Raw genomic sequence first — 144,179 nt, 5'->3', positions numbered from 1 at the left:
AAGTCCCATCAGTGAGCTCCTCCGGCAGGCAAGGCTGCGTTGGCTGGGTCATGTAGCCCGCATGCCCAGCCACCGCATGCCTAAACAGCTTTTGTTCGGCCGGATCGAGGGGGCTAGACGGGCGCGGCACGGGCTGGAGAAGAGATGGAGTGATGTGGTACAGGAGGACGTGGAGCTGAGTGGACTTGCCGATGACTGGTACCAGCGGTGTCAAGATCGGCCTCAGTGGAGGAGGCTCGTGAAGGACGCTACTGGGCAGTTGGAGGCAGTCGCCCTCCAACAACAACGGAGGGCGGAGGAGCGACGCTCACAACAACGAGCGGAGCGCCGGGTGGCTAAAGCACAGCAAGTTGGCACAGTAGGGGGCACAGGTGGTGCATCAGCCAGTCATCTCGGTCATCTCGGTCAGTCGACCAGTGGCACCTGGGTCTGCCCCGTGACCTCCTGCCAGCGGGCTTTCGACACTTCAAGTGGCCTCAAGGTGCACTTGGCCTGGCACAAGCATCGTGGTGACGTCACCGCCACCTAGTGGCGAATGGCGGTTGTTGTTGTTGTTGTGTGTACGTAGTGTGTGTTTCCGTATGTACGTGTGTGTGTACGTGTGTTTTGCGTACGTGTGTGTGTACGTGTGTGTGCACGTGTGTGTGTGTGCGTACGTGTGTGTGTCTGTGCGTACGTGTGCGTGTGTGTGTACGTGTGTGTGTGTGCACGTGTGTGTGTACGTGTGTGTGTGTACGTGTGTATGTGTGTACGTGTGTGTGTACGTGTGTGTGTGTACGTGTGTGTGTACGTGTGTGTGTGTACGTGTGTATGTGTGTACGTGTGTGTGTACGTGTGTGTATGTGTACGTGTGTGTGCGTGTGTGTGTGTGCTCGTCAGGCTCGGAGCGGGCGCGTGCAGTGTGCGTGGTGGTGATTCACGTCGCAGCTTGTGGCAGCTTCTGTGAGCCCGCAGCTCTCTGTGCGTGTGGTGTCTCTGTGTGTGCGTTGTCTCTGTGTGTGTCTCTGTGTGTGTCTCTGTGTATGCGGTGTCTCTCTCTGTGTGTGTCTCTGTGTGTGCGGTGTCTCTCTCTGTGCATGTCTCTGTGTGTGTCTCTGTGTGTGCGGTGTCTCTCTGTGTGTGTGTCTCTGTGTGCGCGGTGTCTCTCTCTGTGCGTGTCTCTGTGTGTGTCTCTGTGTGTGTCTCTGTGTGTGTGTCTCTGTGTGTGTGCGGTGTCTGTGTGCGTGTCTCTGTGTGTCTCTCTGTGTGTGCCTCTCTGTGTGTGGTGTCTCTGTGTGTGGTGTCTCTCTGTGTGCGTCTCTCTCTGTGTGTCTCTCTCTGTGCGTGTCTCTGTGTGTGCGGTCTCTGGACTGCACCTCCCTCTCGCCCCGTCTCTCCGCCCACAGCAATGAAGGCGACGTAGCGTGGATAGGCCACGGGAACCAGGGGGCCTCTGTGCTCGCAACGCAGCAGCAGCAGCAGATTCGTCAAATAATCATCATCATCGTAGCGGAGATGATGATTAGAGTCCATGATGTACGCGGGTTTTAGATGAGATGGTGTAAGATGAGTTGTGGATGATGGTGGTGATGGTGATAATGTAAGATAAGTTGTGGATGATGGTGGTGATGATGGTGATGTACGATGAGTTGTGGATGATGGTGGTGATGGTGGTGATGTAAGATGAGTTGTGGATGATGGTGGTGATGGTGGTGATGTAAGATGAGTTGTGGATGATGGTGGTGATGGTGGTGATGTAAGATTAGTTGTGGATGATGGTGGTGGTGGTGGTGATGTAAGATGAGTTGTGGATGATGGTGGTGATGGTGGTGATGTAAGATGAGTTGTGGATGATGGTGGTGATGATGTAAGATGAGTTGTGGATGATGGTGGTGATGATGTAAGATGAGTTGTGGATGATGGTGGTGATGGCGGTGATGTAAGATGAGTTGTGGATGATGGTGGTGATGGTGATGATGTAAGATGAGTTGTGGATGATGGTGGTGATGATGTAAGATGAGTTGTGGATGATGGTGGTGATGGTGATGATGTAAGATGAGTTGTGGATGATGGTGGTGATGGTGATGATGTAAGATGAGTTGTGGATGATGGTGGTGATGATGTAAGATGCGTTGTGGATGATGGTGGTGATGGTGGTGATGTAAGATGAGTTGTGGATGGTGGTGGTGATGATGTAAGATGCGTTGTGGATGATGGTGGTGATGTAAGATGAGTTGTGGATGATGGTGGTGATGGTGATGATGTAAGATGAGTTGTGGATGGTGGTGGTGATGGTGGTGATGTAAGATGAGTTGTGGATGATGGTGGTGATGGTGGTGATGTAAGATGAGTTGTGGATGATGGTGGTGATGGTGGTGATGTAAGATGAGTTGTGGATGATGGTGGTGATGATGTAAGATGAGTTGTGGATGATAGTGGTGATGGTGGTGATGTAAGATGAGTTGTGGATGATGGTGGTGATGATGTAAGATGAGTTGTGGATGATGGTGGTGATGGTGGTGATGTAAGATGAGTTGTGGATGATGGTGGTGGTGATGTAAGATGCGTTGTGGATGATGGTGGTGATGGTGATGTAAGATGAGTTGTGGATGATGGTGGTGATGATGATGTAAGATGAGTTGTGGATGATGGTGGTGATGATGATGATGTAAGATGCGTTGTGGATGATGGTGGGGATGGTGATGATGTAAGATGAGTTGTGGATGGTGGTGGTGATGGTGGTGATGTAAGATGAGTTGTGGATGATGGTGGTGATGATGTAAGATGAGTTGTGGATTATGGTGGTGATGGTGGTGATGGTGGTGATGGTGATGATGTAAGATGCGTTGTGGATGATGGTGGTGATGATGTAAGATGCGTTGTGGATGATGGTGGTGATGGTGGTGATGGTGGTGATGATGGTGATGATGTAAGATGAGTTGTGGATGATGGTGGTGATGATGTAAGATGAGTTGTGGATGATGGTGGTGATGGTGATGTAAGATGAGTTGTGGATGATGGTGGTGATGATGTAAGATGAGTTGTGGATGATGGTGGTGGTGATGTAAGATGAGTTGTGGATGATGGTGGTGATGGTGATAATGTAAGATAAGTTGTGGATGATGGTGGTGATGATGGTGATGTACGATGAGTTGTGGATGATGGTGGTGATGGTGGTGATGTAAGATGAGTTGTGGATGATGGTGGTGATGGTGGTGATGTAAGATGAGTTGTGGATGATGGTGGTGATGGTGGTGATGTAAGATTAGTTGTGGATGATGGTGGTGGTGGTGGTGATGTAAGATGAGTTGTGGATGATGGTGGTGATGGTGGTGATGTAAGATGAGTTGTGGATGATGGTGGTGATGATGTAAGATGAGTTGTGGATGATGGTGGTGATGATGTAAGATGAGTTGTGGATGATGGTGGTGATGGCGGTGATGTAAGATGAGTTGTGGATGATGGTGGTGATGGTGATGATGTAAGATGAGTTGTGGATGATGTGGTGATGATGTAAGATGAGTTGTGGATGATGGTGGTGATGGTGATGATGTAGATGAGTTGTGGATGATGGTGGTGATGGTGATGATGTAAGATGAGTTGTGGATGATGGTGTGGTGATGATGTAAGATGCGTTGTGGATGATGGTGGTGATGGTGGTGATGTAAGATGAGTTGTGGATGGTGGTGGTGATGATGTAAGATGCGTTGTGGATGATGGTGGTGATGTAAGATGAGTTGTGGATGATGGTGGTGATGGTGATGATGTAAGATGAGTTGTGGATGGTGGTGGTGATGGTGGTGATGTAAGATGAGTTGTGGATGATGGTGGTGATGGTGGTGATGTAAGATGAGTTGTGGATGATGGTGGTGATGGTGGTGATGTAAGATGAGTTGTGGATGATGGTGGTGATGATGTAAGATGAGTTGTGGATGATAGTGGTGATGGTGGTGATGTAAGATGAGTTGTGGATGATGGTGGTGATGATGTAAGATGAGTTGTGGATGATGGTGGTGATGGTGGTGATGTAAGATGAGTTGTGGATGATGGTGGTGGTGATGTAAGATGCGTTGTGGATGATGGTGGTGATGGTGATGTAAGATGAGTTGTGGATGATGGTGGTGATGATGATGTAAGATGAGTTGTGGATGATGGTGGTGATGATGATGATGTAAGATGCGTTGTGGATGATGGTGGGGATGGTGATGATGTAAGATGAGTTGTGGATGGTGGTGGTGATGGTGGTGATGTAAGATGAGTTGTGGATGATGGTGGTGATGATGTAAGATGAGTTGTGGATTATGGTGGTGATGGTGGTGATGGTGGTGATGGTGATGATGTAAGATGCGTTGTGGATGATGGTGGTGATGATGTAAGATGCGTTGTGGATGATGGTGGTGATGGTGGTGATGGTGGTGATGATGGTGATGATGTAAGATGAGTTGTGGATGATGGTGGTGATGATGTAAGATGAGTTGTGGATGATGGTGGTGATGGTGATGTAAGATGAGTTGTGGATGATGGTGGTGATGATGTAAGATGAGTTGTGGATGATGGTGGTGGTGATGTAAGATGAGTTGTGGATGATGGTGGTGATGGTGGTGATGTAAGAATAGTTGTGGATGATGGTGGTGGTGATGTAAGATGAGTTGTGGATGATGGTGGTGATGGTGGTGATGTAAGATGAGTTGTGGATGGTGGTTGTGATGGTGATGATGTAAGATGCGTTGTGGATGATGGTGGTGGTGATGATGTAAGATGAGTTGTGGATGATGGTGGTGATGATGTAAGATGAGTTGTGGATGATGGTGGTGATGGTGGTGATGGTGGTGATGGTGGTGATGGTGATAATGTAAGATACGTTGTGGATGATGGTGGTGATGGTGGTGATGGTGGTGATGGTGATGATGTAAGATGAGTTGTGGATGGTGGTGGTGATGGTCATGATGTAAGATGCGTTGTGGATGATGGTGGCTATGCACGTGATCTGTAACCCTCCAGCACTGTGGAGGCAGTGAGGGTTGGTGGGTCACCTCACACCGATGTGAGGAAGCTCCCTTCCCGTAAGCCTCGGAGGAGGTGCCGCACCCTGGCTCTCCAGAAGGAGGCAGTCGAGCAAGTGGACACACCGACACTCTTTCCATCTGCACGGGGAGGAGGGGGGATTGAGCGTTGCGCCCTCGCGCGCCGGTTTCATCACTCGTCACAGGCCAGTTGCGGTGTGGCGAGCGTGGGGGGGTGGGGGCCTTGCCCCGACCCCCCACCCTTGGTGGCCAAAGCTACAAGTTGGGGACCCCCTTGGCAACCACCATGAGATTTGTTTTCAACAATAACAGTGTCAACAACAACAACAGCAGCACTGATTGTGTGAAGACAGAGCTCCCTCCACAGCGGTTTGGGCAAGAGGAGCCGCTTGCGATGTAGAATAGCCTCGTCACGACGCCACTGCTAATGTAGTGACTCACCCACTGCCACTGACTCCCGTCCACCAGGCGAGGTCGTCAACATCTCCTCGCCACCATCTCCCCCGCTCAGCGTCTCTGGAAGCCACTGTCGAGGCGACTGCCAAACCAGACGTGCCCTTGGGAAGCTTCTCCCGTCGTCGGAGGGCAGCAGACAAGTCCCCAGGGCGTGGATTGAACCCCTGTGAGATACTTTCGACTTACCAATCACGAGCGCCGTCTAACGGTCGAGGTGATTGTGTTTTAATGCAGCACGATCTCGCAGTCGGGGATTTTTTTGTATTTGCCATCCGGAACGAGAACAAGTTGTCTTGATGCGCCAAAACGTCCGATTAGCGCAACCGGCGGGCTACGTACGGTGCGAATGAAGCTCCAGCACACACATCCTGAGAGCCACGGCGAATATCTTGCGACCCACGCTGAGGCCACGGCGAGTGTCCAGGGACGAGCGAACCTCCAACTCCTCCACTTGCTGAGCCTGATACGTCAGCATACACGGGCTGATGAAAGCACGCAGCTCACGTGTCACAGGTTAACAGCTTAACGCGTGTTAACAGGCTAATCATTTGCAAGGGAACGCCTCTTGTATTGCTTCTCTGAAGTTGATGTAATTATCGCCGTCTGGGTCACTTTGCTCCGAGTGAACTCTCTCTCTCTCTCTGCTTTCCACAACCAGTGACGGACTGGAACAAAAACGTCGGCGCAGGTAAATTCGGGCTCTGGGAAAGCGTGGTCCTTCACCGGGGTTGTTTTGCGGTGACAAGCTGTGTAGGAGCAGTCGCTAGATGTTGAGACGTGGCGATGTCATTGGGACCCTGTGGGCTGGGTACACCAACACAGATGGGTGGGCCGGTCACGAAGGATCATTAGGGCTGCCGAGTATACGGACGGGGCTAAGTGCCAACTGGGAACGCGAATCAGTAACGAAGCGTTACACATTAGAGGAAAATTCGTTATTTTAATAATTTTATTTCACTCTGATCACATTTTCAATTACCCCGCGCGGTCCGGCCCCACCAGCCCTCGGAATGGACCGGCCTCACCGGGGCATTTGCCCTCCGGACCGCTGCCCCTGTGGCCAGTCCGGGGGGAGGACAGGCTTGGAGGGGTGGCACCAGAGCGATTGAGTGAGTGAGCTCGCTCACTGGCTCGCTCGCTCGCTCTCCAACGCCCTTCAAATGAAAATGTTGCAGCCGGGATGACTCTGAGCCAAGCATCGCCCACCCAGCCTCTCTCCCCGCCTTCCCGTGCGGGGTTTGGACAATGCTCGTGCCCGCACCGCCTGGTTGGCTTAGATTTCCTCCCGGGCTAATTGGCCGCTGCTATACATGTCCACGTGATGATGATGATGATGGTGATAAGCCGCTTCGTTGAGCTATCAGTTGTGGCCCAGGTCACTTCTCATAAAGAACTCAATTATATAGATCAGCGGGCCTTACCTGGACACATTTAAAAACGTTTCATTTTAGGTTATTTATTTTTCCTGATTTACTTACCTCGCCTACACGTTGCACTCCTGTCCATGTTTGTAATCTTCGTTGTTGTACATTTCTTCACCCGCCGCTACTAGACATATGTGAAAAAGAGCTTTATAGCTCATCGGATTTCTCCAGGATAAATACAGATTCTGATTCTGGCTCGTACTCGTTACCTCCTCCCAAAGCTAAACAGAACCACGTACAATGCAAGCCGGTATTGGCCCAAACACATCCCGATGTTGAAAAATGAAATGGCAAATGACTCACGTGAGAATCAAAATCTTAAATTTATCCTGGAGAAATCCGATGGGCTATGAAGCTCGTTTTCACAGATGTCCATTCGGGATTACACACAGCAGCTACATCACCCCCCCCCCCCCCACTTGGCAGGACCCTCCTGAAAAAGAGTCTTGAGACTCGATGAGGCTTTCTGGGTAAACGAGCGGAATGAATCAAATGATAGCTAAAGAACCAGAAGTGCCTTCAATTTACAACATTTGCTGCGAGTTAAGAATGTGTGTGCAACACGCCAAACCACAATGTGTTGTCCATTGTACCCTGGCTTCCTAGGCACTATCCTGCAGGGCATCTGGTAACCATAAGCGCCAATCACACAGGCTATTTGTACACCACCGAAAAGATAAAGACACTCCGTGTAGCCTTCACAGACTGTTGGGGCAAGTGTTGTTTAACGAGTAGCACCTATGAAGGCCGGCACGGCACGTGAGAGTGGGTGGCCAGCACCATGCCCGGCCGCCTTTGTCTCCCCATCGGTGAAGTTTACACACCGCACCAGGTGCTCATTTGAGTCATAGTCCACGAAGGGGAGGCCCATGACCGGTTCAGATAATCGTCACCGATGTTGGTCATGAGCGGGTTCATCTCGCAGCGTGCTAACCGCTACACTACCACTCCCCACCTACCACCTCACACACACCACCACACACTACACACACACTACACACACCACACACCACCACACACACACCGCCACACACACACACCACCACACACACAACACAAATACACCACCACACACACCACTACACACACCATACACACACACCACCACACACACACACCACACACACACACCACCACACACACCACACACACACACACACCACCACACACACACCACCACACACACTACCACACACACACACCACCACACACACCACACACACACACCACCACACACACACCACCACAGACGACTAACCACAGCCATTGTGAGAGGTGTTGACTGGACGCCGTCTACGAGGTGGGCGGGGATTTCTTTCCCCGGGTCGCCGGTAGTCGACTTGGAGTGAGCGGCACGCGATTTGGCCTCTTTGCTTGCGCGTGTGAGTTTGCGTCCCAGACAGGGACATTGGAGTAATGACCCCAGAACAACAACAACAAACAACAACAAACAGCAGCAATGTCTCCCTGCCGGAGCGCGTGGGGATGCCCGGTGTTGAATCCCATCTGGGTCCGATGACGCAAGATGGGGCATGAGATGCTCGTCGTATGCCAAGACCACGGGACATTTCGCGTTTTGGGACGAGCTCTGGATGCCCCGAGACTTGCCCCGTCGTTGTCCAGCTCGCCGTTTGGCGTCGTTCTCTCACGCCTGTAGTGATGCTGCTGCTGCTGCCGCTTGTGTGGGCCAATCAGTTTTATAGACAATGCATCAAATATGATCAGAGCCACGTGCTTGTTTGTACGTTCACCACAAGTACGGGTGGTAAATGCAGAAATGACTCCTCGCAAAATGTTTCTATTTGGTGTTTGAACATCTTAACACCTCCTGTTTTATTGTCTGAAAGGTTAAAACTTATTCTTACTTTTTAATATTCTACGTTTTTTTTTTAATGCTTGACGACCCTTCGTGGCGGCCACGAGTCGTGGAGAGGCCCTCATCCAGCAGTGGATTGACCAACCAGGCTGTACACGCACATCCATAGCTGCATCAGCTCAAGCCTCCCGTACAGAGCGTGACTTGCGTGTAGGAGTGGACCCCCCCCCCCCACTCTGGAACCCCCCCCCCCCCTGTGGAGATGTGTGCACCCAGCACACCACGTGACGTGCAGCACGCGCCAACACACTCCGCCCCATCAGGAACTCGCCTGAGAAGTGATGGCCACACGAATCGCAGCATCTACCGCAGCTCGCGAGCCTCTGCCGACTGCTCCCAGGAGCTCTGGAGTCGCGGGCTCAATGACTCCGCGCTCAACTTTACACGCGGCCACCTCGCCGCTATGGCAGGACCGTGATGGTTTTGTAACACAAGGCACACATCTGCCCCTCGACGTAAACAACTTCGTATTTACACTTCACGTGAGCAACACGCGGCCTTCTGGGAGCGCGCACTTTCAGCAGCATTGCTTCAGCTCAAGCAAAGCTCTGGACCGGTTTCCACGTTCAGTGTCATCATCATCAGCAGCAGCAGTAGCAGCAGCAGAGCCCACCGGCTTCGCTTGAGCCGATGCTGGTGAACTGCCAGATGTTTGTTTATAGGCAAGGCCCCTCTCTATGATGTATGGGTCCTAGTCCTGCACAATACACAGCCCACAAGGGGACGTGTTGTCCGCTTGTTGACGCCGTTGCTGCATTCTCCACAACCAAGCGAAATGCGTGGCTCCGAAGTGGCTGATCGACTGCCGGCGTTCCATTGAAAGCGCCGTGCATTGTGTCTGGCTGCCCTTGGGATGTGAGTGCGGGTCTCACTTTGGTGGCGTTGCGTGCACTATTGTCTCACGTCCAAATGTTGTTTCAAACATTGTTGGCCACTGCACGCGCGTTTCCTTTGCTGTGGCAGTTTGCTTTCATAATGCATTTGCATCATTCCCACTACTCAATAGAAGCAATCAAACGAATACTAAAATTCTATTTGTTTTTTTCGGTAAAGTCACGTAGGTAAAACAATAAATAAAATAAAATGAATGAAAACAACTCAATTAAATCACGACGTTTCGGAGGCAACACAAGCTTCCTTCATCAGGTGAAAAAAGGCACAGCAACTTAATTTAGTTGTTTTCATTTATTTTATTTTATTTATTTTTTACCTACGTGACTTTACCGAAAAAACCAAAGAGTATGAATCCTTGCAGTCACGAAAGCTTAAAATCTAGAATGAATACTAAACTAGTTTTAAGTTAGCAGGTAAGGTCCACTGAGCTATGTAGCTTTCTTTAAGATGCGACTTGGCAAACACAGATGATAGCAAAACGAAGTGGCTTATCATGTGCAAATGTAAAGCAGAAGCCAACTAATCTTAAACGCATGATTCTAAATGTGGAGGTAAAAACCGGAGGACCCGGAGAAAAATCCACGCGACCACGGGGAGAGAGAGAGACACCATAAACTCCAAATATATAAGCGTCGTCAGGGTCGGGGATCGAACCCACGCCCTCCTGCACAGCAGGCGAGGTGGCGAACATCTCCGAGCCACCAAACCTCGGGACACAAACCACGACCGCGCTCGTGCAGAGGCGAGGCGCGCGCAGTGGATGGCCGCGTGCAGTAATCCGCTGAGATCTTTGAACAAACTGCGCGCCCCACACCACAAACGACTGCGCCACGCGTGGGGTCAGAGGGCGTCACCCGACGGCGAGACGTCAACGAGACGCCCGGGAATTCACCGTCTGATGCGGCAGCCCACATGCAGCGGCTGATGGTCTAGTTTCTAATCAGCGCTCGTCGTTATGATGATGATGATTATTTTATCATGATTATTATTCGTTGAGCGACTGCCGCGTGCCGATGAGCCTCTGTGAAGACAGCAGCACGGGTCTTCGCTCGAGGCCAACTCCGTGCAAGTGAAGAGGAGACTTGAGATGGTTCAGCAGGATCTTTATTTCCAAGGCAACTCAACTTCCACTCGTCATCGAAAACCAACCGCGAACCCTCAAAATCCTCTCCCTTACATAGCCCCCCCCCCCCCCCCCCCTTGTTTAACTGTTTAACACTCATTCCCTTCTGGGGCTCGCCGCCCTTGTGAACCCCCCCCCCCCCCCCCGGGCTTCTCTCGCCTTGCCAATCCTTCTGGGGGTTTCCCCACCGCTAATCCTCCTGGGGACACTCCGAGCAAAGTGCCCCCCACTCAACAATCGGATTGCGTGTCGCACGCGGCAGAGCTCTGGTGACCTTTGACCCGTGGCTGCGTGGTGTGTGTGTGTGCCCCGAACATCCTCTACACAGGCAATGCGCCGTCGTTCTCAGCTGCGTGAGACTAAGAGTCTCTGTGCGAGTCTACGGGTCTCTGTGTGAGTCTATGGGTCTCAGCGCGAGTCTATGGGTCTCTGTGCGAGTCTACGGGTCTCTGTGCGATTATACGGGTCTGCGAATCTATGGGTCTCTGTGCGAGTTTATCGGTCTCTGTGCGAGTCTATGGGTCTCTGTGCGAGTTCATTGGTGTCTGTTCGAGTCTATGGCTGTCTATGCGAGTGTATGGGTCTCTGTGTGGGTATGTGGGTCTCTATATTAGTCTGTGTATATCTCTGTAAGCCCATGGGTCTCTACGTAAGTCTGTTGTTGTTGTTGATAGCAGCCCTGCAGGGAAGGGTCGTGTAGCGTCTAGCGCGTTGCGCTACGAACCTGGGGACCCGAGTTTGATTCCCGCTCACGGCCAACACCAGTGACGATTATCTGAACCGGTCCTGGGCCTCTCCTAGGTCGACTCAGCCTCAACTGAGCAGCCTGAGGACGAGTAACTTGGGGGACGCGGGAAGACGCAGCGTGCTGGTGGTGGTGGTGGCGGTGGTGGTGGCTTGGGAACGCTGGACTCGAGGCAGCTCTACCCCTGGCCCAAAGCTCGCACATCAACGCCCCTCCCACACTGTCCCTTCACTGGACGGCGTGGGGAAGTATGGACAGACAGTGGTGTGTTGGTCTCTGTGTCATTATGACTCTTAAATGAGTATTTAGCAAATAAGGCAATGTGCGCGATCCTTCTACAAAGTGTGTTTTTCTCGTGGCCAAGGTGGCAATCGACGCGGCCTTGAGAGTGTATCGATAACGCGCGGTCTTACGACGCAGTAATGCGTTTAAGTGGCCATCAGTGTGAGAAGCCTTCAATTTGGCTGTGCCCTGGCGGACGAGTTCGCTGTTACTGCGGGTATCCAGGCGTTGTAATTTAGCCTGAACCGTATCACTCAGTCCGATCTTCTCCGCTCTTCATCTCTTGAGCGATGGATATCATTTTACGGGCCTGTAATTATCGCCGTGTGCGTGTGGGGGTGCGGTGACGCCTATGCCCTCTGAACCCAGAAAACTTCACTTTGACTGCTGACCCACGGGGGTGGATACGTGCACTAAGACGGGCAGGAGAAGAAAGTGCATCGACGGGGATTCTTAAATCCATCTGTGTGAACATTTTTATATTCAACTATTTTTATTTGACCAGGTAAGGCCAACTGAGCTATGTGAAGCTATGATAACTCAACAAAGTGGCTCATCATCACGTGGACATTTATAGCAGCCAAATACTACAATCGCGTGGTGTTGATTCTAAATGTGGAGGGGAAACCGGAGGGAATACCGTACTGCCACGCAAACTCCAAATCTACAGCAGGCATCAGGGTCGGGATGGAAGCCACAACCTCCTGTATACCAGGCGAGGGAGTTCACATTTTCGCCACACTTCCTCTCCTCAGTTGTCTTCGTCACCATCGCCGCAGGCCGTGAATGAGGAAAGTTCAAGTTCGAGTTGACTGGTGTGCGGTGTGGGGTGGCCACCATTTCGCTGGGCTGCCCTGATCCAACAGTGAGGAATTCAATCGAGATTTGAAGTGTTCGTGACTGCAGGGATCCATACTCTTTGGTTCTTTCGGTAAAGTCACGTAGTAATAAAATAGAATAAATTAAATCACGACGTTTCGGACGCAACACACGTCGTGATCTAATTCATTTTATACCTACGTGACTTTACCGAAAGAACCAAAGAGTAGTGAGGAATTCCACGTTCCCAGGGCGAGGGTCAGTCTCTCCTGATCCAAGAGTAGGGAATTCCATGTTCTCAGGACGAGTGCCGGTCTCTCCATGGCAAGGCCACTCTTCACTTCCTACAAAGCTAAAAGAAAGACTAAAATGCAACCCCTGTGATTGCTTGCTCATGTCCGTGCTTTGCAGAAGCATATTTTGCCCTACTCGTGCACGCTGTCAGAATCTGTATTCATTCTGGAGAAATCCGATGAGCTCTGAACCTCTTTGTCACCGATGTCCACGCACGACCTGCAGATCAGCTGACCGCGGTGTGGACCGGCGGTTATCAACCAGGGCCACGTGGGCCACGTGGGCCGCTGCGGGCACCACGTGGCAATGTCCCAGGGGGTACGTGAGCTGATTTATAAACGTGCGTGAAATTTTATATATATAGTCATGTATGCATCTGCCAATAGAAAATAACTACGATGACATTTAAATGCACACGGTAACCTGGAACGATACCTTTCTAAACTCATTGATCATGAACAAAGTGGTTTCCAAGAGTAACGAGCGAACGCGAACACATGAGGTCACGCGTGGAGAGCTTCCGTTGAATTGTCTTCATTCGCTTGCAGTTCCTGGGCCAGTTAGGATATCTCACAACGTGGACAACTGGTTAAAATATCGATGTTCATTCTTCATACATTTATTTCTCAGAACCGCGTTGGGTCAGGCAAGGGAGTTAGTTACTACTCGGTTGAAACAAAATTCAACAAGGGGGGTAACAGCCGCCTAACAAGGTTGAGAATAGCCACTGCAGTGTAAACCATGTACACCCATTGCAGTCCCAACAGGGGGTGACCCATTGCACCGTTACCACCACCACCGTCACCTCCACAGCAGCACAGGAGCATGCCCAGGATGGCCGCGTTGCACAAGGTCTGCAACATGAAAGTGGACTTGTTCATATGCTTGGTTCTTTCGGTAAAGTCACGTAGATAGAAAACTAAAACTAAAATTAAAAGCAAAAAACCCACGACGTGTCGATCGCAACACAAGCGGCCTCCTGAAGGTGTCCCCAGGCCGCGGGACAGCTCACAGCTGAGGCTGGGCCCGGCTGCTGCCCAGCACGCCACGGGGATGAGGCGCGCGAGAATTCGGTTTTGATGCTGGCAGCCTCCGCTCTGAGCGGCCCACGATTTGGCATCTAATAGGCGCGCGTTAAATTTCGCGCGTCATTTGAGTTATTGCCGTGGGCGGCAGCTTGATGGAGCCTCTGTGAAGGCAGCATGGAGCTGTTAAATCAAAGGCTTTGTGAGGTCGTCTCGTTGCGTTAGAGGAAGTGGCGGGGTGGGGAGCCGTGCTGTCATTGTGATCTTGCCCTTTTATCGCCTTTCATCTTCACGGTTAACATCACGAACAGCGATTCAGTGGCGCGAACAGCAGCAGCAGCAGTAGCCAGTAAGTTCCAGATATCCACTCAGGACAACATTATTACTTAAGTCGACTAACATGGGACGACGATTTAATAACATCTGGAGAAGCAAGCAGATCAGCCACAAGACCAAACGGGACACCTTAAGGGCATGCGTGTTCAGTAACATCTGCGTATGCCTGGACGTTCACAAAGACTGACAGAGATAAGATATCGGCACTAGAAATGTATTGCTACAGAGTGGTTACTGCTGCTGCTCCCTTCTACGTGACTTTACCGAAAGAACCAAGAAGATGAATCTCTGCAGTCACGAAAGCTTTAAATCGAAATTTTGACTCAAAAAGTCACTGACGTAGAAGTCAGAAAAATGTTGCACGGATAAGAAGACGACAACCTGATGATGACGACGATGATGCAGGCAGTGGTGAGGAGAAACCTGCCACTGTTTGGACACACATGTAGTAGGATGGACAACAACAGGACATTTTAAAGCGTGTTGTTGTTGTTGTTGTTCGGAAAAATCGAAGGAACCGGAGAGGAAGATAATTGGTTCTTTACCCTTCTATCTGGCAACAAAACTGACACCTTTTTGCAAGGAGTCATGTTTGCATAGACCGCAATACCTGCAGTCATAATACAAACAAAAGAACATAACTCTGATAATGTGCACTGTCCTTGAAGTTGATTGGTCCACACACGAGACAGCTTTCCTTCGAGCCTAGTCTCATATGGGTTGGACCAGATGACGCCAAAAGGCGCACAACTCAAGGACAATGCACCATCAGAGTATGAGAGCTCGGGGCAAGCATCTACACTATGGGGACCTCATTTGCCAGTAAAAATATGATATGAGACTAGGCTCGAAGGAAAGCTGTCTCGGGTGTGGACCAATCAACTTCAAGGACAGTGCACATTATCAGAGTTATGTTCTTTTGTTTGTATTATGACTGCAGGTATTGCGGTCTATGCAAACATGACTCCTTGCAAAAAGGTGTCAGTTTTGTTGCCAGATAGAAGGGTAAAGAACCAATTATCATATTTTTACTGGCAAATGAGGTCCCCTTAGTGTAGATGCTTGCCCCGAGCTCTCATACTCTGATGGTGCATTGTCCTTGAGTTGTGCGCCTTTTGGCGTCATCTGGTCCAACCCATATGAGACTAGGCTCGAAGGAAAGCTGTCTCGGGTGTGGACCAATCAACTTAAAGGACAGTGCACATTATCAGAGTTATGTTCTTTTGTTTGTATTATGACTGCAGGTATTGCGGTCTATGCAAACATGACTCCTTGCAAAAAGGTGTCAGTTTTGTTGCCAGATAGAAGGGTAAAGAACCAATTATCATATTTTTACTGGCAAATGAGGTCCCCATAGTGTAGATGCTTGCCCCGAGCTCTCATACTCTGATGGTGCATTGTCCTTGAGTTGTGCGCCTTTTGGCGTCATCAGGTCCAACCCATATGAGACTAGGCTCGAAGGAAAGCTGTCTCGGGTGTGGACCAATCAACTTCAAGGACAGTGCACATTATCAGAGTTATGTTCTTTTGTTTGTATTATGACTGCAGGTATTGCGGTCTATGCAAACATGACTCCTTGCAAAAAGGTGTCAGTTTTGTTGCCAGATAGAAGGGTAAAGAACCAATTATCATATTTTTACTGGCAAATGAGGTCCCCTTAGTGTAGATGCTTGCCCCGAGCTCTCATACTCTGATGGTGCATTGTCCTTGAGTTGTGCGCCTTTTGGCGTCATCTGGTCCAACCCATATGAGACTAGGCTCGAAGGAAAGCTGTCTCGGGTGTGGACCAATCAACTTAAAGGACAGTGCACATTATCAGAGTTATGTTCTTTTGTTTGTATTATGACTGCAGGTATTGCGGTCTATGCAAACATGACTCCTTGCAAAAAGGTGTCAGTTTTGTTGCCAGATAGAAGGGTAAAGAACCAATTATCATATTTTTACTGGCAAATGAGGTCCCCATAGCGGAGAGGAAGACTCAAGCAGAGAATGTCGTTACAATGACGACATCGTAAGAGACTGTGTTGCCAGAGAGAAGTGGACACTTCTTGGGCATCTTGGCACCACAGGACAGAGAGGAGAGTGGAGACAAACGACGACAGTGGAGCGGGCACCGACTCCGGGCTATCTGCTGCCCCACGGATCGTGGTGATGATGATGATGGTTGTGAAGTTTCTCGTGACTATCAAGGGCGGCCTCCTGCAGTACCGCTGGCGGTCACCAGAGGGCATCTGTGCGCCAGCCGATGAACTCTCGCCCAGTCAAATAAAAAAAAATCATTTGTGAAAATACTCTTGTGAATTTGTGAATAATATAAATAACACAATGCGGTAAATAAGCAGTAAATACGGCTCCTTCACATAGCCGTGTTTCCACGTAATTTTTTTTTACAGCATTGCTAACACAACCCTTCAACTGGGAGTGCATCGTTTCAGCCGGATTTGGTTTAAGACAAGCAAAATCTGCACCGGTTTCGACATTGAGTGTCTCATCGGCAGAGTCAGGCTCGCTGGAATCAATGCAGGTGAACTGCCGATCTCACACGGAGTCGCAGTTCTACGCAAATTTCTAGAATGAGCAACTCAAAGTCATAATTCGCAGCGCCGTGGAGGATATAAATAACAGAATAAATAATGGCACGATCCATGTCCTCTTCACATAGCAGTCTTGTCGACGTGAAGATCACGCGCTCACACAAGGTCGTTTGGGCTTCGTGGCTTGTGTAAGAAATACTTTTAAATAAAAATATATATTTAGAAAGAGAGAGAGAGAGTGGCAGAAATATGAGGAGGACATTCTCTTCCAGTGGAGCTTCAGTGCGCTGCGCATTCCTCGCATCGCTGCGAGCGACATCAACAGACGCAGATCGCTGCCGCGGCACCAGGGACGCGTTGCTCCCACGCAGCAGCAGCAGCAGCAGCAGCAGCAGCAGCAGCAGCAGCAGCAGCAGCAGCAGCAGCAGCAGCAGCAGCAGCAGCAGCAGCAGCAGCAGCAGCAGCAGCAGCAGCAGCAGCAGCAGCAGCAGCAGCAGCAGCAGCAGCAGCAGCAGCTCGCGTGCTTGCGAGCCATTAGCCCCACCACCACCATCACCACCACCATCACCCACCATCACCCACCACCACCACCACCATCACCACCACCATCACCACCCACCACCACCACCACCATCACCCACCATCACCACCACCACCACCCACCACCACCACCCACCACCATCACCACCACCATCACCACCCACCATCACCATCACCACCACCACCCACTACCACCACCACCACCATCACCACCACCCACTACCATCACCACCATCACCACCACTCACCACCATCACCACCCACCACCATCACCACCACCACCCACCACCATCACCACCACCATCACCACCACCACCCACCATCACCACCACCATCACCACCACCATCACCACCACCACCACCACATGCGCACGCGGCACGGGGAAGTTTGCCAATTTGTTATCAGAATTGCCCCCCCCCCCCACTTCTCCAGTGTGCTACTATTACTATTTATATACGCGTGGCCAGGTGGCTCGGTGGCGGGTAGTGGGGGGTAGTGGGCGGGGGGGGGTAGTGGGGGGCACTGGGAGGGGGGGGGGGCTATACCAGCACATTGCTGAGACCCCCTGCCTGGGAATCGCCACTGCTGGTGGCAGCGCCCTCTGCTATTGGGAGCTCCAGAGAGCGATAGCACAACACTACACATGCCATCTATTACCAACAATTAAACATACATTTTAATATATTTTAAGTTGCGACGTACAAATATTTGTGTAAATTAAACATTAAGGGGCAAACATAGCAACACTTGTCATGCCACAGCTGGGCTCCCTCGTGTGTGCGTGTGAGTCGGGGCCTTTCACCGTGTTACGGGGTCCAGAGATGACGCGTCTCGAACCCGGCCACGACTCCCAACAAAGGAGACGGCGCCGGCGAAGCGGACGGGAGACGCGGCTCCAGCCCGCAGTGAAACACCGCGGGCTCCGGCGCGTGTGTGTCCAGACGTGAACACCTTTGATGTGTGTGTGTTGTGTGTGTGTGTGTGTGTGTTGTGTGTGTTGTGTGTGTGTGTGTTGTGTGTGTGTGTGTTGTGTGTGTGTTGTGTGTGTTGTGTGTGTGTTGTGTGTGTGTACGTGTATTGTGTGTGTGTGTTGTGTGTGTTGTGTGTGCTGTGTGTATGTGTGTGTGTTGTGTATGTGTTTGTATGTGTTGTGTATGTGTTGTTGTGCAGCCCCCCCCCCACACAGCCCCCCCCCCACAGCCCCCCCCCCCCACAGCCCCCCCCACAGCCCCCCCACAGCCCCCCCCCACAGCCCCCCCCCACAGCCCCCCCCCAATGCCCCCCCCACAGCTCCCCCCCACACAGCCCCCCCCACACAGCCCCCCCACAGCCCTCCCCCACAGCCCCCCCCACAGCCCCCCCCCCACAGCCCCCCCCCACAACCTCCCCCACAGCCCCCCCCACAGCCCCCCCCACAGCCCCCCCCCCCCACAGCCCCCCCCCCACAGCCCCCCCCCCACAGCCCCCGCTGAGCCCAACGAGTCCGGGCGGCTCCAGGCGCATTCCGGCCCATCGGGCTCATCGGCGACACGATCTGTGATCGACTGAAACTGTGAAGTCATTTAAATCGGCGAGGCATGCGTCAGATCCAATGCCCGCTTTTAATAAAGACCTGAATCACCGCGATCATTCTGTGGTAATTAATTCGTGTTTGTAACTCGATATATACCAACAAGGTATGCCGGCGGGTTCGTTTTCTCTCCCCTTAAATGGGCCGCTGTCTTTAATCGCGCGGGTCGAGGAGTGCCCGGGACTTGTTGGGCTTCCGAGCGCTCCCCGACGACCGCGGCGCTCACGGCAACGCGGTCGCGACAAACACTCGCCTCGGCACCCGGGTTCGGGCACAATTCCCGCTCTTGAGAATGCCAGTGGATTTGGTCTGACTGTCACGTGGCGCTCCACGTGAACACTTCCCAACGAGCCCTGCTCATTGCTGCCGGCTGCAAGTTGGCCGGTTCACCACCAGAAGAGATGAACCCCCTGAGACGCGTTCAGCAACATCGCCTGTTGAATGCGTCGAGTTTATTCTCAAAATTGTGCTGCAGTTTGCTGCAGTAAAGTTCAACACCCGAACACAGCGCCAATTTCCAGAGTGTACTGGTCAAATCTGGACAGGTGGTAACCCTAGTAGGTGGCGAGTGGGTGGGTGAGTGAGTGAATGGGTGAATGGGTGAGCGGATGAGTGAGTGGATAAGTGAGTGGGTGAGTGAGTGGGTGAGTGAGTGGGTGAGTGAGTGGATGAGTGAGTGAGTAAGTGAGTGAATGAGTGAGTGAGTGGGCGAGTGAGTGGGGGAGTGAGTGAGTGGGTGAATGGGTGAGTGGGTGAGTGGGTGAGTGAGCGAGTGTCTTGGCAAATGAGTGAGTCAGCCTCGGTCTATTATCAGAAGTGTACTGCGGTTTCCTGCAGTAAAGTTCAACACAGCAATGCCGGCACCAGTTCTCGGTACAAATAAATTCCTGTCACGCGATCACCGGTGCCAATTCCCCGAATGTCCGAGTCAAACCAGGACAGGTAGAACCTCATATTCTTGGGTCTTTCGGTAAATAAATTGATTAACCATAGTTATAGTTAATCAATTCATTTTAAGTACACAGTTTTATATATAAGTGAAAGGAACGAAGTTGGAGTAAATCTTACTCATAATAACTTCATAAAACCATTTGATTACGGCTCAGTAAGGGAGGTACTGTCTATTGCACCTTCAACTTAAAAAAACACCTCATGCCATTACTGGAAAGGAAGGTGGCTCGATTTCGGCCGATAGGAGGAAATGAAACAAGTTGGCACAAACACCGCAATGGTATGTAAACAAATTGGCTTCAGGGAAACCACATTGAACACAATCGCGCTCTGATTGAAAACATGTACGGGCGGAAAGTGACACAAAAAAACCGACTCCAAGCCGCCGTGCTCTGGTGCTGCACTTGCAGCGGGCAGGAAACACGCTGGCAGGGCGGCGTGTTTGCGGCCCAGTGTTCCCGCGTGAGATCGGCCGAGCCACGACAAGCTGAGCCATGCCGAGCCCGAGCCATGCCGAGCCTGCGGGCCTGGCATGGCTCCGAGCAGCGCCGCATTCCTCGCACGTTTTGTGTTCACCAGGGGACGTCGAGTCCAAGCGGAGTTTTAAAATAAGCATACTCGCTCGCTCCTCCGTCAAGATTGAAACGCCTGCTGTTGTTAATTTAAAAGTTCCAATGCTTATCACAACACTGTTCTCGTCACTTTCTCCGGCTGTATGCGGATCGTGATCGCCGGCGATCCTGAGACGAACAATCCATTGCTGGATCCCCCGCAGTTCAATGCGGCTCCAGTCTGAGAGAACGGCCCACGGAAGCGGACACCACTGAGCTGCCTCCGAGATTTCTGCACGTGACCTCTGGAGCCACTCTCCCGTCCACTCTGCGTACGAGAGCGATGCCCGTCGCGTGACGGTCAAACACGACGTTTAATTCCCACGAGTTGGAGAATTCGCCAAATGACACTTCAGAGAACTTCACGTGATCTTGTCTCTGTGTGTGTGTGAGAACCCGATGGTTTAATCGCGGGTGACTGAGGCCTGGATTCGAACTCAGGGCCTCTCAGAGGTCACAGCTGATGAGAGAGGAGACTTCAAATATACAGCAGCAGGCGTTAGTGTCGGGATCGAACCCACGACCTCTTGTATACCAGGCGAGATAGTTAACATCTCCTAGCCGCAGTGACACGGGACCATTATCCACGTCACAAATTAAATACAACTCTCAAAAAATGCCTCCAAACAATGAATTATGACCGGGTTAAATAAAGGACAATGAACCATGCATTCCACACAGGTTGCCGTTTGGCTGACATTTGCGTGTTGGAGCGCGCGTGTGCATTGCGTATTGTTCGCATGCACTGCGTCTGCATGACTCTGTAGGTAGAGCATGTGTTTGTGTATGTGTGAGTCATTGCACTGTGCGTATGTGTACGTATATGCGTGGGATTATACATATGGAGAGCGGTGGTGGAGCGGTTAGCGCGCTGCTCTAAGAACCCGACAGCCCGAGTTTAATTCCCGTTCATGGCCAACACCGGTGACGATTATCTAAACCGGTCCTCAGGCTGCCCTAGGTCGACTCAGCCTCAATTGAGTAAATGGTGCGGTGTGTAAACATCGCCACTGGGGAGACAAAGGCGGCCGGGCGTGGTGCTTGCCACCCACACCCTCGTGTGCCGTTACGGCCTTCATAGGTGCTGCTCGCTACCAGCACTTTCCCCAACACTCTGTTCAAGCTCTAGGGGGGGGGATCTTTGTCTTTGTGCCGTTGTGAGCTGCAGAGTATGTGATTGAACACGGTGCCAGGTCGACCCGAGTCATCAACATGGATGGAGACATGGATGTGTGAAGTTCAGTGCGCGTGTTCCTATACTCACGCGTCTTCATCGTGTGTCCCGTGCGCAGCATGACGCGTACACGTCGTGTCTGCGTAACGATCTCATTGTAGGCGCGTGTGCGAGCGAGCGAGTGTGAGAATGGAGCGCGACTCTGCGACTCTGCGCGTTATGCGACTGTGAGCAAAGCCGACACGAGGCGAGGCGCGCACACCACCACCACCACCACGCAGCGCGCATTCCTTACACAAGCTGAAGGCCCATCATTCCATTGCGCAATTGCGACCGCCGCTCGCTCTGCGGACGCGGACTGCGGTACGAGGAATGCTGCTGAAAGTGTTTTGACTCCATTGCTCCATCCGTGATTAGTATGACTTGCTGGCAACGACTGCATGGCCGCCTCTTGTTAGCGACCAGAGCTATTTGACTACTATTTGACTGCGATTTTACTACAATTTTACTGCGATTTGACTACGATCTGACTACTATTTTACTGCTATTTGACTGCTATTTAACTACTATTTTACTACTATGTTACTACTATTTTTTATTTTATCAGGTAAGGCCCACTGGGCTATGTAGCTATTTTTCAGAAGCGACCTGGCCACAAATGATAGCCCAACGAAGTGGCTTATCACGTGGACATTTAAAGCAGCAGACAAATACTCGAAACGCGTGATGTTGATTATAAATATGGAGAGAAAAACCGAACGACCCGGAGAAAAATCCACGCAGGCAAAGGGAAAAAATACATGCACAATTAAAATATACAGCAGGCGTCGTCAGGGTCGGGATCGAGCCCACGACTTCCTGTAGCACAGGCGAGGGGAGTCAACATCTCATAGCCACCGGGGCAGCCCTTCTCTGCACACGAGGCCGAGTGCTGAAGCCGGCACATCGTACGCGAGCCATCTTAATGGTCAATATTCATGAAGAGTCTTAATCTTAATGGTCGACGTTGCTGACGGGATTGATCGTCAGTTCGGTATTGTCAAGTCGGGCTACGCACAACTCCACGACCCGACACGGACAAACTCAACGAGAGTTGTCACGTGAGACACACGTGCCGACTTGAGTTTTGCTCGTTCGTTTCTCAATCCGCTTGGCCTGGCGAGGGTCGCGGCGTCAGCATATTGAGTCGGGCGCTCCAGACCTCCCCTTCCCTGTCGACGGACTCTCGCTTTTCAGCAGCCGTGATGGATCCGACCCCCCCCCCAGCTGTTTCCAAGGCTGCCTCCTGAAAGGAGGGCATGTCCCGCGGGTTGAGCTGCTGCTCAACGTGTTCCTTCCACCACTCAACTATCTCCTTAGTTGAGGTCAATGTTACACGGTCCGTACTGAGAACAGCCGGGGCCACGTCCGGTGGACCCCTTCTAAGGCGTCGGATGGTTTGCCAGAACATCTTTAAGGCTGCCCGGTAGTCCCTCTCCATGGCCTCTCCAAACCCCTCGCATGCCCCGGGGCAATCGCTTCTGCAACTGCTCTGCCGCTGCCCTCTTGGCAAGCCGGTACCTCTCAATTGAGTCGGGAGATCTTTTTCCGAGAATATCTCGGAAAGCCTCCTTCTCCAACTTGACAGCTTCCCTCACCACTAGTATCCACGAGCGGGTCCTAGCGCTGCTGCCGGGACAGGCACCAACTGCCTTCAGGCCACTCGGACTCAATGTCCACGACCTCCCCTGGAATGTAGGAGACGTTTTCCCGGAGGTGGAAGTTGCAATCTTTCTGCACTGGGTCTCTCACCAGACGTTCTCAGAAAACCCGCAGCATTTGTTTCAGCCTTCCACGTATATCTGGTCGGTGCCCCAAGCGTCCGATCCAACTTACCACCAGATGGTGATCAGCTGACAGCTCTGCCCCGCTCTTCACCCGAGTGTCCAGAACATATGGCCTTAGGTCCGATGATACAACTATTAGATCAATCATTGACCTTCGGCCCAAAGTGCTCTGGTACCAAGTACGCTTATGGGCATCATTGTGTTCGAACATGGTGTTTGTTATTGACATTCTGTGACGAGTGCAGAATTACAACACAATCTCACCATTCTGGTTCAGATCAGGGGGACCATTCCTCCCAATCACGCCTCTCCGGGCTTCTCCATCGTTTCCCACGTGAGTGTTGAAGTCGCCCAGTCAGACTGTGGAGTCGGTAGGCGGCACTCTGCAGAGAACTGCACCCACCGTCTTCAAGAAGGCCGAATACTCTGAACTGCTGTTTGGTGCATAGCCACAGACAACAGTCAGAGTTTTCTTTTCTGAGACCCGAAGTCTCATTGAGGCGACCCTCTCATCCACTGGGACAAACTCCAACTAAACAGCATCCAGCCGGGGGCTTGTGAGTATCCCCACACCCGCCCGGGGCCTCTCAAAAAGGGGTTACTCCGCAGTAGGAGAGAGACCACCCCCGATCGAGAAGCGTGGTTCCAGTGCCAACGCTGCGTGTGGAGGTGAGAGTGACGACGTCTCGACGGTACCTTCCAACTCCTCCACCAACTCCGACTCTTTCCCCCCCCAGTGACGTGGCATCCACATCCCACCAGCGAGTGTCCATCGCCAAGGTCCAGCCCGTCCGAGACCATCTCTCTCCCTGCCATATTGGCATCGCACCCACCCCGCGCCCTTTGACCTGCGGTAGGTGGGCCCAAAGGACGGCGCCACGTAGCCATTTCGGGTTGGGCCCGACCGGGTTATGTGGGGATCACCGGGGCCACCCGGTGCTTGCCGGCGACACACCACCCCAGGCCTGGTTCCAGGAGGGTGTCCCGGTATACCTTGTCCGGGCGAGCTTCTCTGATTTTACTATTTCTGAACCATTCAAAAGGGGCTTTTGTTGGGACTTATTTGTCTGGAACCTCCCCTCAAACCTGTTTGCCAAGGGAGACCCTGCCAGGAGTACAAGACTCTAGGTGACGTAGCTCTGATGGTCATTGGAACACACAAACCCCACCACCACGATAAGGTTATGATCCTTTGGTGGGGGTTTGAGGTTTTTGTTTCAGCAAATAGTCATCATCAGAGTTGCCTAATAATGAAGTCCGCTATACACACCGACGGATATGAACTACGTGTACAGGGAATGAACAAATAATAATGCATTCAAGGTTTAGCTTAGGATCTGTGGCATAGTGACTACATTATCAGTGGCTTCGTAACTACATTATCAGTGGCGTAGTAACTACATTATCAGTGGTGTAGCGACTACATTATCAGTGGTGTAGTGACTACATTATCAGTGGCGTAGTGACTACATTATCAGTGGTGTAGTGACTACATTATCAGTGGCGTAGTGACTACATTATCAGTGGTGTAGTAACTACATTATCAGTGGCGTAGTAACTACATTATCAGTGGTGTAGTGACTACATTATCAGTGGTGTAGTAACTACATTATCAGTGGCGTAGTGACTACATTATCAGTGGCGTAGTAACTACATTATCAGTGGCGTAGTGACTACATTATCAGTGGCGTAGTAACTACATTATCAGTGGCGTAGTGACTACATTATCAGTGGCGTAGTAACTACATTATCAGTGGCGTAGTGACTACATTATCAGTCGCGTAGTAACTACATTATCAGTGGCGTAGTAACTACATTATCAGTGGCGTAGTAACTACATTATCAGTGGTGTAGCAACTACATTATCAGTGGTGTAGTAACTACATTATCAGTGGTGTAGTGACTCCATTGTCAGTGGCGTAGTGACTACATTATCAGTGGCTTCGTAACTACATTATCAGTGGCGTAGTAACTACATTATCAGTGGTGTAGCGACTACATTATCAGTGGTGTAGTGACTACATTATCAGTGGCGTAGTGACTACATTATCAGTGGTGTAGTGACTACATTATCAGTGGCGTAGTGACTACATTATCAGTGGTGTAGTAACTACATTATCAGTGGCGTAGTAACTACATTATCAGTGGTGTAGTGACTACATTATCAGTGGTGTAGTAACTACATTATCAGTGGCGTAGTGACTACATTATCAGTGGCGTAGCAACTACATTATCAGTGGCGTAGTGACTACATTATCAGTGGCGTAGTAACTACATTATCAGTGGCGTAGTGACTACATTATCAGTGGCGTAGTAACTACATTATCAGTGGCGTAGTGACTACATTATCAGTCGCGTAGTAACTACATTATCAGTGGCGTAGTAACTACATTATCAGTGGCGTAGTAACTACATTATCAGTGGTGTAGCAACTACATTATCAGTGGTGTAGTAACTACATTATCAGTGGTGTAGTGACTCCATTGTCAGTAGCGTAGTGACTACATTATCAGTGGCGTAGTAACTACATTATCAGTGGTGTAGTGACTACATTATCAGTGGCGTAGTAATTACATTATCAGTGGTGTAGTGACTTCATTGTCAGTGGCGTAGTGACTACATTATCAGTGGCGTAGTAAATACATTATCAGTGGCGTAGTGACTACATTATCAGTGGCGTAGTAACTACATTATCAGTGGCGTAGTGACTACATTATCAGTGGCGTAGTGACTACATTATCAGTGGCGTAGTGACTACATTATCAGTGGCGTAGTAACTACATTATCAGTGGCATAGTGACTAAATTATCAGTGGCGTAGTAACTACATTATCAGTGGCGTAGTAACTCCATTAGCAGTGGCGTAGTGACTACATTATCAGTGGTGTAGTAACTACATTATCAGTGGCGTAGTGACTACATTATCAGTGGTGTAGTAACTACATTATCAGTGGCGTAGTAACTACATTATCAGTGGTGTAGTGACTACATTATCAGTGGTGTAGTAACTACATTATCAGTGGTGTAGTGACTACATTATCAGTGGCGTAGTAACTACATTATCAGTGGCGTAGTGACTACATTATCAGTGGCGTAGTAACTACATTATCAGTGGCGTAGTGACTACATTATCAGTGGCGTAGTAACTACATTATCAGTGGCGTAGTGACTACATTATCAGTCGCGTAGTAACTACATTATCAGTGGCGTAGTAACTACATTATCAGTGGCGTAGTAACTACATTATCAGTGGTGTAGCAACTACATTATCAGTGGTGTAGTAACTACATTATCAGTGGTGTAGTGACTCCATTGTCAGTGGCGTAGTGACTACATTATCAGTGGCGTAGTAACTACATTATCAGTGGTGTAGTGACTACATTATCAGTGGCGTAGTAATTACATTATCAGTGGTGTAGTGACTTCATTGTCAGTGGCGTAGTGACTACATTATCAGTGGCGTAGTAACTACATTATCAGTGGCGTAGTGACTACATTATCAGTGGCGTAGTAACTACATTATCAGTGGCGTAGTAACTACATTATCAGTGGCGTAGTGACTACATTATCAGTGGCGTAGTGACTACATTATCAGTGGCGTAGTGACTACATTATCAGTGGCGTAGTAACTACATTATCAGTGGCATAGTGACTAAATTATCAGTGGCGTAGTAACTACATTATCAGTGGCGTAGTAACTCCATTAGCAGTGGCGTAGTGACTACATTATCAGTGGTGTAGTAACTACATTATCAGTGGCGTAGTGACTACATTATCAGTGGCGTAGTGACTACATTATCAGTGGCGTAGTGACTACATTATCAGTGGCGTAGTGACTACATTATCAGTGGTGTAGTAACTACATTATCAGTGGTGTAGTAACTACATTAGCAGTGGTGTAGTAACTACATTAGCAGTGGTGTTGTAACGAGAGAGATCGATGACAATTCCGGCAGGAAACTGGAGCCACCGCAGAAAACCGACGTGTGCCAGGGGGAAACGCTCGATCCCACACAAACTGAATCGCCGGAGTCCTCATTCGCTGTGCCAAATTCTCCTGGCGAGGCCCCGGGATGGGAGTTTCACACCATCTGTGCGGTGATCCACCAATCCCCCCCCCCCCCCGCCTTTACGGGGCTGGATTACAGGCCACGCACATCGCTACCACCCACCCGGCTAAAATGAAGTCACGAGCCGTGTCCAGCCCACGGGCCCTGAGTTTCCTCTCCCCTGATCTTGATGAAGGCTCACTCCATGTGGCTTTGTATTCTGGAAAGAATGAATGAATGCATGCATGGGACATCCCTAGGAAATGGCTTTTTGAAAAACAATTCTTTATCGCGAGATCAAAGGGCACCGGCAAACGCACACACTCACACTCACTCTCTCCCCAGCGCTGATGCCTCTCTCACCACTGCCACGGCTACTCATTTAAGGGCAAGCCGTGGCCAGTGTTCGAAGTGGGTTTGAAGGCTGAGTCCACCTCGAGGAGAGCGAAGACGTTCAGATACCACTCTGCACGGTCGTTATCCTTCGTGCTGAGAAATGAACCCAGCTTCGTAGTCAAGTCGTCGCTGCGCCACCGCCCTCCCATAATTACTTATCACTTATGTAGAACTAAAACACAGTTTTTAGTTCACCAGCTGAGGCCCACTGAGCTACGTAGCTCTTTTCCAGAATCGACCTGGCCACAAATGATAGCTCAACGAAGTGGCTTATCATGTGGAGATTTATAGCAGCCAAATACTCTAAACGCGTGATGATGATTCCGGAGAAAAATGCACGCGATCAAGGGGAGAGAAACACGCAAACGCCAAATATACAGCAGCAGGCGTCAGGGTCGGAGTCGAACCCACGACCTCCTGTATATCGGGCGAGGTAGTTAACATCTCGCCACCGTGACGACGAGTCCTATCGCTACTTTGGGGTTTTGTGATGTTGATACGTTTTCAGCCAGGGGAGGCCCCGGGGGAAATCGGTTCGGATATTGGCGGCCGTGAGCGGGAATCGAAGTGGGGTCGTCGGGTTCGTGACGCAGTGTGCTAACCGCTGCGCCACCGCTCCCCAAGTACACACACACACTCACACACTCTCTCACACACACGGTGGTGTGTGTTGAGTAATTACCGCGAATTACTAATGACCTCATCCTGGGTGTGACGAGAAACAAGAGGCAGTGGCTGCTTAGGCATTCCGCACTGAATTACCACTCTTATCAACTTCCTGCGAAGCAGTCAATGCCCTCCTCTCAGTCCACTCACCATCAAAAGGGCACTTGGCGTGCCGCGGCTGCTGATTAGACGACCTCGCTCACAATGCGCGTCCTGGCCATTGTGAGCCTCGCACGTTCGTGTCATGTACGTGAGGGGCCACCCTTCGTCGTCTCCTCCTTCTTGTCGTATGGCTGCTGCTGCTGCTGCTGTGGAGGGCAGAGCAGCAGCTACAAGGTCACGTTCAGGCGGCCAGCCAGACAGCTGCGGGAGGCGCAAGCGGAGTCTTGTTTCCGTGATGTCTTCTTCGTATTCGTATTTGTGGAGGGGGGCATTGCACCGTGAAACGTTGCACGGTGTCTGTTCTGGATGACCACAGTCGCACACGACTACTGGAGAGTGTATTTAAACATTTCCATTGGTGCATCATCATCATCAGCTCTCCGCACCATCTACTGCACCATCTACGGGTTGTGCAGTGGATGCGGTTGAGGGTGGACCATGAGCCGCTTCGCGGGACATCAAACTCCGGGATCGTCCGCATTTGTCAATGCGCTGTTGCTTGGGTGAGGTGAGGCCTCACACGCCGTGAGCGTCGTGGGAGGGTAACGTTGACCATACTTCACCACTCTGGTCGGCACTGTGGTTTGCTTGCAGGCTGAATGGGCGCCACGGTGGCTATGAGATGTTAACTCCCTCGCCTGGTATACAGGAGGCCGTGGGTTCGATCCCGACCCTGACGCCTGCTGCTGTATAATTTGAGTTTGCGTGTCTCTCTCATCCCGTGGTCGCGTGGATTTTTCTCCGGGTGCTCCGAGTTTCCCCACCACATTAAGACTCAACATCGCCACGCGTTTAGAGTATCTGGCTGCTATACATTTCCACGTGATGATGAGCCGCTTCGCTGAGCTGTCATTTGTGGCCAGGTCGCTTCTGAAAAGAGCTACGTAGCTCAGTGGGCCTCACCTGGTAAGATAAACAACAAACAACATTTTGTCGTTGTTGTTGATTTATTTTTAGTTTTCTTCTCCATGGGGTGACATCTCTGCTTCTCGAGTGACATTCACAGGTGACTGGTTTTGTTTAATCAATTTCATATTTTAAACAATCAAGTAATCGACTGGTACATGCCGAGCAATGATACGCCAACACACTGCGAATACAGTTTTGATCCCGGATTACCGGTTCCTGCATTTAGTAATCCGATTCCATTCCCGCGTTACCTCCCCGCAACATATGGATTTGGATTAAAGCGAATTCATCACGACACGCGAAGCAATGGCAAAGACCCCCCGTATAGCCTGCACGGGCTGTTGGGGCAAGTGCCGTTAGCGAGTAACGCCTTTGGAGGCCAGGCATGGTGCAGCTATAGCGGGGTGGTGTGGCAAAGCACCACGCCCGGCCGCCTTTGTCTCCCCTAGTGAGTGATGACACGTCCACACCGCACCAGGTACGCATTTAAGACTGAGTCGACCGTCGCCACGAGGGGGTGGGTGGACCAATTCCCAAACAATCACAAAGACAAAGATCCTCCGTATAGCCTTAACAGACTGTTGGGGCAAGTGCTGTTAGCGAGCACCTTTCAGGGCCGGCACGGCACACGGGGGGTGGGTGGCCAGCACCACGCCCGATCGCCTTTGTCTCCCCAGTGGCGACGTTTACACACCGCACCAGGCTCTCATTTGAGGCTGAGTCGACCTAGGGGAGGCCCAGGACCGATTCAGACAATCCTCACTGGTGTTGGTCGTGAGAGGGATTGAACTCACTCACTACACATCACACACAAAGAGATGCATCTTCACGACACACTTCAAACAGAGCAATCATATTTGATTCCAAGTGATCTGACGTTGGTAATCTGATGACTCTCTGACACTGCCCCCGTAACCCAAACCTCAGCGGCCACAATTCCTCAATGACAATGAGGCCATCTGGCCAGCCCGCAGACTCCACCACATTCCAGTCCGCCTCGCCTCCTCGTGCCTTTTGGCTGCGTTCGGGAACGACAGCTTAGATAATGGCCCAGGCGCTAGGGGGTAGACATCTGGTGGTGTCTTACGGGTGACTGGGAAACGCCGTTAAATAAATAATGAGGGACAGTGGCGCAGCTGCCTTCCTCTCGAGAGCCCGGTAAGTTATTGTGATGATTCGTCTTTGTTGGAACACCTGTCCCATTCAGGGGGGGGGGGGGGGGGGGGGCTACCACAGCCAGGACTACAGCGCGCGCGCACAATGGCCTCGAGCTGCGGCGTCGCTCTCGAGGGAGGGTGCAGGCGGTGCAACTGCGCTGGGGACCCACGGGCCACAATGGGGGGGAGGGCGGCTTCTAATTCCCGTGACAGACCACGCGACCCAGATGGCTCGCGAAGAGGAACAGAGACGTCGCCTAGACACTCAGAGACCCAGCGAGAGAATGGACTTGCATCGCTCGGTACCCACGGTCTCACACAGAGACCTTCTCAAGAAGAAGGGCCATTGCCCGAATCGTTGATTATTATATTTATTTATTTTAAGGCAGTGTTATTGACAAATGTGTTGGATTTCTTTCGTAGCAGAGACTCATATCTTACATAAACACCCATAACAGAGACTTACACAGAGACCCATAGACACAGACTTATATAGAGACCCATAGACTTAGATGTAGACCCATAGACTAAAACTTACACAGAGACCCATAGACTTAGATGTAGACCCATAGACATAGACTTACATAGAGACCCATATACTTACATAGAGACCCATAGACAGAGACTTACACAGAGACCCATAGACTTACATAGAGACCCATAGACTGAGACTTACACAGAGACCCATAGACTTAGATGGAGACCCATAGACAGAGACTTACATAGAGACCCTAAGAAAAAAGAAGACAACTTGATGATGATGATGCAGGCAGTGGTGAGAAGGAACCTGTCACTGTTTGATCACGTGTAGAAGGATGGACAACAACAGGAACATTAAAGTGTGTTGTTGTTGTTTGTAAAAATGAAAGGAATCGGAAAGAGAGGCAGACTCAAACCGAGGATGGCTTGACAACGACGACATCGTCAGAGATTGGTGCCAGAGAGATGTGGCCACTTCTTGAGCATGTTGGCACGACAAGACAGAGGAGGGTGGAAACAAATGACGAATGTGCAGGAGGTGACCACGGGCTATCTTCCCATGGATCGTGATGATTACGACGATTGCTGTTCTGTATCCCCGTGTAGCAGCGCCCTCCTGCAGACTCGGTGAGCCTTTCCTGGATAGATGATTGACATTTTTATTTTGAATACAAATACAATTTCAGACGTTGTTTTTTATATTTAATATTTTCTAGCCGGGTAGTGGTGGCTATGCACGTGGCATATAATCCGGCACTGTGGAGGCAGCAACGAGGTTTGGTGGATCACACAGAGATGCCGTGAAACTGCCCTACTGGGGGGTCGAGGAGGTGCAGTATCCTGGCTCGCCAGCAAGTGTGGACCCCACCCGCTCCATCTGTGTGGGATAGAGCGTTCCCCCCTCGCACGCGTCAGGTTTGTTTTTGTCCGGGTGTTACCGGACTCAATGATTGGCCGAAAACATCTTAACCTATAGAGGAGTGCAGAGCTTGGGGGAGGGGGGGAATTGACGCAGACTCATGGCCGGGCTGCCGCTGCGTCCCCCCCCCTCGTGCCGGTGGCAACTCGCGACCCCTGCGAGCGAGCGAGCGAGCGAGCTCGGTGCGGCGCCAGCTGATGAACTATTTCACGTTCATCGATCATTTCGTGAAGTGACACCCCACTCTTTACCCGCACCATGAATCGACCGTCCGACCAGATGAATGTGTGTGCGTGTTTAGTTTGGTGTCCTTCCCCCGCACCTACGATTAGTACGGTTGGCTTCGTACGGTGCAAAAAATAAGTTCCGCTTACATACGCACATACAATAGCGGGGACACACGAACAAAATCAGAGTTTTCACAAACGCCTTCGGGACTCCCGCGGGACGCAGACTTTCTCAAATCACCGTCAGGAATGTTCCTTTCCAAACAGGGAAGAGGTTCGCAGCCGTCCGCACAACGAAAACAACATTTGGAATGACGACACGCGACTTATCCGCTGCGGTTCTCGTGATGAATGCTACGGAATGCGCCGGATGATTGATCGGAGTGCCGTGTATCATCGCTGTGCACTCACTCTCTCTGGCATTTGCTTTACCACATTTCTCTGCGCATGCATGGAGGATTGTCCTCTCTCTCGAAATTCTTTTTTTCAGCCACCACAGCAGTTGGTTCACGATGAACGCGCACGGGGAATCTTGCCGCCCCCCCCCCCAATCTGACGATTCGTTTCTCAGCAGCAGCACAGCTGACTGCTGCTGCTGCCGCTCGTGAAAGTGGCCTCCTGCTTCTTAGCGACCGCCACCAACGGTTGTCATGGACCCCGGCGCAAGGGGAGGGCGCAGTTCCATTTCTCCCCCATCCAGCCCGACACCCGCCCACCCATCCAAAGATCATCAGTATAGCCTTAACAAACTGTTGGGGCAAGTGCTGCTAGCGAGCACCTATGAAGGCCGGAAGGGTACACGAGGGGATAGGTGTCTTGGTACTCATTTGAGGCTGAGTCGATCTCGGAGAGGCCCAGGACCGGTTCAAATAATCGTCAGTGGTTTTTGCTGTGAGCAGGAATCGAACTCGGATCGCCGGGTTCATAGTGCAGCGCACTAACCACTACACTACCGCTCCCCACACCCCCCCACCCCCCGCCTCCCCCCGCCTCCCCCCACCTCTTCAAATCCCGGAGCCTGGGCCCCTTTGGCTCATGGATCTGGGTGCAACTGCACGTCCTGCACACTCGACAGCTCAGCCACTTGCCTACAGCGCAGCAGGGATGATGCCCGTGATGAGATGAGAGACGGGGCTGGGTGGATGATGAAGAAGAAGACGATGATGACACTAACGCTGTTTGGTGGTGGTGATGATGTTGATATCTTTATGATGATGATGTTGTTGTTGAGGATGATTGAGGACGGTGCCCTGAGTTGAACTCACGGACCAGGATATGGACTCCCACTCCTTGCTCACAACTGTGAGCCCACCACAGTGACCAGTGGCACTAATATGGGCTTCGCTACAATGTTTCCCTTCGTATCCTATTCGAGTGTTTTTGTTTAAACCACACCGATAATCCGGAGATTTAAATCGCCTAATTGAATCGGAATTTTGCTGTTTTCCTCGTAAAAATAAGTATTATTATAGACGGAAATATCCCCATCTCACCCTCCCCTCTACCCCGGGTAGGGCCCGAACAAATGATTAAAGTAACACACAAAAACACTGGAACGCATAGTTTGTTCTATTTTTGGTGATGTTCTATGAACGAGAAAAAAATGCGCTGTTTGGAATACCTTGCGGCTGCAAATGGGGGGAAAAGCGGCACACGGACACACGTGCTGAGCACAAAGCCAAAGATCCCCGTAGTGCCTGCACGGGCTCTTGGGGCAAGTGCTGTTAGCGCCTATGGAGCGGGGTGGTGTGGTCACACACCACGCCCGGCCACCTTTGTCTCCCCGAGTGAGTGATGATACGTACACACCGCACCGGGTACACATCCTAAGAGTGAGTCGACCGAGAAGGAATCCCGGGACCGGTTCAGGTGTTCACCACCGATGTTGGGCCCTGAGCGGGAGGCTCGTAGCGCAGTGCGCTAACCGCTGCACCACCCCTCCACCTGTACCTTACTGTGCACACGTCAAGGGCAACGTCGCAGTCCAGCAATTGCTTCCTCACGCAACTCACGGCAGATGCGCTCCAGCTAGAGGGCCCCGACACGAGGTCTCCAGGTTTACTCTCCGACAAACTCTTGTTTATTTGACAAGGTGAGGTCCACTGAGCTCTGTATCTCGCTTTCAGAAGCGACCTGGCCGACACAAATGACAGCTCAACCAAGTAGCGGCTTATCATCGCCACGTGGACAATTATAGCAGCATCCAAATACTCGAAACGCGTCGCGATGTTGACTCTAAATGTGGAGGGGAACCCCGAAGGACCCGGAGAGAAATTCACGCGACCACGTGGGGAGAAACACGCAGACTCCAAATACACAGCAGCAGGCGTTAGGGTTGGGATCGAACCCAGGGCCTTCTGTAAATCAGACGAGGTAGTTAACATCTCACCACCGCGGCGCCCATAATGGTCACACGACTCCATCGCACCCACACTTTACCCCACCACACAGAGGGGTGGACAGAGCGTGGATTAAAAAGAAACTTGCCCCATTAGATCAACTGGGGCGCCAGAAAATCGAACCGACGTCGAGACGATTGCGGAGTGCTCGCCACGAGCACCCCGTGCACTGTTGAGGCCATCGCGTAAAAGTGTCGAGGGCGCGCTGCTGGAGGCCACGGGACAGACCCACGTTTTATGGGTTCACCGAGTTTTATCTGCCCGGCGCTCCGCTCGTTGTTGTGAGCGTCGCTCCACTGTCCGTCGCTGTTGTTGTTGGAGGGCGACTGCCTCTCCAACTAACGATGACAAAGATCCCCCCTATAGACGTGACAGACCGTTGGGGCAAATGCTGTTAGCGAGCACCTATGAAGGCCAGCACGGCACACACGAGGGAATCGGTGGCCAGCACCACGCCCGGCCGCCTTTACATACCGCACCAGGTACTCATTTGAGGCTGAGTCGACTTAGGGGAGGCCCAGGATCGATTCAACTAATCGTCACTGGTGTTGGCCGTGATCGGAAATCGAACTCGTCGCACAGCGCGCTAACCGCTATACTAACCACTCCCAACAAAGAAGAAGAGACACGCACACACACGGAGACACACACAGACACGGAGACACACAGAGAGACACACGCAGACACGCACACACACGGAGACACACACACAGGCACACACACACAGACACACACACAGAGACACACACAGACAGTCGCACACACACGGAGACACACACACAGACACACACACGCCACGCGAGGTCACACGGGGAGGGACAGAGGGATGGAGAGAGAGAGAGACGTGGTGTTTTGAAGACGACTCGGTTGCCCGGGAGACTCTCTGAAAGCAAAGCAGCCGCGAGGAATGCGCAGTATGGACGTGGCCAGACAGGAGGTCAGCGAGCAACGCGCGGGGAATTGAGGCGGAGGGCATTAAGATGCGTGCCGCTGTCACGGGGCGGGGACGACGAATCACCACGACCCCGGCACGGTGGATATCCATGGCGCAGTCCGCGTTTTAACTCTTGACATTTTTTATGTTTTACTATTTTCCCCAAGATGTGAACCCGATTGCCCTGCGAGTCTCGTGGGCTGTCATCAGATGCGGGACCTCGAGCAGGGGCTCGGTGACCTGCGGCTTTCTCAAGGAGATGCTGCTTCGTGAGACGCGTTCTCTTTCATGGACCACCACTGCCTCGTATTCATGACATTGCCTTGAAATATTGAAGGGGTTTTAACAGAATTAGAAAAAATGTCTCTTCTTGTTATTTAGCTTGCCGAGCCCTGGACTAGACTCTTCCCATGTGGGGTAGTTAAACTAAACTATAAATTATTTTTTATTTCACCAATTAATGCCCACTGAGCTACAGAGCTATTCGTCAGAAGCGACGTGGCTATCACAAATGATAGCCCAACGAGGTGTCGTCTCATCATCACGGTGGGAATGTATAGCAGCCAAATACTCTAAACGCGTGGCGATGTTGATTCTTAATGTGGAGATAAATATCCACGCGACCACGGGGAGAGAGACACGCAAACTCCAAATACACAGCAGCAGGCGTCTGCAGGGTCGGGATCGAACCCACGACCTCCTGTATACCGGGCGAGGTAGTCAAATCTCCTAGCCACCGTGGCACCCCCAGAACAGAGTGGCCCAAACGTTATCCCTGTACGAGTTTATTTGTAAAACCTCGGCCCTCTCCTGCCGTGAAGGCTGCCATGGTGGGCCGAGGCACTGGTGCGGGGAATGGTGCCCCCCCCCCCGTGTAACCCAGCACCTGGGCCTTCTAGTGCGGGTTGCCACCTGTCCCGGTTTTCCCAGTAGCGTCCCCTGGTCGAGGCCGTGACCACCGCCATCCTGGGAATTTCTCAAGTTCCCTGGTTGCGTCAATGGACGACTGTAACAATGGTGCCCATCTCAAGACGTCCTCCTCCGCCTTCTTCTTGCCACGATATCTCGGAGCGGTGAAATGGCTCACTGGCAACGTGTTGGCTGCTTTTTGCAGAGGTTCGCGGTTCGAATCCGGTCGGCTGCCCTGGTTAATGTGTGTACTGTATGTACCGTATGCACGCGTGTGTGTATTGTATGTATCCATAATAGATATTCTTTGGGTTACATTGCGTAAATATACAAACGTGTCGTTATGTGTCTGCACGTACGTAGGTTGCACTTCTTTCGCACCGTACGTAGCCAACTGTGCTAATTGGAGGTGCGGATGTATGAATTCCGCGGGTGGATAACGAGTGGACGTTATCAATAACATCACTTTGAAGAAGAGTAGGCCATCGTGTGCCGGTGTCATGGATCAAATTTGCCAAGAATGTGAACAATTTCCCTGCAATCGACGTGACTTGGAAAGGCATCGAGGCTCGCCACCCACCCCCTTCTGCCAACACGTGGAGCTGGACCCTCCAGGAGGCGGGGAGCCTTGAGACTCGGCGAAGCTCTCAGTGACACCACACAAGTGTAACGAAACATCACGGTGCTTTACATCCTAGAGGAGTCCACGGGTAATTAACCCCCTAACCAGCAAAGCTGCACCGCCTGCACTCCCGACAGCGACTCGCTCCTCCACCCCGACGACTCCCCGTCCTCCCTGGCGGGACAGCAGCCGCTGGGGTGGCCTCGTGGAGACCATCGTCGTGATCATCATCGTCGTCAACGACGAGAACCATATCGTCATTGTCGTCGACGATGATATTGTCGTTGTCATCATCGTCGTCGTCATAATCGTCATCGTCGTCGCACACACACACACACGCGCTACAAGGGTGCACCAATCACACTTCATCTTTTTGTTTCTTCAATAATAAATAATTTATTGATAGCCGTAACGGACAAACGCACGGACGCCTCTCCCCCGTACAGCCGGGCCAGAGCGTGGCCACGCGGCTGGGGCCCGAGGCCACGAAGCAGGCGGACAGCGAATTAAATAATAATACTGCTGCTGCTGCTGCACTCGCAGAAGCCGGCGGCTTCGACGCCGCGGTTCACGACGCGACTTCCACGCACGAAGCCCTCGCACGCCGCTCGCGGGGCAAGCGAGCGCCACGGACAGGGAGCCGTCACTCTCGCGCTCGGCGGCGGCGATGGCTGCGACACTTGCGACGAATTGGCCCTGAGCGTTCGTTTCCCGCTGCTGCCACGGCGAACCCGGCCTGTCGCCGCAGCGGAGCGTGAGGACCGGCGCAGTGACCGGCGAAGTCCATCGACTCGGCCCTGGGACCCCCCCCGCACCTCCGAGTGGGCACAGGTGGCTCCGTGCGGCGGTGCGAACGAAGTTCAACGTCCGCACTGCGAGCGCAGAGGCGACGTCGCAAAGCAGAATACACGCGAGCATCGTCTAAGTTTGGTTTTAAATACGAAAGGTCAACTTGATGTGACTGCATGGCCAGCCTGAAAACAATAAAACACATTTAAATGCTTTTTGTTCTTTGACTAAAACTTAGGACTATAACATGGCGTTCAAATCATAACAAGGAGCAATGGATAAATAAGATAAACATGATTACACGGTAAGACCAACAAGCTCGCATGTACAACACGAACATCAAAGTTTACTGCGATGGGTGTCTTTGAAGTAAAACATTCTGAAGTGAAGTGCTGATGAAACACGACAATCGTTTGATCGTTTTCCTCTCTCGAGCTGAACTCGGAGTGGCAACAGACGCGCTCGTGGCTTCTGCACAGCGGAGATGTGACCGATGCTTTGGAACGTGGGCCATGGACTGTTTCAATCACCATCCCCCTCCCGATCACCACCACCACCACCCTTGCGTTATCATTGTTTAAAACACCGAGGAGGTACAAATAACGACAGTGCGCTCGTCACGACGTTTTAAAACATTTGGAACGTTTAAATGTACGATGATGACGACGTGAGCCTCGCCTTTCGTATTCCCGATTTCGTTGACCGAGAGGCAAAGAAGAGTAATTCGAAGTTGTTGGTTACTCCCACCTCATCTTCCAAGACGCGACCCGACCGGCGCGGAAGAGTAGGCCAAGGACAATACCCACGGGACGGAGCCCTTTCCAGAGGGCCGCCTTCTCTCACTGGAGCCCCACGTCTGCGAGCGACAAAACCGAAACTACTCAACTATTTTTATTTTACCAGCCAAGGTACACTGAGCTGTGTAGCTCTATAGCAGGAGCGACTTGACTACCACGAAGCGGCTTATCACTGTGTGGAAATTTATAGCAGCCAAATACTCTGAACGCGTGATGTTGATTCTAAATGTGAGGGAAAAACCGGAGTACCCGGAGGAAAATCCACGCGACCACGGGGAGAGAGAAACGCAAACTCCAAAAATACAGCAGCAGGCGTCAGGGTCGGGATCGAACCCGCCACCTCCTGCACACCAGGCGAGGTAGTTAACATCTCCTGGCCACCCTGTGGCGTGGACCGCGCGGGCCGCACTCGCGAGCCATTTGAACCGCGCGTCGCCCCCGGCCGTCACGTGCTGCGAGCCACGCGGCCGGCACACGACAACGGTGGTGGTAAAGACAACGCAGGGCCAACCCGGCCGTGCCTAGGCTCGCATGGGGAGGGGGGGGGGGAGAAATGTTCGCGTTGTCAAGCTCGGAACAAGCGAAAGCGGTCGTGATTATCGGGCCGGCGGTGGGTGGGTGGTGGTGGTGGGTCCTGGTGGTGATGGGTGGTGGGTGGCGGTGGTGGGTGGCGGTGGTGGAGAAATAATCACTTGGAATACAAATACGGCACGTGTACATAAATATGCAAGAAAAATTGAATACGAATACAAAATATATAGAGAGAATGCGACGCCGCTGTAAATATTGCCGACACGGCCGCCTTAGGCTGTACAAGCATTACGATAATCTATCGGCCACGCGATGGATTAGCCCCAACATCAATTACGAAATCACAAACACTTTTACATGTCACAAGTGAGCCAACAACAACAACAACAATAATTCCTAGTCTACTTAAAGCCTTCAAAACACAAGTTGGGATAGCGCCGCCCCAAACGCGCTGTCTCTTTGGTTCTCATAAATATGCCGCCGATTGGAAGCGTCGCCTCCAACACAACCCCATCGAAAGTGTCGTCGGCAAGGCACGCGGCCCCCGCGCGCAGCAGGCGTGACGCCTCGCAGGGCTCGCACCGGACACCGCACCCGCGGTCCCGTGCAACGAGCCGATGCGTTAAACCGACATTGATTAAGCGACACATGCGTACATTACAAAATATAAATAACTTTGCTGAAATTTTAATGTTTAGTTTTTTTCTTCTTGGCCGAAACAACAAAAAGGTGGCGCAAATCGTCCGGCCCACAATTCCCATTTTCGAGTTCCGGGCCGGACGCTGAGGCTGAGTAACTCATCCAACTACCATCATCAACCAACGGTACGTTACCCACTGCCGACGTCGCCATCAGCTCCCCGTCCAGCGGCACACAACTGGGGATGGAGGTCCGAGACTCGACCGCTCCCCTCTCACCATCTTCGTGTCAGTAAATCCGAGCGGATAATGGTGAAGCGTGATCGATTGCTGATATAAATCGGATATCGAGGCGTTCAACACCAAGCGGCAACGACGTCACCATGGCGCTTGGGCCAGGCCAGGTGTACATTGGGGCCACGTGAAGCGTCGAAGGCTCGCTGACAGGTCTCAGAACAGACCCAGGTGCCGTGAGTTGACCGACTGAGACGACTGGCAAATGCACACCAGCTGTACCCCGACTGTGCCTACTTGCTGTGTTTGAGCCACCCGGTGCTCCGCTCGTTGTTGCGAGCGGCGCTCCTCCGGCCTCCGTTGCTGCTGGAGGGCGACTGCCTCCAACCGCCCAGCGGCAGCAGCGTCCTTCAAGATCGGCCTCCTTCACAGCGGAGGGCGATCTTGACAGCGCATTCACATATCGACAAGTGCGCGAGGACGCTTTGATTTTTGATCGCGCGGTCCACGCGCCCACAAGCACACGGACAAATGCGATCCTTTTTTCATCAGGCCAGCTGAGGAATCAGGGTTGTTCGCAAATGTGAGCCACTAGCGAAGATATTTCTACAATGTTATGAATCTCTTTTAAACTCCCTTTGTGCGTGTTTTTTTGCGATGTAAATCAGGAACTCCAAATGAGTTCAGTCCATGGTGTCTCCCTGTTTACACGAGCGCAGGCAAGTGTCCTTCTCCATTGGTGCGAAATTCCACATTCCTATGGTGAGACCCAGTCGATCCTCTGAACAAATACTGTTGACAAAGCACAGCAGATGAAACTCATTGTGTGGCTACTGCTGCTGAAGATGATGATGTTAACAACCTAAGATAGGTTGCGAACCCATCACTGGAGCCCGAACTGGAGCTCGAATTGTGAATTGGGCCATAATCCTGACATAAAACACACCCTCACGCGAGGCTAAAAACATTACGAGAATTTAAATGCAGGCTAAAGTTCATATCGGCTGTGGCGTCAATATATAAACACAAACAGACCCAAATAATCTCCATAATCGTTCATCAGCCACCACCGCCTCTTCAGTCATTGTCTCGCAACATTTTCTTCCTCCCAAAATAATAATAATCATCATCATAATACATTCTGACCACGAGTCACCGGCGGACAGATTGAACATAAATAGTTAAATACGATGCAAAGAACTGCGGCATCGAGGACAACTGCAACACAGAAATTGCTGGAAGTATTCTTCTTGTTGTTGTTGTTATTGCCGACCGCGCGGTTTCATGACCCGGACTTTGTGGTCAGCGTGGAGTCCTCAGGCCTCTCTCCGTTCTGCAACCTCCCGACGCGCTTCACGGTTTTGGGGCTCTGCCGCGGCGTCCGACGTTTCGCTCCCAAGTGCTGGAAGCCTTCTTCAGGAAACCGAATTTCGGTTCGGTCTCCCAATTCAGGCACTGGCGATGCTTATCCCCACCCCCCCAAAGCACGTGGGGGGGAGGCGAAACGTCGGACGCCATTTCCATGTGGCACGGCCGGATGACACGCCGGAGAGGCAAACTCGTTCGGTGACCATTGCGTTGGCGCTGTTGGTTGGTGGTGGTGGTGGTGGTGAGCGGTGGCATGGCGGTGGTGGTGGTGAGCGGTGGTAAGAGGTGGCGTGGCGGTTAGCGCTACGCTGCGCTCCGAACCCGGCCGCCCGAATTCGACTCCCGCCCATGGCCACTGTCGCCCAGTGACGATTATCTGAACCGGTCCCACTCGGAGCGTGGAGCCGGTCACCCACCCCGTATGTGTGCTGTGCTGGCCCTTCCTAGCTGCTCGCCGACAGCAACAGTGGCACGGGTGATCTTTGTCCTCTTTTTTTTGATGAAACGGTGAGCGAAGTAACAAGCTGGAAAGCAGAACAGGAGTAAACTCTCCGCGGCGGGGGCCCCTTTTCCGCCAGCAGTGGCGTGGCTCAAGCGACTCTAGGGCTGCCCCTTTGCCTTCCACTGTTCACACTCAGGCGGGAGAGAAGCCCCGCTCACACCGCAGCCGTAGGTAGCAAAAATTAACAGTCGCTTCTTCGTTCGGGCTTTGACGAGTTCAAATCCCCGCCAGGAGGTCGACTCGGTCCATCATCTAAAATTAAGTACTGCTTAGAGTGAGCAGCCAGCAGCGGTCGTTCCTTTGGAAAAGCCCGGCGGGCCCCGCCCGCCCGCAGGAATGAGGAACTTCCGCTGCTGGCCGAGTGCTGTCGACGGCGATGCCCGCTGCCCTCCCCTCCGTGTTTATTTTGACCTTTGGCCTTCGCCTTTCCCAGGGCCCCCTAAGGTGGGGCGAAGCCGCCGGGTGCCTCAGATGAGGATTTCCACGGTGTCCGACGCACGAGCCTGAGGCCTGTCCTGCGCCGCCCCCTTGTCCGTTTGTGTGCCGGCGTTTGACCGGTAGCGGGACTGCAGCGACGACGACGAAGACGACGATGACGACGAGGACGATGACGTCATCGCAGCCGCCACACCTTGTGACCGCCCCTCGCTCTCGTCCACGTCGCCGTCGCCAATCAGAATTCCCGAGTCGCGCGACGGCTCTCGACCAATCAGCATCTTGGGGCAGAGGGACGACGACGACGATGGCGACGACGATGATGGCGACGATGATGGCGACGACGATGATGGCGGTGATGTGGATGGGGCCGAGGGCGCGAGTTCACTCCGCGTGCAGTGCTCCTGCCGTTCCCGGTTGAACTGCTCCATGGACAGATCCGCGAGGCAGTAGCCGGCCCATTCGGGCTCCTGGCCAATCAGGATTCCAGAATCTCGCGACGCTTCTCGGCCAATTGTGACTCCCGTCATTCCGCCGTCGCGACCGCTCGGAGCTCCGGATTCTTCGTGACCCCCTGAGACATGGAGAGTCCACGCACGCACGCACACAGTTATTAGAATTGATCGTCTCACGCGTCACGCCGCGTGGGCGTACGCGGTGCTTCTACGGCATGCCGATCGACACGGTGTTTGATGTTTCCTCAAGAACCCCCGTGGCACAGCACATGGAGCAAAACGTCGGACCTCGTGCCGAATCCGTATCGACAGAGGGCCGTCACGTTTCATCCTCGCAGCAGCAGCAGCAGCAGCGGCTTCTGGCGTACCACTTCTGTGGCCGTCTGGAATGCTCTTCCTTCCCATATTAGGAAGCCACTGGAGCTTTGCACTTTTATATTAGATTGAAAACTAATTTCTTATACACTGCTTTTTGTGTTTCATTTATAGTCCTTACCCCGCACCTTCGATTAGAACGGTTGGCTACGTACGGTGTGAAAGAACTTCAATCACTGCAGCTCTGTCGCAAACATGGCTCATGGACTTCCTGTCTGGTCATCACATTCTGACCGGCGACTTCCTGACTTGAAGCTTGCGTCACTGCAGGAATTCATATTCTTTGGGTTTTTCATCTCTCATATTAACACGCTATTCTATACACATTAACATGCTATTCTCTCACATTAACATGCTATTCTCTCACATTAACACGCTCATCTCTCACATTAACATGCTAATCTCTCACATTAACATCACTAGCCCCACCCACTTCATTTATGACCCTTGGGCTTTACCCATTTTAAACAGTCTGCCTCAGCAGCTTTCCCCCTCTTTTTTCTTCCTGATGACGAACGCTTGTGTTGCGATGGAAACGTCGTCGTTTTACAATCTTTATTATCATTTATTTTCTTTGAACCTATCTACGTGACTTTACCGAAAGACCCAAAGAGTACAGCAACTTCCTGTTATCCGCCGAAGGGTTACCTGTGCCATTGAGTTGAGCTTGGCTGTGAGCTGCTGCCGCTGCTGATGGTGACGATGGCGAGGATGCTGAGGAGGTGGGGCGAAGGTTCGAGTCCAGGTCTCTTGCCGTGCCTGGGCTCGTCAGCTCGGAGCAGACTCCGGCTCGCGAGTGCAGAACACGGATCACGGCATCACGCTCCAGCAGCTGGGAGTGAAGTCCTCGCAGCCTACGGTGCATCAACATCATCGTCATCAACATCATCATTAGTATCATCATGAACATCATCAGTATCAACATTATCAGTATCCTCATCAATATCATCACTATAATCACCACCAGCAGCAGGATCAACATATACATCATCGTTTTCATCATCAGCAGCAACAGCATTATCATAATCCTCAGCATCCTCATCATCGCCGAAAACATCACCACCACAACCATAATCACCATCGTCACAACCGCCATCAAACCCAGGAGGGATCACACCACACACACACCACACACACACCACACCACACACCCCACACACACACCACACACACACACCACACACACTACACACACACACCACACACACACCACACACACACCACACCACACATGAATGTATTTAGAACTTTTTCTGCACTGTACGTAGCCAACCGTGCTAATCGGTGGTACGAGAGGACAACGAAATAAGTACACAAAAAGTAGCGCTAAAGTCACGAGTTGTTCAATCTAGATGATGATTTGAAAGTGCGTAGCTCCAGTAGCTTCCTAATATTGGAAGGAAGAGCATTCTAGGCGGCAAAATGACATCCGAAAGCGCCACGCGATGCCGTGACCATCTTTGTTGGACCGCCAGCCAAAAGCCGCCGCCGCTGCTGCTCCTGCGAGAATGGTGACGGTTCACGCTGCTTGCTGACGAGATGGGCGAGGAGGCATCGCTGTTCATTTGTTTTGCAAGCGCTTGCCGAGCGTCGACCACCCAAAGTGATCGTTTCTCTTCACCTGTTCTCCATTTCGGCGCAGCGCCGCTGAGCCGCGTTGAAGTCGGCGCTGCTGTCGCTCGCCGGGCTGGCGCGATCCTCCCACAGGAGAGACGAAGTGTCCCTGCGCGTCGAAGACGCGTAAAGGGGCGGGGGGGGGGGGGCAGAAGCGCTCAGAGTCATGGGGGGGGTCACGGATCACGCGAGCGAGGAGTCGCCTCGCCCGCGCGCCGCGAACGGCTTTCTCTCTCTCAAGAGAGAGAGTCGCGCCGTCGTGTCAATTCGGCACGACGCCGTCCCGACGTTTCGCTCCCACGTGCCGGGTGGAAGGAACCGAACCGGATTTCACTTCCCGATGGTGCAGCATGCGCATCGATCGGCGCCGGTCGCTCACCGGCGGTCGGTCGCCTCCTCGTCTCTCTACGATGCTACTACCGCGGTCACCGTTTGCGCGAACGTCACCCGCTAATTCTGCCACCCCCTCGCGCCCCCTCGGCCCCCCGCCCCCTCACCCCCCCGTCCCGCCCGTGCGACGCCCTGGCCACCCCGAACCCTCCGTCCCGACCCCGCCGACGAAGTGGCCGGAGGAGGGAGTCGCCGGCGCTCTCACCGGTGAGCGGCAGCGGTGGCGGCGGCCTCAGTGGTGAATTGGCGCAGCGCCCGCTCCTCCAGGTAGCGCTGCTCCCAGCGCGTCGACTCCGCCTGCAGCCGCAGCAGGCGCGACTCCTGCTCCTCCGGCGCTCGCCGCAGCCGGGGGACGTCGTCCTCCGCAGGGCCCGGGGCGCCGGCTTCCTGCGCCGCCGAGGGCGACGACGGAGTCGCCGTGGGGTCCGCTCCGGGCGTCGGGCGCTGGGCGGCGGGGAGGGACGGTGCGAGGACGTGAGCGGCGGTGTCGGCGGTCGGTGGTCAGTCGGTCGGTCGCTCACTTGGTTAGTTGCTCGGTTGGCGAGTTAGTTGGTGAGCTAGTTGGTGAGTTAGTTGGTGAGTTAGTTGGTGAGTTAATTGGTGAGTTAGTTGGTTAGTTGGTTGGTGAGTTAGTTGGTGAGTTAATTGGTGAGTTAGTTGGTTAGTTGGTTGGTGAGTTAGTTGGTGAGTTAGTTGGTCGGTCGAGTGAACTCTGTGGTGAGGGACTGAGCTGAGGTGTTGTGTGCCGCGGGACGCGATGGGGGTTGTGTCTGGTCGTGATTGCAGGGACGCAACGCTCCTCGGAAGAACACCGGCGTGGTTTTAGTGGTAGCAGCGGCAGCGGCAGCAGCGGCAGGAGAAATGAATTGTTTAGGTAGTGAGTGAGTGAGTGGGGCAATTATTGAGCGAGTGAATAGGCCAGAGTGTTTGAGCAGTGTGGGGCGAGAGAGCGAATCGTCAAGCGAGCTCACGCCGTACCTGCTGCAACTTGAGACTCTTCACTTCCTTCTCCAGGTGGCTTCGGAGCCTCTGCTCCATGACGTCTCGCTTGCCTGCTGCTGCCTGCAGCTGGGCCAGGGCTGCCTGGAGAGTCTCCACCCTGTGCTCACAGGCAACCTTCCGCTGCAGCTGCAGGAGGGACGACACAGACGCAAACATGGCACCCATTTAGCGTTGAGGTCGGCACGGCATGCGAGCGAGTGAGGCGAGCGAGTGAGGAACGGGTGAGTGAGGAGTGAGTGAGGAGTGAGTGAGGAGTGAGTGAGGAGTGTGCGAGTGCCTTCGCCTTCCCGGCGCCGATGTTTTACGGAATGCGAAGGCCGAATTTTTACAAATACTGGAGAAATCCGATGAGCTATGAAGCTCGTTTTCTCTGATGTCCAGTTGACCTACGGCAGGAGTTCAGATTTGCCACCGATGTTAGGCACCCAAATGCATCGCATGATTGGCACGCGTCCGAAACGTCGTGCGTCTGACTTGAATGCGCGCGGCACGATAGACGACCACTGGCGGGTGTGAAAGTGGCTCCAGGTGCATCCGAGACGTGGTTTTGCTTTGGCTCCGATCTCTATTTTTGCTCCATTGCTGCGCTGCATTTGTTGTCGCCTTCGTCATGTCGGTGACCCAGCTGTTTCTTGCAACGAGTTATCACCCGGTTAAGCAACTTCAACTTTTTTACGGATAATTTTTCGCTCTGGTTTGATCGTCTGGGGGGCAAAACTCGGGGGTTCCTTCAAGTTGATTTTGTTGAACTAGGGTGAGAACCCAAGTGGTGAGGACAGAGTCTGAGTCGCAAGACTCACCCGGGTCACCAACATAACAAAAGCTGCAGCATATAAGCAGTGTTCTATTATGTTACTGTACATTGAACTTCTTTGGCACCGGACGTAGACAACCTTGCTAATCGGAGGTGCGGGAATGGACAACAAACTAAGCAAAACAACAAGCAGTTCTAAATAAATAAGTTTTAAATTTAGGACCACAATGAAGCAATTGGAAATCGAAGCAATAAAACCAATGGCGTTACATGAGAAGTCAAATACACCCCACAACCCAACATCAACATTTTATGGAATACATTTTATCGTGAAAAAGTTGGCTCAGACAATTTTTTTTGTTTAAACGTTAAGAGTAAAATTAAGTTACGCAAACATCGGCATGGATGGTGGTGGATGCAGGCGGGTGTAGACGGACGACGGTTTAGTGTCCAGCAATGCAGTCCACACGGGGGAGGCCTCACCTCTTCCTGCAGCCGACTGTTCTTCTCCCGGGCTACGCCAAGAGCCTCCTCCAGATCCCTCACGCGGCCTTCAAACTCCGCGGCGCATCTATCGCTCGTGAGCGCCTCCCCACCTTCACACACGTACAGAGCACACGCGACTAAAGGTTACCATATAGTTCTACGGATTATTGTCGGGGAAAGTGCTGTTAGCAAGCGTCTATTAAGGTCGGCACGGCTGCGAAGCACGGAAGAGCGTTCCAGACGGCCCCAGAAGCGCACCTCAAAGCGCAGCGCGATGCGGTGACCATCTTTGACCTTGGAGAGTCCCAGGAGCAGTTCTGAGATATCGCTTGCCGCTGACGTTAGCCTTGGCTGAGAATCAAACTCAGGTTCGCTGGGTTCGTGGCGTGGTACGATACCCGCTGAGCTACCGCACTCCACACGCATGTACACACAGACAGGAACAAAGACCCCCCGTATAGCTCTAACAGACTGTAGGGGCAAGTGCTGTTAGCGAGTGGCACCTACGAAGGCCGGAACGGTACGCACAGGGGGTGGGGTGGCTAGCACCAAGCCCGGCTGCCTTTGTCTTCCCAGTGGCGACGATGTTGAGTGAGCATTGTTCTATGAACCCGACGGACCGAGTTCGATTGCCGGTCACGGCTAAGCAACCTGCACCGCTGAAGAGCAACGGCTGACGGAGGCCGGCACTTTGTTCTCTACGGCAGGACTACACCGAGCGACTTGATGCAAACAAAACCTCCCTTCAGCTGTGGGTAAATCCAAACGCGGCCCACCCCATTTCTCCACCAGAGTCAGCTGCGAGAGTCCCTTCCCTGCAACATGGATGGCGAGTCGTCCCCGGACCGCTTTCGCGACGTAAACCGTTGTTCGTCCAGGCCGTGCCGGGCCGTGCCGGTCGTGCCGGGTTGGGAGGGTTTGCGAACGACAACAGGAACCCGGCCGGGCCATTGAACGACAACACGAACCTGGCCGGGCCACCGACGTCACGGCTTAACCACCCGACATTAAAAAATAAAACCCCACAAACACGGGTCGTGTTTTTCCCCCCGCGATAGCCGATAGCCGCGCGTGGCGTGAACACTCACCCATCAGTTGGCGGTTGAGCTCAGACAGCCGCTTCATCTCCGCTTCCATCTTCCTGCGCATCGACTTCTCGAGCGCCTCCCGCTTGTTGGAGGACTCCACCATGGTGTGGTAGGCGGACGACAGCCGGCAAATCTCGCTCTCCAACTGCAGAGCGAGGGTGGGGGTGGGTGGGTGGGGGGCAGAGAAGCAGTGAGGGGAGAGTGGCGATGAAGAGAGAGAGACATCGAGAGAGAGGGAGACGTGCAAAAGATCGCGGTGAAGCCCCCCGTCTCTGTGGTGCAGGACGCTTCTGTCTGCTCGAGGTGTCCGTGTGTCCAAGGAGCAGTCCGTTTACTAGCCAGGTGACAACTCAAAAGGTCAGGATGGGTCTCATTTGCATGAGAGACTCTGGGCATCAGGCTACTTCTGCCAGCAGGGGCTGACGATTGCTGCTGTGTCATCATCCCAAGTGAGTCATTTGCGATGTCATTTTCGAGATTGGAAATATTTGGACCCCCGATGCTCGTTTTGCCTTTAAAGCCGTGTCTCTACCAAGCCCGAAAGAGTCGCGGTTTGGAACTCTGAATGACCCTTCTGGATTTAACGTCAGACCACAGTCTCCCCAAGGTGGACGCTGGGAGTGAGGCGATTCGTGTTTAGCTTCGTATATTTTTGATCAAACTGCGCTATTGGGCGTCGCACGTCACCCCTTGTTAGAGAATGGTCTGCGGAAGAAGATATCACCCACAACTATAAAACGATAGCCCACTGAGCTCTATGGCCCTTTTTCATAAGCAACCTGGCCACAAATGAGAGCTCAACGAAGTGGCTTATCACGTGGAAATCTAAAGAAGCCAACCACTCTAGACGTGTGATGTTGATTCTACATGTGGAGGAAAAAACTGGAGAACCCGGCGGAAAAGCCACGCGACCACAGGGAGAACAGGGAGAACAGGGAGAACATACAAACTCAAAATATACAGTGGTCAGGGTTGGGATCGAACCCACAACCTCCTGCATACCAGGCGAGTTAGTTAACATCTTGACACCGTCGCACCCCAACTACTTCTGAGATCCTGTCAATTGGCCACCAATTGACCACTGATCTATGTTTGGGGCGTTGCAATTTCCCACGCTCCCTTTGCTGCAGAGGCGGTGATGTCCATCATGTGGATTTTTGTGTGTGTTAACTCCCAGAGCTGGAATTTTGCCAGATTACATCAGAAACCAAATGTATTTAACGCGACGGGGATTTTGGTGCGAGTCATCGGTTACCAGGCTGAGATCATCACCTCGCCTACACACTCGATCAGTTAGTCACGTGCGGCTGAAACTCAATTCTCGTGCGGCTGAAACTCAATTTTCGTGCGGCTGAGACTCGGGACTCGAACTTCGCCGCGTTGGCTCAGTGGCTCTGACCCCGGCGCTCCGTGAGCCGCCTGCGTGCGGACGCGTTTGTCCGTCAACTTTTGAGTTTGTATTAATGGGCGGCCGCTGTATGATGGAAGAGACGACGGTCTGTGAGGGGCTCCTGAGAATTCACTCTCAAAAACTACGTGGTCACATTCCACGCTCCAGCTACGCTGCACCCATCCCCATAACCACAGGAATGCCACATCGCAATAGAAGCCACGTCACCTCAGCCACGACCACGACGCTCCCTTTATTTAACCCTCTATTTAGCCGTGCGAACACCCATCCGTATCCACCGTCTCTCGCCGGACAAAGCCCCATGCGAGTCTTGAGCAGCACAACTCTAAATGTAACCACGAATGAGAGAGATTTTAATTAAATATAAAGTAACCAGTTCCTGATTCCTGTAATCAGTTTCCTCATTGGGAGGTTTAGAAGTAACGTAATCCTGTCGTGTTTTTCAAGTAACGCAATCTGATTTGATAACACTCATGAAATGGAACCGTCCACCCATCCCGATGCAGAATGATCGTGATGTTGAATGTTGAGACTTTGTGAAGAAGCCCTGTGGATAATTAAAGGGCAGGCAGTGTTTTGACTGCCGTAGTAAACTATTCCAGTTTGGCTGCTGCTCTCCTCACGTTTACCCAAGCTATTAACAATAATTTTCCTTTTAAAAAAATTTTCTTGAGTAATTTTCTAACTTTTGAAGAGTAAAATAAGCTCAAAAAGCAATAGATTTAATTATGGAAATCTTTTAATGCACCGCCTTCTGGTAATTGTAGCTGAAACTTCTAATGACAGCCGCTTATAACCGTTTACTCCCCAACTCTGCCAAAAGGGAACCTAATTAAAACAGAAACCTTTCAAAATGTTTAAAATGATTGTCTCCCTCTGTGCCACGTCCTTTGTCAAAGACTGTTGGCGAACACAGCCTTCCTCACACTCAGCTCTGTCCGTGATATTTGCATTGGAAACTTCCAGTTGTATCCAATTATTAGCATTGCTAACGTTGCAACTTGATCCCCCGTTGTCCCCGTATTTTTTTGTGGAACTTATATCATTTATCTTGTTTTCTTATTGTATGTCCGAGAAATAAAACTTTGCCATTCTCTAATGATATCTTCTCGCGTTCTTGTCGTGCACCCTGCTGCTTTCCGTCACACATTTGTAGTTCACCCATCTCGTGTCTCTCCATGCAACGTTTAACGTCCTTCTTAAAACTCACTTCTCTGTTGCTTCTAGTTTTCACTGTCGGGTTGTTGTAATTGTCCAGTTTTCACATCCATATAGGAGAACAGAACCGCACATTTAACATGACCGTATTTTAAAACTTGTTGTTATTATTAATGTTTTTTTATAGATCCCACTTTCTGAAATAATTCTTTGGGCAGTGCTATTCAGTGATGTTCACTTCATTGTAAGGCCACCTTTTTGTTTTCCATTGCGACGTACCTTTTCCAAGCGGCACATCTTATCTTTCTGCTCCTCCAACTGAGCTCGCAAAAGTCTGTTCTCCTGGGCCAAGGCTTCACCTAGCCGCTGGGCCCGAACCTCCGCTAGGCTGAGGCTTGGCTGCTGCTGCTGTGGTGGAATTTGGGCCGCAGGTGCCTGGAAATTCTGGTGCAAGGTTGGCATCGACGCAGGCGTGGGCAGAGGCCTGTGGCAGAGAAACAGAGGACAAACGTGAAAATACATCAAACATTGACGAGTTTAACAGCAATGCAAATAATTAAAAACAATAATGAATGCACGGTAGACATCATTATAATGCACCCCAGCACTTGAATGTGTGGAATGCTTCTGCGGTGTATCGGTTTCGCATACTTGACTTGTAATGGCAGAGGTCGACCCGTTCAATCTCCTGGCGTGGCAGCTAAATATAGATCTCACTCCTGTGGAGTCATTTAAACAGAGGCGTTTACTTTAGTTCTCTTGTTTACCCAGGAAAGCTTCACTGAGTCTCAAGACTCTAATTTCAGGAGGGTCCTGCCAAGTTTTTACAGTCGTGGACGATGCAGCTGCTGTGTAATCCCAATTGAGTAATTTCCAGGTAATGTTTCAGCATTGGGATATTTTGGTCAATGTTTTTTTTTACTATGGGAGGAAACCGGAGTACTCGGAGGCCCCATTTAGAACAGCGAGGAAACCGATGCAGAACAGGCAGGACGACATGCACAGAACATGCACATTCCATACAGGAAGGCGCCCAAGTCTGGAATCGAACCCAGGGCATTCTTGCTGTTATGCGCAAGTGCTACACACTGCACCACTCTACTGCCCAGTTGATGAGAACCAGAAGGTCAATGCCGATAGGGACGCTGCTCGTTTAAACAAACGCTGCTGGATAGCATTAGTCTGGATGGCCTCAGAGGCTGATGGCCAACAACGTACTGTACCTCTTATTGTGTTGCGCTGAGAGCTGCACGGACGGACCGAAGTCGGGTTTTTATTTATTTCTGGACACTGTACGCACAAAAATCTGAAAGTGGGTGCCAAGTGTCTCCACGCTCCCAACAAACATGGGGAGGCATTCATCTCCATTGGAGGCCCCAGAGTCGGCCGCGGCATATTTTTACATTCCTACGCCTGTGGTCAGTTCCTCCAGAGTACACACGGGGGGGGGGGGTGGTGGGGATGATGGTACTGAGGGGGTTAGCAACACTGAGTTCTATTCCCGCGAACGGCCGCCACCTCCAGTCACGATCATCTGAACCGGTCATGGGCCTCCTCCGCTAGGGCGACTCAGCTTCAAACGAGCGCCTCGTGTGGTGTGCAAACATTGCCACTGAGGAGACAAAGGCGGCCGGGCATGGTGCATAACTCCCAGTGGCTTCCTAATATCGGTAGGGAGAGCGTTCCAGACGGCCGCAGAAGCGCATATGAACGCGCGCGATGCGGTGACCGTCTTTGTTCGATGGCCAGCCAAAAGCCGTGAATGTGAAAGAAACGTTAAACGGACGCTGAACGATGCGATTTGCCTTCGTCTGTCGTGCATTCTGCTCTGGCTGTCGCCTCGTGCGTATTACCCCCGCATCGCCTGAACAGACTGGAGGGGCAAGTGCTGTGAGCGAGCACCTATGAAGGCCAGCACAGCACACAAGAGGGTCGGTGGCCAGCACCACACCCGGACGTCTTTGTCTCCCCAGTGGCGATGTTTACATACCGCACCAGGTACTCATTTGAGGCTGAGTCGACCTATGGGAGACACTGAACTGGTTCAAATAATCGTTATTGGTGTTGGCCATCAGCAGGAATCGAACTCGGGTCACCGGGTGAGGAGCACTGTGCGCTAACCGCTACACCACCACGACAGTGGCACACATCGTATGTTCGTTGGACTTCTTTCGCACCGTACGTAGCCATCCGTGATAATCGGAGGCGCGGACAATAGTAGCACATTCACGCACGTCCAGTACTCCAAACAGATTTGTAAAATTCGTGTGAATGCGAGTATCCACCTCGAGCATCTCTCTGATAGCATCTCCCCTACATCATCTCCCCTATAGCATCTCCCCTACAACATCTCCCCTACAGCATCTACCCTATAGCCCACCCGCCGTCCCGGCCCCCGGCAGCCCCATGACAACCCCTGTGGTGGACGGTAGTCGCCCATCCAAACACGGCGCGTGCTGCAGCAGCAGCAGGCCTCGCTTCCTTGAGACGCGACGAGATCGGCCGCATTCCGCGCGAGTTGGTCACAGGCGTAGAAGGCGCGGACCGCGCCGCGCGTGCCGGTGTCTTTGTCTGCGTGGGTGTCGAGTGGCAGAGACGTCGAGTGAACATTCGCGAATGTGGTCTCGACTGGGCCGTTCAAGAGGCTGACCACCTCGTGGTTGCCAGAGTTTCAGAGCTTCGAGGACTGGGTTTGTGCGGCGATCTGCGGCCACCACCTCATCTCCCTCGCCGGAGATCCGGACGCGTATCCGCTTCTCGGTGGGCAGCCACGGGTACGATGAAATCGGTTTGTTTGAAAACAAATTTCTTTAGAACGGCCTTTTGTTGGCGATGTACGGTGCGAAAGAAGTGCAACATACGGTACCCACGTGCAACACACAACGCCACTACCACGTCTCGATGCAAGGCAAATCTCGTCACCCGAATCCAAATTAAGCAGATTCTCAGATTGGCAAGGTCCAAGCGGGACGGGTGGAAACCCCCCGACTTTGTGTGGGTCTTTGTTGTCCTTCCCAAGACCTCGGTGGTGCCACGGTGGCGATGAGATGTTAACTACCTCGCCCGGTATACAGGAGGTCGTGTTTTCTATCCCGGCCCTAACGCCAGCTGTATATTTGGAGTTGGCGCGTCTCTCTCTCCGTGGTCGTGTGAATATTTCTTCCGGGTCCTCCGGGTTTCCCCTCCACGTGTAGAATCAACATCGCCACAAGTTTCGGGTCCTTGGCTGCTATCAATTTCGACACGCGAAACCCGACGGATCGCTTCTGAAAAGGAACTACACAGCTCAGTGAGCCTTACACTGGTAACATAAAATAGTTTTCATAGTTTAGTTTAGATTAGCATGGTTGGCTACGTACAGTGCGAAAGAAGTTCGACACACACGTACACAGGGGCCATGTGCCTGGAGTTAACCAACCTCAGGCACCACAAGAGAGAGCCTACTGTCCCCTCCTGGCGCCACGCGGGCTCAATCATCACACTTCTTGTTTCTGTTCAAATAAATTCCACTCCCCGGAGTTCATTCACCATCGACCCACCATTGATCCACTGCTGGATGCACGCGGCGGGGGCCTCGCCAGCAGCCGCGCGGTTTTCGTTGCGGCGAATTGACCATACTTCCCCACGTTGGTCGGCGTGGCTTTGGTGAAGGCGGTGCGTGTTGCGCGTATGACTGGGAGTTACGCGCAGAACGTAACCCCGCGAGGCCGCCGCCACCGATGACCCTGCCTGTCACGTGCCGGGATCAAGCGCACTACCTCTGGAGGTGTGGTCACGTATGTACGTATGTCACATATATTCAAATGCGTGTACGTTGAACTTCTTTTCGCACCGTACGTAGCCAACCGTGCTCATCGAAGGTTGCGGGAGGGAAGGACAACAAACGCAACACAACAACAAGCGGTTTTAAATAAATTAGTTTAAAATCTACCACAACCCCACTCCTAACATACCCACTTGACAAAAATCCCCCATATAGGGGCAAGTGCTGTTAGCGAGCACCTATGAAGGCCCGGAACAGGACACGACAGGGTGGGTTGCCAGCCCCACACCCGGCCACCTTTGTCTCCCCAGTAGAGATGCTTACATCGCCGCACCAGGTACTCATTTGAGGCTGAGTCAACCTAGGGGAGGCCCAGGACATGGCTCAGGTTATCGTCACTGGTGTTGGCTATGAGCGGAAATCGGGTTCCTAGTGCAGCGCGCTAACAATTACTCTACCGCTTCCCACACAATACAAACACCCACGCTCATATATACACACACGGCCGCTATTCACCACTTCATAGTCGTAGCGGTGGTGTAGCCACAGTGCAGGTGCCAAGCTAGGTGCTGCTTGAGGCCACATGAAGTGGCAAAATCTCGCCTCTACGCCATCACAGGTGAGAGCCAGACGTTATAGGTTCGCGCCACTCACACGGTCACACGATGGTGCTGACTGTGAGAACCTGCGCCAAGTGACTAACCTGGCTGAACCCCAGGACACTGGTGTAATGACTAATGAGAGATAATGATACAATGCGAATTGCCCCTTGCTCACACATTTTTTAGCTATAAACTCTGTTGCTTTACGACCTTACGTAACAACGGCACAGACCGCGTGGGCCAGACAAGACCCCACAACTTGACTTCCCAGTGTCCCCGCGGTCGCACCAGGGAGGGCCTGCCACTTAAAAACTGCCCATTTCGTCCATCAGACGGCCACCGCATCGCGAGCTCTCAGATTCGCTTCTGCGGCCGTCTGGAACGCTCTTCCACTCCGATATTCGGCAGTCACCGGAGCTATGCACTTTTCAGTCATCCAGATTGATAAAGTCATTTATTTTCAACTACTTTTTGTGTTTTAGTTTGTTGTACTTCGGCCGCACCTCGGATGAGCACGGTGTGGCTTTGTACTGTGCGAAATAAGTTCAACGTCTTCAACAGCGAGCGGTGACGTTCACGTGACTTGTTGTGCTGTGCGCGACGAAGTGGCTTATCATTCAAGTGAAAATTTACAGCAGCAGAATATTCTAAACGCATGATGTTGATTATAAATGTGGAGGGAAAAACCGGAGGACCCGGAGAAAAATCCAGGAAACCACGGGGAGAGAGGCACGCAAACTCCAAATATACAGCAGGAGGTGTAAGGATCGAAATCGAACCCACGACCTCCTGTGTACCAGGCGAGGTAGTTAGCATCTCGCCACCGCGGCGCCCCATGGGATGTGCCACGTGTTGTTTTTTGGCACAACGTCTGACGTTTCGCTCCACGCACCGGAGCGAGGAATTCTCTTTCTGTTGCTGAAGCTCTTCCCGCCGCATATGTACGTATGTCTCCCCAGTGGCGATGTTTGCACAACACACCAGGTACTCATTAGAGGCTGAGTCGACCTACTGGAGGCACTGGACGGTTCAAATAATCGTCACTGGTGTTGGTCATGAGTAGGAGTCGAACTCGGGTCACTGGGTTAGTAGCACGGTACGCTAACCGCGACACTGCCACTACAGTGGTACACGCAGTATGTGTGTACGTTGAACTTCTTTCGTACCGTACGTAGCCAACTTGCTAATTGGAGGTGCGGCGGAAGGACAACAAACTCAAGACAAAAAGCAGTTATAAAGAAATGAGTTTTAAATCGAGATAATGATTTAAAAGTGCATAGCTCCAGCGGCTTCCTAATATCGGAAGGAAGAGCGTTACCAGACGGCCACAGGAGCACATCTGAAAGCGCAGTGCGATGCGGTGACCGCCTTTGTGTGATGGCCCAGTCAAAAAGCCACCGCTGCGAGGATGAGCTGAGTTCACACGATGATGGCTCACGCTCCTTGACGAGCTCCTTCAGAAACAATGTCCATCGTACCAGCGAACCACGTGGCACATCCCATTGGAGTGCCATCAAACCAAAGTTGCAACCACGAGCTGAGTTTGCGTGAACCAGGTGAGAGAAGTCAAGAGGCCAGGATGTGAGTCTCATTCGCGAGAGAGTGACCCGGGTCACCGAAAGGGAATAACAACAACAGCCAAAATACAAGCAAAGCACGACCCTGAAGCGAATAGAAATCGGTACCAAAGCAAAACCGTGTCGACGCGTCTCGCTCGCGCTCTTTACCGGGCTTGCTGCGGCGTGAACTGCGAGGGGGGGGCCGCCCCCCGGAGCCAGGCGGTGTCGGCCGGCGCCCGCGGGGGGCCACGCGCCTCGCGCGGCGCTCCGTCTCCGCGGGCGACGTCCCCCTGCTCCTCCCAGCGCTCCCTGGAGCTGGGGTCGCTGTAGCAGGCCCTGTGCGTCATCCGGCTCCAGCCTACGGCCTGGCGGCCGCACAGCTGCGACGCGGCGCGACTCAAACCGCCCTGGCGGCCCTTGGCCACTGCCGTGCCCCTCTGCTGCTGCTGCAGACGCTGCTGCTGCTGAAAATGCTGCTGTTGAATATGCTGCTGCTGTTGCTGCTGCTGCAGATGCTGCTGCTGTTGTAGATGCTGTAGATGGTGCTGCTGCTGCTGTTGCTGTTGTTGTAGATGCTGTAGATGTTGCTGCTGCTGGTGGTGCTGTGCATACGCAACCTCCTGGGTGAAAGAGGCAACTTCGCCCAGCGATCGCACATTCACATTCGCCGCCGCCGCCGCCGCATCCTCGCACGGCGACGACGACGGAGCGCCGTTCGCCAGCCAGACGCGGGAGCTCGCGCAGAGCTCCGCTTCCGGCGGCGCGCGCTGGTAGTCCTCCACCAGCAAGCAGGCGCCGCCGCCGCCAGCAACGGCTGCCACGGCCGCGTTGGCCTGGCGGCTCATCGCGAGGGCCTTGGCCTCGGCATAGGAGGGAGGCAGCGGCTCCGTCTCGCCATCCTCCTCCTGCCCTTGGGGATCCTGGCGATCGGCGGGCGACGAAGCGGACGACGCAGGCGACGCGGCGGCCGCCTTGGCGGCCTGCTGCTGCAGGGCGAGGAGCAGGCGGGCCTCGTGGGGGTCCCCGTAGCGCAGCTGCTCCTGGATCAGGCGCTGGATGAAGGGGCTGCACGAGCCCGCGTCGCTCGCCTCCATGGGAGGGCAGGGCTTCATGCCGCGGGCGCGTCTCTCCCCGCGCGTCTCTCCACCGGGGGGAGGAGCGGCCTCCTTAGGTAGCCGTGGCTGTCCCGCTGGCCTCCTGTGGCATCGGTCCTTCGCCTGTCGGTCGACACAAAACAGAATCAGAATCTATATTCGTACTGGAGGAATGCGATGAACTATGAAGCTTTTTTTTATCACAGATGTCCAGTTGGGGCACGGGGTCAGAACGTTATAACAACAAACGGCACACAAACACGATCGGAGTGCAAAGTACAGGCAACGCGAAACAAATCACCCCAAAACATCCAAATACCATCCACATCCTAGCAGGCAAAGCCCACCGAGGTTTTCACTTTTTCAGAAAGCGACTTGGCCATCACAAACGATCGCTCGACAAAGCGGCTCATCGCACAGGAATTTATATTTGCTAAATTAATCAAAATAATCTCAACGCGCGTTTCTGTGGAGGTGCAGACAAGGGTGCGCGAGGTGAACATTAGGCAGCAGCGGCAGCAGTGGCGGCTGCTGGACATCTCGTGGAAGACGAGCGGCCTTGCCAGGCCAACGGGCCCGTCCAGAATAGACCCCGCGGCGTAATGCAATGGCGGTTGCCAATTCCAAACCACGGCACAGAGTCAACTTGCAGTGACCGCTTCCAACATTGTCCCTATGGGTCTGTGCGTGTGTTCCTATGGGTCTGTGAACGTCCTCCATGTAAGTCTGGGTCTCTGTTGTAACCTTTCACAGCTCCATCTCAAGCCACGGACCACATCATGAAACACGACATCGTCATCACCATCATCAATGTGCCATGCGTACGACCATCACACTAATGTGTATTTACAGCTCTTTGCCAATCCACGACTGGACAAAGGCTTCCCATGTTGTTCATGGGAGCTGGTTGCCCATACTTCACTACGCTGGTCAGTATGGGTTGGTGAAGGAGGGGGGTTAAGACCGGTTCATGTTAGCCTTGGCCCGGAATCGAGCTCAGCTTGCCAGGTTCATAGCACAGTGCGCTAACCACTGCGCCACCGCTCACCTCATCATCATCATCTATCATCATACAATAACTCCCCATAATGTTCATTATCTGTCACAAACATCGTCGCCTTCATCACATCATATGATACCAACATCTAAACTAAAACTCACCAATTGTTTTTTTATTTCACCAGGTAAGGCCCACTGAGCGATGTCGCTCTTTTTCAGAAGCGACCTGGCCACCACAAATGATAACTCAATGAAGTGGCTCATCATCATCATCGTCACCGTCACGTGGACATATATAGCAGCTACTTACTCTAAACGCACGATGTTCATTATAAATGGAGGGAAAAACCGGAGGACCCGGAGAAAAATCACTCGCGAGCCCGTGATCGGGGAATTTAACTGGAGTCACCGCGCTAACCACTGCGCCACCGCTCACCGAGTACACTTTATATTTGATTACACTTTATATTTGATTACACTTTATATTTGATTACACTTTATATTTGATTACACTTTATATTTGATTACACTTTATATTTGATTACACTTTATATTTGATTACACTTTATATTTGATTACACTTTATACTTGATTATATTTGAACCGCGTGCTTTGTCCGGTACACGAATTTCGAGTTGTCATAGAGAGACGGACGCGCCGACTTGGGAAGACTTTCATCGAGCAATGGATGTTCGTGACTCATGATACAAACACCACGTACAGTGAGTGGTTGTATTGTCGCGACCCAACCCGAGCGATGTCAGTAAACCCACTGTGGTGGTCTAAGCTTACTTCAGCAGCAGCAGCAGCAAAGCATCGACACGAGCATCTAGCGCCGGGACATACTGCCATAGAGAATCATAGAGACCCATAGAGACCCATAGGGAATCATAGAGACCCATAGGGAATCATAGAGAATCAGAGACCCATGCAGACCCCGAGAATCATAGAGACCCATCGAGAATCATCGAAACCTATAGGGAATCAGAGAACCATAGAGACTCAAGGAGGACCCGTAGAGAATCAGAGACTCATAGCGACTCATAGAACCCCATAGAGACTCATAGCGACCCATAGATAATTATATAGATCCGTTGAGACCCACAGGGAATCAGAGACCCGTATAAAATTACAGACACCCGTAGATAATCATAGACACCCAAAGGGAATCAAAGAGATCCATAGAGAATCAAGGAGACCCATAGAAAATCATAAAGACCCTAAAGAGACTCAGAGGCCCATAGAGACTCAGAGACCTATTGAGAAACAAGGAGACCCATAGATATATAATCAAGGAGACCCAGAGAATCGGAGATCCATAGAGACTCAGAGTGCCATAGAGAATCGTCGAGGCCCCTAGAGATACATGAAAGCCAAGCCATGTATAATCTTGGGATTGTGGCCATACACTCGAGCCTACACGCCACGGAGGGTGAGCCACTGCACAGGAGTCGTCTGTGCTCGTTCAATGGAGACGCAAACGAGCAAAACCTCGCGAACGAACTCTCCCGAAGAAGCCCTCTCGTCAGGGCCAGCAGAGTTCTACACTGACATGTCAGCTTCTGAACATACGTACTACATACGTGACGTACTGCTGATGGCACCACGCGCAAGGAGAGAATTGCGCCGTTCGGCACGTGTTGTACCTGAGTGGTGAAGGCGAGGCGTCGTCACGATGAAGCTTTATCTCACAGACACCAGTTGTATTTCAGACGAACTTGATTCTCTGTCGGTCGGTCTCTCCGCACGCGAAGCAAATCGCAAAGCCTAACAACTTTAACTTTCTGTTAATTAATCATTAAAGTACCGACGGCACCCAACAGCGCTAAATACAACACGATTAATAAATGTGGAGACTTTGACTCTGACGACGACGACACGAACAGACATCGACGTGTAAAGTTCGCGCGAGCGCTGAGGCCAAACCGCGCGAGCAGCGAACTCTGTCTAATGGTGAAGTATGTTGGCGAGGAATGTGCGTAAAGCGCACACGCGCACACACGCACGCACACGCGCGCACACACGCGCACACGCACACTCTCCCCTCCCCACCCTGCCTGCCTCGCTCGTTCTCTTCCCCCTCCGTCCCTGCCCCCCATCTCAGTTATTTTATTTTCATTGCAATCTCCGCCCCACACCAACCCCGAGCGGAACAGAATGCATGGAATGTCACTCTGCAGCCAAGATGTGAGCACGCCGCCTCCTGCTGCTGCTGCCGCCCTCAAACCCCCCACGTCTCTCCCCCACCCCCACTAACCCTCACCCCCCACACACATACAAAGACAAAGATCCCCGTGTAGCCTTCAACAGACTAACGGGGCAAGTGCCGTTAACGAAGCGCCTACGAAGTCGGCAAGGCACACGAGGGGGTGGGATGCGGCCAGCATCACACACAAGCAAAGACAAAGATTCCCCGTGTAGCCTTAACAGACTGTTGGGGCAAGTGCTGCCTCGCCATGGACCTATGAAGGTCGCCAAGGCACAAGAGGGGGTAGGTGGCCGCCTTTGTCTCCCTATAGTAGCGATGTTTAGACATCGCACTCGGCACTTATTTGAGGATTAATGGCCCGAGGGAAGGCTCATAACCGGTTCAGATAATCGCCGTTGTCCGTGATTGAGAATCGAACTTGGGTGTCCGGGTTCGTAGCGCAGTGCACTAAACTCTGTACCCCCCCCCCCCACACACAATCACAACGACAATCTCCGCCTCCTACACAGTCACACAACAAAGACAAAGGAACCCCACACCCAAAGTCACACACACAACTACAACAAAGATCCCCGTGTAGCGGCAACACACTGTTCTAGCAAGTGCTGTTAGCGAGCACCTATGAAGGCCGCCACAGCACATGAGGGGTGGGTGGCTAACACCACGCCCGGCCGCCTTTGTCTCCCCAGTGGCGACGTTTACACACCGCACCAGGTACTCATTTGAGGCTCGGTCGACCTAGGGGAGACCCAGGACCGGTTCAGATAATCGTCACTGGTGTTGGCCGTGAGCGGGAATCGAACTCGGGTCGCCGGGCCCGTAGCAAAGCGCGCTAACCGCTAACGCTGCCCTATGTGGGTGTACACACGTACATACACACATACATACACATATAATACATACACACATACATACATACACATATATGTACATACACACGTATATACATATACGTACACACAAATACATATATACACATATACATACACACATATATACACATGCACACATATATACATACACATATATACACATATACATACACACATATATACCGCTGATCCGGACTCAACCCCCGACCGGCTGCCGAGATCTGACGACGTCGGTGTTCACGGTGAAGGGCTGCGGCCGTGGGGAGCTCGTCTCTTGAACTTCTATCGCACCGTACGTAGCCAACCGTGCCGGAAGGACTGCGGTACTAAAACATTAAAATCAGCTGACAAGTTTACACGGCCGCTTTAAAACGCAGTCGCCTCTCCCCTGCATTTCAAATGGCAAAGCGTGAAATTATTTTTCAAGAAATTGCAGTGGCATCTGAAAGGTTACCAAGTACGCGATGTCGAGATTGCGACAGGGGGCAACACCTCGGCTCGGATCACGCGATCAAATGCAGCGTTAGGAAAGGAGATTTTTTTTATCATTTTGTTTTATAACTGAAACGTCGTCACGAGAGGGTGGCCGTGCCAGGCCCTCGTTACACAGAGACACACGGACAGACAGACACGCGGACAGTCGTAAAGACACAGAGACACACGGACAGTCGTAAAGACACAGAGACACACGGACAGACAGACACGCGGCAGAGGGTACGGAGAGACGGACGAGCACGCACTGTGGCGTCTACTGTTTGTATGTCTACATGGACATGGGTGTTCATCTCCTGTATGAACTCTCATTGATTAAGCCCGACAACCTGAGTTCGACTGTCGGCTCACATCAGTAAATATCCAAACCGGTCGGCCCCGGGACCACATTTCACCAATCCGCACTTGACCAGCGTGGTGAAGTATGGTTAAACGGCCATCACTCTCGGCACGGCACGAGGGAGACCATCCAGTAGTGGATTGACACAAAGAACTGTTAAATATGTCCCCATATGTCCTGGAGACGAATCAAGACGGGCACGACAAACAGGAATATGTCGCGTCGCCGTGGGAGGTGGCGACGGCTCGGAGAGGCCTTCATCCAGCAGAGGATCGATCAAGGCTGCCGATGATGGTCATATGGATTATGGATCACAGGCAGTGTCCATGACAACGCAGTTGTTTTTTGCTCCACGTGGAGAGCGGTGGGCCCAGTGGTTAGCGCACTGCGCGCCACGAACCCCGAGGAACCGGCTTTGATTCCCGCTCACGGCCAACGCCAGTGACGCAATATCTGAACCGTTCCTGGGCATCCTCTGTGTCTGTTCTACATCAGATTAAGTACCTGGCGCGGTGTATAAACATCAGCACTGGGGAGACAAAGGCGGCCGGGTGTGGTGTTGGCCACCCACTTCCTCGTGCGCCGTGCCGGCTGTAATGGGTGCAACATGTTGAAGGGCATCTTTATCTCTGTATTATATATCGCCATGTACATCTTAAACATAACATGAGGGCACCACGGTGGGGAGATGTTGACGACCTCGCCTGTTATACAGGAGGTCGTGGGTTCGATGCCGCTTGCCTTTCTCCCCGTGGTGGCGTGGATTTTTCTCCGGGTCCTCCGGTTTTTCCCTCCACATTTAGAATCAACATCACGCGTTTAGAGTATTTGGCTACTGCTATACATTTCCTCGTGATAAGCCCCCTTCGTTGCGCTATCATTTGTGATAGCCAGGTCGCTTCTGAAAAAGAACGATATAGCTCAGTGAGCCTGACCTGGTAAAATATAGAACTTAGTTTAGTTCATATGCAGCCCTTTTTAAAATAAATTCCACTGCTGGAGCCCCCCCCCCCTCCTCCCACACACTTGGACAGTGCGGGCTGTACATGCACTGAACACGCGTGTAGTACCCCAACGCACATGCGTATGCACATGTAGTTGTACGTGCATCCGTACGTGCGGCTGTGTGTGTGTATCTGCGCGTGTGAAAACCGGTCCTGGGCCTTCCCTAACTCGACCCGACCTCCAATGAGCATGCCTTGGGGCACGTGGAGACATCAACAGCGGGGAGACAAAGGCGGACGGGCGTGGGGTGCTTGCCACCCACCCCCTGTCGTTTTCCGTGGCGGCCTTCACATAGGTGCGACTCGCTAACAGCACTTGCCCATGCCGTCTTCTGAAGGCTATACGGGGGACCTTTGTCTGGCTGTGTGAACACACAATGATCGGAATGTGCGTGATTCCACTCCGGGCTCAGAGCGAAGTCCACGCCGGTTCTTCGAGGCAGCCGTTCGGAATGCGGGGGCTGGCCGTGTACACATGGCAGGAGGGGTCGGGGTGGTGATGGGGGTGGTGATGGCTTGGGCTGTCGGCCGAGGCACGCACTGGGCTGGGGGTAGAGGGTTGGGGTCGCTGTGTGCGGATCGTGTGCGCGGTAAATGAGTAACCAGGTGATTGGCCTGGCAGCCACGGAATGGGCACGTACGCCGGGGAGACGGAGCGATGGATGGAGTCGAACTCTTTATTGCGTTATGGCCCACGATGAATAAGCGGGTGGCCACGTCAAGCGAATGGAATTTCTTACAGAGGTCTCTCCGCTTTACACGGCGTGCGTGATTATTATTAATACTCTCCGCGACTGCTGCAGACCCGCTCAGGACGCTCAGAAATCGCGCGTCAAGTGATCCCCGGAGTGGCCGCACCACGCCCGAGCGCCTTTGTCTCCCCGGCGCTGATGTCCACACCCCGCACGGAAGGCACTCACCCCATTCATCGTTAAAACCGAGTCCACCTGGAAAGCCAAGATCGCCATTCAGAGGATCGCCACTGACGTTAGCCGTGAGCCAACAATCGGGTTCGATTCCTGGCACTCGATGCCTCTTATCAACACACTCGTCGTACACGGACACGCACATTGGCCGCATGGGAGAAATGCTGTTAGCGAGCACATGTTACGTCTGGCACGGTACACGAGATCACCAAAGGAAGAGTTTGATGCGGACGAGGCGATCGAAGGCGGCGATGCGCAGGGCGAGGGGGGCGAGGAAGCGATGTCGGGCCGTTGGTGGGCCGAGGGTCACAATGTATGAGGTAGAAAGAAGCCTTCACCGGTTAGAGATGGTCGTGGATACTGTTGTTTATTGTGACGGGTGGAAAGGACGCCAACACTTGAGTCTCAGAAAGTGTTGATGGCTGGCTACGTACGGTGCGAAAGAAGTTCAACATCACACACCGACGACAACATCGGCTCGCCTTCGTCTGGGTGGCCGCGTTGCAAGGATGGAGGCGGGGACCCGCCCCCCCACCACGCCGGGCCTCGCAGCCTCGATCTTCGCAGGCAGCAAAGAGTCGATCGAAAAACTCGTTTTGTTTTGGTTTAACACGCGGCAGGCGTTCGCGACCAATACCATCCATAATAGAGGTTGTTTTGGGTTAGATCGTGTAAATATATAAATGTGTCGTTAAACCCGCCACCACCCGACACAGCCAACTAGTAAGGGTTGTCACGTAAACAGAAAGTGGCCAATTCGTCACGAGTACAGCACACCGGTGTGTGTTGGAGAGCCAAGCCACAACATTTATATTCTGAGTACGACGTTTCGCCAGTAATTACAACTAGCTTCATCAGGCGACAGGAAGGGGGCTCCTGGGGGTACAGGAGGAGGCTCCTGGGGGTACAGGAGGGGGCTGTTGGGAGTACAGGAGGGGGCTGCTGGGGGTACAGGAGGGGGCTACTGGGGGTATAGGTGGGGGCTGCTGGGGGTACAGGAGGGGGCTGCTGGGGGTACAGGAGGGGGCTGCTGGGGGTACAGGAGGGGGCTGTTGGGGGTACAGGAGGGGGCTGTTGGGGGTACAGGAGGGGGCTGCTGGGGGTACAGGAGGGGGCTGCTGGGGGTACAGGAGGGGGCTGCTGGGGGTACAGGAGGGGGCTACTGGGGGTATAGGTGGGGGCTGCTGGGGGTACAGGAGGGGGCTGCTGGGGGTACAGGAGGGGGCTGTTGGGGGTACAGGAGGGGGCTGCTGGGGGTACAGGAGGGGGCTGCTGGGGGTACAGGAGGGGGTTGCTGGGGGTACAGGAGGGGGCTGCTGGGGGTACAGGAGGGGGGCTGCTGGGGGTACAGGAGGGGGCTGCTGGGGGTACAGGAGGGGGCTGTTGGGGGTACAGGAGGGGGCTGCTGGGGGTACAGGAGGGGGCTGCTGGGGGTACAGGAGGGGGCTGCTGGGGGTACAGGAGGGGGCTGCTGGGGGTACAGGAGGGGGCTGCTGGGGGTACAGGAGGGGGCTGCTGGGGGGTACAGGTGGGGGCTGCTGGGGGTACAGGAGGGGCTGCTGGGGGTACAGGAGGGGGCTGCTGGGGTACAGGAGGGGGCTGCTGGGGGTACAGGAGGGGGCTGCTGGGGGTACAGGAGGGGGCTGCTGGGGGTACAGGTGGGGGCTGCTGGGGGTACAGGAGGGGGCTGCTGGGGGTACAGGAGGGGGCTGCTAGGGGTACAGGAGGGAGCTGCTGGGGGTACAGAAGGGGGCTGCTGGGGGTACAGGAGGGGGCTGCTGGGGGTACAGGAGGGAGCTGCTGGGGGTACAGGAGGGGGCTGCTGGGGGTACAGGAGGGGGCTGCTGGGGGTACAGGAGGGGGCTGCTGGGGGTACAGGAGGGGGCTGCTGGGGGTACAGGAGGGGGCTGCTAGGGGTACAGGAGGGAGCTGCTGGGGGTACAGAAGGGGGCTGCTGGGGGTACAGGAGGGGGCTGCTGGGGGTACAGGAGGGAGCTGCTGGGGGTACAGAAGGGGGCTGCTGGGGGTACAGGAGGGGGCTGCTGGGGGTACAGGAGGGGGCTGCTGGGGGTACAGGAGGGGGCTGCTGGGGGTACAGGAGGGGGCTGCTGGGGGTACAGGACTTCACGCGCGAGGCTTCCGCGTGCCCGAGTGGCTTTCAATGCCGAACGTCTCCCACGGTCTCTCACAACAACAACAAACCAGGCGAGACGCTTCCTGCTCCCCATATCCGTCCGACCACTGATGTCGGTCGTGAGCGGGAATCGATTTCGGATCGCGGGGTCCGCAGGGCAGTGCGCTAACCGCTGCACCACCGCTCTTTAACGCACGAACGCACACACAAAGGCAAAGGTCCCGCGTGCAGCATGATGCGAGCTGTTGGGGCAAGTGGCGTGAACGAATACCTACGAAGAGCGGCACGGCGCACGATGTGACCAACACCACGTCCGGCCGCCTTTGTCTCCCCAGTGCTGATGGCTAACAGACCGCGCCAGGTACGCGCCCCAGTCTCACGCCCCAGTCTCACCCCCCAGTCTCATCCCCCAGTCTCACGCCCAGTCTCACGCCCCAGTCTCACCCCCCCAGTCTCACCCCCCAGTCTCACGCCCCAGTCTCACGTCTCACGCCTCAGTCTCACGCCCAGTCTCACCCCCCAGTCTCACCCCCCAGTCTCACGCCCCAGTCTCACGTCCAGTCTCACCCCCCAGTCTCACGCCCAGTCTCACCCCCCAGTCTCACGTCCAGTCTCACGTCTCACGCCCCAGTCTCACGCCCAGTCTCACGTCTCACGCCCAGTCTCACCCACCAGTCTCACGCCTCAGTCTCACGCCTCAGTCTCACCCCCCAGTCTCACCCCCCAGTCTCACCCCCCAGTCTCACCCCCCAGTCTCACCCCCCAGTCTCACCCCCCAGTCTCATCCCCCAGTCTCACGTCCAGTCTCACCCCCCAGTCTCACCCCCCAGTCTCACCCCCCAGTCTCACGCCCAGTCTCACGTCTCACGCCCCAGTCTCACGCCTCAGTCTCACCCACCAGTCTCACGCCCCAGTCTCACCCCCCAGTCTCACCCCCCAGTCTCACGCCCCAGTCTCACGTCCAGTCTCACCCCCCAGTCTCACGCCCAGTCTCACCCCCCAGTCTCACGTCCAGTCTCACGTCTCACGCCCCAGTCTCACGCCCAGTCTCACGTCTCACGCCCCAGTCTCACGCCCAGTCTCACGTCTCACGCCCCAGTCTCACGCCCAGTCTCACGTCTCACGCTCCAGTCTCACGCCCCAGTCTCACGTCTCACGCCCCAGTCTCACGCCCAGTCTCACATCTCACGCCCCAGTCTCACGCCCCAGTCTCACGCCCAGTCTCACGTCTCACGCCCCAGTCTCACGCCCAGTCTCACGTCTCACGCCCCAGTCTCACGCCCCAGTCTCACGCCCAGTCTCACGTCTCACGCCCCAGTCTCACGTCTCACGCCCCAGTCTCACGCCCCAGTCTCACGTCTCACGCCCCAGTCTCACGCCCAGTCTCACATCTCACGCCCCAGTCTCACGCCCCAGTCTCACGCCCAGTCTCACGTCTCACGCCCCAGTCTCACGCCCCAGTCTCACGCCCAGTCTCACGCCCCAGTCTCACGCCCCAGTCTCACGTCTCACGCCCAGTCTCACGTCTCACGCCCCAGTCTCACGCCCCAGTCTCACGTCTCACGCCCAGTCTCACTTCTCACGCCCCAGTCTCACGCCCAGTCTCACGCCCCAGTCTCACGCCCCAGTCTCACGTCTCACGCCCCAGTCTCACTTCTCACGCCCCAGTCTCACGCCCAGTCTCACGCCCCAGTCTCACGTCTCACGCCCAGTCTCACGTCTCACGCCCCAGTCTCACGCCCCAGTCTCACGCCCCAGTCTCACGCCCAGTCTCACGTCTCACGCCCCAGTCTCACGCCCCAGTCTCACGCCCAGTCTCACGTCTCACGCCCCAGTCTCACGCCCCAGTCTCACGCCCAGTCTCACTTCTCACGCCCCAGTCTCACGCCCAGTCTCACGCCCTAGTCTCACGTCTCACGCCCCAGTCTCACGTCTCACGCCCCAGTCTCACGTCTCACGCCCCAGTCTCACGCCCCAGTCTTACGCCCCAGTCTCACGCCCAGTCTCACGTCTCACGCCCCAGTCTCACGCCCAGTCTCACGTCTCACGCCCCAGTCTCACGCCCAGTCTCACGTCTCACGCCCCAGTCTCACGCCCAGTCTCACGTCTCACGCTCCAGTCTCACGCCCCAGTCTCACGTCTCACGCCCCAGTCTCACGCCCAGTCTCACATCTCACGCCCCAGTCTCACGCCCCAGTCTCACGCCCAGTCTCACGTCTCACGCCCCAGTCTCACGTCTCACGCCCCAGTCTCACGCCCCAGTCTCACGCTCAGTCTCACGCCCCAGTCTCACGCCCCAGTCTCACGCCCCAGTCTCACGTCTCACGCCCAGTCTCACGTCTCACGCCCCAGTCTCACGCCCCAGTCTCACGTCTCACGCCCAGTCTCACTTCTCACGCCCCAGTCTCACGCCCAGTCTCACGCCCCAGTCTCACGCCCCAGTCTCACGTCTCACGCCCCAGTCTCACTTCTCACGCCCCAGTCTCACGCCCAGTCTCACGCCCCAGTCTCACGTCTCACGCCCAGTCTCACGTCTCACGCCCCAGTCTCACGCCCCAGTCTCACGCCCCAGTCTCACGCCCCAGTCTCACGCCCAGTCTCACGTCTCACGCCCCAGTCTCAAGTCTCACGCCCCAGTCTCACGCCCCAGTCTCACGCCCAGTCTCACGTCTCACGCCCCAGTCTCACGCCCCAGTCTCACGCCCCAGTCTCACGTCTCACGCCCCAGTCTCACGTCTCACGCCCCAGTCTCACTTCTCACGCCCCAGTCTCACGCCCAGTCTCACGCCCCAGTCTCACGTCTCACGCCCAGTCTCACATCTCACGCCCCAGTCTCACGCCCAGTCTCACGCCCCAGTCTCACGTCTCACGCCCCAGTCTCACGTCTCACGCCCCAGTCTCACGTCTCACGCCCCAGTCTCACGCCCCAGTCTCACGCCCCAGTCTCACGCCCAGTCTCACGTCTCACGCCCCAGTCTCACGCTCGCCACGGCGTCGTCAGCGACCTGGCCCTCACGGCAATCGTCACGAGATGCCCACATCGCATGCGCACCGCAGACTTGGCGGTATAACACGTCGTCGGCTTTGGCGTCGGCTGTCGTGTGGAGGCGCTACGGGATTTGTTGCAACATTTGGAATTGCGGAGAGACGCGACAGAACCCTCGAATGTGACAGGAGCCAAGTGACTTCACTCGGATTACAAACTGCAGCGATCATTACCCCCCTCTCTACCGGCAGACTAATGCCCATGTGCAGGCCAGATGCTTGAGTCAACGTTGTGTCGCACGGGGGCAGCTGCCACTGGGGGTGCCCTTCGTGTTGTTGAGATGAGATGCCGATACAAGTGGCGTGTCGCGTGTAGAGCGCCCCGGGAGTGCAGAGTCGTGTCTGGGGGACGCTCGGACTCTGAGGAAGGAGGACGCCAGACGGCTGGGACATCTCGAGATGTGGGGGTTGTGGCGTCGAATGGAGAATGCCAGCTGCGTGGAGGTCGCATCGGAACGACCCAGACCAGGCAAGAGATGGTGCCTGGGAGACACTCGTAAAGGCTCACCTTTACTTGTTTGACCCGGCCAAGTCTCCGTTACGAGAGTGAGCTGGGGCATTGGGCTGCTGCCAGTAGCGGGGGCGATGATTACAATCGATTTATTTTCCCAATTCGCAAATTTTAGAATTTTGTCAAATGTGGACCTTGACGCCTCCTGTGAATGGCATCAGTATATCTCTTACTGGCCATTGAAAAACAGATGGCATGTATTATTATGTATTACAACTATTATGATTATTACACAACCGCAGCATTAACCAGGGCAGTCGTTTGAATCGAACCTTGAACCTCTGCAAGAAAGCGGCGAACGCGCGTCCGCTGGGCCTCGTCACTGCCCAACAGACGGACGCTTCGTCAACGAGGGTCGGGAAGCGAAGAAGGCGGGGAGAGGAGGGAGCTGCTGCTGCTGCTGCTGCTGCTTGAGCGAGGGCTTGGAGGAGGGGGCGAATTGGAGGAGATCGCTCAAGATCGGACAGGAAGGAAGGAGTTTGATCCAGACTCCTCCCGAATGGCAGAGGAGCGACACCAGAGACGTGATCAATGTAGGGCAGACAGAGTTGATCAGACACAAAACTGAGAGTGCTATCATCGTCGTCGTCGTCATCATCAGCCGTTATCGATCCGCTGCTGGAGGAATGCCTCTCAAAGTGTTTCCATCTCTGACAATCCAGCGAGGCAATAATCTACCAAGCGCTCTTTAGTGATCCTTGCTATATAATCACAGTGCCACTCTGGGGGAGCGACCTGTTATCTGCTCGTTTGCGATACTGGTCCCTGTAATAATGACGTGGAATTCCCACCATTTGCAAAAAGAAGCATTGTCCATGATTAGTTTGAACAGAAGTAAATGTTGACTCTGCGTAACTACACAGTGTTTGCCTATCACCCATTCACCTGCCTATTTTCATATCACCAATGCTCTTCTTGTCATGGTTTACATCAACTTAAATTATAAAACCTTTTTGACACATCAAGGAGAGTAGAGTCACGGGTGTAATGGGTAGAAAAATAGAGAGGAGCGGGAGAGGGAAGATATAAGAAGAGACAAAATGGGAAAAAACAGGGAAGTTATGAAAAAGGAACGGAGGAACGGGAGCAAAGGGTTGAGGAGAGACGAGGAACCAGAGGAAGAGCGCTGCACGACGGAGCGGAGTTTGTTTTCACATCTGGCGGGGCGAGGGGAGGATTCAAAGTGGGGTGTTCACACACAGAAGTCACGTGCTTGACGGGACGCGTGAGCTGATTATACTCGTGACATCAACTAAACGGTGTTTTATTTTACCAGGTAAGGCCCGCTGAGCTGGAAATATATTTTTCAGAAGCGACCTGGCCACATACGATAGCTCAACCAAGTGGCTTATCACGTGGACATTTATAGCAGTCAAATACTCCGAACAACATGCTGATACTAAATGTGGAGGGGGGAAAACGGAGGACCCCCATAGATGAGACGGGAGGGATTTAAAATGGGGGCGACCGCATGCAGAAGTCACGTGATGTGTGGGAGGCTCAAGCCGATTGAGAGAGAGAGAGGTGGAGGAGCAATGCTTTGAAGTCGATATCCTTGGCCGTGAGCGAGCTCTAATCTCGCTCATCAGAGACTCGACTCGCTCGCGCGTGTGTAGGGTGCAGCCAATGCGTGAATAAGAAATGTGTGATGGTTGTCTCTACACACACACGCACATTCACACAAACATACACACGCAGACATAGCTTCCCCGTATAACCTCACAGGCTGTTGGGTTGAGGGATAATCGTGAGCACATATGGAGGCCAACACGGCGTAAACGGGGGGTGGGTGGTCAGCACCACGCTCGGCCGCCTTTGTCTCTCCCCAGTGGTGATGCTTACACCATCGCACCAGGTACTCATTTGAGGCTGAGTCGACTTAGAAGAGACTCAGGACCGGTTCAGATCATCGTTACTGGTGTTGGCCTTGAGCGAGAATCGAACTCGGGTGGCCGGGTTCATAGCGCTGCGCGTTGACCACTGCACCCCGCCCCCCCCCCCCCACACAAAGATCCCCCGTGTAGCCTGTAACAGACTGTTGGGGCAAGTGCTGTTAACGAGCACCTATAGAGGCCGGTACGGCACGCGAGGGGATGGGTGGTCAGCACCACGCCCGGCCGCCTTTGTCTCCCCGGTGGCGATGTTTACACATCACACCAGGTAATCATTTGAGGCTGAATCGACCCAGGGGAGGAGACCCAGGACCGGTTCAAATAATCGTCACTGGTGTTGATCGTGAACGCTAACCGCTACACTACCCCCCCACACGGGACTGTGTTATCACAATCAACCATGATCAATCCACTACTGGATGAAGCCCCCCTTCCCCCTCCAAGCCGTCACCATCCCTGGCGATCCTGCGGTAATCCACCCAGCGCCTGCACGCGAGATGATTTCATTGCTCCATCTCCACGATGCGCGTCTCTCTCTCGTGGACGCGTTCCAGCCTGTGACTGTCACTCCCGCGTTAGTATCGACCCACCGTCCAAACCTCCCCATCGCACTCGTCAGAGACATTCATTTAGAACCCGTACGCTGAGCCAATTGAGAGAGGAAAAAGTCTCTTCCTCAAGGTCGAACTGACCTAAAGCGATAGTGGTGTAACATCCACATTCCTATGACGGGACCAGTCTGTACAAGAAACAGTTATTGATGGCATGCTCAGCTAAGCGCGCTGAATGAGTCACACGAACCAGTTTAACCGCATACGCAGCGACTGGCCTCCATTTCAGCTGCGTCCGTCTGGGTTGTTAACCCAGAAAATATTTACGCACCTGGCACACCGCGCATGGAGCGATGGGGGAGATGTCAACTACCTCGCCGGGTATACAGGTATTCGTGGGTTCGATCCCGACCCCGACGCCTGTTGTATATTTGGATGTTGCGTGTTCTCCCCGTGGTCGCGTGGATTTTTATCCGGGTCCACCGGGTTTTCCCTCCACATTTAGAATCAACATCACATGTTTAGAGTATTTGGCTGCTAAAAATTTACACGTGATCAGCCACTTCGTTGAGCTGTCAGTTGTGGCCAGGCCGCTTCTGAAAAACAGCTCCACAGCTCAGTGGCCCAGACGATGCTCAGTGATAAAATAATCCCCGAGCAGAGGCATCCTTCTACTGCAGCGCATAAGGTCCCTGAGCAGACGAGGGAAAGTCTTTAGAGACACAGAGAGAGACGTGGAGAGAGACACGTGGAGAGAGACACGTGGAGAGAAACACGTGGAGAGAGACGCGTGGAGAGAGACACGTGGAGAGAGACACGTGGAGAGAGACACGTGGAGAGAGACACGTGGAGAGAGACACGGATCTGGAAAGATGCGCAGAGATAAACAGACTTGGATAGTCGTAGGCGTTTACAGAGACTGATGCAAATGAAGAAATACGCAGAAAGTTTCATTTATTTCAGTTTCATTTATTAGGTATAACCCTGTGAGCCATGACTCGCGTTCAACCGCAACAAAACACAAACATGAACAAGAAACATCTTAAAGTGACTACACGCAACAGAAAAATTCTGGAATAAACAGCAAAGTCTTCCAGCAAGACATGGACTGATAAGACAGGTGGGGAGTGATAGGTACGAGACATTGTAGACACGGGGAGACAGAATCACAGAAAACTATGTAGAATGACAAAGACAAAGATCCCCCGTATAGCCTTAACAGACTGTTGAGGCAAGTGTTGTTAGCGAGTACCTATGAAGACCGGCACGGCACACGAGGGGGTGGGTGGCCAGCACCACCATAGACCGCCTTTGTCTCCCCAGTGGTGATGTTCACACACCGCACCAGGTACTCATTTGAGGCTGAGTCGACCTGGGGGAGGCCCAGGACCGGTTCACATAATCGTCACTGGTGTTGGGCGTGAGCGGGAATCTAACCCAGGTTGCTGGGTTCGTCGCGCAGCATCGCGCTAACTGCTGCACCACCGCTCCCTACTATAGAATGACGGGCACACTCACAGACACATGCAGAGAGACAGACCCAGACAGAATCACATGTAATTATTTAGAACACACACAGACAGAAGCACAGCCAATTACATAATGTAAAAGGGCAGACACAGACATACACAGATAGAGAACTGTGAAGAAGACACACAAACTAAAGTATTTATATTTGACCAGGTAAGGCGCACTGAGATATACAGCTCTTTTTCGGAAGTGATCTGGCCACGAATGATAGCTCGACGAAGAGGCTTATCACGTGGGAATGTCGAGCAGTAGTCAAATAGTCTCAACGCACGCGTGTAAATGTGAAGGGAAAACCCGGAGGACACACCGAGAGACACATGCAATGAAGAGACAAGCATCATGGGGGCCATGCCAGGGAGAGTACATCCGTGGCGAGCGACCAACATCAGCACATCTGAGCTATGCATCTGGTTCCATCAAGGGCACATCAATGCTGCACCTCTGCTGAGGAGCTGAAGTTACGGCTTCGTGGGAGTGCAGATCTATGAACCTAGCACCTAAATGACATTGCACTATGATATCTGCCATCAACACTGGCATGCGGAATGTGTGTGTTGTGTGTGCGGCGTGTGTGTGTGGTGTGGGATGTGGGCTGGGTGTAATGAGTGCCTGGTGCGCTGTGTGAACATCGCTACTGGGGAGACAAAAGCGGCCGGGCGTGGTGCTGGCCACCCACGCCCTCCTGTGCCGTGCCGGTCGCTGCCATCACTTGCCCCAACAGTCTGGTAAAGGCTATACGGGGGATCTTTGTCTTGTGTGTATGTGTTCGAATGTGTCCTTGTATTTGTCTATGTATTTTTTATACTATTATTTATGAATCTGTGTATTTGGCAGTGCATCCTGCACGTGGGCGTGGTGTGTGTGATTACTAAATAATAGGTGACGTTTCAGACAATGACCCTTTTTATAGCACATTAATGGTATTATGAAGAAGGGCCATAGCCCGAAACTTCGCTTATCATTGTACATGTATACATTTTATAGATTGCAAAAATTGATCACTTCTGCCACCTGCTGGTTGAAATTACGAACAGATAGCCTGGCAATTTTTTTTTCGATAACTCGACTTTAAACCCTAGTTGTAATACAGGGTCAGACAAACATGCTCACACTTATACACACACTAACACAAACACTAACACACACTCATATACTAACACACACTAACACACACACCAACACACACTCATATACTAACACACACAGAAACAACAACCGCCATTCGCCACTAAGTGGCGGTGACGTCACCACGACGCTTGTGCCAGGCCATGTGCATCTTGAGGCCACGTGAAGTGTCGAACGCCCGCTGGCAGGAGGTCACGGGGCAGACTCAGGTGCCACGGGTCGACTGACCGAGATGACCGAGATGACTGGTTGATGCACCAGCTGTGCCCCCTACTGTGCCAACTTGCTGTGCTTTAGCCACCCGGCGCTCCGCTCGTTGTTGTGAGCGTCGCTCCTCCGCACTCCGTTGTTGTTGGAGGGCGACTGCCTCCAACTGCCCAGTAGCGTCCTTCACGAGCCTCCTCCACAGAGGTCGATCTTGACACCGCTGGTACCAGTCATCGGCAAGTCCACTCAGCTCCACGTTCTCCTGTACCGCATCACTCCATCTCTTTTCCAGCCCATGTCGTGCAAGGTTTAGCCCAGTCTGGGCTGCCAAACAAAAGCTGTTTGGGCATGCGGTGGCTGGACATGCGGGTTACATGACCCAGCCAACACAGCCTTGCCTGCCGGAGGAGCTCACTAATGGGAATGTTTCGATTTAAAGCTTTCGTGACTGCAGGGATTCATCTTCTTGGTTCTTTCGGTAAAGTCACGTAGAAGGGAAGTAATAAAATAATAAAAATAAAACATAATAAAACAATTCTCACGACGTTTCGGCCACAACGCAAGCAGCCGGCTGCTTGCGTTTCACAAGAATAGATAAGGGAGGGCATGACTGTGGCTGAAAAGACCCGAAGCTTCGTGCAGAGCGACAGACCAGGTAGCTTCCACACATCATTGTGCAGCCGATGAAAAGATAATACCGCCTGACTGATTAGGAGTGAGACCTCTGCTGCCCAGGTATGGGAAACGCTCCCCTCTCTCCACAACTGCTCTATCACCAATGGGGAATTGAGGGGGTGCAGTGTTTGGTGGCACAAAATACCCAGGCAGTTGCTTAGTTTTGGTGGGGCTGATGGTAAGACCCCAACTCTTAGTGGCACACTCCAGGTTCAGTAGCAGCGCCTCCAACTCCTCCTCTGAGTGAGCAGCAATCACTAGATCATCAACATACTTAACATGGTTGTCCAATAGGGAGCTATCCCTCGACCGCAACCAGGCATCGATCAGCCTCCCGTTATATCTGTACCAGATGGAAATTCATCCGGTACAGCCATGGAAAGCTTCTCTAACTACGTCGTCAAAGATTATGTTAAATAATATGGGAGCCAGAGGACATTCCTGTCGCACCCCAAGGTGTACAGGGAAAGGCTCTGACTCCCGGCCACGTAGTTTCACCCGGGCCCGCTCACCATCATGAAGGTCCTTAATGATCGTGAGCAGAGGGTCAGGGACTCCGAAAGCGCGAAGAACTACCCAGAGCCCAGGCCTACTGATGGTATCATAGGCCTTGACCAGGTCAATAAAGCAGAGATGTAGGTCTTCACACACACTAACATACACACTAACACACACACTAATAAAGATAAAGATCCCCCGTATAGCCTTAACAGACTAGTGGCAAGTGCTGTTAGCGAGCATCTATAAAGGCCGGAACGGCACACGAGGGGTGGGTGGCCAGCACCACGCCCGACTGCCTTTGTCTCCCAGTGGCGATGTTTACACACCGCACCAGGTACTCATATCAGGCTGAGTCGACCTAGGGGAGGCCCGGGACCCGTTCAGATAATCGTGACTGGTGTTGGACGTGAGCGGGAATCGAACCCGGGTCGCCAGGTTCATAACGCAGCGTAGCGCTAACCACTGCACTACCGCTCCCCAAACACACAGACACACGCAGACACACACACACACACAGACACACACATACACACACACACGCAGACACACACACATACAGACACACGCAGACACACACACACAGACACACACACAGACACACACACAGACACACACACTACCGCTCCCCAAACACACAGACACACACACAGACACACACACACATACACAGAGACACACACACACATACACACACACACCACCGCTCCCCACACACACATACACAGATACACACAGACACACACACACAGACACACACACACAGACACACACACACAGACACACATACACACACACACCACCGCTCCCCACACCCACAGACACACACACACACAGATACACACAGACACACACACACAGAGACACACATACACACACACAGACACACACACACACACAGATACACACAGACACACAGAGACACACACACACAGACACACACACACCACCGCTCCCCACACACACAGACACACACACACAGATACACACAGACACACAGAGACACACCACACACAGACACACACACACCACCGCTCCCCACACACACAGACACACACACACAGACACACACACACAGACAGACACACACAGACGCACACACACAGACACACACACACAGACACACACACACAGACACACACACACAGACACACACACACACAGATACACACAGACACACACACACAGACACACACATACACACACACACCACCGCTCCCCACACACATACAGACACACAGAGACACACACACAGAGACACACACACAGACACACACACAGATACACACAGACACACACACACACAGACACACACATACACACACACAGACACACAGAAACACACACAAACCCCCGCTCCCTACACACACAGACACACACACACACAGACACACACACACAGACGCACACACACAGACACACACACACAGACACACACACACAGACACACAAAGACACACACACACAGACACACACACACCACCGCTCCCCACACACACAGACACACACACACAGACGCACACACACAGACACACACACACAGACACACACACACAGACACACACACACAGACACACAGAGACACACACACACAGACACACACACACAGACACACACACACCACCGCTCCCCACACACTAACACACACTCGCGCTGTTGCTCTCTGGCAGTCTCCCTGGCGGCTGTTGCCATGGCGCCCGCGTGTTGTGACGTGACCGCTTCCCACACCTCCCTCGGCTTCCCTCTTTCTCTCCTCATCATCATCACCGCCTCTCTCCTCGCCTCCCTCACCGCCTCTCATCCTCACCCCCCTCACCGCCTCTCTCCTCTCATCCTCTCCTCCCTCACCGCCTCTCATCCTCACCCCCCTCACCGTCTCTCTCCTCTCATCCCCGCCTCCCTCACCTCCCTCAGCGCCTCTCTCCCGCCCTCATGCCGACAGAGTGTTCAGACAACGCCAGCGTGAGCTCCGGTACTCACCACCTCACCACCTCACTCACTCACTCACCCACACCCCACTCACCCACTCACTCACCTCACTCACCCACACACCCACTCACCCACTCACTCACCTCACTCACCCACACACCCACTCACCCACTCACTCACCTCACTCACCCACACACCCACTCACCCACACATCCACACACCCACTCACTCTCCCACACACCCACTCACCCACTCACCCACACACCCACTCACCCAACACACCCACTCACCCACGCACCCACTCACCCAACACACCCACTCACGCACACACCCACTCACCCACACATCCACACACCCACTCACTCTCCCACACACCCACTCACCCACTCACCCACACACCCACTCACCCAACACACCCACTCACGCACACACCCACTCACGCACACCCCCACTCACCCACACACCCACTCACCCAACACCCCACTCACGCACACACCCACTCACCCACTCATCCACACACCCACTCACGCACACCCCCACTCACCCACTCATCCACACACCCACTCACGCACACCCCCACTCACCCACACACCCACTCACCCACACACCCACTCACTCGCACACCCACTCACCCACACACCCACTCACCCACACACCTGCTCACCCACACACCCACTCACTCGCACACCCACTCACCCACACACCCACACACCCACTCACCCACACACGCACACACCCACTCACCCACTCACGCACACACCCACTCACGCACACACCCACTCACCCACTCACGCACACACCCACTCACCCACACACCCACTCACGCACACACCCACTCACGCACACCCCCACCCACACACCCACTCGCCCACACACCCACCCACTCACACACCCCGCTCACCCACACACCCACTCACGCACACACCCACTCACCCACACACCTGCTCACCCACACACCCACTCACTCGCACACCCACTCACCCACACACCCACACACCCACTCACCCACACACGCACACACCCACTCACCCACTCACGCACACACCCACTCACGCACACACCCACTCACCCACTCACGCACACACCCACTCACCCACACACCCACACACCCACTCACGCACACACCCGCTCACCCACACACCCACACACCCACACACCCACTCACTCACACACCCGCTCACCCACACACCCACTCACGCACACACGCACTCACTCACACACCCGCTCACCCACACACCCACTCATCCAACACACCCACTCACGCACACACCCGCTCACCCACACACCCACACACCCACACACCCACTCACTCACACACCCGCTCACCCACACACCCACACACCCACTCACACACCCGCTCACCCACACACCCACTCATCCAACACACCCACTCACGCACACACCGTCCCTCCTGTGTGCACCTCAATCCACGCGTGCGCCGACACGGACTTCCGATGAGCACGGTTGCCTACGTACGGTGCGAAAGAAGTTCAACATACAAACAGCAGCTGTACGTACTCGTGCTCCCCCACCCTGCCCTCTTGCCTTGCTGCCCCCCCCTCTGCCCCCTCCCAGCCCCCGTGGAGCCCCGCTACGTGGAGCCCGGCCACGTGGAGCCCCGCTACGCGAGCGTGCAAGATGCGGTCCGTGCCGGGGACGCGCCCGCCCTGGAGCTGCTGCACCGGCGCGGAGCGAGCCTCTCCCAGGCGGACGCCCTGCACGGCATGAGCCCCCTGCACTGGGCTGCACATGCGGGGAGCCTGGAGGTGCGGGGCTCCCACATCGATGTCTGACCAACAAGCGGACACACACAGCGCCTGCGGCCACGGTTGTCCGTCTAGTCCGCTCAGGTTGCCCGGTGCTATGGCGAGCGGATCCCCATCGGAAGGAGGTCACACACGGGTTCCTAGTGGGCTCTGTCCAGTGTTCATTTTCAGAGTGGGGGGGGGAGGCCACTTTCCCCGATAAGACATCGTCAGCGTGAGGACCGTCACGCATTTTAAACCACTGTTGGGTTTGACAGCACGGCCACGACCACGATGGTGGGAGGGGGCTTTCACTTTTGTGTCTTGTCGGGAGCCGGACGTCAGGGGCCACAAGAAAGGCCACCAGCGCCTTGCAATGGAGAACACTGGCTTAGCCCATCATCCCTCCGGGGTCGATACAATAAAATACTGCTTAACATGGAAGTCAAAGGTGGTTGTCCTATGGATAGACTCGCCCTCGCCATAGGATCGTGGATTTCCCATGATGAGATCTACACGTCTGTAAGCAGATGAGCTCCAATGCCTAATTCCTCATTTGAGCAGCAAAGCACTTCGACTTTGTCTGGGAATCAGCGCGTCTGTTCGGGCGGCAGGAATTGGTTTGTACCGAGACGTGATAGCGGTATCGTGTCCATCTTTATTGCAGTAAACTGCACCGTGTTGATACACCTGGACTGACTGAGATATATGTTTCAGGGTTTTCCTATGAAACAAATGTGTCAATCCTATTAATACAACTGCAGTATTTACCAGGGCGACCTTGCAGCTTCGAACCGCGAACATGTGCGACAAGCGGCGAGCCGTGTTGGTGCGGTGCGAGCACTGGCTGTGTGTGTGTGTGGAGTGGTAGTGTGTGTGTGTGTGGGGAGCGGTAGTGTGTGTGTACTGGATGTGTGTGCACTGTGTGTGTATGTGCATTGGATGTCTGTGTGTGTGCACTAGCTGTGTGTGTGCACTGTGTGTGTGCACTGTGTGTGTGTGTGTGCACTAGCTGTGTGTGTGTGTACTGGATGTGTGTGTGCACTGTGTGTGTGTGCAATGTGTGTGTGTACTGTGTGTGTGTGTGCAATGTGTGTGTGTACTGTGTGTGTGTGTGTGCACTGTGTGTGTGTGGGGAGTGGTAGTGTGTGTGTGTGGGGAGCGGTAGTGTGTGTGTACTGGATGTGTGTGTGTGTGCACTGTGTGTGTGTGCAATGTGTGTGTGTACTGGATGTGTGTGTGCACTGTGTGTGTGTGGGGAGTGGTAGTGTGTGTGTGTGGGGAGCGGTAGTGTGTGTGTGCTGGATGTGTGTGTGCACTGTGTGTGTACTGTGTGTGTGTGTGTGCACTGTGTGTGTGTGCAATGTGTGTGTGTACTGTGTGTGTGTGTGCAATGTGTGTGTGTGTGTAGTGCATGCACTGGCTGCTGTGGCACGGAGCTGACCCAGAGGCGACCGCCGGCCGTGGCTGGACCGCGCTCCACGTGGCGGCTCTGCGTGGGCAGCACGCGTGCGCCCAGGTGAGATGGGGGGGGGGGGCACTGGGGTTAAACTAAAACTATTACACCTTTTATATTTTACCAGGCCAAGTACACTGAGCTGTGTAGCTCTTCTTCAGAGGCCACATGGCTATCACAACTGATAGCTCAACGAAGTGGCTTATCATGTGGAAATGTATAGAGCAGTAGCCAAATATTGTCAACGTGTGATGTTGATTATTACGTGGGGGGGGACCGGAGGACCCGGAGAAAAATCCACGCGACCACGGGGAGAGAGAGAGAGACACCCAAACTCTAAACATGCAGCAGCACTCGTCGGGGTCGGAATGTAGCCGACGAGAGAGTTCACGTCTCGCCACCGCCGCCTTGTCGCCCCGCAGGCGCTGCTGGCGAGCGGGGCCGACGTGTCCCGAGCGGACGCCCGCGGCTGCACGGCCGCCCACCTCTCGGCGGGGCACGGCCACTCCTTCACGCTGCTCACGCTCCTCCGCGCCGGCGCCGTGAGTCGTCCCGGGGCCACGACACCGCCCGTGGCCACTCACCGCGGATGCTTCGGTTCCAAGTTAGAATCAAAGCGATCGGCCACTTGTCCCAATGGCGGATCGAGTGAAACTTTCACGGGGATTGGGGTGGGGGGAGACGGTCCTGAAACGTGGTGGATCACCGCACACACAAACGTTGTTTGTGAAACTCACTTCCCGCGGGCATCGAGGAGCCGTCCCCTGGCTCGCCAGGAGAAGGCGTTGACTCCACCTCTCCCGTCTGTATGGGATATTTCCCCCTCGCACGCGTGGGGTTTCTCCGGGTGCTCCGGTTTCCCTCCCACATGTAAACACCTTCATATATAGAGGACCGCAGTGCTTGGGCAATTGTTGGTGCCTGCTCACCGTGTGCTTACTGCTGCTGCTGCTGCCTTCCCGCTCGGCTGTCCTTCCTCCCCCTGGCGCCTCTTGGAGTCATGCTAATGTCTATTGCATTTCGTGTATTTATCAGAATCAGAATATGTATTTATATTGGAGGTATCCGATGAGCTTTGAAGCTCTTTCTTCACAGATGGCCAATAGGGGCACGGGGTAAGAACGTTGCAACAACAAACGGCATGAAAACACGAAAGTCAAACAAATCACCGAAACACAAATAAAAGTCAACAATCCCCATCATAGCAGGCAAAGCCCACTGAGCTATTAACTTATTTTTCAGAAAGCGACTTGGCCATCACAAACCACAGCTCAACAAAGTGGCTCATGACGTGGAACTTTATAGCAGTAAACACAATCTAAATATTCAATATCCCAGGGCCTGGAGAGCAGCCTCTAAACCCCCCTGCACTGACCCGGCCCTCACCTGCCCATGACCCCCCCTCCTCACCCCCCCCCCCCACTCAACCGCCCCGCCCCCCCCGCCCCCCACTCAACCGCCCCCCCCCCCCCACTCAACCGCCCCCCACTCAACCGCCCCCCCCCACTCAGGACGCGAGCGCCCCGGATGCACGCGGCTGGGGCCCCGCTCACTGCGCCGCCTTCCACGGGCGACTCGGCTGCCTGCAGCTGCTGGTGCGATGGGGGGCGCGCCTCGACGACACTGACTCCGCTGGGAACACGGCCGGTACGGCGAGCGGGGGGGGGGGGGGACACGGGCGGGGGGGGGGGCACGGGGCACGGGCAAGACGCGACGAGACGGTGACGAGAGGGAGACGAGGGGAGAGAGGGATACAATACACGGGGAGACACGGGGAGACACGCGGAGAGGGTGGCTAAGCAGAGACAAGGGGAGACACGGGGAGACACGCGGAGAGGGTGGGTAGGGGGAGACACGCGGAGAGGGTGGCTTGGGGGAGACACGGGGGACACGGGGAGAGGGTGGCTAGGGGGAGACGCGGGGAGAGATCCACGACACACTGGAGGAGTGGTCGCCTGTCATTGCTCCACCAGCCATCAACCAGCACAGCATAATGACCTCTTGACCTCGACCATCTCTCAAGTTTGACCGGAGTTGACTCCCTCCCTCCCCCCGCCCCACCCCTCTCTCCTCTCCCTGCCACGCCCCTCCCCCCAGCTCACCTGGCCGCCGCCGAGGGCCACGTGCCGTGCCTGCGCTTCACGCTGAGCGCCGGCCCCGCGGGGGCCACGGCGGCGCTGGGCGCCCGCAACGACCACGGGGAGACCCCGGAGGACGCGGCGCGGAGGCACCGCCGCGCGGCCGCCGTGGAGGTGGCGCGGGCTGCCAGGACGCGGCCCCCCCCGGGGGGGCCCGATGAGGGTGCGTGTCCAGTTTGAGGGGCGGGGGAGGGGGGCCACGGGCGGTGGCGACCGGTGGGTATAATAAATCCATCTGTGTGGCACAAACGCCCCCGCGGGGGTGGAGGGATGCTGGGGGTTGCCACCTGCCCGGGTTTGACTCGGGCGCTCCTTTGGGAAGTTGGCATGTGTTTGTTTGGGGCGCCGCGGTGGCTAGGAGATGTTAACTACCTCGCCTGGTGTACAGGAGGTCGTGGGTTTGATCCCGACACTGATGCCTGCTGCTGTGTATTTGGGTTTGCGTGTCTTTCCCTGTGTTCGCGTGGATTTTTCTCCAGGCCCTCCACATTTAGAATCAACATCACGCGTTTAGAGTATTTGACTGCGATACATTTCCACGTCATGATAAGCCACTTCGTTGAGCTAACATTTGTAATAGCCAGGTCGCTTTTGGAAAAGAGCTACACAGCTCAGTGGACTTTACCTGGTAGAATACAAATTGTTCGAGTTTTAAATAGTTTAGTTTGGGTGACAGCAGCAATTGATTTGTATCGAGATTTGGTGACACATGTTGCTGTGTTTAAGTGTATTACAGGATACCGCAGCACAGATTTCAACGCACAATTCAGAAAGACTGCACTCAATATCTGTTCTGAAAATGAAGCCAGTAGGGTGACGAGTCAAACATGTCTGTGTTTAAACGCAGAGAAACAGAACGGAGTTGGACTTAATAACTGAATATGCGTTTACCCATAATGCTCCACAATAGCGTGTAATGAGTTTGCCAGATGGCTGAACGAGCGGCTCACGATCTAAAGGTCGCGAGTTCATCCCCTCGTCAGGGGGTTCACTCAGCCCATCATCTCTCTGGGGTCGATGAAAATTATTCACACATTGCGCGAAAGCTAAGAGCGGTTGCCCAATGGATAGATTCGCCCCCGGTCACAGGAATGTGGAATTTCCGCCACTGTCTCGGGGTTCTATAAACAGATGACCACCAATGGCTCAATGTATGTATGTTGAACTTCTATCGCACCGTCCGCTCATGTGATCAGGAAATCACTTTGGCGTTGATACCCGCATCTGTTCTATCGCTGTCTGGTCCATCGCACCCCCACCAGATCTGGCGTTCCCTGCGCACGTGGCGGCCTACGCGGGAGACCTGGAGTCGCTGCGTCGCCTCGTCGAGTCGGGGGTCATCACGGTCAATGAGCGCGACGGCGGAGGGGGCACCCCCCTCCACAAGGGTGAGGGGGGGAGGGAGACGAGGCCCAAAACGCCAAGCGACTAGCAACAAACAGCACCGTTGACGTCGTAACAGACAGACGTCCGTGGGAGGGCCCGTACGAAGGGAAACTCACTGCATCAGTGTATTAGTATCGGGTAGCCCAGTCTCACGTGGGTTGGCATCGTCTCACTTATGGTCGGCATGAACCCACTTGGTCTAGCAGTCTCCCCTGGTCTGGCATTGCCTCACTTGGGCTGCAATTCTCTCACCTTAGTTGGCAGTCTCATACTCACCCTGAGTGCCTGTGCTGTGTTCAGCTTCAGTTTGTGTGGTGAGTGGCGCTGGTCTAGCGGTGAGCTCGCTGTGCTACGACTCCGGCTACGACCCATGTTCGATTCCCGCTCACGGCCAACACCAGTGACAATTATTTGAACCGATCCTGGGCCTCCAGTAGGTCGACTCAGCCTCAAATGAGTACCTGGTGTGGTGTGTAAACATCGCCACTAGGGAGACAAAGGCGTTGGCCACCCACCCCCTCGTGTGCCGTGCCGGCCGTTAATAGGTGCTGCTCGCTAACAGCACTTTCCCCAACAGTCTGTTAAGACTATGCGGGGGATCTTTGTTTTTGCAGCTGCAGGACAGGGTCACCTCGACTGCCTCCAGTGGCTGCTGCAGGCCGGAGCGAACGCGCACGCACGCAACGACGCAGGCGAAACCCCCCGTGACACGGCCAAGAGGTGACACGGGGGGTTTGCTGTGGGTGGGGGTGCTGGGGGGGGGGGGTGCTGAGTTGGGGTGAAGGAGGAGGGGGCGACGGGGGCAGTGGCTGAGGAGCAGGGCAAGGATGGATGGGGGCAATAATCTGGGTCCACATTTGCGCGACCTTCGCGGGGGTGAGGCTTTGGCCTGACCTTTCATCTGTCGTGACCTCGGCCTCCCAAACCGCTCGGCTCTCCCAATTCGCGACCTCACTGCAAAGCTGTCAATCCAAGTGGTTTACCCCGTATTCTTGTACAGAGAAATTGAGTTTTCAGGTCCATACGGTGTACAGACGCTTCAATACGGGAAACATTTTTTCGTATATTTGTTTGTGTTTCTCCCTTGTGATGGGACTTTGTAGGATGAACGTTGATATTTATAAGGGCACGGGGTGACCAGTAACGTCGAAATTGGTCTGTCATAAGTAGGGCACTGATAAGGGGTTGACAGGTATGCGACCATAGCGTGCGTTTAGAGTGTTTGGATACTATACTATAAATGTCCACGTGATGATAAGCCACTGCGTTGAGCTATCATTTGTGGCCAGGTCACTTCTGCAAAAGAGCTATGAAGCTCAGTGGGCCTCACCTGGCAAAATAAAAATAGTTCATAGTTAGTTACCCTGCGGACTTTTCACTTCTTCCTTCACCGCTCAGCTCCACAGCCCGCCCCACCACCGGCCCCCCTGCCCCTCACCCCCTCCGTGGCGCACTCCTCGCAGGTTCGCTCAGCTCCACTGCTCGCCCCACCACCGGCCCCCCCTGCCCCTCACCCCCTCCGTGGCGCACTCCTCGCAGGTTCGCTCAGCTGGCGGCCGTGAGACTCCTGGCGGCCGGGCGGATCGACTCGGACTCGGACTCCTCGGAAGGAGAGGCAGCGCCGGCCGGCGCCATGGACCGCTCCGACGCTCCGACGCCCTCCGCCGAGCAGCGCAGAGCGGCACGAAGTGAGCACCGGGGAGCGCCCACTCCGCGGTGTTTATTAAACTATTAACACTATTGTTGTTTTTATCTCAGCAGGTAAGGCCCACTGAGAGCTGTATAGATATTTTTCAGAAGAGACCTGGCTATCACAAATTATAGGTCAACGAAGTGGATTATCACGTGGACATTTATAGCAGCCAAATACTCTGAACGCGTGATGTTGCTTCTAAATGTGGAGGGAAAAACCAGAGGACCCAGAGACAAATCCACGAGACCACGGGGAGAACATGCAAAATCCAAATATACAGGCGCCAGTGTCAGGGTCGGGATCGAACCCACGACCTCCTGTACACCAGGCAAGTGAGTTAACATCTTGCCAGGGCAGGGTTATTTACAGATCCTCTTTAACCCTTTTTTCCACACACGGCTGGTTTTCCACCGACTCTTTGCCATGCTAAGCTGGAACCGAACCCTGATGCGCTGGTGGTCTAGCAAGGAAGGTATCAGAATCTGGTTGGGGGCCGAGCAAGGCCAGGGATGATACCACTTCCCACTTCCCTCTTCACACACACACCCAGGTGTTTTGGCTTTATTGACTCGCTCAACAGACTATTGGGGCACCACGCCGAGCCGCCTGTGTCTCCCCAGTGGTAATGTTTACACACCGCACGAGGTACTCATTTGAGACCGAGTTGACCTAGGGGAGGCCCAGGCCCGGTTCAAATAGTCATCACTGGTGTTGGCCGTGAGCGGGAATCAAACTCGGGTTGCTCAGTTCGCAGCGCAGCGCGCTAACCGCTACACCCCCGCTCCCCACGATACACACCCCCACACACGTGCGTGCGTGTGTGTGCGTGCGTAGGACGCGCGCAGGCCCGGGTTGCGGAGCTGGAGCGGCTCCTGGGCATCGCGAGGAGCAACGCGAAGCAGCTGGGCGGCGTCGTGCAGGAGGACGAGCAGCGGCGCGGGGAGCAGCGCCGGCTCGAGCGGTGAGAGCGCCGGAAACCCCGGGGGGGGGGGGGGGCTCCCCCGCATGCCTCCACCCCTCCCCCCCACCGCAACCCTACAACACCAGGGCCCTCCACTGCACAACCGAGCTACAACTAAGCGAATTTTATTTTGCCAGGTAAGGCCCACTGAGCTGTATAGCTCCTTTTCAGAAGCGACCTGGCTGTCACAAATGACAGCTGAACGAAGTGGCTCGTCATCATGCAGAAAGTGTCTAGCAGCTAAATATTCTGAAAGCGTGCTGTTTATTCTAAATGTGGAGGGAAAAACTGGAGAACCTGGAGAGAAATCCACTCGACCACAGGGGGAGAGACACGCAAACTCTAAATATACAGCAGGCACCAGGGCCGGGATCAAACCCACGGCCTCCTGTATACCAGGCGAGGTAGTTAACATCTCACCACCAGCTGCGTCCTCGCGGTGTGCTGACTGACATTGCGCGCACGTAAACGCAACATTTGCCCTGCACTTTGCCCCATCTTGGCCAGGGGTTGTTTTTTTACGCTGCATAAGCCGTGCCACTTGATACGGGCCAAGGGGTGGGGTTACCTCAGTAGTGGGCGGGGCACTCGCTTTGTGAGCGGGGCTAGTGGTCGAGTGGGCAGGGCCACGTAGAAGTGGGCGGCGCCGATGGAGGAGAGCTGGTTCTCGGGGGCCTGCCAGCTCTGAGCGGGCTTAGCCTTGCGGTGTGACCGGGCGGACCGCAGGGAGGCGCAGGAGCTACGAGCACAACTGGAGTACGAGCGTCTGCGGCGCGAGGAGCTGGAGCGGCTCCTGGACGAGTCGCGTGGCCAGACTGAGCATCTCGGACGTCTGGTTGAGGAGCTGCAGGGACCCCCGCACGGCCCTCCTCCGGAGCCGGTGAGACTGGGTGGGGTGCCGCTGTACGGCGAGCGGCCGGTGCTTCTCTGGGACGGCGCTTTCCGCTGGTGGGCTTGTAAATTGACTTCATCCCTTTTTTGGCCCTTCGAGGGCACTGCCCCGCGAGATTGCGAATTCAATCTGGTGGCACCGTCCGTTGTTCGACGACGATGGGCGGGCGGCGGTCGACCGACGTGCTCCATCGTTCGGCTCTGGAGGCGCAGGCGGAACTGCCCTTTAGTCTCCGCTCGCGGGATCTACCGACACATAGCAGTGGTGCGACTCGCCACACTTGCGCTGCGGGTAGCGCAATCGCGGAGGGCAGGGCTCGACAGCCGGGGGAGGATTCACGAGTGAGGGTCTGCGAGAGGATATCGGCGACATGCGACGAGAACTCGGGCTCCGTTCGAGATCTCCCTTCGCGTGGTTGGATCAATAGGAATCGCGCCACAAGCGTGTGCTGGGACTTATTTTGACAGCTTCTGAGCCCCAATTGGTGTCGAAATGGCCGCGGTTAGCACGGGCCTCAGTCGCCCTCTCAGTCACCCTTCACGTCACCCTCCCTGTCACCCTCTCAGCCCGTGGGGCCCGATGCAGTTCCGCCTGCGTCTTTGACAGCCACTTCACCGGGCGTGCGATCTCGGCAGGCGTCGCGGGCCACTGCTGTGTGACCCACGTTCATCTCCCTTCCCTCGCCGTGTTGGCCTGCCCCCCTCCCCCCCACCTGAAGGTCATGGGAGAAGGGAGGGCCCGGAGTGCGAAGAACAAGAACTCAAAGAGAAGACAGGAGGTGGAAGGGAGGTTCGTCAGGCGGCTGCCCCAGTGAGGGGTGGGCACTGCACACCCGCTGCTGCAAACTCCTCTTCATCCCCACCCTTCACATGAGAGTATGTATGTTCAAATTCATTCGCACCGTACATAGCCAACCGTGCTAATCGGAGGTGCAGGGGAAGGACAACAAACTAAACACAAAAAGCAGTTTTAAAGAAATTAATTTTCAATCTAGATTTAAAAGTGCATAGCTCCAGTGGCTTCCTAATATCGGAAGAGCGTTCCAGACGGCCGCAGAAGTGCATCTGAAAGTACAATGCAGTGACCGTCTTTATTCGATATCCAGCAATAAGCCACTGCGAGGATGACTGGAGTTCGTGTGACGGTTCGTGTTCCTTGACGAGATCAACGAGGTATCGTGGTTCATTTGTGCCAAGCACTTTGTGTGTATTATTTGGTTCTTTCGGTAAAGCCACGTAGATAGGAAAATAATAAAATTATTACGACGTTTCGATTGCAACACAAGCAATCATCATCAAGTGAAAAAATATTTTCTCCTGCCTCGGCAGCTCTCTCGCTATATTTTTTTCACCTGATGACGATTGCTTGTGTTGCGATCGAAACGTCGTGATGATTTTATTATTTTTCCATCTACTCGGCTTTACCAAAAGACCCAAAGAATATTAATTCCTGCAGTCACGAAAGCTTTAAGTCAACTTTGTGTGTAATGAATGCGACTTCATAATGTACTCGTTCGGCAACCAGGAGTCGATACAGATCGGCGAGCACTGGACAGACACGGTCGGATCTTGCAGTGCCCGTCACAAGTGCCGGCAGCGCGGGTCGCGGTGTCGTCGGTGATTCCGAATATGGCGGTACATGTTTTACCACCTGCGGCCAGAAATTTAAACTACTCAACTAAAACTAAACTATTTTCTATTTTACCAGGTAAGGCCCACTGAGCTATATAGCTCTTTTTCAGAAGTGATCTGGCCACAAATGATAACTAAACGAAGTGGCTGATCATGTGGACATTTATAGCAGCCAAATTTATAGCATCCAAATGCCACAGGGAGAACACGCAAACTCCACATGGGCAGCAGGCATCAGGGTAGGGATCGAACCCACGACCTCCTACATACCAGGCGAGGGAGTTGACATCTTGTCACCGTGGCGCACCCCCGTGGCAGTCGCCAACTTTTCATTGTCCCCCGACGTTGTTCAGCCAGAAACATCCACGCGGTGAAGAGGGTTCCCACACGAACAGCGAGAGGTTGTGGTCTCCGGCCTCCGCCAATGTAAATGTCACAAGCGTGGAAATGGTTCGCTTGGCATTCTCAACGCCTTTTCATTGCAAGCTTGAGAGTGTGCATGCATTCACTTTGTCGTTAACTCACTCGCTCGCTGTTCCATCTGTCTATAAGGAGGAACGGTTCATGGAATTACCCGTCTCTTATAATAACCTTGCTCTATTCAATAATTTGTGTTAACTATTTAGTACAACTTCAATAATACTGTTTGAGTTTGTTGTTGTTTGTGCTGCAAGTGCAGCAGTAGCATCACCAGATAATTTGTGAGTAAGTATTCAAACAAAAAGCTAAAGGAGCACACTCACCAAGGAGACAAAATCGCACCGTGTGGCTATTCTGACAACCGAAATGTAAAAGATGATCCTTTTTCAATAAAGTTTATTTTGTCATTGTTTGTTTCATCGTTGTGTCCGTCGTGTTTTATTCGTCTCCACCGCGTGGCTGATGCTGCTGTAGAGCAACAGCTGTGGGGTTGACATTGAGGTGGTCGGGCCAGATGAGTATGTCAGGAGTAGCGGAGTGGTAAACCATCGCTGTGATGAGTGAGATGATGGATGAGATGATGGGTGAGATGATGAGTGAGATGGTGGGTGAGATGATGGGTGAGATGGTGGGTGAGATGGTGAGTAAGATAATAGGTGAAGTGATGGGTGAGATGGTGGGTGAGATGATGGATGAGATGGTGGGTGAGATGGTGGGTGAGATGATGGATGAGACAGTGATAAAGTAGTTTGAAGGACATCTCAGTGATAAAGTAGATTGAAGGACATCTCAGTGATAAAGTAGATCGAAGGACATGACAGTTGCACTGTCAAGGTGACCTCAATCTGGGCGACCTGGAAGGACGGCCTTTACCTGTCGACTTTGAGCCCTGAGAGCCAATAAGCCACGAGTTGTGTAGGCCATGCTACTCCACCAGGGCCCAACGGGTCCTTGCTTGCACAAGGGCCCGTGCCAACCACTGTAGCCACAGCTTTACCAACACAGGAGAGTGTTGATATACAGCTCACTGCTTGTTTATGTAGCTCACTGCTTATAACCATGCGATGCCTGAGGGAGACATCGCAGCGAGACACTCCGCGCTAAGCACGGCGTGGTTATCTGCTCGCTTGACCACCTGGAAGTGACATTGTAGTTGTTACTCTGCATCTACATCAGCAGCAGCCGGACGACAAGAAGGAGATCGCTTGTCAACATCAACCCTTGGGTGAAACTATGGGCCAGGACTTTAAAACATCCACGTGTTTTAGAAATACAATGAAGACCGTTGACGTCAGATAACATTTATTCGTAGATTTTGTGCAGATCAAAGCTAACATAATTACGGCTACAATGTTTATAGGAACAGTAAAATGAATAACATTCAGTTACAGCGCATCCTCAAAAAACTGGGCCAATTCGGGGGTGTGGTGCCCCGTGATATATCCATCATCTAAACAAAACCCCATGTACAGCTTGAATTGCTTTTACGTGTGCTTTTTTAAATTTGATATAAAATTAAAAAAGCAATATAAAAGTTGAAAAGAATGCCAGTAAGACCACTGGAAATGACAAAGAGACAATTGTGGGACACAATACAGTGCTGCACACAAGGCACTGCACAGTGTGCAGTCAGTCCTCAACTGGGACTGCGCGTGGAGATGCCCGTTGCCACCTGTCCAGGTGTTACCTGGTACGGTCCATGAATAGTTGTCTGTGTTTGGGTGGCAGGAATGTATTTGTACTGTGGCCTGGTACCGGTATTGTGTGAAACTGTATTACAAGCAACTGCAACAAAATGCTGATGATGGTAATAAGACCGAGTGCTGACTGCGACATATGCCCGGGTTTGGTCTGTGGCCACCCAGTAAACATTCGCCATTGGGCCAATATTGGCTGGCACGTGGTTGGATCCATTGGCCCAACGTCGGGCCAACGTTCCAAGTATACTGGGTGGCAGAATGGAGACGCAGCCACCAACAAGTCAGCATTGCTTTGCACGCTCTTCAATATTTGAGTTGTCGGGGAAGGAACTTTCAACTTGTTCCAATTACTTTCATATTTGTATGGGTCCGCCCCCACAGTAAAACCTCCCGTTATCGATACACCACACGGTGTGATGGACCCCCGCGCTAGCTCGAGGACGCGCAGTGCAGCCAGATTAGTCCCCCACGCCCCGTCGTGCAGCAGCAGCAGCAGCAGCTCACCCCCTGAGCCCCACGTGGCACCGCTGCGGGCTGCAGCGTCAGCAGCTCCGCGGTGCTTCAGGGCCGGCGGGAGCTTCTTAGTGCAGTCATCAGGGCCCAGGGCAAACGAACAACAACAACAACAACAACATATTCTATGGTTCCTTCGGTAAAGTCACGTAGATAGAAAAATAATAACAATAATAAATATCACGACGTTTCGATCGCAACACAAGCGACCGAAACGTCGTGATATTTTATTATTATTTCTATTAACTTTATTTTCATTTTTATTATTTTTCTATCTACATGACTTTACCGAAAGAACCATCTAATATTAATTCATATAGTCACGAAACTTTTAAGTCAAAATTTAACAACAACAACCTGACACAACAACAACAATGTCACAACTACACCAACTGGAATGGAGGCCGGGTCAGAGCCGGCAGTGCTGCCTCCACAGCGCGTGGGGACGCCTTGGCAAGTGGTGGGAGCGCTGTCACCGTGGTGGGTTGGGGGGGGGAGCTCATGGAATGGAGGTTGCTGGGAGGGGGGTGCCCGACTCAGGCAGTCGCCCCCTCGCAGTTGACGTTCCGCCCCCCCCCACCCCCAAAACATACAAACTTTATACCCCCCCCCCCCTCCCGCGTCTTACCCACATTTCACTTCACAGAACGCATCTCGACTCTCGGCTGGGATACAACATTAAAGGAGCGGAACGGGGGAAAGATGATTCAGAGATGTTTCCAAATACCCAGAAAATTAGCAGGATGCATGATTTAAATGTGGTCACGATTTTTTGTCTCAACTGTGTCAAAGGTTAAAGAGAGCTCCGTCATCGCCACGGTGGGTCCCTGGTTCATTGTGGTGGAAAGGGGCTGCCACAGAGCTACGAGGGTCAGACTCAGGAACGGTCAAACTCGGTTGGTTGCGATGGAGATGCTCGTGGGCGCTGGGGGTACGGTTGTTACCTCTCAGGCACAAACACAAAGCCTGGACTTATCATGGGTGGAATAAAACGAATCTATTTTTATTTTAACCAGATAAGGTCCACTGAACTAAGTAGCTCTTTTTTAGAAGCGATTATAGTAGCCAAATACTCTGAAACGCACGCTGATTCTAAATGTGGAGGGAAAAACTGGAGGACCTGGAGAAAAATCCACGCGACCACGTGGGAGAACACGCAAACTCAAAATATACAGGCATCAGGGTCGGTATCGAACCCACAACCTTCTGTATACCAGGCAAGGTAGTTAACATCTCGCCACCGCGAAATACCAAACGAGGGGTTAGCTTACCTCTAAATGCACCGTCTTGAGTGGAGACTGACAGAAAGACCCGGGAAGACTTAAGAGACTTCCCAGGACAGCTACCTCAACGAGAGAACGATCCTGGGAAAAACCAGGACAGGTGGCAACCCTGGCTGGAAGTTTCGGAGGAGGGAGGGGAAGGAGACCCACGCAGAACCGCACGGGGCTTGCGTCCAACAGAGACGCGGCCACGCGTTCTCGATCAGCCGCTCGCGACTCACAGCCATGGGTTGAGAAGAAGGCTGTGAACTCGGCCCGAAACATTACGACTCGCGCTGCGCCCTCTCCCCTCGGGAGTCGACGAGTCGGCACCATCGGCGGATTGTAATTCATTTCAACGAACGATCGCTCGATTTCGAGCGTGCTCTTTCGGGTCAGACTGTTGCACGTCGAACATTTCATCCCTAGGGCGTCGCCACGCAGTACCTCCTGGCATCATTACACACAAAGTGCGAGGCCACAAATGAATCACAATAACCTGCTGATTTCGTCAAGGAGCATACATTTTCATCGCACAAACTCCGGTCATCCTCGCAGCAGCAGCTTTTGGCGAGCCATCGAATAAATATAGTTACTGCATCGCACGCTTTCAGATGCGCTTTTATGGCCGTCTGGAACGCTCTTCCTTTCGATATTAGGAAGCCACTGGAGCTATGCACTTTTAAATTATCCAGATTGAAAACTCATTTCTTCAGAACTGATTTTTGTGTTTAGTTTGTTGTCCTTCCCCCGCACCTCTGATAATGATCGTAATTGGCTATGTACGGTGCGAAAGAAGTGCACGATAAGGAGTTAATGTTCAGGAGTTCGGCTCCTCTGAAGATGCCCGTAGCAGTGTGTGGCGAAAGCTCGAGAGATGAGAGGCTCCACGGGCGATGGTCTGGCCCTTGGCCACTCGAGCATCAGTCATTGGTTCCAGTTTCTCAATGGGACTGTCTGTGGGTCTCTATGTGAGTCTGTGGGTCTCTATGTGAGTCTGTGGGTCTCCATGTGAGTCTGTGGGTCTCCATGTGAGCCTGTGGGTCTCTATGTGAGTCTGTGGGTCTCTATGTGAGTCTGTGGGTCTCTATGTGAGTCTGTGGGTCTCTATGAGTCTGGGGGTCTCTATGTGAGTCTGTGGGTCTCTATGTGAGTCTGTGGGTCTCTATGTGAGTCTGGGGGTCTCCATGTGAGCCTGTGGGTCTCTATGTGAGTCTGTGGGTCTCTATGTGAGTCTGTGGGTCTCTATGTGAGTCTGTGGGTCTCTATGAGTCTGGGGGTCTCTATGTGAGTCTGTGGGTCTCTATGTGAGTCTGTGGGTCTCTATGTGAGTCTGTGGGTCTCCATGTGAGCCTGTGGGTCTCTATGTGAGTCTGTGGGTCTCTATGTGAGTCTGTGGGTCTCTATGTGAGTCTGTGGGTCTCTATGAGTCTGGGGGTCTCTATGTGAGTCTGTGGGTCTCTATGTGAGTCTGTGGGTCTCTATGTGAGTCTGGGGGTCTCCATGTGAGCCTGTGGGTCTCTATGTGAGTCAGGGGTCTCTATGTGAGTCTGGGGGTCTCCATGTGAGCCTGTGAGTCTCTATGTGAGTCTGTGGGTCTCTATGTGAGTCTGTGGGTCTCTATGTGAGTCAGGGGTCTCTATGTGAGTCTGGGGGTCTCCATGTGAGCCTGTGAGTCTCTATGTGAGTCTGTGGGTCTCTATGTGAGTCTGTGGGTCTCTATGTGAGTCTGTGGGTCTCTATGTGAGTCTGGGGGTCTCTATGTGAGTCTGGGGGTCTCCATGTGAGCCTGTGAGTCTCTATGTGAGTCTGTGGGTCTCTATGAGTCTGGGGGTCTCTATGTGAGTCTGGGGGTCTCCATGTGAGCCTGTGAGTCTCTATGTGAGTCTGTGGGTCTCTATGTGAGTCTGTGGGTCTCTATGAGTCTGGGGGTCTCTATGTGAGTCTGTGGGTCTCTATGTGATACTGTGGGTCTCTATGTGAGTCTGGGGTCTCTACGTGAGTCTGTGGGACAATACGTGAGAAAGCTCTGATTATAGTGAAGCAACTGCCATCACATTGTAGTCACTCCATGAATTCCTCCTGCACGCGCCACGAAAACCCATGACGGATGTCGTAGCCTCAACCCGGATCCACGAGCGGACAACACTTCGTGCAGATCAAACCCTCCTCCCCAGCTGGACGGTGTCACTGCACCGATCAAAAGTCCTGGGGCCTGCTCCCCCCCTCCCCCCCACCCACCCCTGGTGCCGCCCGTGGCCCCTTAGGGCCGTGCGGCTCAGGCGAGGAGAATGGCCCAGAGTGCGGTCGCAACCGCCACCAGGGCCACGGAGCTCACCACTGTTAGGAAGACAAAGCGGGAGGTGGGGGAGTAACGATGTGAGGTCCGAGCTGGTGGTGCAAATGATAAGACGGCCACACATTCAGCTCTTGAGTTGGTGTTCTGGGCAAGGCTGAGAGTATTGTATTGATGTTGAACTTCTTTTGCGCCGTACGTAGCCAACCGTGCAGTGAGTGTTGGTGGATCACACGAATCTTGTCAAACTCCCTTCTCATGGGCATCAAGAAGGAGCCATATCCTGGCTTGCCAGACGGCGGTGCAGCAAATGTGGACTCCACCTGTTCCGTCTGTATGGGATCGGGTGTTTCTCCCTTGGGTGCTCTAATTTCCTCCCACATGTAAACGCTCATGAATTGGCCGATAACACCTTCATACATAGAGGACTGCAGAGCTTGGGCAACTATTGGTAGCGCTGGCTCATCAGATGGCTGTTGTTGCTGCTGCTGACTTCCCGCTCTGTCGTTTGTAGCTACTCCTCCTCCTGCCACCTCAGAGTCGTCCTCTCTCTCTTTTCCAGAGTGAGTGGATACCGTGTGGAAGCGCAGCATTACAAGTTTAACATTCATCATCATCATCATTACATAATAACAAAAACACACACAATGCACGCTTGATTCATATTTTCGCCAATTGTTTCATAACAGGAGTTCATGGCGGGCCAGTAGCGGGGAACGCCCTCACCTGCGGGCTTGGCGCCATTGCAGTCCATGCCCTCCATGGAGTCCAGCAAGCCGCCGCCCAGCCACTCCTTGTAGCCCAGGCGGCCTTCTGGGTAGAAGAGGCTGACGGTGGAGTCCTTGAAGAGCAGATCGGTCCCCTGGAAACCGCTCGAGTCGAACATCTTGAACTGCGTCCCATTGTCGCTGCCAAATTCCTTCTGCTCGCAGACGCATGGACGGACGTTTCACGTCTCATCTTATTTTATATTTGGAGAGCCCCTTAGCTCAAGGCGCTTCAGAACGTAATTTCATAACATGGAAAGAACAGTGTCTAACACAGCGTCGTACAGCATCACGTGAGAGCGGAACACCACCTTAGACGCGGAACAGCAGGACCAAGTCGCAGGCAGCATCGTGCGACAGCGACGTGGCGACGTGCTCACTCACCTGCGCGGCGTCGAGGATGTCGAAGATCCAGCGGGGATCGGAGCTGGAGCGCGTCACCACGGCGTGCGGGGGGACACTGGCCAGGTTGCAGGACTTGAAACCCGTGACCGGGAGACGAGTTCCACTCGGACAGAGCAGCTCAAAGTCGGTGGAGAGAAGGCCGCGTGCCCACTCGTCGGGGTTGTGACCTGGGGAGGCGCGACAGTTGGGGGGGGGGGGGGGGTGGGGGCACAGAGGTCGAGGTGGCAGTTGAGAGGAGCTTGATTTGTAGTCATCCCTTGCCAACTGCGGATTTACCAACCGCGACATTTGAGTACACGCGGATGTACATCTGTTGATGATGGCCACGATGGCGATGATGATGATGGCCATGGCGGCAATGGGCCACTCACCGTCTGTGTTGTCTGTGACAGTCGTGTGCTTCACAAAGGCCACATCCCCCGATCCTGACGCCAGACAGCTGCACAATACAAAGGTGAACAGAATGATGGGACAAACGTGTGTTTGTAAGCTTGTGTGGGCGTGTGCGTGTGGGGAGCAGTAGTGTCGTGTTTAGCACGTTGCTCTACGAACCCGGCGACCGGGGTTCGATTCCCACTCACGGCCAAAAGCAGTGAGGATTATCTGAACCAGTCCTGTGCCTCCTCGAGGTGCTCGCTCACAGCACTTTCCCCAGCAGTCCGCTGAGGCTGTCTGCGGTTGTGTGAGCTACCTACCGGAAGGCTCCAGTGTAGCCGAAGAATCGCTCGTGGTTGGAGGCTGCGCACTTCTCTCCCCCCGCCTCGTTCCCGATGCACAGGTGGCACAGGCTGGGCGGAAGGTTGCCCGCGCCCGGCACGCAGCTCGCGTTGAAGAAACTTGCCACCTCTACGTACAAAGACAAAGATCCCCCAGTATAGCTTTAACAGGCTGTTGGGGCAAGTGCTGTTAACTAACACCAATGAAGGCCAGCAAACGAGAAAGTGGGTGGCCAGCACCCCAGCAGGTACTCATTTGAGGCTGAGTCGACCTAGGGGAGGCCCATAACCAGTTCAGATAATGGTCACTGGTGTTGGCCGTTAGCGGGAATGAAACTCGAGTTGCCAGGTTTATAGCGCTAACCACACACAATCACTCCCCATTCATACACACATACAAGACAAAGATCCCCCATATAGCCTTAACAGACTGTAGGGGCAAGTGCTGTTAGCGAGCACCTCTGAAGGCCGGTACGGCACACGAGGGAAGTGGGTGGCCAGCACCACACCCGACCATCTTTGTCTCCCCAGTGGCGATGTTTACACCGCACCAGGTACTCATTTGAGGCTGAGTCGACCTAGGGGAGGGCCTGGACCAATTTCGATAATTGTCACTGGTGTTGGCCGTTAGCATTAATGGAACTCAGTCGCCAGGTTCATAGGGCAGCGCGCTAACCGCTGCACCACCTCTCCCCATGGATACAAAGACAAAGATCCCTCATATAGCCTTAACAGACTGGTGGGGCAAGTGCCGTTAGCGAGCACCTATGAAGGCCAGAGCGATACACGAGAGGGTGGGTGGCCAGCACCACGCCCAACCACCTGTGTCTCCCCACACGTTCACACATACGTACACATAGACACACATATACACACACGTACACACTCACACTGAAGATCAGGGGGAGAACATCCAAAATACACTCAGATGCACCGGCGCCCGAGTCGGGGAATCGAACCCATCGACCGCTATGCGGCCGAGGCCAACCTCTCACCCTTGGGGATGTCGCAGCCGTCCCCCTTGATCTCGCCGCTCTCCCGCAGCCTCCCCACGGGGATGAGCCACCCGGCGGTGCGGCCGAGCCCCGTGTGGCACGAGCGCGTCCCCCGCAGCGTGGGGAACGTGACGCTCGCCGGCGCCGCCTTGCGCACCACGGCCACGGCGTAGTAGGTGGGGTCGACGGTGCTCGCTACTCCACGTGGGGGGCAGGGGGCATCGGAGGGTGGTGGGAGGGGGGCAGCAGTAGCGGGGAAGGGGGTCACAGAGGCGGCGTGTAGAGGCATCCTTTACAAACACACGAGGAGGAGTGTTTGTTTTATTTTTGAGTGAGGCTTTCTCGGGTGGCGAGATGTTAACTCCCTCGCCTGGTATACAGGAGGTCATGGGTTCGAAAAGGACCCTGATTCCTGTATATGTGGAGTTTGCCTGTCTCTCTTTCACCTCGTGGTCGCGTCAATTTTTTTCTGGGTCCTCCGGTTTTTCCCTCCACATTTAGAATCAACATCACCCCGCGTTTTAGAGTGTTTGTTTCGTTGTGGCCAGGTCGCTTCTGGAAAAGAGCGCCATAGCTCAGTGAGCCTTACCTGGAAAAATAAAAATAGCTTAGAGTTGTTTTTTATCGTATTGCTCTGACAGTGGGGTACAAGCAAATGAACCGTTGACAATTTGCGCCTCCCCTTTAATAGGTCTGCTATTGTGCAGCAAACCGTTCGACATAACAAGAAGACAGGCACAGATAATGACAAGAACAATGCCCGGACACGTTCGTCAATAACACTGTGGGCCTTGTAAGTAAAAAATACAAATATAAAAGGCGACGTTTCGGGCAGTGGCCCTTCTATGCGCTCTAAGGGCCAGCGCCACGCCCAGCCACTTGTGTCTCCCCAGCGCCGGCGTGCACATGCACACTGCGCCAGGTGCCGGCGTGCACATGCACACTGTGCCAGGCGCTGGCGTGCACATGCACACTGTGCCAGGTGCCGGCGTGCACATGCACACTGCGCCAGGTGCCGGCGTGCACATGCACACTGTGCCAGGCGCTGGCGTGCACATGCACACTGTGCCAGGTGCCGGCGTGCACATGCACACTGCGCCAGGTGCCGGCGTGCACATGCACACTGCGCCAGGCGCTGTCCAGCGGGGCGCAGACAATGCCTGCGTTGAAGGAACCACGGCGTGGGAACACGCGGTGGTGATTTGGCAAGTGTGAAATGACACCTGGTTCCAACATCGAGCGTGTCTATAGCGGACGGTCAAACCGATATTTGAAATGTTAGAGCTGGAATTCGGCCATATTAACCCTTTCCCGTTGCGATGACGTGCATGTACGTCAAACGAACCGAAAATAAAAATAAATAAATTAGCTATCCGTACACCGAGGCTCCCACAAGGCCATGCGGGAAGGCGGGTGGCACAGTTTAGCGCCACTTCTCTGCGGTGAGTACAACGTCTTTAAACACAACGGCGCTGAAACTCTCTAAATAACATTAACGCGAACCGCTTGAGCGTTCCGAGATCAGCGGTGAACGGGACACCCACCCTGCAACTTGCAGATGTCTCGGAAGGAGACGGAGTTAATAAGTAAATAAACAAATTACATTTTATGAGGGTTTTTTTTTACTGTACTTTCATTAGTTACTGGACTGAGACCACCAATCCACTCCGCTCGAGAAACCGGTTTAATCTCGGTGGCTTCCTGGCTCAGAAGGGATTTTCCAGGTTAAATATTTAAATGCGATAAAAAAAACTTCAACATGTTTTTTTCTTCCAGCTAAGACGTCTGACGTCTGTGCCACCCGGTAACTTCCACTGCAATTCTTCTACAAGTTCTCACTCGTCGTTCTACAACAACCTTGGTTAATCGATGTTGGCCCTCGAACACGTTTGTTGTGAATGCAGGGCTCTCCGCGGTGTTGGCCAAAAGTGGCCCTCAGCGCTGCCATCTCTACCAGCCCCTTTCCCTGGAGAGGGCGAGAGCCCCAGCAGAGAGCCGGCGTTCTCACACGGTGGCGGTCGCACGGCACAATTCGTCAGGACAAACGTTTGGCGTTAAACAACCTGCCCACCGGAGATTGTGGGGGACAAAGTTCATCACATTTTTTTCACAAACTTTGCCAATCATCAAGTTTGGAATTAGGGCCCTAAATATTGAGCGAGTGACAGCACAAGTTAATGCTGTGTAAACTGCATCAACTGGAGAGGCGGAGACTTGTTGTTGAACATTAGCTCAAGGTATCGTCTTCAGATGGTCCTGAGTTTGTAACTGTTGGGGGGTGGGAGACGGGTCTCAGGTTTCCTTAACCGAGGACCTGGCTTAAACTCCAAGAGCAGTTGTCAGCTCGGTTGAAGTTATGTTTAAGCCTGCGTGTTAAATGTACCCTTGAGTCAAGTCTGTGCGAGTTATGCACGTACGTATGTCGAATTTCTTTCGCACCGTACAAGACCAACCATGCTCGTCGGAGGCGCGGAGGTCACGTGACCCTTTTGACTCAACCGAGCGGCAGCGCGTTCGCCGCTCGTTGCGGAGGTTCCACGGTTCGATCCCAGCGGCCGCCCCGGTTAACCCTGTGCGCGTATTTACCGTGAAACTATTATACGTAGCCATTTGCTTCGCCAGAGTGGTGGACGTTAAAGATCCCATGACGTGACTCGCGAGAGTTGGCCGTTGTATGCTGGTGTCATGGTCCAAATAAAAAAAATCACAAATTAGCCCATTGGGATTACACAGAAGCCATGCGCCCCCACCCCCATTGAGCGCTTCACGGCTGATCGGATTTCTAGAGGATGATAAAGATTCTGATTCTAAAGAGTCGCGTGACTGTATACTGGGTGAACAAGGAGGATCATGAATGAACAATAAATCTATCGGTCTAGTCGGCAGTCAGACATTGAGTCAGACACGCGCTTCGTAATCGTTGATGTGAGGGGCAGACGATGTCTCCCCCAACCTCGCCCCAATGCTATCAGCTCAGACAAATCGTGAACTCATTAACTCTGTCACGTACACAAAGAGAGTGGTCCATTCGCGTTCACGATGTCCCTCAGTGCACTGCAGTCTCTCACAGCGTGACGAAATCATCGCAGTGTTCATTTAGACCGTAGGTGAAAACAAAATAAATCTATAAATAATCCATTGAGACCCTCTGGTTTCGTCTCGCACTCACGACTGGTCGCTAGACGGTGATGGTGGGGGAGCGCTAGTGCAGTGGTTAGCGCGAGGTGGACGGCTGTGTGTGAACATGAGTACTGGGGAGACAAAGGCGGCCAGAGTGGGGGGTTCGTCTACCGACCCCCCTCGGCCTTCATAGGCGCCACTCGCTAACGCCACTTGCCCCGCCAGCCCGTCAATGCTATACGGGGAGGGGATCTTTGTCTTTGTGGTCATGCACGCCATGCGTGTGCTGTGTGCGTGGCAATCAACACCCGGACAGACAACCCCCTGCAACCCAGATGGTTCCATCGAGGAATTTTTCTGGTGAAATATTTTTTTGACTTGAAAAAAAAAATGTTGATCCTGCTCAGATGACAATGGCAGCAGGGGGCCCCGATGGCATTTTTATTTTGGGGGGGCTAACACACCTGTATAGGGGTCTGACACACCTGTACAGGGGACTTACACACCTGTACAGGGGGCTTACACACCTGTACAGGGGGCGTCACACCTGTATAGGGTCTTACACACCTGTACAGGAGGCTTACACACCTGTACAGGAGGCTTACACACCTGTACAGGGGTCTTACACACCTGTACAGGGGGCTTACACACCTGTACAGGGGTCTTACACACCTGTGTAGGGGCTTACACACCTATACAGGGGTCTTACACACCTGTACAGGGGGCTTACACACCTGTACAGGGGTCTTACACACCTGTGTAGGGGTCTTACACACCTATACAGGGGTCTTACACACCTGTATAGGGGCGTACACACCTGTACAGGGGGCTTACACACCTGTATAAGGGTCTTATACACCTGTATAGGGGCTTACACACCTGCGTAGGGTCTTACACACCTGTGTAGGGGACTTACACACCTGTACAGGGGTCTTACACACCTGTACAGGGGTCTTACACACCTGTACAGGGGGCTTACACACCTGTATAGGGGCTTACACACCTGTATAGGGGCTTACACACCTGTGTAGGGGCTTACACACCTGCGTAGGGTCTTACACACCTGTGTAGGGGACTTACACACCTGTGTAGGGAACTTACACACCTGTACAGGGGTCTTACACACCTGTACAGGGGTCTTACACACCTGTGTAGGGGCTTACACATCTGTATAGGGGCTTACACACCTGTATAGGGGCTTACACACCTGTACAGGGGGCTTACACACCTGTGTAGGGGCTTACACACCTGTGTAGGGGCTTACACACCTGTATAGGGGCTTACACACCTGTACAGGGGCTTACACACCTGTGTAGGGGACTTACACACCTGTATAGGCCTCGGCAGCCGCCACCTGCAGGCCGTGGTATTTCCCCGCGGTGAACACCTCCCCAGAGTCCAGGCTTACCGCGTCGGCGTGGCCGTCCTGTGCGAGGGAGGGTGGCCGGGCGGTGGCACAAAGAATCAAAGCGACACGACACGATGAGGAGGGTGGTGCTGAGTGCGAGGTTCCCTCCGGGTTCGCGGTGGTAATCGGTGCCAACGGAGGTGGAAACTTCACTCCGCGGAGTGGCTTTGTGCAGTTGTCTGCAACGATGTGGGGGGCTGGGGAACACGGAAAGATGACACTCGAGAGGAGACTCGGGAGGAAGGGATGCAAGGGAAGGGGAGACACACAGGGGATGGGACACACAGGGGATGAGACACACAGGGGATGAGACACACAGGGGATGGGACACACAGGGGGTGGGACACACAGGGGATGAGACACACAGGGGATGAGACACACAGGAGATGAGACACGAGGAGACGCACAGGGGATGAGACACGAGGAGACACGGAGAGAGGGGGCGCGTGTCGGCCCTTGCCTCGATCTTCTGCACGCACTCCTTGCGGTCGCCTGCGCTCACGCACTGCAGCGGCGGCGAGATGCCCGCCCCGGTCAGCGCAATCTTCATGGCGCTGCACTTGTTCTCCTCGCCCGTCGATATGGTGCACCAGCGGAGAGACGCGTGGACGCCTGCACACGCAGGCGAGGATATATACACGGTCAAGGCGAAGGCTCAGACACGCGGGGACAAGATGGGGAGACACAGGCGTGCGTGTTGCTGCTGGTGGTGCTGGTGGTGGTACCGACACCGATGTTCACCGCGAGAAAAAAACTAAATTGCTCAATGTTGAGTTCACTTTGATCGGGGTTGAATCTGCAAACGGTCAGGAATGAAGTAGCAAAATAGAAGTCTCCTTCGCATATTTGTATCTCCGTGAATGTTTCTCTTACACATCGTCATCACCAACATCGGCACCGTCCCCAGGGAGTGCGCACGCAAAAGTTGAGGCACAGTCTGTGTGTGTGAGGTGAGTGTGTGAGGTGAGTGTGAGGTGAGTGTAAGGTGAGTGTGTGTGAGGTGAGTGTGTGAGGTGTGTGTGTGAGGTGTGTGTGTGAGGTGTGTGTGTGAGGTGAGTGTGTGTGAGGTGAGTGTGTGTGAGGTGAGTGTGTGAGGTGATGGTGCAAGTGTTAGGTGAGTGTGTGTGAGGTGAGTGTGAGGTGAGTGTGTGAGGTGAGTGTGTGAAGGTGATGGTGCAAGTGTTAGGTGAGTGTGTGTGAGGTGAGTGTGTGAGGTGTGTGTGTGAGGTGAGTGTGTGAGGTGATGGTGCAAGTGTTAGGTGAGTGTGTGTGAGGTGAGTGTGTGAGGTGAGTGAGGTGTGTGTGTGAGGTGAGTGTGTGAGGTGATGGTGCAAGTATTAGGTGAGTGTGTGTGAGGTGAGTGTGTGAGGTGAGTGTGTGAGGTGAGTGTGTGAGGTGAGTGTGTGAGGTGAGTGTGTGAGGTGAGTGTGTGTGAGGTGTGTGTGTGAGGTGTGTGAAGTGATGGTGCAAGTGTGAGGTGAGTGTGTCAGGTGAGGGTGCGGGTGAGGGTGCGGGATGAGTGTGTGAGGTGAGTGTGTGAGGTGAGTGTGTGAGGTGAGGGTGCGGGGTGAGGGTGCGGGGTGAGGGTGCGGGGTGAGTGTGAGGTGAGTGTGTGAGGTGAGGTTGTGGGGTGAGGGTGCGGGATGAGGGTGTGGGGTGAGTGTGTGAGGTGAGTGTGAGGTGAGTCTGTGAGGTGAGTATGTGAGCTGAGGGTGTGAGGTGAGGTTGCGGGGTGAGGGTGCGGGTTGAGTGTGAGGTGTGTGAGGTGTGTGTGTGAGGTGTGTGAGGTGATGGTGCAAGTGTGAGGTGAGTGTGTGAGGTGAGGGTGCGGGGTGAGGGTGCGGGATGAGGGTGTGGGGTGTGTGTGTGAGGTGAGTGTGTGAGGTGAGTGTGTGAGGTGAGTGTGAGGTGAGTGTGAGGTGAGTGTGTGAGGTGAGGGTTGTGGGGTGAGGGTGTAGGGGGTGAGGTTGTGGGGTGAGGGTTGTGGGGTGAGAGTTGTGGGGTGAGGGTGTGGGGTGAGCGTTGTGGGGTGAGGGTGTGGGGTGAGGGTGCAAGGGGGTGAGGGTTGTGGGGGGAGGGTGCAGGGGGTGAGGGTTGTGGGGTGAGGGTGTGGGGTGAGCGTTGCGGGGTGAGGGTGTGGGGTGAGGGTGCAAGGGGGTGAGGGTTGTGGGGTGAGGGTGCAGGGGGTGAGGGTTGTGGGGTGAGGGTGTGGGGTGAGCGTTGTGGGGTGAGGGTGTCGGGTGAGGGTGCAAGGGGGTGAGGGTGTCGGGTGAGGGTGCAGGGGGTGAGGGTGTGGGGTTAGGGTGCAAGGGGGTGAGGGTTGTGGGTGTGAGGTGAGGGTTGTGGGGCGAGGGTGCAGAGGGTGAGGGTGTGGGGTGAGCGTTGTAGGGTGAGGGTGTGGGGTGAGGGTGCAAGGGGGTTAGGGTTGTGGGGTGAGGGTGTGGGGTGAGCGTTGTAGGGTGAGGGTGTGGGGTGAGGGTGCAAGGGGGTGAGGGTTGTGGGGTGAGGGTGTGGGGTGAGGGTTGTGAGGTGAGGGTTGTGAGGTGAGTGTGTGAGGTGAGGGTTGTGGGGTGAGGGTGCAGGGGGTGAGGGTTGTGGGGTGAGGGTGTGGGGTGAGGGTTGTGAGGTGAGGGTTGTGAGGTGAGTGTGTGAGGTGAGGGTTGTGGGGTGAGGGTGCAGGGGGTGAGGGTTGTGGGGTGAGGGTGTGGGGTCAGGGTGCAGGGGGTGAGGGTTGTGGGGTGAGGGTGCAGGGGGTGAGTGTGTGAGGTGAGGGTTGTGAGGTGAGTGTGTGAGGTGAGGGTTGTGGGGTGAATGTGTGGGGTGAGGGTTGTGGGGTGAGGGTGCAAGGGGGTGAGGGTGCAGGGGGTGAGGGTTGTGGGGTGAGGGTGCAGGGGGTGAGGGTGCAGGGGGTGAGGGTGCAGGGGGTGAGGGTTGTGGGGTGAGGGTGCAAGGGGGTGAGGGTGCAGGGGGTGAGGGTTGTGGGGTGAGGGTGCAGGGGGTGAGGGTGCAGGGGGTGAGGGTGCAGGGGGTGAGGGTGCAAGGGGGTGAGGGTGCAGGGGGTGAGGGTTGTGGGGTGAGGGTGCAGGGGGTGAGGGTGCAGGGGGTGAGGGTGCAGGGGGTGAGGGTTGTGGGGTGAGGGTGCAGGGGGTGAGGGTGCAGGGGGTGAGGGTGCAGGGGGTGAGGGTTGTGGGGTGAGGGTGCAAGGGGGTGAGGGTGCAGGGGGTGAGGGTTGTGGGGTGAGGGTGCAAGGGGGTGAGGGTGCAGGGGGTGAGGGTTGTGGGGTGAGGGTGCAGGGGGTGAGGGTGCAAGGGGGTGAGGGTGCAGGGGGTGAGGGTGCAGGGGGTGAGGGTGCAGGGGGTGAGGGTGCAAGGGGGTGAGGGTGCAGGGGGTGATGGTTGTGGGGTGAGGGTGCAGGGGTGAGGGTGCAGGGGTGAGGGTGCAGGGGGTGAGGGTGCAGGGGGTGAGGGTGCAGGGGGTGAGGGTTGTGGGGTGAGCGGCGAGTCGATGCCCAGCCGTGACCGCAGCTCACGCGGCTACAATTCCCCCCTTCATTGCGGGTTGCCTCAGTGCGACTTGGCGCGATGACAGCGAGACAGCGCGTGAGTGTGTGGGAGTGTTTGTGGGAGTGTTTGTGAGTGTGAGTGAGTGTGTGTGTAAGGGAGAGTGTGTGTGTGTGTGAGGGAAGGAGAGCGTGTGAGTGTGTGCGTGCGTATGGTGCTGGCCACCCACCCCCTCTTGAAGGGGGTGGGCGGTCGGGCGTGGTATCGGCCACCCAACTCCCTCGTGCGCCTGCCGGCTCAATAGCTGCTGGCTAACAGCACAACCATCGACTTGAGCTACACGGGGGGAGGTGTAGGTCCATGATCTTGCATGGGGGTGCCCGTTTGCGCAGTCGCTCTCCACTTGATCTTATCAGCTCACCCGTAGCTCCCGTTAATGATTGCTGTATATAATGAAAGTGGCCATTCTAGCATTACGTAACCCTAAATAATCATTGACAAAATAAATAATCAGACAAATAAATAAGCCTCCGAAGCATTGGTGACCCAAGCCACCCTTGTGCATGAAGCTATCTTGTCTCGTCTTCTTCAGTTCTTAACCGGCTTAAACGAAATCAACTTAATTTGATCTGCCCATCCACGTAAAAATGTTTCTAGTTAAAAGATTCGGAGCACATCCTATCAGCTACACGGGCTTCCGGCAAAACATCGCTGGTAGTTCACGAGCATTGGTTGAAGCAAGCCTCATCCTGCTGATGGTCAACACCATGAGGAGCACCACTTTGTGGCTAAGTCAACAGGAGTGGCTGCGCCCCGCTATAGGAATGTGGAATTACCACCACTGGCTCGAATTACTAGCAGATGAACAATGCCTCGATGTGCAATCGAGCTGTTGCCCTTTTTGACCTGAACTAAAACTAAACTATGAAACTAGTTTTATTTGACCAGGTGAGGCTCACTGAGCTATGTAGCGCTTCTTTCAGAAGCGACCTGGCCACAAATGATCGCTCTAGGAATGTGCAATATTAAAGCAGCAGCCAAATACTCTTAGACGCGTCACGTTGATTCTTAATGTGGAGGGAAAAACTGGAGGACCCGGAGAAAAATCCACGCGACCACGGGGAAGAACACGCAAACTCCAAATATACAACAAGTGTCAGGGTCGGGATCACCAGGCGAGGTAGGTAAAATCTCGTAGCAACCGTGACCTGAAAAAGCAAGCACCACTCGCTCTACAACAAAATTCAAACGTGGACTGCGCTCACTAAAACGTTCATCAGAGGCGCGACAGAGGTACGTCCAAGACACCCCTACTTAGCAAGGGCGCCCAGAGGTCACTCAGGCCAGGATGTCACGAGGGCAGACTGCCCGAATATATTATATATTTATATAAATATATATGAGCAGCAACAACAGCAACACGGGCCCGTGTGGTGGGGCCCTCCTTTGTGTGACGCCCGGGTCCTTGGGCGCCATCAGGCCCCCTGCCAATCTCATCTGAGCAGCATCAACTTTATCTTTAATGTGAACATCCCTCGAGATGAAACCTCCCGGTTGCAAGGGGCTATCCGCCCCGGTGTGTTGATTCACGCGCACACAGCACGCGCATGACGTAAAAACCACAAAGAAAAAGGCCCCCCGTGTAGCTTTAACAGACTGTTGGGGCAAGTGCTGTTCGCGAGTAGCACCAATGAAGGCCCGCACGGCACACGAGGGGATGGGTGGCCATCACCACGCCCGGCCTCCTTTATATCACGAGGGGCGATGTTTACCACACCGCACCAGGTACTCATTTGAGACTGAGTCCACCTAGGGGAGGCCCAGAACCGGTTCAGATAATCCTCACTCGTGTTGGCCGTGAGCGGGAATCGAACTCGATTGGCCGGGTTCGTAGCGCAGTGTGCTCACTGCTACACTACCGCTCCCCACACGTATACACGTAGTGACCACGTATACACACACACACACACATTTTAAATGTATAACTTTACACGGTGTGAATTTATACAATGAACATCACACCCCGGTCAACAGACATGAATAGAAAAACAAACTACTGTATTAAATTATGCTGATCTCCGGTTCATTGAGAATGTGCTCTGGCTGCTGTAGATGTTGTGCGAGTGTTTTTTTATATTAAGGCGTGGTAAGGCCCTCACCATCCAGTGGTGGATTTTAGAAAAGCTGTCCATGGGTTACAGAGTGCCGTGGCATTCTAGGGCTCGTTATAAGGGGCCTGGACGACACTTTATTTAATTAAAATGAAAATAATTTTCCTCTTACCCAAACACCCACTTTTAATAATGCCTCCCTTTCATAGCCCTTCACCTTCCACACCACGTGACATTACAAACTTGCCGCAATTTAGAACAACATTCCCTTCATGGGAACGTGTCAAGGGGCTCTGTGTTGTGGTTGACTGCGATGATGGAAGCAAGAATGTGTGGTTGTTACTCATTGGGTGTTGACTGATGTGAATAACTACTGGATATCTGTGGAAAAAGAGCTTCATAGCCCGTCGGATTCCTTCATTATAAATATTCTGATTCTGACGATTTAAACTATAGACTAGACGATTTTTATTTTACCAGGAAAGGCCCACTGAGCGAAATAGCCTTTCAGAAGCTACCTGACCACAAATGATAGCTAAACGAAGTGGCTTATCACGTGGAAATTTATAGCAGACAAATACTCTAAACGCATGTTTCCAAATGTGGAGGGGGAAATCAGAGGACCCGGAGAAAAATCCACGCGGCCACGGAGAGAACATGTAAATTCTAATTTTACAGGTATCAGGGTCGGGATTGAACCCACGGCCCCCTGCATACCAGGCGAGGTAGTTAACATTTCTCCACCGTGATACCCCTGGGCATGTGATTTTTAGGTAGAGATGTGTGCCTGAGAGTAACTAAAATAACTTGACGATCTTCCCCTTCTTCTTGGTTCTTTCGGTAAAGTCACGTAGAAGGGAAGTAATAAAAAAACCATAATAAAATAAAATAATTCTCACGACGTTTCGGCTACAACGCAAGCAGCCGTCTTCAGGTGAAGAATGAGACACTGCCAAGCTAGGAGCTTATATATAAGCTGGGTTGGAGGTGGAAGAAGAGCGCCTTAACAAAAAGAATGTGCATATCAAGAGGAATTTAGCATATTCATGGGAAATGCGTAGGAGGTGGGCGGGGGGGTTTCAAAGTCATATTATGCCCATGCATTATGCAGGATCACCAGCACCAAGGGAGGGTGCAGGGAGTAGCAGTAACAAAGGAAAGGAATGTTAATAGTATGTAGCTGCAGTTACTAAACAACCACGTAAAAAACTAAAGTATAAACTGCATAGCACCATCAGTATACTTACTATACTCTACAATAAGCTGAGTTACTAACAGCAAGTAATACATTACAATTCTACGTCGTAAAAATTATATAATATGCTTCTATCTAAACTTTATTCTCTTACCACCCTATACCTTATACATTTTAATATATGGGTAGAATAATACATAGTGTTATATTAAAATGTATAAGGTATAGGGTGGTTTATAGCAATACAGTATATAATTTAATGTTGGGTTTATCTATGGCAGTATATAGTACGGTGTATGCTCGTGTGATGTAAGAGAATAAAGTTTAGATGGAAGCATATTATATAATGTTTACGACGTAGAATTGTAATGTATTACTTGCTGTTAGTAACTCAGCTTATTGTAGAGTATAGTAAGTATACTGATGGTGCTATGCAGTTTATACTTTAGTTTTTTTACGTAGTTTATACTTTAGTTTTTTACGTGGTTGTTTAGTAACTGCAGCTACATACTATTAACATTCCTTTCCTTTGTTACTGCTACTCCCTGCACCCTCCCTTGGTGCTGGTGATCCTGCATAATGCATGGGCATAATATGACTTTGAACCCCCCCCCGCCCACCTCCTACGCATTTCCCATGAATATGCTAAATTCCTCTTGATATGCACATTCTTTTTGTTAAGGCGCTCTTCTTCCACCTCCAACCCAGCTTATATATAAGCTCCTAGCTTGGCAGTGTCTCATTCTTCACCTAAAGACGGCTGCTTGCGTTGTAGCCGAAACGTCGTGAGAATTATTTTATTTTATTATGTTTTTTTCTACGTGACTTTACCGAAAGAACCAAGAAGATGAATCCCTGCAGTCACGAACGCTTTAAATCGAGATCTTCCCCTTCCTTGCCACCACACGTCTCCCAGCAGTACTGGCTCAACAGCAGAAAAAACTCTGGACCGATTTAGACAATCAGTATCTCATCAGCAGAGGCAGACTTGGTTAAAGCAGCAGTGGTGGTGGCGGCACACTGCGAGATGTGAGGAGGCAAGGCGCCTCTGTGAGATATCGGTGCCAGTTCGACACAAAGCTAGAAAATGCAAAACACATCATTGGCATGTACGGAGTGAATATTTGGTGAGTGACAGGCATGCATTTATATTTGCATCAGTTTAAACAATATGTATGCATCATATATGCCAACGAATGTGCGTATTAACACTTTTTGCTCATTATTTTCAACATAACATGCAAATGTGATCACACTACATCGGGAGCCTGACGACATAGGTTTAAGTTTCCGGATGCAGCAAACATCAGTGGCAGAGTGATGTCTGAGGACAGGTCCTCGGGAAACTGCTCTTTCACTGAAACCGACCAGCGTATTTAAGGCAGAAACAGGATTTCTCCACAATTCCGGCTGTCGCCTGACGAAGCTGGTTGTAATTTACCACTGAAACCTCAAAGTGTTCGAATTGTAAATGTTGTTGTGGGTTTGCTGTCCAACACACAACCGGTGTGTGCTGAACTAGTAACGACTTGGCACGTTTTGTTTACGTCACAAACCTTACTAATTGGCTATGTCAGGTGGTGGCAGGTTTAACGATCTAACCCAAAATACCTCTGTTCTGGATATTGGTCGTGAAAGCCTCCTTCGTGTTAAACAGCGTCGTGAGGTAGAGCCAGACAATGTCCAGGACTGGCACAAAGTTGAGGCCTTGGATTAAGAAAGGCCTGTAAATCATTATCACTATCGCATAACTGTCCTGTAGACGATTGACTGGACATGTGTTGTTACTGGCAAACACAACATGCAAGCCAAATGGAAAATCAATGAGAAGCAGAAAGAAGACACAATTAAATCGAACCACGACCGCCAAATCGTGACAATTTGCCAATTGCTGGGGGACGGGGGAGGTGAGCGGTGGCGTGCTCACTGCTCATTGCAGACGTTCGCGGTTACACCCCAGAGGCCACCCTGGTAAACACTGCGGGTGTACAAACCGAAAATACGCACGCACCGGCTTCTTCGCTGTGAACGTGAGACATCCCGTGACGTTGTTCGGCAAAGAGTAAGTAGACCATTGTGTGCCAGCACCACATTCTGGACATGTCAATTGATGGTGCGTGTGGTGCATTTTTATAGAGTATGTGGTGCATCAGGGTGGTGCGTGTGGCACATTGGTATGGAGTGTGTGGTTCATTGGTATGGAGTGTCTGCATGTGGTCAATTGGTATGGAGTGTGGTCCATCAGGGTGATGTGTACGGTGCATCAAGATGGTGTGTGTGGCGTATTGGTATGGAGTGTCTGCATGTGGTCAATTGGTATGGTGTGTCTGCTTGTGGCGTATTAGTATTGAGTGTCTGCGTGTGGCACATTGGTATGGAGTGTCTGCGTGTGGCACATTGGTATGGTGTGTCTGCGTGTGGCCCATTGGTATGGTGTGTCTGCGTGTGGCACATTGGTATGGTGTGTCTGCGTGTGGCACATTGGTATGGTGTGTCTGCGTGTGGCACATTGGTATGGTGTGTCTGCGTGTGGTCAATTTGTATGGAGTGTCTGCGTGTGGCACATTGGTATGGAGTGTCTGCGTGTGGCACATTGGTATGGTGTGTCTGCGTGTGGCACATTGGTATGGTGTGTCTGCGTGTGGTCAATTTGTATGGAGTGTCTGCGTGTGGCACATTGGTATGGTGTGTCTGCGTGTGGCACATTGGTATGGGGTGTCTGCGTGTGGTCAATTGGTATGGAGTGTCTGCGTGTGGCACATTGGTATGGTGTGTCTGCGTGTGGTCAATTTGTATGGAGTGTCTGCGTGTGGCGCATTGGTATGGAGTGTCTGCGTGTGGCACATTGGTATGGAGTGTCTGCGTGTGGCACATTGGTATGGTGTGTCTGCGTGTGGCACATTGGTATGGTGTGTCTGCGTGTGGTCAATTGGTATGGAGTGTCTGCGTGTGGCACATTGGTATGGTGTGTCTGCGTGTGGTCAATTGGTATGGAGTGTCTGCGTGTGGCACATTGGTATGGTGTGTCTGCGTGTGGCACATTGGTATGGTGTGTCTGCGTCTGGTCAATTGGTATGGAGTGTCTGCGTGTGGCACATTGGTATGGTGTGTCTGCGTGTGGTCAATTGGTATGGAGTGTCTGCGTGTGGCACATTGGCATGGAGTGTCTGTGTGTGGTCAGTTGGTATGGAGTGTCTGCGTGTGGCACATTGGTATGGAGTGTCTGCGTGTGGTCAATTGGTATGGAGTGTCTGCGTGTGGCACATTGGTATGGTGTGTCTGCGTGTGGTCAATTGGTATGGAGTGTCTGCGTGTGACACATTGGTATGGAGTGTCTGCGTGTGGTCAATTGGTATGGTGTGTGGTGCATCGGGAGACCTCGGGGAGGATCAGGTTCCCACGTGGCATCTCGCATCTCCTACCTGCAGTCCCCTGCAGCACGCTCAGCAGCGCCAGCGCGCAGAGAAGAAGCGGCACAGCAGACGCCAGGCTCATCGTGGCCGAGGCCATCTCCAAACGCCCTGCACTTGAAAAGTCAACTTGCGGGACGAAGCAAACAAAACACGCAATGAAACACGAGAGAGACAGGGGGAGTGAGAGGGGTTTTAGGGAAGAATTTGGGAGAGATGGAGAGACGCGGGGAGAGAGACGGGGAGAGGTGGAGAGAGACAGGGTGTGGGAGCGTGCGAGGTGGAGAGAGACACGGGGAGAGAGTGCGTGAGAGATGGCGAGACACGGGGTGTGGGAGCGAGGAAGAGGCACGGGGTGTGGGAGCGTGAGAGGTGGAGAGAGACACGGGGAGAGAGTGCGTGAGAGATGGAGAGACACGGGGTGTGGGAGCGAGGAAGAGGCACGGGGTGTGGGAGCGTGAGAGGTGGAGAGAGACACGGGGAGAGAGTGCGTGAGAGATGGAGAGACACGGGGTGTAGGAGCGAGGAAGAGAAGTGGAGCACGTCGGAATGCGCCGCGGAGGGGTGAACAGGAGCCTGCAGCCAGGTCACTCCGTTTTTAAAGGCGTCCCTGTGCTCACCGATGGCTGGTGAGGAGGGGGGTGAGGGTGGGGGGGCAATGTGTGCCCACTCACGCAACTCCCCCCCCCCCCACTCTCCCAAGACCCTTCCCGCACCGAGCTGAAGGGTTCGGGTGCTGAGGCAGCAGGCAAAGTCTCGTGACTGCACCCGCCCAAGTGGTGGCGGCATGGACGGCCGAGGCGAGAGTGTGGGTTTTATGCTCCCTTTCATCGGGCTGCAGTTTAAAGAGCTCCCAATGTGGGTAAATATTCTCTCTATGACTCGCGTCTCGTTAGGGATTACACTTTGCTTTGTGTCACCTGCAGAACTGCAAAGCGGCGGCGGCGGCAGCTGTAAAAATATGACAAAGGGGAATGGGCGAAGGGTTGAAGTGACCGGCTGGGTGGCTCACGCGGTCAGAGCTCTGAGTTCGAACCCAGCTGTGATGATGACGGGTCCTCAATTGTCGTGAATCGGTGGCATGCGCCCAAAAATGCGGTTGTACTTTTAGTTCAAAGTTACGTCTGAGAAAATCTTAAAAACAAATCTGGGGTTAGCTCACGCGACTAAGACCCGGAGTAAAATCCATGAGGCCACGAGGCGAACATGCAAATTCCAACTTTACAGGGTCGGGATCGAACCCACGACCTGCTGCTTGAGTCCCTGCCAGGCGAGGCAGTGAACATTTCGCCACCGTGGTGTCCCTGCGATGCGATGTTCAGGTAGAGATGCGTGCCTTCGAGTAGCTCTGTGATATCCACTTCTGTGGGGACGTTCTTATAACGCGACGGAGTTGCGTCTGCTGGAGGTGAAATGTGAACCTTCCGTCTCGCTACAGGACGCCCCCCGCAGGACAATCGCAGTAAACATGGTGGGGGAAACGACAGTCATAACACGGATTAAAGAATCACAATCAACTTAGTTGTATAAAGTGCATTTAAAAACGAGTGACCAGGTAAAACACACGCGCACATTGAGAAAGACAATGACATGTGGAAAGGTCCGCTTGAAACAAAAGCTTGCCGAGTGTCTCGTGCACAGCAGTGACACTCGGACCCTCCCGGGACTGGGGGTCTCCGCGTTCAAGCCGCGGGTGGCAGAGCGCGCTCCGCCCACACGACCACATTGCCACACACACACAGGGACAGCACGAGGGAGGAAACTTACGTCTTGAGCAACTTCCTCGTCTCATTTGCTTAATTTAAATTCGTGATTTTATTACACTGCTGTACTCGTCTTGCTTCACGTAAACAGAATTAATTGTTGGCAAACACCACAACAACATCAACAACATCAACAACATCAACAACACGGCAACTCTCACCAACATACCCCACACCCTCCCCCGGAGCCGCGACCCAGCAGGAACGGAGACCACTTCCAAAGTTCGGGTCTCTGCAAAATAATCAGGAATATGTCTGTACTGTCCGCAGCATTTCCCAAGTTAAACACAACGTCTGGTGCCGCAGCCGTGTTGGCAGTGGTGCACAACTCAAACAACAATCGCCTCGACACGCGCGTCAATAACGCACCGTGTGAGTGCGCGTGGCCTCGATGGAGGAGGTTCGTGAAGGACGCTACTGGGCAGGTGGAGGCAGTCGCCCCCAACAACAACGGAGGGCGGAGGAGTGGTGCTCACAACAACGAGCGGAGCGTCGGGTCGGATAAAATAGCAGAGTAGGGGGCACAGGTGGTGCATCTGCCAGTCATCTCAGTCAACCCATGTCACCTGCTGGGTCTGTCCCGTGACCTCCTGCGAGCAGTTCACTTCACGTGGCCTCAAAGTGCACCTGGCCTGGCACAGGTGACGTGGTGATGTATGACGTTTGTTGTTTTTTGAATAGGGTGGTCCAGATGTTTTGTGACCGCCAATTCATTGACACCTAAAAGTGTTTTCTTTAAATGTTCACTTCTGTTTCAAATAAACCTTACTTCCAAAAATATGACATTTTAGATAATTAAATTGGGGTCATAAAGACATCTGAACCACGATGTAGAGCAGTGTTCCTCACTAATTTTCAGAGGGGGCCACTTTCACTGAACAGACATCACCAGTGTGAGGGCCGCCGCATCTTTGACACCATTGGGGTTTGACAGCAGCACGATGATGGGGGTTGTTTTCACATTTGTGTATAGAGACCCATAGATTATATCGAGACTCATAGATTATATTGAGACCCAAAGAGTTATATAGAGACTCATAGATTACATAGAAACCCATAGTTATAGACTCATAGATTAGAGTCTCATAGACCCATAGATTACATAAAGACCTATATAGTTATACGGAGACCCATAGGTTGCCTAGATACCCATATATTACAGAGGTCCATAGACGTATATAGATACCCATAAAGTAACAAAGAGACTCACAGACTAAGACTCTATTATCTCAGCTGGTGAGGCCCCATTGAGCCAAGCAACTCTCTCACAATGATGGCCGCAACCCAAGAGAGTTGGCGGTGGCGGCAACTACAGCACCTGCCAGAGGTCTGCCCGATCATGTGAATAACGAGCCGACGTATAAACCTTTATGAGCCACGAGCCCTCTCTCTCGTGGTTCAACTCGATTATACAATCTCAGCATTCTCTCTTGTTATCTTTGCACGTAACCTGACAGACGGCTGTCACGTGCGACATCTGTCAGGTTACAGTTTAGAGCAAACTTCACAGTTTATAGCCAACTTAAGAGTTCAGAGCAAACCTTCTAGATTCTCTAGCGACCCTCTGATATTGTGTCAGCTACTTGGGCGTTGTGCGCCCGACAGAGCTGACGACGTCATCCCAGCCCATGAAGGCGGTGCCCATCAAGGTGGTGCACTGATGTCTGCTGGTGAGTGCGGGCAATGTGCTAACTAGTCTACCGCAAGCACACCGCTGGTGTTGTCCTTCCCCGCACCTCCGATTAGCGCGGTTGGCTACGTACGGTGCAAAAGTTCAACACAGTACAGTCTCGGAAAACGCCAATCTCATTTCAATTAGAAGTTTCAAGTCCACTTTGTTTAATCAGCTCAGAACTCAATAGATGAAGATCGTCTCATTCTTAAGAATGACTTGGTACACTCAGATCGTGACACAGCCCCGCAGCTGCCTGTCATGCAATGGTCACCCATCCAAGCAGGCGACAGGCTCAAAGCCTGCTTAGCTTTTGAGACTTGATGAGATCGGGTGCATTCTGGGCGATTTTGTCATAGGTCTCTGGCATAGTGTGTGGATAAAATTGTAGATCATCACTTCCCACACACACACACAATTCAATGCCTGTATCGTGAGCAGAATAATCGATTTCAATCCATGAATGGATGCAGTGTTGCCTGCCTGGTATCAGCATCGCTATGCATTAACCCACACACGCCCATCAATCCCGTTTGTTAATCCCAATTCATTATTTACAATACTTGTGTGTACTCATGACTATTGACATAATGATGCAACAAAAATGTTTTTAACTCCCTCCCTTTCTTTGGGTGTTGAAACTCCACACCGTGGGTCGCCAGGAGAATGCAGAACAACAAATGTGGACTCCGCCGGTCCCCACCCGAGTTGTCCCCCACACACCCGCGTCGGTTTTCTCCGGGTGCTGCGGGTTCCTCCCACCTGTGAACAAGCATCAATCGACCGATACTGTCACATCTTCATATATGTAGTGACATGGAATGGGTCACCACGGAGCATAGCGTGGGTTGCTGGCAGAAAAAGGGATCTGCAGCAGCCCTGTCTGTCAGCAGGTCACGTGATAAGCAGAGGGAGGGATGCAGGGCAAAGGTGACAGAGGGGCCACGTGAGGCGAGCCCGGGAGCCCGCGAGAAGGTTCTAGAAAGGGGGCGTGGCCGTGGGCGGAGCGAGGCCACGCCGGGAGGATAAAAGGGGAGCCCGAGGGAAGGCTCGGGGCTGTCACTGTGAGTGGGATCCCGTCGGGCTGCTGGAGTCTTCGTCTGCGTCTTCACCTTCTCGGCGTCGTCAGTGAGGCAGTCTGCCAGCTGTCCTGACTGGAGTGTAGTTACCCCTTGTACCCTGTGAAGGCGGTAATAAATAGAGTGCCTCCTACTCCTAGTGTCTCTGAGTGTATCACTACACATACGTAGTGAATCACTTCAGAGACACGAGTAGTAGGAGGCACTCTCTTTATTGCAGCCTTCACAGGCACAGGGAATAGCTACACTTCGGTCAGGACAGCAATAGGCTGCCTGACCAACAACGCTGAAGACGTGAAGACGATGACACAGACGGTGACGAAGATTCTTGTAGCCCCACAGGTTCCACTCCCAACAACAGCTGCGAGTCTTGGTCGGGGTCTCCCTTCTATCCACTCAGCGTGGCCTCGCTCCACCCCCGGCCCCGCCCCCTTCTTCTAGAACCTACTAGAAGGTTCCCGGGCTTCACCTCGCGTGGCCCCTCAATCGCCTTTGCCCCACATCCCTCTCTCCGGCCCATCACGTGACCTGCTGGCAGGCAGGGCTACTACAGCAGCAGATCCCCTTCTTTGCCAGCAACCAGCGCTACGCACCATCGTGACCCATTCCATGTCACTACATAGAGATGACCGCAGACCTTTGGGGGGAGGGGGGGAGATTTTGCGGGGGCTCATCGCGTGGCTGCCGCCTATCCCGCCTTCTCTGTGCTTCCTCCGCGGTCTCTGGATCGTCCTCTCTCTGCAAGAGGGAGTGAGCGAGAGCGACGGTGGCGCACGGTTATAAGTTGAAATGATCGTTTTTATGAAAAATTACTTCCAATGAAACCCACCAGCCGAAAATTGGATGATTTGCATTTGGCAGAGCAAAGATGACATTCCTTCCGAACGCCCAGGCTTGGCTGACAGACCAAACAGACTAGTCTGGCACATCGCACACATATTTGCATTGGTATTATGACTGTGGGGGAGGGGATGAGGTCACGTGTTTACACTGGGCTTAGGCCCAATCTGCCAAAATAGACCCTGCCAGTGGTGGGGTGGTGAGCGGCGCACCGGACTTGCGCCGCTCAGGTCGCCCGGCAGTTGACACGACGGCACACGTTTGTTAAATCCGCCTGCCGCCATCCACCCAGCGGCATGATTGGACACTCCACAGTTAATAGATTGGCAGGTCGTGGGTAGAAGAGTAGACCAAATACACTCTGGAGCCCCTTCCAGTGGATGTTCTTCCGCCAGCAGTGGTGGCAGAATGCAATTGCAGGGCTGCACTTTTGCCTTTTGCACACGCGCAGTATTTACCAGGGCGGCCTGTTAGATTCACAACTCCGTGGTGGGCTCCGTGGTGGGCTCCGTGGTGGGCTCCGTGGTGGGCTCCGTGGTGGGCTCCGTGGTGGGCTCCGTGGTGGGCTCCGTGGTGGGCTCCGGATTGCTGAGCTTGCAGCACCGGCAGCGGAGGCGGCGGGGAGCACGCGAGGCGGCAGGTGACTGAGGTGAGGACCCAGGCATTGCAGTGTCATAACGGATGAGCCCACACTCTTGGTCATTTACTGGAGGTCAGTGGCAGGTCAAGGCAGCCAGGTCAATGCCTGCTGTATATTTGGAGTTTGCGTCTCTCTCTCTCTCTCCCCGTGGTCGCATGGATTTTTCTCCGTGACCTCTGTTTTTAGCTTCCACATTTAAAACCGATGTGCGTTTAGAGTATTTGGCTGCTATAAATTTCCACGTGATAAGCCACTTCTTTGATCTATCATTTGTGGCCAGGTCACTTCTGTAAAATAGCTATATAGCTCAGTGGGCCTTACCTGGTAGAATAAAAGTCTAGTTATACTGCCTGTCCGCTCACCATACTAAGGCGGTAATGACTAACGTTAAAAAGTGCTGTCGCAGTTGACGATGTCTCCTACACACATACATCTCTCCACACGAAAGACAAATATTTTGTAAACGACCCGTCAGCCGTACGGCCTTCTGGGGAGTGTTTAACTTCAGCAGCATTGGTTAAAGACGAGCAAAACTCTGGACCGCTTTCGACACTGTTATTGGGTTGTCTAATAAATATTACGTCTTATGTGGAGACACGGGTATGTGAATGAGACGGATTATCTGCGCATCTATTTTATATTCTCTAAAACGATGCTCGTGATTATTTGTAGCCTGTTCTCATAACCCGGTAGTTGTTGCGCTCCTAAAGAACACCGCATTGTGGAAAAAATCGCGTTATAATAAAAAATAAGCAATATAGGGTAAAGCACAGTCCATGATATCACGTGAGATGCGTACACAGGCCGAACAAAGACTGAGATGCGTGGATAGCGTCCAGGAGTATCCAGCAGCATCCCGCCTTGTCTGATGATACACTAAGGCAGCCGCACAACTGCTTATTCCTACTCGCAAGTCGTAGTCCCATTCCCTCAATCGCATTACATTCAATCCGCATCCGCATTATAAAAAATAATAGGTAAAAACAAGCTTTTCAATGCACTCACACTTATTTGCACTCTAAAGTACAACAATTATTTAACCCCAGAATTAATCACATTTGATGTGCTGATAAAAGTGGGTGGCTTCCTTTCGATATGTTTAATTTTCTTTATGCAAGCCATCCACTTTTATCCAGCATATCAAATGTGATTAATTCTAGGGTAAAAATAATTTATTTTGTAATTTAGAGTGCAACTAAAAGTGTGTGCATTGCAAAGTTTGGGTTTTACCCATTTTATGACCCTGTAGAGATGACAATGATGATTTTGCTTATGTCAACCCTTGTCCATACAATAAATGAAAGCATGCGCATTGCTCCAAAAACAGTCTACGTAAAAGTCAATGGCACGCATTACGACTATTACAGTTAGGATAACGATCATGCCGTTTGCAAAGTCGTAAATTACATTTAGAACAGCACGATACGTGTAAGGCATTTAACTGTATGTGTAGTGAGTGACTTCCGAGACACGTCGAATAGAAGGCTTCTTATTTATTAAGAGCACACTGGGCGATACATTGTGTAACGCAGCTACACATAGGCGATCCTAACACGTAGCCCCATCTCCGGCTTCGCTGCGCCAGCTGTTCAACCACCAGCGCAGAGATGGAGAGAGTCTTCCAGAAGATCAGCCACGTGGTCGGAGACGAAGAGATGACGACGAGCAGCGACGCAGCCAGGACCCAGGACCCGCACCGAACCTCTGGTTCCTCTGGTTCGGTCCCCCTGATCTCTGCCCCGGCGTGGCCAACTCCTTCTCTGGCCACACCCCTTTCCAGAACCTTCAGCTGGTTCCCGGAGCTTCTCGACTGACTCCGCCTTTCACCTTTACCCCAGATACGCCCCCCTTATAATAAGGCATTAGGCAATGCAGCCATGACCGTAATTACCACTCCAGGCCAACAGGTGTCACCCTGTCATTACATATGTAAAGACGGCAAGACACATACAGACTGCAATGCTATAACAATACGCGCATATTAACAGTGCATATCGCAGGCCGTATTCAATGTGCACAGATCTAGCACTGTAATTTAAAGCGCTTATATCAAAATCATAATTATAATTTTTTAAAATCAAAATAGGGATAACATTACCGTATTTAATTCTAAAACATGATCACCTGCTCGCTCAACTTGAGCATAACCATGTTGCCCTCCGCGCGTCGGAACAGGCGTGGCAAACCAAACGACAATACTATTTATTACGATTATAACTATGCAATTATTACATCAATAATAGTAATTTAAATTATAATTCTTGGTCTCGCGCTAGAGAGAACCAAAGTGGTTGCTCCGGCGCCATGACGAGCGGCGATGTTTGCGCGCCTCTCATTGGTCAAAAGGCTCCCCAAACTGCAGGCGCTCTGATTGAAGGAGACGTTTGCTGGGCGCGACCATTCGAGATTTCAAAGGGGGGGGGGGTAAAATGAGCGAGGATGAATTATGAACATTTTGTAAAAAAAGTATTATACAAATGTAGTCAACAACACAAATAGGCCAGGATCGGCGGGACCTGCACCGTCTCTTTTTTTTAACGAAATCTTGAATTGTCCCGCGAGACGAGTCTGTGTTGAAAATGTCAGCTCGTTAGTCTTCGTAAATCCTAAGATAGTAATATGAAATATTTCAAAGATTACAAACAGACACACGGCAAGTTCAATAAATGTGTCACAATAAAAATGTGTCCCCTCATACCTCATCGCGTTATAGCCAATTTGTGTTTTGAAAACACGCAGCGTTGTAGGAGAACAGACCGCAGTTGCATATATACACCTGGGCTGCGTATCCCTGTTGATAAGATCTTGGGGCTCTGTTAATAAGTAATTCCGACTGTAGTGGCATGCCAATTACAACTCACTGATGTCACGTTTAAAGCTATGGCAGCAATCCTGAAGGGCACTTTGAAGTGTTTTACACGCTTTTATTTAACTCACTCTGTCTGTTGTTGTCGTTGTTGTTGTATCCTCAAATCTTGTAACTCAATTTTAACCCATTTACCAATGTGGAATCAACTGCAAACTTGGTATACGTATGTCATACTGAGGACAATACTATATTCTATCATAAAAAATAAAAACATCTATTTTAAACATTAATTTTTATATGTTATGTTTCGTCTTGGGTCTAATTGTCCAAGGTCAACTAACGTTGGCTGCAATTGGCCACGGTCCCTTACGTCGTGGCAAGCTTCGGGGCCACTTGCCGGAGTCATGGAGTTCTGCCATTACGAGTACATTTCATAAAAGCGTGTTTTTTAAAACGATTTTTTTTAATATTACTTATTTGTTATTAACCAGGATATAAATCTTCATCTTACTGCCAGGGCCAAATTAAGGTTATTGTAGGCCTTTAGTGATAACTGTCTCCATCTCGGTACTGCTGCTGCTGCCCATGTCACTACTGCCACCGCTCTCACTCGCGAAAGCTGACAAAATGTTGTGGATTCTTTTTCCAACACACCGGTGTGCTGTACTAGTAACACATTGGCACGTTCTTTTTACGTGACAGACCTTACTAATTGGCTGTCGGGTGGTGTCGGGTTTAACAAATTGATATTCAAGCGATCAAAACCCAAAAACCTATATTATGGATATTGGTCCAGGAAAGTCTACGTGTTAATGACAAAAACTGTCTCCGATAAACCATAGGAGAACAACGCATCGTCTTACCTTGCACTACTCTCTATTGATAATTATATTGTGTGGAAAAACACCATTTGACGATGTTATTGCTAATTTTGCAGTAAAAACATCTCCAAAGTTCATCTCCGGTGTCAATTTCTCTCTCACAATGAAGAATAAAACATTGACATGACTCTGCCTCTCTCTATACACTGTTGCCTAGCCTACTTGTGCTATATACATGTATTTATTCAAGACGGTACGTTTGTTAAATTTTGCATCATACAAACAAAAAAATGGCAAAAAAATGGTAGGGCCTTCAACTGTTCGTAGGCCCTAGGCACAGTGTCTACTGTGGCCTGTTGGATAATACGGCTCTGCTTCCTGCAGCCTGGGACACAGCACGGCACGGCACGGCTACAAGAGAGACGCCGTTACTCAGGTTGTGCGTTCCTGGAGGCGACTTGGTAATGGTGGTGCTGTGAATCATCACTCATCACAACACAGTCTTGGATTCAGGCCAAGGCAATCATTCAGACAGGAGGCCCAAAAGCCTCAGGCCCGGAGGCCAGTGCTGAGCTTACACCCCTGAGATTCTCGGTTCGAATCCAGGCGGCCGTCTGTGATCAAACCGGGTTCTCAGGTGTAATTGTCGATCTCAGCCCGACGACCAATGACTGCGCTCAATTGTCCTGCACTTAATTTGATTAAACGAGCACTGATAGTTAAATATCGATTTGCTTTCCATGCAACAACATCACAACTAATCCATAATAACTCATATGGCAGAGTGCGTGGGGAAGTGCTTCCCTCTACTGTGCGTGTGGGGTCTCAAAGGTTGCTCTGTGATATCCACTTCCTTGTGCTGTTCTCCAACACGTTGGCTTTCAACTGCTCTATAAATTTCGGAATAAAACAAAAACACACAAGCCGCGCAGAAAAACTAAGAAATTGGACACTGGAGCACAGGTAGTTTAGTTCATATTTGTATTTTGCATTCAATCGCTTTAATTTACTTTTCACTTTGCAGTAATTGCACACAGGCTATGTTTCCATTGCAATTGATTATCTGATTAATGTATCAAGGTAAACAAAAGCACGTGGAAAGTGCAATAACATACCAGTGATAGGCTGTCGACACATATATTTGGGATGAATTTCTGATTTTCTTTCGCCTGACTTTGGCTTTTGCTTCGTATATCCAGATGAAAATGCATCATATTTTAATAACATGTAGTTGTATACACAAAATATAACCATGTTGACAATTTTAAATATGAACAGTTGAATTTTATTAAGTAAAGCAATAATTCGAATGCCATATTGTTTTAGGTTTTTAACAATTTAAGCAAACGTGACGTCAAGTATAATCAAAATGGCGTCTCTTTAGGCAGCAAACTCTGTGACATATTTCAGAACAATCCGAAACATCTTTTCGGATCATCCAAAATGTGGAATGTGGCCACAATATTATGATGTTTTTATTCATCTAAAAATCAGAGAATGCAATGGAGACATTGCGATTAGCTGATTAGATGCGTGCGGGACAGGGGTCTGTGGGTCGGCCAACAGGAGGTGAGGGGGGGGGGACAAAACGACCGCGATATAACCCCAGCGAACACGTTCATTCATGAACAAGAGTCGGAGACGGACGCATGGCCACAGTGGTAACCCACAACAATACGACGCATTCATTAATAACCCCAAATCTAACACACCATCGACTTAACCCCAGAGTCTAACTCGGACACCTTAACACGCAGTCGTACACAGATGCCTAACCCAGAGTTTAAACACAGTAAGACAAAACCTTACAGCCAAACACACATACATTAAAAAACGTAGCAGACTAAATCGATCTGCTTAACCCAGTGTTTAACGCGAGTTATTTTAACCGACCGCCAGAAAACACGCAGCCATGTTCAGCCAGAATCTAATAATCATCTTAAATGAGTTGTCCAAGTTATTCATCTTAACAGAGACGGACATAGCTGTTAAAACCAAGAGTCGAAAGCAGTCATCTTAACGGTGTTATATAGTATTTTAAACCAGAACCTGACATATTTATTGATCCTTAAGAGTCTTATACAATATGGTCCTTTCACCCAGTCAGACACAATCATCTTGACGCAGAGCCTAGCTTGGTCACCTAACCCAGAGCGCCCTGACGCGGTCGTCTTGCGGTGTAAACAGAAAAGCTGCACCAAATTACATCGAACGATAGACACGCAGGCCCTCTGTGCGTTGATACAGCGCAACGATTCAGGTCACCTTATGAACAGGACTGATAATATCGGTCTCATTTGCAACGTCCCACACTGTCTGATTTGCACCGTTTCATCTGTACGGTCACCGTCTCCTTTGCGTTTTCCTCAATGGGTCTTGTCTTGTGTTTGCTGTCTTGTTTGTACTCCCATCTCTGTGTCGTCTGATCTGTTCCATCTCCTTTGTGTTGTCTGATCTGATTCCGAGGTGATGGTATGACGTGGCGGGTGAGAGGTAAGTGGTATGAGGCGGCAGGTGATAGGTGAGCGGTACGTGGTGGTGGGTGAGGGGTGAGAGGTGAGCGGTAGGAGGTGGTGGGTGAGGGGTGAGAAGTGAGCGGTAGGAGGTGGTGGGTGAGGGATGAGAGGTGAGCGGTAGGAGGTGGTGGGTGAGGGGTGGCAGGTGAGCGGTAGGAGGTGGTGGGTGAGGGGTGGCAGGTGAGCGGTAAGAGGTGGTGGGTGAGGGGTGAGCGGTAGGAGGTGGTGGGTGAGGGGTGAGAGGTGAGCGGTAGAAGGTGGCGGTTGTCCTAGAGGTGCTCGTCGAGCCAGGCTATGTACATGTCCACGGTGCGCACGCCGATGTCGAAGTGCAGCAGGGGCTGCTGCACGAGCGAGAAGACGCCGTGGAAGCCGTCCCCCAGGTGCTGGTGCTGCACGGGGACCCCCAGGGGGCCCAGACGCGCCACCAGCAGGGCGCCGTCGTCGCGCAGCACGTCGTGCTCGCACGTCACCACGTATGTGAGCGGCAGCATGCGCAGCCAATCGTCGTCTACGATGGGGGGGAGGGGGGGGACGATGGGGGGGAAGGACGGGCGGGCGGGCAGTGGGGGGGGGGGGGCGAGGGTAGTGAGGGGGGGTCGGGTGACACGCGGCTCGACCGCTCGAACCTGGCAATGCGAATGCGGCTCAACCACCGGACGCCGTGGCGAGGACAACTCAATGTCACGACGCAACCGCTCGGCCGCACGAGCCGAGCGCTCGGAGTCACTCACCGTCTATGGCGCTCGGCCTCGCAATGCAACCGCGTCAGAAATGAGAAGGAGATGGATGTGGGGTGCACCCGGAGGTGGGAAACCGAGAGGGCAGGCCCAGAAAGAGGTTCAAGGTGTTCCAGTTGTATCTTGTTAGACGAGTTGAGAACCTGGAGGTGGTTCGTAGTGGTGAGCCGGGCCTGAGGGGCCATGGAGCGGACGTGGAGACGTCGAGTGGGGAGAGAGGAGCGGGAAGGCAGCGGGCGTCACACACACACACACCCGTTGGGGGATGGCCGGGAAGACGCAGCAGCAGCAGCAGCTGTCAAGCTCGCACCGCAAGCTCATCACGCACAGCTGTGCGTTACGGATGACAGGGTAAGTTCTATCTATGGGACCTTTTCTTGCCAGTATCGAAATGATGAACTAAGTAGAATAGGATTCACACCCTCTGTGGCATGAAGATGTTCAAATACCGAATAGACAGCCAATCGTTTTGGACAAAACTCCGGGTACCTTTGACCCTATGTCTCGCTCAACAAGGCGACGCAAATGGCAACTGGCACGGTGCCGCATCGCGCATCACGCAGTGGAGTCGGGGGCGTGCGGAGGGGGGTGCGAACTCAGCGGATCCCCGTCTGTAACCCACCAGGTGACCACCAGGACCCATTCGCGAGTAGGGGCACCACCAGCACCGCAGTGTGGCTGGGCACCCGGATCCACACCTTGGCTCGGCTCAATTTTCTGGACTTCGAGTGACTGTGGCGTAGAGCTCCTGGCACGTCAGTTCCACACCCGGCCGGGTGGCTCAGCGGTGGAGCCAGCGGCTCGTAATCAGAAGTCTGCGAGTTTACATCCCGGTTGGACGGTTGACTCGTCGGCTCATCATCCCATTGGGGACGATAAAATTAGTACCACTGTGTGAGGAAATCAACAGTGCTTGGCCTATGGATAAAATTACCCCTATCATAGGAATGTATTACAGCCCTGGCTCAAGACCTGTAAACAGGAATATGTGAAACTGAAACAAAACAATTGTTAATTTGGCTCACTGAGCTGTCTAGCTCTCTTCAGAAGTGACCTTGCCACAAATGATAAGAAAACAAAGTGGCTTATCACGTGGACTTTTATAGCAACCGAATACTCTGTACTCGTGTTGTTTCTAAATGCGGAGTGAAAAGCCATAGGACCCAGAGAAAAATCCACGAGACCACAGAGAGAAAATGCAAACTCAAAATATACATGCCCCAGGGTCGGGATTGAACCCACGACTTCCTGCATACCGGGCAAGGTAGATAACATCTCGCCACTGCGGCACCCCTTGTCATTTTAACTTTTTTTGCACCATACGTAGTCAACCGTGCTAATAGGAGGTGCTGCCTCAATGCTCGATGGAGGAGGAAATCAACTTGACTGGCCAAGCCTCTTCCATCCGATTCCTTTAAACAGACTTTTGTTGTCTCTTTTCAGATCTATGTCTGTGGCGGTGCGAAGTCACACGCTCCGCGACTTGGAGCTCGTAGGCACAGTCGCACGAAAGGGCCTTGTATTCTCCACTCGTGCATCTAGTGTTCACCGCACCATCTGATGTTCACCGCACACCTTCAGTGGTTTGTAGTAAAATCCAGTAAAGCGCCGGCCCCATTGTTTCCGTGGAAGATGGAAGCCAAGCAGTCTTTGTGTTTGACTCTTACATTGCAGCTCACTCGACCTCAAAGCAAGTGCAGGCTGATGTGCCAAGGCCCCACGCTGGCATGAAGCTGGCGCCTCGGTCCATGGTGCTGAAATGCTGTGGCTGGAAGTTGGCTCACTCTTATCTCACGAATATCGGAACTAGGCCAGGGCTTTTCCTAGGTTGGCTCAGCCTTAAGTGAGTACCTGGTGCGGTGTGTCAGCAATGGGGAGACAAAGGCGGCCGACCGTGGTGCTGGCCACCCGCCCACTCATGTGTCATGTCGGTCTTCATTAGGTGCTACTCGCTAAGAGCACTTATCCTAACAGACTGTAGAAGCTATATGTGAGATCTTTGTCAATGTGGTCATTACGTCACGTGTGCTACGTGAATGGCAATCGTCACCCTGGGCAGCCCCTTGCAACAAAGATGTTCCATCTCGAGGGATTTTCCAGGTGAAATATTTTTTTACTTAAAAAATATAAATTGATCCTACCTAGATGAGACTGTCAGGGGGCCTTGATCGGACCCAAGGGCCCCGGCCCACACACAAAGGAGGGCCCCACCACACGGGCCCCTGTTGTTCTTGTTGCTAATTTATATTCGGGCATTCTGCCCTTGTGACATCCTGGCCTCCGGTGACCGCTGGACGCCCTTGTTATGTAGGGGTGTCTTGAACTTGGCGTGTGGACGCACTCACCGGCCAAAAGTGGCGTGGCCCTGGGATCCAGCAGCGCCGGGATCTTGGCCAGGATGTCCGGGCGCGCGGGGCCCTCGGGGGGCTCCGGGCCACGCGGCCGGCGGGACGGCAGCAGCGAGCGCCAGTCCACGAAGGCGCCGGGGCCGCTGGGGTCGAGCAGCACGTGGCGCGAGTGCGCGTTCTCCAGCAGCGCGTCCGTCAGCGCCACGTCCCCGCCTGCACCACGCATGCACGCAGGCAGGCACGACGTTCACGAAACGCACGCGGAGCGGCGGTGAGCCGGCCCCCGACACCTTCGCAATGAGGCAGCGAGTGCCGCGGTGCACACTGACGGCGCCCCAGGCCCCAGCAACACTCCGCATCCTGCAGCGTTTTCCAAATCTCCAACCTGGACAGACCCAACTCACATGAAGCCCTGGTGGTGGTGGTTGCAGCTCCCCCCTTCCCCCCGTCCCCCCTCCACCGCCTCCTCGACTTCCTTCTCCTCCACCTTCGCCACTCAACCTCCCCCCCTCCTCCTGCACCTCCCCCCCCCTTCCTCCATCCCTCTTCCCCCCTGCCCTTCCTCCTCCTCCCCCCCTCCTCGTGCTCACCCAGGTACTCGAGCCACATGCGCACCATGGTGCGTGCGTACAGGATGGGCACGTGAGCGTTGTCCCGGTACGACGGCGTCTGGAAGTCGAGCGCCTGCAGCACCGGGTAGATGAGCGCCTGCAGCTTGAGGCTCGCCGAGCCCTCCTTGGACTCCCGCGCCAGCTGCGGTTCACGCAGTCACACACACAGAGAGAGAGGGGGGGGGGGGGCTATAGAGGCAGGCACAGGGACACATTCAGTGGGCCTTACCTGGTAAAATAAAAATGTCCTTTAGTCCGTTTAACACGCAGTAGGCTTTCCCGACCAATATCGTCCATAATACAGGTTATTTTGGATTAGCTCGCGTAAATATATAAATGTGTCGTTAAACCCGCCACCACCCGACACAGCCAACTAGTAAGGGTTGTCACGTAAACAGAATGTGTCAATTCGTTACTAGTACAGCGCACTGGTGTGTTGGAGAGCAAAGCCACAACATTTGCAATCTGAGTACATGTCGTCAGTAATTACAACTCGCTTCATCAGGTGACAGCCAGGTTTGTGGAGAAACCCTCCTGTTCCGTTCCTTCGAAACAGAAATCCTCCTATTTCGTTCCTTCTTTAAGCTCATCAGGCAAAACCACAGAGCAACACTGCCCTCTGCTGTCAAACAATATATACACAACTGTAAACTAAACAGTTTTTATATTCTTTGGGTCTTTCGGTAAAGTCACGGAGATAAATTCAAAGAAAATAACAAAAAATTACAAAAAAACGACGACGTTTCGATCGCAACACAAGCGTTCGTCATTAGGAAGAAAAAAGAGGGCAAAAGCTGCTGAGGCAGACTGTTTTAAAGGTTTAAATTGGGTGTAGCCCAATGGTCATAAACGAAGTGGGCGGAGCTAGTAATGTTAATGTGATAAATTAGCATGTCAATGTCAGATCGAAGGGCGACCTCCACGACGAGAGCGTGGAGGTGGCGATGCTACTGTGAGAGATGAGCATGTTAATGTGAGAGATGAGCATGTTAATGTTTGAAGCTTTCGTGACTGCAAGGATTCATACTCTTAGTTCTTTCGGTAAAGTCACGTAGGTAAAAATTTAAATTAAAATTAATAAAAATAAAATAAAAATCACGACGTTTCGGATGCAATACAAGTCTCCGTCATCAGGTGGGACCGTCACAGCCAGATTTGCTGCATCACAACCAGATTTGATGCAGCAAATCTGGCTGTGACGGTCCCACCTGATGACAGGGACTTGTGTTGCCTCCGAAACGTCGTGATTTTTTTTTTCATTTTTTACCTACGTGACTTTACCGAAAAAACTAAGAGTATAAAGATGAGCATGTGAATTTGAGAGATGAGCATGTGAATGTGCGACGCGGGCTCGAGACTGTGCGAGAGCCCCGCGCCGCCAGAGAGAGAGAGACGGAGAGCGGCGCGAGGGCCGGCAGGCGCCCCACTTCCCGCCCTCCGGTGTTGCCCCCCGGCAGCGCCGCCAACCTGCAGAGCCACGGCCACCGCGAGGTTCCCGCCGGCGCTGTCCCCCGAGATGGCGACGCGTGCGGGGTCCACGGAGAAGGCCGCCAGCGTGTCGTGCCGCAGGAAGTGCCGCGTGGCGCTCAGGCAGTCCTCCAGCGGCACGGGGAAGCGGTGCTCCGGCACCAGGCGGTACCTGCGCGTGGAGGGCGCGGGCGGGCAAAATCCCGGAGCCAGACGTTTTGGCGTTGTCAGCAACCACCCCACCCCGCCACACCTGACCCCACCCGACCTCACCCCACAGGACCCCACTAGACCCCACCCCCCTACACCCCACCCGACCTCACCCCACAGGATCCCACTACACCCCACCCCCCTACACCCCACCCCCCTACACCAACACCCGACCCACCCCACCCAACTCCACCACACCCGACCCCACCTGACCCCACCCCACCCGGGGACCTGAACCCACCAGACCTGACCCCATATGATCCCACCTGACCCGACCCCTCCCCTGCCTCTAAACCAAATGAAAAATATCGTCACCAGCCGCTGCTGCTTGGGTTGTCTCCAACGTGGCTACACATTCGGATGGCGATACGCCCCGCGGATGAAGAGGAGCACCCGCAGCACAACAACAAACACCACCACCACCGCTAATATCATTAATGCCAGGTCGGCGTTTCCGCGACAAGAATGTCGCCATTGTGTTGGGGTGACTCAATACGTGGCCAGTCACAGTGGCGACTGGCCAAGTGAGGACGCGATGGCGACTCTGCCTCCACAGAGAGGACTGAACCTTTGGTCAAGTCTGGGGCATTCACCGAGGTTAAAGGGGCAGCCCCTGCAATTCCCTTCTCACGCCGCTGCTACCGAAAGGCCCTCCGTCAACTAGAGCCCCCCTCTAGAGGGTGTTTGGCCTACTCTTCCACACTGGTCAGGTGGTAATGCCCACACCCCACCACACACGACTAAATCTGGCGTACCAATTTCCACTGCTGGGTAGACAGAGGCGGAGGTGGGGGAGGTTGGAGAGGAATATAGGAAACTTGCCCTTTCACCACAGCGTCACCCATCTGGTGAACCCACTCCACCTGCATCAGCCACCCCCGTTCCCCTCCCTCCGTCTTCCAGGGGATCATCCAGGTAGGGGCCGGGCGAGGTGGGGGCCGGGGGAGGTGGGGGCCGGGGGAGGTGGGGGCCGGGGTAGGTGGTGGCCGGGCGAGGTGGGGGCTGGGCATGGGGCCAGAAGACGTGGGAGTCGGCTGTGGTGGCACCGGGCGAGGTGGCCGAGCGGCATGTGAGAGGGCTTAAGGGAGTACGTCACAATGTGGGGTCACGGCGCGCCAAAGCCACCACCACCGAAGCTGTTCGCAGGGCACACTCAGGTGTCGTGCCGGAGAGGATTAGGATTCAGAGTCGGTGGAATGCGCCAATGTCACCGTGACACTGAGAGGACAATTGGGCACACGGGAGACGTCGTGGGAGAGCCGGGAGGAAGAGAGGCCCAGCGCCCTGGGACCCTTTTGCTTTTTGTTTCGTGCCATTGCTGAGCACCGGCCCGGAAGTCCAACACATCAAGTGGCCAGCAACAAGCGGCGACGTCGCTGTTGTGATCGACGAGAGTAAGAATGCGCTGCTGGGATTGAGCGAGGTTATTCTTGGAAGAGCTTGCGGGCAAACAGAGGCTGGGAGGGGCTTTCTAAAGTGGAGCGGTGCACAGGAAAAAGCAGAAAGAGAAATGTTGGGACCTGCAGTGTGGTGAGTCAGTGGATGAGTGAGTGGGTGAGTGAGTCAGTGGATGAGTGAGTGGGTGAGTGAGTGGGTGGATGGGTAAGTCAGTGGACGAGTGAGTGGTTGCCAAATGCAAATTATCCAAGATTAGGCTGGTGTATTTTGGACGTCTTTCTTCATCATAATTAACGACAATAACTTCAGCTCGAAGCGCGCCACCGCCGCACAGACATTCGCTCACTGGCGATGAGAGAGAAGCGCGAGGAGGAACCGCAGCTAGGCGGTGAGCCGATGTAAAATCCACACTCCCCCAAGCTTTGTGGTCTTCTACATACGAAGGTGTGACATGTGTAACGATGGCAGAGCACAGCAAACAGGTGGATCCCACCCATGCTGGGCGTTCCGAGGGATTTATACAAATGAAGTTGAGGCTGGTTGTGGTTTCTTAACCATGGTTAGGAAACATACACGTGCTGCCGTGGGTGTCACGGCGTTACACCAACGGGCAACATCCCCGGGAGGAAGGGGAGGCGTGCCCCGATGGACGAGGGGGAGGCGGCGTGTGGGGTCGGTGGAGGAACTTACTCCACGGAGATGACGACCGCGTCGAGTCGGCGTGCCGCTTCACGGCACTGGTGGTCGTTGCCAACGTCCTCTGCAAAACAAAAAGGTCCCCCGTGTAGCCTTAACAGACTGTTGGGGCAAGTGCTGCTAGCGAGTAGCGCCTATGAAGGCCGGCACGGCACACGAGGGGGTGGCCGGCCAACACCACGCCTGGCCGCTTTTGTCTTCCCAGTAGCGATGTTTGCACACTACACCGGGTACTCAATTGCGGCTGAGTCGACCTGGGGGAGGCCCAGGATCGATTCAGATAATCGTCACTGATGTTGATAGTCATGAGTGGGAATTGAACTGGGGTCGCCGGGTTCATAGCGCAGCACGCTAACCGCTGCACCACCGCTCGCCGTCCTCTTCGTTCACACAAACACGGGCGCGAGAGTCAGCGGTGACCTCTGTGAAGTGGGAGCCCCCCTCCCCCATCATCATCATCATCCTCCTCCATTCCCCTGCAGTGAGAGACTCTGAAAAATGCGGGTTCACTCATTCATTCATTTTGTGCTCATTGTATCGATTTAGTCAGATCAATGATCGTCATGGGGCACCGCGGTGGCTAGGAGATGTAAACTCCCTCGCCTGGTATGCAGGAGGTCGTGGGTTGGATCCAGACCCTGAAAGCCTGCTGTACATTTGGGGTTTGCAGGTTCTCCCCGCTCAATGTTGTGATAGCTCAATGAAGTGGCTCATCACGTGGAAGTTTATAGCATTGCCCCTGCATTGGCATTGTTGCTGCATCGGCATTGCTGCTTCATTGGCATTGCTGTTACATTGGCATTGTTGCTGCATTGGCATTGCTGCTGCATTGGCATTGCTGTTACATTGGCATTGCTGCTGCATTGGCATTGCTGCTGCATTGGCATTGCCCCTGCATTGGCATTGTTGCTGCATTGGCATTGCTGCTGCGTTGGCATTGCTGCTGCATTGGCATTGCTGCTGCATTGGCATTGCTGCTGCATTGGCATTGCTGCTGCATTGGCATTGCTGCTGCATTGGCATTGCTGCTGCATTGGCTTTACTGCTGCATTGGCATTGCCCCTGCATTGGCATTGTTGCTGCATTGGCATTGCTGCTGCGTTGGTATTGCTGCTGCATTGGCATTGCTGCTGCATTGGCATTGCTGCTGCATTGGCATTGCTGCTGCATTGGCATTGCTGCTGCGTTGGCATTGCTGCTGCATTGGCATTGCTGCTGCATTGGCATTGCTGCTGCATTGGCATTGCTGCTGCGTTGGCATTGCTGCTGCATTGGCTTTACTGCTGCATTGGCATTGCTGCTGCATTGGCATTGCCCCTGCATTGGCATTGTTGCTGCATTGGCATTGCTGCTGCGTTGGCATTGCTGCTGCATTGGCATTGCTGCTGCGTTGGCATTGCTGCTGCATTGGCATTGCTGCTGCATTGGCATTGCTGCTGCATTGGCATTGCTGCTGCATTGGCATTGCCCCTGCATTGGCATTGCCGCTGCATTGGCATTGCTGCTGCATTGACATTGCTGCTGCATTGGCATTGCTGCTGCATTGGCATTGCCGCTGCATTGACATTGCCGCTGCATTGGCATTGCTGCTGCATTGGCATTGCTGCTGCATTGGCATTGCCCCTGCATTGGCATTGCCGCTGCATTGGCATTGCTGCTGCATTGGCATTGCCCCTGCATTGGCATTGCCGCTGCATTGGCATTGCTGCTGTATTGACATTGCCGCTGCATTGGCATTGCTGCTGCATTGGCATTGTTGCTGCATTGGCATTGCTGCTGCATTGGCATTGCCGCTGCATTGGCATTGCTGCTGTATTGACATTGTCGCTGCATTGGCATTGTTGCTGCATTGGCATTGCCGCTGCATTGGCATTGCTGCTGCATTGACATTGCTGCTGCATTGGCATTGCCGCTGCATTGGCATTACCGCTGCATTGGCATTGCTGCTGCATTGGCATTGCTGCTGCATTGGCATTGCCCCTGCATTGGCATTGCCGCTGCATTGGCATTGCTGCTGTATTGACATTGCCGCTGCATTGGCATTGCTGCTGCATTGGCATTGTTGCTGCATTGGCATTGCTGCTGTATTGACATTGTCGCTGCATTGGCATTGTTGCTGCATTGACATTGCTACTGTATTGGCATTGCTGCTGCATTGGCATTGCCCCTGCATTGGCATTGCCGCTGCATTGGCATTGCTGCTGTATTGACATTGCCGCTGCATTGGCATTGCTGCTGCATTGGCATTGTTGCTGCATTGGCATTGCTGCTGTATTGACATTGTCGCTGCATTGGCATTGTTGCTGCATTGACATTGTTACTGCATTGGCATTGCTGCTGCATTGGCATTGCTGCTGCATTGGCATTGCTGTTACATTGGCATTGCTGCTGCATTGGCATTGCTGCTGCATTGACATTGTTACTGCATTGGCATTGCTGCTGCATTGGCATTGCTGCTGCATTGGCATTGCTGCTACATTGGCATTGCTGCTGCATTGGCATTGCTACTGTATTGGCATTTCTGCTGCATTGGCATTGCTGCTGCATTGGCATTGCTGCTGCATTGGCATTGCTGCTGCATTGGCATTGCTGCTGTATTGGCATTGCTGCTGCATTGGCATTGCTACTGCATTGGCATTGCTGCTGCATTGGCATTGCTGCTGCATTGGCATTGCTGCTGCATTGGCATTGCTACTGTATTGGCATTGCTGCTGCATTGGCATTGCTGCTGCATTGGCATTGCTGCTGCATTGGCATTGCTGCTGCATTGGCATTGCTGCTGCATTGGCATTGCTGCTGCATTGGCATTGCTGCTGCATTGGCATTGCTGCTACATTGGCATTGCTGTTACATTGGCATTGCTGCTGCATTGGCATGGCTGCCCCGTCCATGCTGCTGATGCTGCTGACACACTTGGGTTACACACATCTCCAAAGCTTTATGAACAGTTTGCCGCCTTTAGATGATAACTCCTTTTCCTGATGACGACCGCTTGTGTTGCGATCGAAACGTCGTGATATTTTTATTCACTTTATCGTTGTTATTATTTTCTCTATCTACGTGACTTTACTGAAAGAACCAAAGAATAATACTACTTGTTCTTCACCTTTACTGCAGCCTTGCACCCGTTTGGTTCTCAATCCCGGAAAAGTACGTTAATACATACATATACTTGATGAAACAAAGTAGTTGTACTTATGTGCCCATGCTTAATTTGTGTTTCGATGATTTACCTTCCAAAAAAATCTGGACAAGGGCATCTCGCACCCAGAGGGGGTGCAGGGTGCACTCCAGGTTAAGAATCACTGAGCAAATAGGACCGGCCTAATCAATGGTGCCACGGTGGCAAGATGTTACCTACCTTGCCTGGTATGAAGGAGGTCATGGGTTCGATCCGGACCCTGACGCCTGCAGCTGTATATTTGGAGTTTGCGTGTCTCTCTTCCTGTGGTCACATGGATTTTTCTCCGGGTTCTCCGGTTTTTCCCTCCACATTTAGAATCACCATCACGCATTCAGAGTATTTGGCTGCTATAAATTTCCACGTTATGATAAGCCACTTCGTTGTGTTATAATTTTGCGGCCAAGTCGTTTCTGAAAAAGAGTGCTTTAGCCCCGTGGGCCTTACCTGGTAAAATAACAATAGTTTAGTTTTAATACCTTAAGCAATTAGCCAGTTAGCGTCCAGTACTAGCCCTTCCAATACCCAAACCATTAGTACCAGCCCCACCCATACCCTAAACAATGACCCAGTCGACTACTTACACCAGCCCCAACCCAATTGCCGTGGTCCTTCACCCAGCGCCACTCTCCGCTGTGTACGGCAGTCCCCGACTTACGAACGGGTTCCGTTCCTGAGACCCGTTCGTAACTTAAAACACGATAATGTGCCGTTATTTAAATGTACGTACGGTCAGTGTTATACAATGTGTCAAGGTTCATTTACGTTCAGCAAGTTGGATTGTTAAAAAAATGTATATCTTGTGATAGCTCTTTCGTAAGTGCGGATGTCCACAAGTCGGGCGTTTGTAAGTCGGGGACTGTCTGTATTAACTTGAAACTAAAACTCTTTTTGATTTTACCAGATAAGACCCACTGAGCCATGTAGCTCTTCTTCAGAAGCCACAAGTGATAGGTAAACCAAGCGGCTTATCATCACGTGGAATTTTATCGCAGCCAAATACTCTAAGTGCACGCCGATTCTAAACGTGCAGGCAAAAACCGAAGGACCTGGAGAAAAATCAACGCAACCACGGCGAGAGAGAGAGACACGCAAACTCAAAATATACAGCAGGCATCGTCAGGATCGGGATCGATCCCACGACCTCCTGCACACTAGGCGAGGAAGTCAACATCTCGCAGGCTGTGCGGGGCAGTGCTACTGACGCGTGGTTCCGTACGCCCATCCTCCGCCGTGCAGGTAGATGACGCCGCGCTTGAGCCCCGCGGCGTGCGAGGACGCGAACGCGCGCACGCGCACCCCGCCCATCTCGGTGTCGCGCACCGTCACCCACGCGTCGGAGCGAGCGGGCACGCGGGGCACCACGTTGCGCAGGACCACCTCCGGGTCGACCAGTCGCAGAAGCTTGCCCAGAGCGGCCTGGCACACGGTGGGGAGCAGGGCGGGGGGGACACACACGAGGGGCGTGAGCTGCGTCGAGACATGTCTGTGGGGACACGGAGGCAGGGGCCACGCTGGGACTTGGGAATCACCGGCCCACACTCCCAGAGATAAAGGAGATGTGTGGGGATGATGACCAATGAAACGTAGATGCATCAAACGCAACTATATGTAAACTTTTAATTTACGAGGTAAGGTCCACTGAGCAACGTAGCTCTTTTTCAGAAGTGACCTGGTGACTACTGATAGCTCAACGAAGTGGCTTATCATCATGTGGAAATGTATTGCAGCCAAATACTCTAAACGCAAGTTTCTAAATGTGGAGGAACAAACCAGAGAATCCGGAGAAAAACCCACGCGACCACGGGGAGAGAGACACGCAAACCCCAAATACAGAGCAGCAGGCGTCAGGGTCGGGATCGAACCCCCCACCTGCTGCATACCAGGCGAGGTAGTAAATATCTCCTGACCAACGTGGGCATGAGGCAAAGAGATTCAGTCGATTGGCCGTTCTACCCTGGTCAGTGCGGAGATATCTGTGAAAAAGAGCTTCATAGCTCCTCGGGTTCCTCTAGTTTAAATAAGGATTCTGATTCTGGGTTAATGGGGGATGGGGAGCACAGCTCCGGACTGATGCCACTCCCACCCACCAGCAATGCTGTCCCTGGCTACTTGTATTGAACTTCGGTGGCTGGGTTCATAGTGCAGTGCGCTAACCGCTGCGCCACCGCTCCGCCGGATTCATAGTGCAGTGCGCTAACCGCTGCGCCACCACTCCGCCGGGTTCATAGTGCAGTGCGCTAACCACTGCGCCACCACTCTGCCGGGTTCATAGTGCAGTGCGCTAACCGCTGCGCCACCGCTCCGCCGGATTCATAGTGCAGTGCGCTAACCGCTGCGCCACCACTCCGCCGGGTTCATAGTGCAGTGCGCTAACCACTGCGCCACCACTCTGCCGGGTTCATAGTGCAGTGCGCTAACCGCTGCGCCACCACTCCACGGAGTTCATAGTGCAGTGCGCTAACCACTGCGCCACCACTCCACGGGGTTCATAGTGCAGTGCGCTAACCGCTGCGCAACCGCTCCGCCGGGTTTATAGTGCAGTGCGCTAACCGCTGCGCCACCACTCCGCCGGGTTTATAGTGCAGTGCGCTGCAGGATTACACCACCCTCTGACGATAACCCCCTTAATTCACCTCCAGCCAGCGCTTCGTCAAAGCCAGTTTCTGTTTAACTTCCGTTTTGGGGCCCCAGTATCGGTATCCACGAACAAATGAACACTGCCCCATGGCGCTCAGCACGGGTGAATGTTGAAGCAGTGACCGCGACAGAGCTGGCATTGAAAGGTCGCTGCTGTCACGGGCACGACCCCACGTGCACCCACGCTCACCCCGCGGGGCTGACACCCTAACCCTGACACCCTAACCCTGACACACTAACCCTGGCACACTAACCCTGACACACTAACCCTGACACCCTGACCCTGACACCCTGACCTATGTGAATTCAACACTCACCTGCAATGCTCATCTACTACACTCACCAACAACACTCACCTACAATCCACACTCACATACAACAGTCACCCACAGCCCTCAATTAATCCCTACACTCACCTACAACACTGACTCATCCGCAACACTCACCTGCAATACTCACCGACAGCACTCGCCTATAACACTCATCCACTCACCTACAACCCACAATCACCCGACAACAAACATGCTTTGCCTTCTATACGACTGTAGCAGCCCCTAGAGTCTGTGTTAATCCGGCCCTAGCTGTAAGCTTTACAGAGAGAGTGATAATCCGAATTGCCACCCAAGCGAGTGGACTCGGGGCTGGACAGGCAGCTCCCAAGCGCGTGTGCCAGTCAAAGGTCAAACATAGAGGCGAGTCACCTGTGACGCATACTCAACTATCAGCCACACTCACTTGTAACACTCACCTACCAACCAAACTCACCTACATGACTCACCTGAAATCCACACTCACCTAGAGCACTCACCTACAACTCACACTCTGCTACAACAGTGGGCGTCATATGTATACAAGCGCCCTCCACCATAGGAATGTGGAATTTCCATCACTCCCTGTAAACGGAAGATGAGCACCAAATTCCTGAACCAGGAAATCGCTTCGACTTTGAAGACGTTCACGCGCGCACACGAAGCTATACTGTCACTCAGGTCTCGGCACCTTGGTCTCAGGACCCTGGTGTCAGCACCCTGGGTTTCATCACCCTGGGTCTCAGGATCTAGGTCTCAGCGCCCAGGTCTCAGCGCCCAGGTCTCAGCACCCAGGTCTCAGCGCTCTGGGTCTCAGCGCCCTGGGTCTCCGCTTCCTCACCACGTGATTGGCGGTGCGCAAGACGGCGTCCAGCATCATCAGCTTGTACGGCTCGGCCACGGACTCGGGGAGGGGCCGGTACAGGTAGTAGCTTGCGCCCAGCAGCAAGAGCGCGGAGAGCAGCGAGCACACGCGGACGGCTCCCATCCTGCAGGCGGGACCCCCGCTCCTCCCCACAGCCCCGGCGCGACCACAGACGACGCAGCTGCTGCTGCTGATGATGATGGATCGAGTCAGGTGGCGGTCGGGTGAGAGAGGCGCAGAGATGGGAGAGTGCAACGCAGAGGGGAGTGGAGCAGAGGGGGGAGTGGAGTAGAGATGAGAGCGGAGTAGAGATAGGAGTTAGGAGTGGTGGGAAACAGAGGAAGAGGGGAGTAGAGAGTAAGAGGAGGGGAGTTCAAAAGGAGAAGAGTGGACAAGATGGGAGCAGAGGAGAGCGGAGCCGGGGAGAGGACGAGATTGGGGGAGAGGGAATCCAATGCTCCGCGCACCCGGCGAAATGCGAACGAGTGAAGATGAGCCCGGCGAGACCGGGAGTGTAAGAGAGAGAGAGAGAGCGCGCAGTGAGAGAGGGGGGAGATTGTGGGAGTGGGTGGCGGGGAGGGAGGGACTAGGAGAGGGAAGGAGAGGGGCTGGAGAGGGCGCAGGAGGAACCAGGAGACGCCTCCTTCTGCTCTGTACCATGCGCTCTCTGGGCTGTGCCGAGTGGCTGGTTGGTTCGGGTCAGGGACAGTTGGAGGGCTGTTAGTACCAACTCGCGTGTCAGGGTTAGCGGGTTAGGGTGTCAGGGTCGTGTGGCAGGGTTAGTGGGTAAGGGTTAGGGTGTCAGGTGAGTATATTGGTATCAGTGATCAATGTCAGGGTTAGGGTGTCAGGTTTAGTCTATAATGGATCAATGTCAGGGTTATGTAATTTACTGACAATCGTCCAAGTCCGGCAGTGCTGCCGGTTACAGTTTAAGATCGATGGTGATCGTGATGATCATGATCATCACGATCACCATCACTGTCCTCATGAAGCTGAACCCTCAGCGCTCATGTGCACAGCGAACCCAACGCGAGAGGCTGCCCCACCACCGGCCTCGCGGCTTCACAGATTTCTTGGAAGAAGAAAGAAACCGCCCTCTATGGCGGACGCATGCATTGTTTACTAGAACACTCTGGCGACCACCACCCCCATCCATCCATCCTAAGCCGTGGTGGGCCCTCTATAAAACCGCCTGCGCGTTGGACATTGTCCCAGATGCAGAGATGGGGGGGGGGGGGCGTCGGGGATTAGGCCCGTAGGAGTTGGACTGACGGCTGACTTGGCCAGTGCTCCCAATTCAGACTCAGAATCTTTGTGTATACTGGAGGAATCCGATGAGCTATGAAGCTCTTTTTCACCGATGTTCAGGAGACAAGACACACTTAGACATAGACCCCCGTATAGCCTTTTGCAGACCGTTGGGGCAAATGCTGTTAGCGAGCATATATGAAGAAGCCGGCACAGCGCACCGGGGGGTGGGTGGCCAGCACCACGCCCGGCCGCCTTTGTCTCCCCAGTGGCGACGTTTACACACAGCACCAGGCACTCACTTGCGGCTGAGTCAACCTCGGGGTGGCCCAGAACCGGTTCAGATAATCGTCACCGGTGTTGGCCGTGAGCGTGAATTGAACTCGGCCGGCCGGGTTCGTAGCGACCGCTCCACGACCGCTCCCACAGACACGGACAGACGCGTGGACAACAGATACACGCGCGTTGCATAACATCATCACCCACAAGCGTTGTGTAACATCCACACAACACGCGCGCTGTGTAACACTGACACAACGCACAGGCGATGATGCGTCCAACACGAAACTTATTGCAACAGACAACCCACAAGCATTGACAACAGCTAAATACAAAGATCCCCCATATATCCGTGAGGAAAGTGTTGGTGACTAGCACCGATTAAGACGCCGGCACGGGAACACGAGGGGGTGGGTGGCCAACACAACGCCCGGCCGCCTTTGTCTCCCCAGTGCCGATGTTTAATACAAACCACACCAGACTCTCATTTAAGGCCGAGTCGACCTAGGGAAGGCCCAGGACCCGTTAAAAAACATTCGTCACTTTTTATTGGTCGTGAATCAAACCACTGCACTTCTGTAGTCTGTATGCAAACTGATGCGTTTCTGTGTAAGCATATGGATAGCCACGTACGTCCGTTGGTATCTATGTTATCTCTGATTAACACGGTTGGCTACGTACGGTGCGCAAGAAGTCCGACACACATACACGTTACCAGGGTGAGTGGCGTCCACAACTCACGACTAACTCCTCACCCCGGCCCGAGCTGCCTGCGAGGGTGAGGGGTGAGGTGAATCAACAAGCGGTGTTTGTTCTGGGATGCACCACCCGTCGTGACGTCTGGTGACCCCCAGGTCTCCTCGGCAGGGGACGTGTGATACCCACTGCGGATTCATCATCAGCAGCAATGCCCCCCCCCCCTTCCCATTGTGTCTCTTTGTTCTGTATTTGTTTATTGGTCTCGTGCGAGGGGCGCCGCGCTGGACAGATGTTAACGACCTTGCCAGCTATGCAACCACAGGCTCGTGG

At 53.2% G+C, this 144,179-nt stretch overlaps 4 protein-coding genes across 5 annotated transcripts; 1 reads left to right on the top strand and 3 right to left on the bottom strand.

The window, feature by feature from the left end:
- Positions 1-37,726: 37,726 nt before the first annotated feature.
- On the bottom strand, positions 37,727-61,337 carry LOC133357419 (angiomotin-like protein 2). The gene is made up of 10 exons (XM_061575344.1): positions 61,003-61,337; positions 57,432-58,480; positions 51,619-51,823; positions 48,771-48,915; positions 47,680-47,792; positions 46,419-46,568; positions 45,646-45,884; positions 45,058-45,159; positions 44,085-44,290; positions 37,727-43,180 (listed from the first exon to the last, which is right to left on the bottom strand). The coding sequence occupies exons 2-10, from the start codon at positions 58,373-58,375 to the stop codon at positions 42,639-42,641; spliced, it is 2,646 nt and encodes an 881-aa protein (XP_061431328.1). The 5' UTR covers positions 58,376-58,480; positions 61,003-61,337; the 3' UTR covers positions 37,727-42,638.
- Positions 61,338-78,793: 17,456 nt separating this feature from the next.
- On the top strand, positions 78,794-92,035 carry LOC133357549 (ankyrin repeat domain-containing protein 42-like). The gene is made up of 12 exons (XM_061575525.1): positions 78,794-79,339; positions 80,872-81,062; positions 82,453-82,560; positions 82,920-83,039; positions 84,009-84,144; positions 84,595-84,798; positions 85,898-86,023; positions 86,636-86,741; positions 87,561-87,709; positions 88,549-88,675; positions 89,402-89,555; positions 90,286-92,035. The coding sequence occupies exons 1-12, from the start codon at positions 79,300-79,302 to the stop codon at positions 90,379-90,381; spliced, it is 1,557 nt and encodes a 518-aa protein (XP_061431509.1). The 5' UTR covers positions 78,794-79,299; the 3' UTR covers positions 90,382-92,035.
- An 868-nt stretch (positions 92,036-92,903) lies between these two features.
- LOC133357394 (melanotransferrin-like) lies at positions 92,904-115,670 on the bottom strand. Of its 2 annotated transcripts, XM_061575296.1 has the most exons (10): positions 115,029-115,670; positions 105,261-105,412; positions 104,722-104,818; positions 100,273-100,467; positions 99,257-99,407; positions 98,933-99,000; positions 98,541-98,728; positions 98,116-98,311; positions 97,335-97,433; positions 92,904-93,895 (listed from the first exon to the last, which is right to left on the bottom strand). In XM_061575296.1, the coding sequence occupies exons 1-9, from the start codon at positions 115,114-115,116 to the stop codon at positions 97,372-97,374; spliced, it is 1,197 nt and encodes a 398-aa protein (XP_061431280.1). In that variant the 5' UTR covers positions 115,117-115,670; the 3' UTR covers positions 92,904-93,895; positions 97,335-97,371. The 2 variants fall into 2 exon arrangements, with proteins under 2 accessions (XP_061431280.1, XP_061431281.1); XM_061575297.1 differs by lacking the exon at positions 97,335-97,433.
- Positions 115,671-125,610: 9,940 nt separating this feature from the next.
- LOC133357433 (neutral cholesterol ester hydrolase 1-like) lies at positions 125,611-142,197 on the bottom strand. The gene is made up of 7 exons (XM_061575383.1): positions 141,597-142,197; positions 139,013-139,226; positions 134,621-134,690; positions 132,323-132,494; positions 130,835-130,997; positions 130,242-130,457; positions 125,611-127,667 (listed from the first exon to the last, which is right to left on the bottom strand). Exons 1-7 carry the CDS (start codon positions 141,741-141,743, stop codon positions 127,426-127,428), a joined length of 1,224 nt encoding a protein of 407 aa, XP_061431367.1. The 5' UTR covers positions 141,744-142,197; the 3' UTR covers positions 125,611-127,425.
- Positions 142,198-144,179: the final 1,982 nt, after the last annotated feature.

Source organism: Lethenteron reissneri, chromosome 58 (genome assembly GCF_015708825.2).
Source record: "Lethenteron reissneri isolate LAM-NWPU_2019-01 chromosome 58, ASM1570882v1, whole genome shotgun sequence".
Taxonomy (NCBI): Eukaryota; Metazoa; Chordata; class Hyperoartia; order Petromyzontiformes; family Petromyzontidae; genus Lethenteron; species Lethenteron reissneri.
The sequence above is the reverse complement of the archived record's forward strand: the minus strand, read 5'-3'. Positions and strand labels throughout refer to the sequence as shown.

Coding starts and splice junctions, on each gene's coding strand:
- LOC133357419 (XM_061575344.1), bottom strand. CDS start 58,375: ATGAAGCCCTGCCCTCCCATGGAGGCGAGCGACGCGGGCTCGTGCAGC. Junction 45,885..46,418: donor AGAGTCTCAAGTTGCAGCAG/GTACGGCGTGAG, acceptor CCCGCCGCCCAG/CGCCCGACGCCCGGAGCGGA. Junction 45,160..45,645: donor GCCACCGCTGCCGCTCACCG/GTGAGAGCGCCG, acceptor TTCGACGCGCAG/GGACACTTCGTCTCTCCTGT.
- LOC133357549 (XM_061575525.1), top strand. CDS start 79,300: ATGCCGACAGAGTGTTCAGACAACGCCAGCGTGAGCTCCG. Junction 83,040..84,008: donor CGCTCCTCCGCGCCGGCGCC/GTGAGTCGTCCC, acceptor CCCCCCACTCAG/GACGCGAGCGCCCCGGATGC. Junction 87,710..88,548: donor GCAGCGCAGAGCGGCACGAA/GTGAGCACCGGG, acceptor GTGCGTGCGTAG/GACGCGCGCAGGCCCGGGTT.
- LOC133357394 (XM_061575296.1), bottom strand. CDS start 115,116: ATGGCCTCGGCCACGATGAGCCTGGCGTCTGCTGTGCCGCTTCTTCTC. Junction 105,413..115,028: donor CGTGCTGCAGGGGACTGCAG/GTAGGAGATGCG, acceptor CTGCGTGTGCAG/GCGTCCACGCGTCTCTCCGC. Junction 99,408..100,272: donor CGGCTGCGACATCCCCAAGG/GTGAGAGGTTGG, acceptor CTTTGTACGTAG/AGGTGGCAAGTTTCTTCAAC.
- LOC133357433 (XM_061575383.1), bottom strand. CDS start 141,743: ATGGGAGCCGTCCGCGTGTGCTCGCTGCTCTCCGCGCTCTTGCTGCTG. Junction 139,227..141,596: donor TGCGCACCGCCAATCACGTG/GTGAGGAAGCGG, acceptor ACCGTGTGCCAG/GCCGCTCTGGGCAAGCTTCT. Junction 134,691..139,012: donor ATGGGCGTACGGAACCACGC/GTCAGTAGCACT, acceptor TTTGTTTTGCAG/AGGACGTTGGCAACGACCAC.